This window comes from Psittacula echo (genome assembly GCF_963264785.1).
Source record: "Psittacula echo genome assembly, chromosome: 1".
Lineage (NCBI taxonomy): Eukaryota > Metazoa > Chordata > Aves > Psittaciformes > Psittacidae > Psittacula > Psittacula echo.
Window position 1 is genome coordinate 19579155 of NC_137735.1, and position 118719 is coordinate 19697873.

Genomic DNA, 118719 nt, shown 5'->3' on the forward strand with positions numbered 1-118719 from the left:
AGAAAGGGAAATAAATAAAAGACCTCAGGAACTTTTAATGTTCTTTCTAGGAGAGGATAATCAGTCTTGCATATAGAAATAGTAATAGATGTTTATCTTGGCTTTACTTGCTTTTCTGAATATTTTAACCACTACCTCATGTGACATTCTTACATACAGACTGGGGGAAAAGATGGTCTTGAACCCATCCTTAATAAAGCAGGCACAGAGTCTGTGGAAAATCTGCACCCAGTGTGGAAACCAGTCCATTCGCAGTGGGGAGGACAGCCTGCCTCAGGTGCAGAAGGTTGTCTGTGGTTTGGTTTTATTCAGCCCTTCTGTTAATGACTTGGATGATGGAACAAAAAGTAAACTGATTAAATTCACAGCTGACACCAAGCTGGAAGGGCTGTAAATACACTGTGGGGAAGGATTAGAATTCAAAATGTTCGTGACAAGCTGCAGAAACAATAAGGGGTGGGGGGAATAAAAAAAGGAGGTAATTGAATTAAGACAAAGGTAAAATCCCACACTTGGCAGGAATGAAGAAACATAAAATGGAAACACTTGCATAGACAGCAGTTCTGCAGGAAAGGATCACGCAAAGATCACAATATGATATAGAGAGTAATATAGGCTGTGAGACAAGTGCAGTACTAGTCCATGCTGGTCAGCTGAGATGTTTGTGCACTTCTCTTTCAGAAAGAGGGGCACAGTCCATAGGAAAAGGCGACCTACTCAATATAGGAGCCTACAAAACTGAGGAGGAAAACTTAAAAGAATTGAATCTGTTTAGCTGGAAGAGGGAAGCGCTGTTGGTACATTTTGCACAAGGCTCTTGCAAGGAAGGGAAAAATCTGTGCAGTGTGCATTTTGAAAAGAAGTCAAGGTATTTCCATGTATGGCCATTGGACACTGAACTTGAGGGAAGTTTTGTGTTCATTTCTTGTCTCCCTTCAAACAGCAAATCTCTCTTCAGATTTGTGAATGCTCCATCCCTGGCGGTGTTCAAGGCCAGGTTGGACAGAGGCTCAGGTGGCATGGTTTAGTGTGAGGCATCCCTGCCCATGTCAGGGAGGTTGGGACTAGATGATCTTAAGGCCCTTTCCAACCCAAACCACTCTATGATTGTATGATTCTATATTTATATTTTATATCCATCCATATGTGAACATGAAATTCTGTTAAATTAGGTTGACAGACCGAGTTTCTGAATGCAGCTTTTTCAAAAAGCTTACTAACAGTTCGTCTCTCCCTCAGTCTCACAAAATGATTTGTTCTCAAGCTATTAAAGAGGAAGAATTTCACAGATTTTTCAGATTGGTTTGATTAGAATAGTTTGGCAGCTGCATGATCTTCTATTCGCAAGAGAAATTATTCCTCAGCGAGAACAGCGTTGTTTCCCTTTTGTATATTTATTTAACTTGATTTTTTAATGGATAATGCCCTTAAAAGCTGGAAATACGTACAGCTCTTTTGCAAGAATATTATAAATGGATGCTTATCTCAGGCACTAAATACTTCTGTTTCTTTAAATAGAAACACCAAGTCAAGGAACAGGAATAAACAGGAAGGATAAGCCCAGACCAGTGACAGATTTTCCATTTGCTACAGCAAGACTTTCCATTTTCTTTTCCTTTTTTTCTCCTTAAAGCAATTGCAAACAAGTTCCTCCACCGTGATTGCTGCAGGATGAGGTCCTGTTTGCAGCCCAGTGCCAGCCCCATGCTCACTGTGCAGGCTGAAAACACTCATGTCCAGGACAAAGCCCCTCTCTCTTGAGCACTGGAGCTCAGTGCTGTGTTGGGCCACAGGACAGGCAGTAAATAGCCAAAGCCATTGCACCTTCACAGACACCCTGACAGCATTTTTGCTTTTAAATCCTGACTAACTGGGCAGCTCTACAGATGAAAACCAGAACTGCAGGCTTTACCTGCAGACCCATGGGCAGGTACCGGGACATGCCAGATGTCACTTGAAGCTGGTGCTGTGCCTGTAGGCAATTGCTGTGCAGAGCACTTATGATACCACACCAAACTCAATGTGAGGAAGCTTTGGTGCCTTGCAGTCTCTAAGACACACATGAACAAATGCCAGATGCCCCTGGTGCTGCCTGATGAGCCACCAGCATAACTGGCTCACAGGCTAGGACCATCACTGAGGAACGCAGAAAGTACCCTGAATGAAAGGAGCAGATGAGGGTCCTGAAGATCTGGACTCCGCTTCCCTGAGGCTACAAACATTCCCTTTCTTTTAGCAGCAACAGCCTCAGCCATACGTGGAGAAAAGCAGTCGGCTCCATCACCCACTGCAGAAGACATAAAACCTGCCTTCCCTGGGTGTCATTTTTATGGAGAATCATTCTACCATAAAATCACTGAGAGCAGATCCAAGTGCTGGAGACGCAAAACAAGGCTACTGCTAGCTACAAAAGGATGCTCTTCATCATGTTTAACTCTACACTGGACAAATCTAACGATGTGAATTTGAACAGCAGGGTGATGGCAAAAGGATGATGTCACCACAAAACAAACCCACCAACCAACCAACCCCAAAGGTCATAGCATGCATTGAGAATTTGTGAGAGGAGTCTGGTGTAAAGTCCATTGTAAAGCCCATGAGTAAAGCTAGGTTTGTTTTTTCGATGTGGTCTCATATAGCCAGGAGACTCCAGGACACTGCATGAAATCCAATAATCCTGTGCAGCTGGGACAAAAGCAGGGGTCTTTTTTCAAACAAGCATTGCAATACAAGTACAAGCACATGGTCAGGTCCCTGTGGGCTTTCCTCCTATTAACCACTCATCATAGTTTAACCCAGCCAAAAATTCATACCCACACAGTCACTCGATCACTGCCCCTGGGTGGCATGGGGGAGAGAACTGGAAGAGTAGAAGTGAGAAAACCCATGGGTTGATAAAAAGACAGTTTAACAGGTAAAGCAAAAGCCACGGACACAAGCAAAGCAACACAAGGAATTCATTCACCACTTCCCATCAGCAGGCAGGTGCTCAGCCATCCCCAGGCTTCATCGCAAATAATGGTTACTTGGGAAAGACAAACACTATCAAATCCCCTTCCTTCTTCTTCCCCCAGCTTTCTATGCTGAGCAAGACACCATATGGTCTGGGGTATCCTTATGGTCAGCGGGGGTCAGCTGTGCTGGCTGTGTCCTCTCCCAGCTCTTTGTGCACCTGCAGCCTACTCACTGATAGATAGGGTGGTGTGAGGAGCAGAAAAGGCCTCGACTCTGTGTAATCACTGTTCAGCAACAACTAAAATGTCCCTGTATTATCAACACTGTTTGCAGCACAAACCCAAAACATGGCCCCATACCAGCTAATATGAAGAAATTACCACAGCACAAACCAGCACACCGCTGTCTGCTTTAAAGGCTGTTAGTTTTTCAGCACCTATCTTTAACCAGAACACTAAAACATAGGCAGTGAGTAATAATAGATTCTAATGATACACCTGGTTAGTACTTAGCGACCATCCTTCAGAGCCAGACTGAATGCCAAATCGCCCTGGCAATTGCATTTCTTGTAGTTATCAGCCCTTCTCCTTTTTAAAATACATCTTTCCTACACCAGCCCACAGTTAGTATTTCCTTCTCACTCTCTGAAGTGCAGGGCACTACAAATACACCATTTAGCTTTGCTGCAGTCCTATCTGTCCCCTTGATCGTCTCCTTTACAGCCTTCTGCATTCCTGCTTCCATCCCACATGTGCAGTACGTCAAAAAAGAGCTTTGCAGCAAGTGTTTTTTCTTCAGGGACAGAATCCCAGCTGGTGTAAAGCAGCACAAATGCCACTGAAGTCTGCAGCATTTACTGTGTTCATTTAAACCAGCTACGATTCTGACCCTCTTTCTTATAATGCAACTAAAAGCTTTACAATTATCTTCTTGGGGTACTGACCACTGACTCAGAAACTGCACTGCAAATGTGTTAAATTCAGTCCACTAGTTTATGGCTCAGGGAGTAAACCATGAAAAATGCCCTTTTCTTCCTTCCATTCCTTGTGTCCCCTTAAAAAATGGTTTATGGTGCTAAGAGAGAGTTTTTCTAACAGCACCCAGACTGGGCACTTGCTTCTTGCATTTTACAAACTGAAACCATCCCCCTCTGCACTTGGCTCGTTTTGGCTGAACAGTTTTCGCATACATTCATAAAACCTTATTATGAAACATTTTACTTCTTTGAAATGCTTTAAACCCACACAATTTCATAGCATCACCCTGCCGCAAGTATGGATTTCCCCAGCTCTGAGCCTGCCAGTGAGTGAGCTTTGGGAAAGCTGCACAGGAGGCAGAGCTGGGATGAGGGGCAATCCTCGCTCTCGGCCTTACAGTTTGGCTTTCACTGAGCACTGCATGGTTCCCATGAGCACGGTGATTTGAACAACTCATAAATACCCTGAAGAAAAGAAATACTGGTTATCCTGTTCCATAGATTAGGACCTGAAGCCCAGGGCTAAAGGAACACATTCAATATCCCAATATTCCAAGCAGAAGTTAACTCTATTTCCAGTCCCTGGCTAATGATCTGAGCGGTTGACATTCCTTTAACTCTACTCTCCCTCATACAGACAGGAAAAATATTGGCTCTTGGATAACCGAGTGCCTTGGATCTGATGGAATGTACAGCACCAGCAAGATTAACACGCACACTCCGGAAGCTGACAGCCCCATTCCTTACCCAGCTGGCAGGAGACATGAACTGGGAAAAAGAATTTTCTTTGCAATTTTCTCGCGTTGAGAATTGTGCCTGAGTAATCAGAGCTGCACTCTTCTCTCTGCGGAAACCTCAGCCCATTCGATTGCTCTGGTGATGGCTTCAGCAGCAGGAAGCACTGCGGGCAGGGTGATGTCCCTGAGAGTGGAGCATTCCTCAGCTCACGGCATGTCAAAATGCATGTGAACTCGCTGTGCTCCAGCCAGCTTCTGGGAAACAGTCTCTATGCCTCAGCCTGATGTTGCACTGCCTCAGCACTGCTCACTTCTCCTCTTGGAATGAAATCACTGCTGCCTCCAAAAACAAGAAAGAAAGGCTTCAGGGGAGCCGATCACTAGGTGACTGAAGCAGCAGGCACTAACTAGCCCTTAAAACTTCAGGGAAGCATCGCTGAGATGTACCTCGACACCTACAGTTTGAGCTCAGGTTTTAAAAGCACAGAAACTTTGGTGCCCGTCCATGTGGAACAGTTTATGTTGCTCACGCACCACTTTCAATTTTTACTAATGAAGAAATAAAAATGCAAACCAGCTCAACGACAACCAGCACATACATGAGCGAACTGCCCAGCTGTGCCTTCGTAACACTCCTTGCTCTCCCCTCACTGCACGTTGAAGGTCACTTGGCTTAGATAAGCACATGAAGTCATCAGAAGGAAGATTAATTTAAAAGCTCGGTAACTTTGTTCCTTGTCTCTGGAATGTTGGTGGGGACCCAGGGCCACACTGACGGTTCAACCGAGACAGCACAAACTGTTCACCCTGCCCAAAACAAGAATGCCTCAAACTTTCCCCCCTGCTCCCTCCCTCCATCCCCTCCCCCAGTTCTCCGGGTGACGCCTCCCCTCAGCCCGTTACCTAACTTCGACACAAACACGCAGCTCCATGAGCATCACCTTCAAACAGCCCTGCCTTTCTGGCTGATCGCACCTCACTTTAGGGGAGCAGAGGCAAAGAGCGACCACTGAGGGGTTCTGCGGCAGCTCGGCAAGGTAACCAGCCTGTGGGGTTTTTACTTTCTGTTTGCAATGCCTAACTAGTGCTTAAGTAGACAGACCAGAAACAGGCTCCTGGCAAACTGTCCTGCTGGAATTCGTAAGAGAGAAAAGTCGCAACACAAACTCAGAAAAAGATTTGGTAACTCTTTGGCTTACTTGCTTCCTGCAAGGAAACAGAGGCAGTTTTTAAGATCAAGATCTAGAGTAAAATACAGAATCGCTGGAGTTTTTTTAATCATAGGCATCAGTTGTGTGTGTTTAAACACGCATCTGCATTTTTAGTTTCAGTTCATTACATTAGGCAGATTCAGCAAGCAGCAGTCCATGGGAATCACGCTCCAGATTCAGCAAGCAGCAGTCTATGGGGATCATGCTCCAGCTGTTTTGCTCAGCTCCACCACAGGCTGCGAGCCTCCTCTCCAGCCACGCAGCTGCAAAACACCCTTAATCCTTTGTGGCTTCTTGTACCTTCTGCAGGCTCTGAATTGCCAAGATGCTTCTGCTCCTTTCTCTGGTCACTGGGATCGCCCTGTCCGCCTCTGGGGTCATGACAGACAAAGAAACTGATCCAAGCCAAGACTGGTTTCAGGACATACAGAAGAAAGTGAATGACCTCTGGCAGAATTTGGTCTACCCAGTAATGCCTGGTAACGAGACGGATGGGATGATTTATGCTGCTTGTGAAATGAAGCCCAGCTCCAAAATAGATGCTGACAAGCCACAAGTGACTGGACAAGTCTTATTCAGACAGTATTACTCATCTGGAAGATTAGAAGCCATTTTTTACCTGGATGGGTTTCCATTGGATAATAACCAATCTGGTAGAGCTATACACATCCACGAGCTTGGGGATCTCAGCAAGGGCTGTGATGCTACAGGAGGACACTACAACCCCTTCAGTGTGAATCACCCCCGGCACCCGGGGGATTTTGGCAACTTTTTCCCTAAAGAAGGCAAGATCAGAAAATACAAACCGAATCTCTTTGCCACTATGTTTGGTCCGTATTCCATCATGGGCAGATCCGTTGTGATCCATGAGCAGGAAGATGACATGGGCAAGGGCAACAACAAGGCCAGTCTGGAAAATGGAAACGCTGGGAAGCGGTTGGCTTGCTGTGTGATTGGGATGTGCAACAAGAATCTGTGGGAAGAGAAACTGCCCGAGGTTACAGACAAGAAGAAGAGAGGGCTCAACAAAAGAACACAGAACCAGACTTAAGTGAAGATCAACACAAGTGCTACAGCGTGGGCAGCACAAAGCACATCAGGCTGTGCCATTGGCCACCAAGATACATGGCTAAAGGCTTCTCATTTCCATTTACTTGCTCCTCTAAGAAACATGTATCACTTTGTAGAGCATCCTTTCTGTAAGCCCATCAATAAAACCAGCATCAACTCAACATTGTGATGTATTTTCTGGAAAAGATTCCTTTGCATGTAAGTAAGAGTGCTCATGGGTATGGTCCATAGTCTGTAAAGTGTCTGTGCACCGCAAGAGATCCTAAGTTAGATAGCAGAGGAAAAAGAAGTTAGTATGAATAAGAAACTGCCTCTCATTAGGGGCTGTCCTGTACTTGGCTGCCAATCTGAAAAGTAAAAACATTTCTATGCTTTCAGCAGTGCTGGGTGTTGTGTTGCAAGACCTGGATAATGGACTTCCCCTAAAGACAAGGGAAAGTACAGACATTTCTCTTTTAAACTTTAGATCCATTACATTATTCTACTTGTATTTTCAAGTTTTATTCTCAAACACGTGCCAGCTTCTTAACTATTCTGTATTGTCCACATGGCTATGGCTAAGTCACACTGTTTACATCTGAAAGCAGACTTACAGGAAATACTCCAGTTTATCATCGTTCCCTGCCAAAAAGTCCCTAAAGCCTCCAGTTTGTGCCTGTTAACAGTAACTAAGCTGTTGTCGTATCTGTATACAACCAGGACAGCTGTAGACAGAAGTTTTGATGCTGCTTAAACAGGGATGACAGAGTTAACAGATCAGACATAAATATTATTTTCAAAGTCAAGAAATACCGAGTGTGTTTCTTCACACAAAAATGCGGCAGTAAATCAGTCAGTTCAGACGGGGAGAAGTGACAGTGAAAAGATTTAAGCCCGATAATTTTCAGCCTTAAAACTCTCACTCAATAAAGCTCTTGCTTTTTTAATTTAGCACATCTCACTGAAAACACTAAAACATTACCTCATGGCTATCATTCATCAGCTACTGAGAGGAGAAAGGGAAAGGAGCAGGTAGAACAAGCAGATCAGGAAACGTTTTTATTAAAGATGACAAAATGTATTAATATACTTTAACCATGTTGTGCAGTTCATCCAGGCAGCAACAAAAGGGAGGTTTGCAAATAAATTAAACTGCATAATTTAGAAAGTAAAACCACAAAACAGAAGCTCGTAAACAAAATCCTACCTCTTAGAAACACAGCAGACTTTCAACTTAATCTCAGTTAAGATTTTGAAATACATTCCTGAGTCCATATGGATTAAGGAAACGCCACTATCTTTATTATACAAATTCCCCATATGCTTAAAAATAGCCTCACTTAGAAAAGCAGCAGCTTTCTAATGGATGCCATTAACCTGTCATTCTCACACACTTATTTTACAAATTCGGTGAGCATTGTTTTTCAGACAACCACAGCGTTGCACTTTCAGGTGAACTCCTTCTCACAGATAATGCATCAATTCACTTTCAGGTGAGACAAACTCCGTAACAATCAGTTTGTGAAATGCACCATACCCCTGCCACAACATCCCTTTCCTAGTGTGCTTCCCCAAAGCCCAACACCAAAGGGCTTATATGTCTGAATGCAATTTCTGCATTTCTAAAGTCCTAGGAAAAAGAAGCACAAGTCTAAGGCCTCTCCCTGCCTTCCCCCCCCCCCCCCCCAAAAAAAAAAGCAACACTACTGAAGTAGTGTTGAGCCCACAATAAAACACTAATTAATTTACTGGGAAAACAATCATGGTTCTAATAGCACAACAATAGCAATTAAAACAATATCCAAGAAAGACACTGATGAGAATATTCAATTAGTTATCACATAGTGCAGCAAAGATGTCTGTCTTTTACAAGTCTCCTGGCTTTGAAGCCCTGTGTTCCTGGGAGAAAGCTAAAACCATAGCTAGAATACACCTGTACTAGGGCAGAAAGGAGAGGGCCAGTACTGCAGCAGTGACATAGCACTGAAAATTAGGTTTCCAGAGATCTAGATATCCTACTGGAATTTAATGATTGCAAAGATAAAAAATGGCATCTAAGAGGGAGAATGGGGTGAGGATAATTACCAAGATGTCCTAGTTGTTGGGTTGTACATCACTATGTTCTCACAGAAAGAATGTGAGAACATAAGAGGAATCAACAAATGAGGCACTAAAAGGCTGTTGGTCCAGCACTGTTTCTACTGGCTTGATTTTTCTGCACCAAGCTCTTCATTAACTAATAGAATTAACTGGCTGCTAAGGGACCAGGAGCAAAATGCCAACTCACACAACTGTGGGTCAGGAAAGACACAGGGCAGGGAAACAGTATAGCACCCTCAACGTTTTGAGCTCAGCTACATGGAATCTTGACCTTATTCGCTTGCCTCAGTTCTGACTGCATTGGTATTTAGCTCAGGATTAGTCTGTGAAAGATGGAAAAGAATACATCTTGAACAAAATCCTACTTCATGTGACACTTAAGCATTAAAGGAAAAAAATCCTGCCACATTCTCCCAGAGATTTCAGTTTCTGCAGCTATTTCTCTTCTGACTTGTCAGCACTGTCATACGAATGAGTCAATAATGCAGTCAGTTACAATTAATGGGAACAGCATGACAATCTTTCAAATGCTTAAACTCTTCATGCATTTTTCAGGTGATGAGGAACTTGAATGGTCATCAGGATAATGAAATAAAAACTTGTTACTGCTTCATGTCCCTAATATACTTAAATATACAGATGTTTTCTGTTCCTAAGGGCAGTGGCTTAATATCACTGAAATGCTGCAATGTCGAACTACCTTTAAGAAGAAAGGAAACATACTTGAGGAGCACCGTGAGTACAGCTTTATTGCCTGCAGACAGACACTGAAATGGCTATATGAATGCACCTGCTGGGGAAAACACATGAGAACAGTGACAAGCCACATTTTTCACCTTCCCACTATCATTCCTTATATTTATATGTACTAATTTACATAGAGCCTTTCTTCTGCTGAATACAAACTGTTCATGGACTCTGACACCTTGATTATGGCAGCACCTGCTAGCTCATCTTCCATATACAGAAGAGTTTGTCCATATTGCTAATATAAACTCTGTTTATTCAGTAGCTGACAAGTGGGCTGTAAAAAATTTGCAGCTGGCAGTTATTTGTCAAAGAAGTCCTCAATCTGGGAGGGATTCTCCTTTTTATTAGTAGTATTTTATTAAATTTGGTTTAATTCTCTCTGATTGGTTTCAAGTTCTAGGAGTGAGAAATGAACATTTACAGACAATTAGGTCCCAAGCCAGCAGAAAAATTGCCTTGATGGCTGCTGGCCCATAGAAACTCCACAGCTGCAGAGACTACTACAGAGACTGCTACAAATGGGAGACGAAGGACCTGCCTCCCCTTCTCCAACAGCTGCTGACTTCAATGTTAAGTATTCCCTTGTTGCTGCCTTCCTAGGAGCAGAGTGGCACATCTCCAGCATCAGGAGCGAGCTAGGGAATGACACAGCAGCCTTCTTTTCCCCTGGTTATTATCAAGGGAAGAAATTTTAGAAGGCAGCAACAGTGCAAATAAACCTTCTACCACACCATAGACTGGTGAAATGAGGAGGAAAGGAAGAATTATCCTTAATTCCAAACCATGAGAAAATAAAAAAAGACACAGATTCCTTTAAAAAGGAGAGCACAGATGGAACAGGCTGAAATCTACCACCCGTTACTCAGCCTGAGGGCTGTTCCAGCTCCTGTAAGCTGAGGAATGCAATTCCACTAACTGAGAGTGCCAAGTAGGTGTAGAAGGCATCACTGGATCTCCTCTTGCTGTTCTCCTTGCTTTGGAACAGCAGTGCCATTTCTCACTGAAAGACTTCTGGCTTCTCTGGTGAATTTTCCTTCAGAGCTCCATTAAATCGGGTTCTCAGGATCTGGTGAAATAACTCCCTGCTTTTTGATGAGATAAGCTGGGAGAGGGAAGGAAAAAATTCATACAGTTGAGAAGATATAAAGTTTTGTAATGAGAGAACTATATATATATATATATATATACACACACACGCAGGGATGGTTTTCAGAAACTTCCCATAAGGGAATAGTGATTTTATTCTAAGGATGTACTTAAATCACTATATATAAAGAGAAATAGAACACAGCGTGAGAAACGAGCAAAAGCTTGCAGCCTTAAGATGCTTCTCAATTTATCATCCCAAATTTTGCATCCTTGGTAGGCACTTCTAACCATTAAAATACGGTCCAGCACTAGGACCAAACACGTTAGAGAAGCCTAGTGATAACATGATAAATCGTTATCATTGGTCTCTTTGCTACACTAATGTAAATTACACCAATCTATGTAAAAATTTCAAAACATTACAAAGATGATTAAACCTCATTGCTAATTCTTTCCCTTGGGTAATTTGCATTTTTGGTACACTGTAGCCAAAACTAACAGAAAACCACCTTTATTAGACAAATATTAACAGTTCAGTGCAAAAATCAGCCCTATGCACACTGTTTCATTGATCACATTCACAGCAGCACAGACACTGCAAAAGGATTAGTGAGATGCTCGAGGGCCTGGATTTCATACCTCAAGCCAAACTGTTATCCAAATATTCACAATTTTCAGCAGGATCAGATGGTTTCTTGTTTTCACATTCAGGGAGCTCCTCAAAGCTATTATTTGTGTGTGCAGTTGTAACACTGAGCCCCCCATGCCTTCCAGGGACCTCAGTATGCACCACATCCACGGTGCTACTATTTTGATCCCCTTTTTCATTTGGAATGTCACAATCGCTCTCTGAGGTTTTGTCATTGTCTTTCAGGGCCTTGGTTTCAGGTGTTTGTTCATTCTCCGAGTTTGAGGGATCTGTAGGGTCGGATGGGTCAGGGCTGGAAAGTGGGAACTCTCCCTCAGATGAACCATTAAGCTCTGCTCCAGCCACCGTGTTCTGCTCTCCTGTTTTCCCTTCCAGTTCTGCAACTGCCTGCTCTGTCAGTTTAATTATCTGACTTCCGAGCTTGTTTATTTCTTCTTCCTGGGAACGTAGCTGGGGTAATGAAGGGTAAAAATGTTTATTCTGGTTTCTGTTATTTAAGTTTGTTCCTTCTGGAGCCAGGGACTCACTTGCAACAGGACAAGTTGCATCACCTTCTCCCTTCTGTTCTGCTGAAAGAGAAATGGAACAGTGAGATGCTCTAGTCAGTCACAGGCATTTATTGTATATCTGACCTGAAGACCATCACCACCAGTGCCAGACCACAAAGATGTTTACCTCAGTAAGGAACTGCCAAGAGTGATTCCCTATCCCATTCTAGGCCCATTTCTCAGATCATAAGCAATCAGCATAAGTTTCTTTCTGGACCTCGCCCTGTTTTAGAGCCCGTCTTTCACCAACACCGACAACTCTGAAAGAGTCATAGTTGATGCTATACTGTAGAACAGCAGGGTCAGGCAAACTTTTTCAAAGGAATACGAACTCTAAGCAAGGCATTCAGCTACAGAAATTTTTGGCACAGCTTAACATTAATCCCCACATCTCTACAACTTTCAGTGGTTAACACAAGCTCCATTTATTTTGAGCTTTTTACAGGCTTTCATCCAATAAGGAAGTTTCTTTACTGGTCCTGCAACATTTCTCCTAACAGAAAAGATTATTCTAATTTGGGCAACAGCAGAAGACAAAGCAGCAGTGGACAAATTCCAAATACACCATTATACCAAAAGGCAAACACTGAACCAAGTGTAAATAGAGAAAACAGCAAAGTGTAAACAAACAGCTTTGTGAAAGAGAGCGGATTTGTCCCCATCTCAGTTAAGGACAAAAAGCCTCATTGAAAACAAGCTTGCGAAGTCTAGTAAAAGAAATTAGGAAATGCCAGAAGTATGGCTGCACTGACAGCTTAAAATGACTCTTGTCATGCAGATGCATTACCTCTCCATATATGAGCGCTTACTCTCTTTCTCTGGCAGGAATCCTGCCTCATGCAATGCACGGGATAGCGTGGCTGCAGGATGGGACCAGATCTACACAATATAGGAGCCTACTGTCTTTGTCAGACCCACCTCATGTATAATTTGGGAGCTGATATGTGAGCAAGACAAGGGTTGGTATGAAGGGAACAGATGCTACCATCTAGGAAGCTAGGAACGCTACTCTGAAGAGATGGAATTTAAGTTTGTGGAAAAGGCAGGGAAAAATTAACTTTCAAAAGGTGATCACCCACTGGATCTAACCCTCATTATCAGAGCACTCAGCTGGAAACCTAGGAGCTTGATCTGCAGCACTGCTCTGCTCATGTTATGTATCTGATCATACATACCCAAAGTGCTCCAGAAAGCCAAAACTTGTGTACCTCAAATCTGCATTCAAAATTAGTAGGGACTCTACCTTATTGTGTGCCTCAGTTTCCTCCCCCTGCAGCGGTATAAGACCATCCCTTTACCTTCCTGCAATTTTCTGAAGATAAATGGTTTCAAAGCACTGTATCACCAGAGAAAAGTTCTTAGAAAAACAGTACTTCTGTCTTCAGGGAATGCTTGAAGTAGCACACAGGCAATACAGCAGGAACAATGCATTCAACAATAAAGAGGAAAAAACACAAATAGCTGTTCATTAGCGGCCACGATGCTCAAGTGCAATCTATCCCACGACACTAGCCATCCTGTGCACTGGATAAAGTGAGATTTGGTGGCACAAGACAGTCTTTAATTCATGGCTTGCACTATGTCATCATGCCTTTTCACACAGGAACTGTACAGTATATCCTACGGACTTCCACCATCCAGCATAACTGTAGCAATGATAACATGTACAACTGAAAACAGGCCTTGATGAGACCAGGGTAAGCAGATAGATTAGATAAAAAAAGCCTGAAAACTCCCTCTGATTATTATTAGATCTAGCTAGAGCAACATTTGATGCATTACAGAAAGTTGTGGTAAGAATGTATATTCCTAAAAAAGCTAAAAACATTCCCTGGGCCAAATATCAATGGTACTATTTAAGGGACCATAGTTGACCAACATGACATCAGGCCTAGTATTTTAAGATCACTATTCTTCTTATCAACTGTTTTCACTCGACTGATCATTCAACTAATAGGAAAATAAAGTGAGTTTGTTTTATTTCAGGAATACTTTTAAGCCAAGAGCATACTTGCTGCTAAACTAAGGCAGGTGAATACATTCTTACACTCTTCCCAGCTGCCAAGCTCCTCCAGATTTTGGAGGTACACCATACAGATGAGAAATTGGAATACGCACCAAGCTTCTAAAACTCAGCAGCACAGTCATTCCCCATGCAGAGCGGCACAAAAGGTGACTCAGTATCACTGCCATATAGCTGCTGACTGCAGAGGAGCTGTGCCCTGCTACTCATCTACTGTAGTCTTCCCATCACTTGAGAGTCCTGATATCAGCCTTCCTTTCCTCTGCTCCAGGCTTTGCTCCCTCTAAGTTTACATAATCTTGAAGGAATGGTGCATGCAGAGGTTTACCAGTGATGGTGGTGCAAAGCTAGCTCAAGAGAATCACTGGGTTGGCTTTTAGTTGATGAGATTTGAAAGTGAATGGTTGAGAATGGGGTGGAAACTTCAGCCTGTTTTCTGAGGGTGGAAAACTTCTCAGATTTCTAATTCCTTTCAGTTACAGATATACTAAATGCTTGCACATAAAAAACCCACCCAACAAACAAACAAACAAACCAGCCAAAACAAAATACCTGCAAAACAACAAAAACCAAACCAACAAAAGACCAACAAAAATGCACAAACCAACCAACCAAAGAAAAAAAGCCCAAACCCAAGCCCCACATGGTCATCAGAATCTAACACAAACAAGTTATTTGGCTGACATTAAAAAAACCAGCTGAACTAGAAAACACAGCATGGAAAGCTTCAGCCCAGAGCTGAAGTTTGGCAGTATGACAAGGCAACAGAAACAGGGTCTGATGAGACTGGACAGGCAGCTTTAATCAAAACAGTAATACCAGCCTCACCTCGGACAAATACGTAAAGGAAAGAGCATAATGCCACCAAGTAAATACTTTCAGTAACTGCAGATTTAATTAAAAATCAATGATTAAGCAAGCAAAAAATGAATATTGATGAGTTGTTACTACTCACCAGAGAACTATTCACTATAGTTTCACATCTTATTTTTAGCAAAAATACCAGCTGATCACGATTATTATAACAAATGATCAGTCTGGCTGTCAAGTTTGATCAGATGATGACATGGATAATAAAGTCAAAATTAAGCCACAATCTATTTAGTTTCAGGATTAACAAATAAACAGTTTATGATACTTCATGGTTAGCTGAGTGAGAACTGGGCATACCAAAATGTTATGCCCATTAAAGAGCTTATCCAAATGCCGATAGGCAAGCATAATAATCCATCTCCATCCATTATGAAAAACTAAGGAAAAAAATCAAGGTTATCAGCAAAACAGTATCTGCCCCTACTGTTAAATAAAGTTAAACTTGACTTTGGAGAGACGTTAAAGCTTGCTATTGGGGAGGGATTTTTAGCAAAACACATGCAAGAGTACAAAAAAGGCAGTCAATTTCTCTGGGAAAACAAGTCAGGTATTTCAATTTACTTGGGTGCAGTCATGAAGCCATTCATCTAGATATCAGCTATAATGCAGTAAAGTGCTAAACCAGTTCCATAGACTGCTCCCCTACTGTGCATTTTAACTGAGGTAAAAAGAGCAGGAGGCAGTTAACTGTAACATAGATGGCATGAATAACTTCTCACAGTATAAAGTTATATGGCAGGAAAACTCCTTGAGGTGTAAGACCTGATCCCTCACCCTGTGCAATCTATTCAGTGGTTAGTTTTCAGTCGTTTCTTTGCTATTTGTACTGGTACCATCTAGCCATTTTACTTGTGGATGATTTACACAATCTTTGTGACCACTGAAACTTTGCCTTCTGCTAACCCAGCATGAAATTTATTCCTTTTTATTTGGAAAGAAATAAGTGCTCAGCTCTCATCATGTTCCCCACGTTCCAGGTACTCACCTTGTACTTCAGTTTTCAGTGGCTTATCAGTAAACGCTAACAACGGTGACCTGGACCGCTGTGTAACAGGCAAGGTTGGGTCACTGAATGTTATAGTATCCTTTCCACCTGAAACAATCCAAGTATTAGAACCATTAATTCACCAAATAAATCCATTGTGCACTAGTGATATTCAAACATATCCTACAGTATTTTTGCAATGCTATGGAAAAGCACAGGACAGGAAAAGCATCTCAAATGATCCTTCTACAGTATGGAAAAAATCCATATTCCAGCTCCAGTACAGAGTAAGTCAAATACAGGAAGGGTGCATGTTTTTACCCTCCATACTGAGTAAAGGACACATTTTGAAAGACAACCAGGTGCTGTATACAGCAAATTGTCCTGGCAATTAGCATTCAATCCAGAATATTAATAATCAGATCATACCAGAAGTTTTACAAAGAGTAATGGATCATTTGCATGCTATTAACCAGCAAGCGTTCAGCACTGACTCTTTACTCTCTATTACTGTGCCTCAATGATCAACCTGCTTGTATCACATATGTAGTTGTATGCTACAGACTCACTCACATATCTTACAGTGCTCCCTTAAAAAAAAATTAGAATATGAAAAGCTTAGCATAACGAAGTACTGAGGGAATAAGGGATTTTAATCTGAAAATTCCAAAAGCATTTCTGAGCATTTTCATTTGAAACCAAATGGAAAAGGGCAATTTTCCAGCTCTTTTGCAGACAAAATAGTGCAAGAAACTCTTCAGCTGAGGACTCTGCTGTAGATGTCTAAACTTTACATATTTTAGCAATATAGCAAGCAACACCTGCAAATCCTTCAGGAAGTCCTCTGCTACATGTTTTTAGTGACTGACACTACCTCAAGCCTAGAGGGGAAATGGCAGGAAATGTGCAAGATCAGCTAAGCATGGTGTTTGTGTGGCCTCCAGAACAACTGCCAGCTGGTAAGTAATGGCTGGGGAGGCAGCAAGCTACTGCTCTATTTATCTCCATAAGAATGGACAGGTATGTAACAACCACTTCTCCCTCTAAATCTGCCTGTACGTTTCACCTTAAGGCAACATCCTATATCTAATCACCCATCCGAGGCAAAGACTTTCAAAAGAGCACCAGGTCAGGAGACACCCAGAATAAATCCAGCTCTGAGAAAGTTCTGGTACCTACTAAGAAATAATGAAAGTCAAGCTGTTCCCATGGAGTCTAAACTGGACCACCCCAATCCCTAACTACTTTTGAAAGCACTGGCTGTAAATACCTTCATCCTTAAGTAATTAATGACGTTTTTATATCCTTAACATGTTGGGGTATATACTATAATAATAATATGAATGCAATTAATGCTTTTGAAAAGTGGATCTTGTCAAGCTTTGATCTCCCTGCCAAGTATGCATCAGAATTCTGCTTTCACCATAGCAAGTAAAAACCAATAATATTAACTAACAGCAAAGTGGAGAACCCCCCTGTGTAAGGCAAAATTAATTAAAACAGAGGAAAAAAAAAAGAAAAAGGCAAACCAAATCCGACAGCAATTTCAAAATGCAAAAGCCCAGAGGAATGTGCTTTGCTGCAACAGGGGAGGAATTTTGTGTTGGAAGAAGAACTAAATCATTCAGGGAACTAGTGGTATGAAAACATCCAATAGATATTCATACAGAGTCAAAAGTGGCCACATATCCGTAAAGATACAAATTAATGCAACAGAGGAAGTCAAATTAAAAAAGGTTAATTATGGCTTTAACAGGGAAGTAGAAAGGTAGCAAGCAAAGGCTTTTTCTTTTGTTTTTGAATTTAAAAAGTACAGTCTGAGCTGAAGTCCCAAAAGACTGCAAGACAAGCTTCAAAAAAGAAACTTCTTGACTTTCAGCCAGCATTTACACAGTACGCAGATTTACTTCCACATCTTAGTCTGAAAACCAACTTCGTTACAGAAAATAATGCTAAGCTCAGTATCCACACACCTAAGCAACAGATGTTTGATGCGTATTTAGTTATTAACAGTGACTCACACCCATTCATAAAGGAGGGTATTGCTGCACTATATTCCGTGAATCATGGTCTGAAGTTGGATTACACACAGGGAATTTCCATTAGCTGCCGTGTAAACTCCGTTTCATAATTTATACAGCCTTATGTTCCTCTATTTAATGAATTTTTCAAGGACTTTAGTGAAAAGCATACAGATCTCAAATATATATATATATATATAACCAAACAAATCAGTTTTCAGTAGTAGTAAATTCTTCAGTTCCTTCTCCAGGGTTCGGTAACCTCTCAGCCTCTGCTGCACCCTGCACCGCTGTAACTGGGTAGACTGCTGACTATACTCAGCAGCTGCTGAGCCCATTATTTTTCCCTTGCCTTTGCTTCACACTGATTACTGCAGAGCAAGAGGCAGCGCGGAAACTTTCTTATCATCCCAGACAGAAAAAGGCTGAGTCATGGCTGGCTCTTTTCTTAGACTTTTTTTTTTTTTCAGGGGAAATCTCGAATTTTCAGGAAAGGATAGATTAAAAAACAGACAGAATTACCTACTGTGAGAGGGATAAGGTGGTGTTTACTATGAACTATTACTGAATGCACAATATATTATGTGTGCATATTTGAAACACAATGCACCTAAGACAAAGCAATTAATTAAATGCTTCTGTGAACATCACATTCTCTGCTTCCTTCTCAAGGCAAACGGGTTCCTAAAAAGAAAATCAGAGCCAAATCCATGCCCCAGTTTGATTTCTTTCCAGCGATGAGCCTCACAAGAGATTTGTTTAATTAAAGCCCATTTTCCAGACAGGGGAAGCTACAGTTTGTGGTAGGTAGAATCTGCAGAAAATGAACTATGCTACCAGCTCCACCTTTCAAAAATTAAATATGCAGTCTTGATTTAGCTTCCCCATCCATGCACTGTACAAAAAGCAGATGACAAATATGTCACCTAACAAAAAATTAGAAGCGGTCAAGCTCTTTCTTCAATAGCATAAAGTTTCTTAACATCGTTTATTAACACCATTTGGAAGATATTAATATCATGGTGACAGCGGATGTTATAAATGTTATATGGACAATGATGCCTAAGTAGGAACATTAACTTCAGATTAAAACCCTGCGATTTATAATATATGTTTCGTTTTGTGCTAGACTGAACATCAGCTTCCAGCTCCGTATTTTTTCCAATGAAAAAAAGTTCAATTCTCAAGCAAATAATAGTTTTTGTCTCTGGATTTAAGACTGACTAGGCTGAGATACTCCTCATGTTCTGCCCCTCACCAGAGCCAACATTCAGCTGCAGAGTCCACTGTGGTAGTTTCCACACAATTTGTTACACGCTGCTGTTCTGTGCAGCAGAAGCTTTTCATGCTCTGAAAAGAAAATTGGTGACCCACCAGGTGTTGCAAGGCTGTTTCTGACCACCTTGGGACTACAGTGCACTTGGAAACAAAACTGCACTCTTTATTTAAAAGGCAAACGTCAACTCAACAAACCTTAGGGCTCAACACAACTTGAAATCCAGTGTAAAATTCCTTTACCACTATTTAACATTGTCCTTTCTTACTATTTTTCTCAATTTAAAGAAATTGTCTTGTAGAGCAGTCTCTATTTCTCCTGTGGTCATCTAACTTGACCGAACATCCTAACCTGATGGATATAAAAATGTTTACATAACATTTCTGTTTATTTCCATGCAGTGACAATATCTAACGTACTGCTAAAATCAGTTACTAAAAATATATGTTAAGCAGAACCTACTCCCAAATCCCACTGAGATATTGTAGCTCAGGCCTTCAGGCAGCAAAAGAAAGGAAGGAAAGAGACAGTTGTTATTGTACAAACATTCATTTGATGTCTTACCTACATAGAACAACAACGGTGCAAGAAGTTCCCACTGTCCCTTTGTTTTAATATATTTTGCACAGATTAGAAACCCTGCATTTAGCAGGGTAGGAATTTCATTGAAATTTTTTAAAAACAAACAAAACCCAACCAACTAAAAAACCCAACGAAACAAACCTACAGTACCTTAAACTGGTGAATTTATGACACACATCTGTATTAATGGACAAAAGCACATTAGCAGGGTCTTAGACAAATAGTTCACCTGCATCTTTTGGAGAGCACGGGCAGGGACAAATGCACTAAGTACACTATGTATGGTTAAGTGACTAACTGAAGAGTAACCCATGGAAACAAATTTGGGACCTTCAGTTCTGGAAAGCATCAAGAAGAGAGCCAGTTCCAGAAAGGGGATTGTAAGCTAAAGAGGAAATACACCACATCAGGCCAAACAGCTGAACACTGCAGGTTTGTCACAAGGTGTCTTCAGCTTTGTCAAATGTCTTCTTCTAGATGGAAGGGTTAGGTGGAAAAAAAAAGAGCCAAAAAGAAAGAAGCCTAAACCACACTGCCTCCCACCCCCAGCAGCACTGACAGGAAGCCGTAAACAACAAAGCCTAATGATGCAAACACCAGCAATGGAGTAGCATAATTTACAGTGGTTAAAGAAGACACAATTAGGTGTAATGGGAAGAAAAGAAGCAAAAAGTAAATGTAAATTAAATATTGCACATTTTACTAACAGCGAGGTCTATTAGGAAATAGAGTAATCTCCCATTACTTGAGTAATTCAAAACCAAATACAATACTTAAGATGCTACAGGGAATAAGCCTGTTCTGGAGAGATGGACTAGAAAATTTAAGATAATTTACATTTCAATTTCTTAGAGTTTATGATTTTACAGAAAAAAAGCATTAAAAATACAGTGACAGAATCCGTGGAAGTTGCAAGAAGTAAAAAATTAATAAATACAACTTGCTGAAAAACATAATGGCCAATATCCTGTGTATCAGTTTAGACAATGTTTCAAAAAAGTAGTTCTCTTTTGTTTTTTGCCTGAAGACTATGGAGACAATTCAATTATTTCCACTATGTAAATTTATTTGTTTCTAGTATAGATATTTGACTTCAAGTTTAAGAGAGTCTGGTGACCTGTGGTTTCAACTTCACATTTATTAGGAGTTTCTAATTTTGAAAATGTGCTGAACAGCACATTCACAAAATAACTGTAATTGAAAAAAATACAGCCAAGGTTTTCTTAGGTGCAAATATACCATTGAAACTAAATAATGCAAGCGGTTCTCTTGAATTTTACTAACCTGGAAGACTCCATAAGCCAGCAATTTCCAAAGTTCTTAATTTCTTTTCTAGTTCTGCCACTCGATTACCTAGAATTCTTGGAGAAAGAAAACAAAAACAAAAGCCAGGGAACAGTCAGCCGAGATAAGTTTCCTTCTTATACTAAGGTAACCAAAGCCCAATTGCTTACAGACTACAGCTGAATTTTTAACTTGTTACAACACTAGTGCACTAAACCTTTATACGGTCATCTCTTCCCACTAATGGCAATGGGCAACCTCTCCCAGAGTTAAAAGAAAATGAAAAACAGTTATCTATTCTATCCCATAGCTTTAAAAAATAGAAAAGGTCTGGGATGTACTGGACATTCAACCTTTGTCCTTTGCTAAAGATGAAGAACAGCAACTCACAATATATCTACTTCCTCACCTGTAAATATGTCTTCCCAGTTATTTTTACTTTCTCTTACAGCAAAAAAGCAGAAGATAAAAGCTATGCAGACAAAATACAGAAAACTCAAGATAACACTTAAATTGATTTTGAAATTCTAAACCACAATTTTGGCATAGTCCTTTATTCACAGAGGTTTCTCTGTCACTAAGATTGCTTAAAATGGCAAGGAATATCTTTTCTACTACATCTTTTCTTTTTGTGCTGAACTCTGTTTTCTACTTCACTAAAAAGCTTCAAGCTCTTTAGTGCCTTTATCACCCACTCCTAGTTTTCACTGCATTTCTTGGGTCATCTCTTCTTTTGTATCTGATTCTTACAAAATGCTATTTGCAGCTAGCTCTCCTGCAGGATTTAACTTTTAGTCTTAATTCTCTCCCCAGATCAAATGAGAGATTTCCATCTTGCAAAGAAAGCTCTTTTTTCCAATGATTTTTTTGAAAGTATTTCTTTCACAGGCACAGCAAGTCTCCTGGAGTCAGAAGTCTTTAAATAAATCCCAAACAATACTCAATAGAGTGAGAAACCTGGATGAGGCAGCAATTCTAAACATGACAGCAGAGATAATAGACAGTGAGTTTTACTCATCAAATTACAGCAACAGGGTAAGTCAGTTAAATTTGAACTCAATGCTGAGAAGCAGCATATCACAACACAGCTAGGCAACAGCATCTTCCCATGCTCACCTGAGCTGTGCAATACTGCACTGCGTGCTCTCCAATGAGGGTTTTATGCTGCAGACATTTGAGCGTACTGGGAATGTCATTATTGACAAGATGGCAAAATCTGGGAAGGACATGAAGAATAGCAAACCCAGCAAATATCAAAGGGGCTAGAAAAACTGATTAACAAGGACTATTTTTTAAATCTCTGCATAAGGGCTCTGCAGTGACACTATAAAAGCCTGTAAGCATTTTAAAGATTACAAAAATATCAACATGAGAGAGAGAATGTAAAAGAGAAACAGAAAGCTTTTAACAGCTATCAAAGAAAGCACTGACAGGTACAAGGGTGTGTATCAACTAACAAACAAACAGTCCATCACATTTACAAGCAAAGAAGAGAAGACATTTGGGAGCAGTTATGTTTATTTCCCCATCGAAACTCAGTAATCAAATAGGTTACCAAGGTTATGATGGATCTGTTACTGTCTTCTCCAATGACAATTAAAATTGTTTAAGTCTAGATTTCACTTTCAGAATACTTCCATCATAAGAGACTTGGCCTTAACAACTCTATTTTCATATCCCAGTGCAGGCCAGACATCCAGCAACTGCGCTCTGCAGTACAAAGGTGATGGATAAAGACACAGAGCAACTTTCAAGAAGCTCTACTGGGAGCCCACTCCTATCTTTGTGTCTAAGGTCCCACCAAGGTTCAGCTGAAGAACATGGAGTTCCCCTGACTTAGAGGGGCAGGAAACAGACAGAGATTCCATGTCATATTAGTTTATCGAGGGAGATGACAAAACAATGTTGATTTGGCTAATGCCTGTCACCACAAATGGATCACAAGTTTAGTACTTCTGCCAGGAAAAGAAAAAATCCTTATTATTTTCATAAGTAGTTCACCAGTAGTTCCAGAGCAGAAAACTGTGGAAAGATACTGCCCTCTCTGTCAGCTAGCCTATGGCAGAAAGAAACTCAACCCTCTGCATCAAGTTCAGTTATTGCTACAGCTCTTGTTATTCAGACAATAGCAAAGTCACTTTTCTTTTACTTCTCTTACATGTTATAATTCATTTATCAGCTGTACCACACAATGTCTAAACGTTTTGGAGGAAATATATCCTGATAATTTCTACTGGATCCTCAGAAGAGGTGCTGAGCTATTTTTTAACCTTTGTTGCAGGTTCTCACATAGAAGGATCATTCTGCTGCTCTGAACAATGGTTAGAAAAAAGAGAGGACAATGCTTAACCCTATTTCTTTCATGCAGGAAGAGAGAAAAATACATTCAGTGATGTGTATGATTCTAGTTTGCTTCAAGCCACGTTACTTGAAGACAGCTATGGGAGAAATGAACCCTACATAAAGCTGCAAGTTCTTACAGAGCCATTTTTTTAAAAACAGATGTGCAAGCAAACCTGAACACCGTGTGGCTTATCCCATTCCTTTCTTTCCCCTGTGACCTCCAGATAATTTGCCATCTCCATATGTGAAGATGGAGAGAAGATGTGTGAAGACTGAGCTGTGGTGGCCTGGAACAGCAGGTATTTTTAAAGGGGTTGGTAGCATCAAATTCCCTAATCTATTTTCTTATCTCTAGCCATAGTGGACCAGATCCTTTGACTAAAGTACAAGGATCATGTTGACAAAGGTGCTGACAGCTATTTCTGTGGTTCTCTGGTCGTGTGTCTAATGCAACGAGGAAGTTAGTCTAAACCTCCCTCCAGGATAAGGTTTAACAGAGATCTATTTACCTAACAGCAGCAATGCTCCCACCTGAATTTAGAAGCTCCCTGTTGGCACTTTCATGCTTCCCAACATACATGGCTGTAATCTGAAGGGAGCTGTGCTGATTTACAGCACCTGAAATCTATTCACCTCACTTTCAATTTAGATCTTGCTACAGAAGACATACAGACACAATCACCCAAATGTCTCTTAATAGGGTCCATCACGGTCACGTATCTAGTTCTATACATCACATGGAAACATTTACAGACTGACACAATCCTTTTTGTCATTTGGGTCGTGACTGAGCTCACCCAAGTTAGAACTGTTAAAATTAGTCCAACATGACCAAGTAGCAGAGCCGCTTCTACTGCAATTTCATCTGACTTACATGGGTTCTGGCAATTTCAGGAATAAACTGCACTAAAAAGAACATCTAATAAACCATTTACTGCTGGCGGAAGAAAAAAGGTTTTTTATCCACTTGCTAGGCAGGGTTAGGACTGTTTATTTTTGCATTTCTATAACTATTTAATCTTGCAATACATTACTGCATAGAGAACTCATTTACAACTGCCTTTTCAAATTAAGCTAATGTGCTTGTGAGGAAAAACATAGGATGTTACTTAAACTTAGCAGTACTGGCTAGAAATCACCTGGGGAAAATGACCTGTTTTCTTCCCAAACAACTTTTTTTTTCTTAAAAGTGGCGCTAGAAAAATAAAGGCTGGATTTAGCCTGATTGTTCCTAGGCACATACTCCCACAGCTCCTTCTATCACGTCACATATTTAGAAAAGCGACAATAATAATAGTGTGTCTGTTCCAAGAGCAAGTGGCAACGGATGTTTTTAACAACAGCATAATGTCAGAAAGTCAACTTCAACAGCACATCCAAATTCTAATCTACATTTTAAAAATCCACTATCTTGTTATTGCTTCAGTTAATCAGAAACCAAATCTACCATTCTGCTATTGTAAATTTACACAGCCATCTCTCAATCTGCAAGCAACAAAAGAGGTTTTGGTTTTACAGTAGGTTAACTGTTCGGAGAGTTAAGTTCATACAGTCTGAAGTCTCATTTACTGATAACAGAATCACTAACAGGTCAATCATCCATCAAACATCAAACTCAGAATTACTCTGAATGAAACAACTACCCCAAAACCTCACATTCTTTATCCAATAAATCTCACTTTCTTCGAACAACAAACTCAAAGAGTAACTGTGTCCTCCAAACTTGCTCTTTGCGCAGGCAAAGCCAGGCAAACAGGACAGAGGGGTGAAGGAGAAGACTTTTTCTACCTTCCAATTTATGTAAAACCTTTTGTCACTACACTCCCTAGCCCCATATCTTTCTCAACTTCCTGCTTTGGAGAATGGAGAAATATCTTCAACAAAAGAATGCATCTTCTACTAGTACCAGTTTATGGATGTTTTACTTGTGCACTCTGACAGATGGGCAGTTTCTTTTCAGGAATCAGCAGTCTTGTCTTGTAACTTCTTGCATGGCAGATAAGTGCTCTCAATAACCAGCTAATGCACCTCAAAAAAGGGATGTTTTTCCCTGATGTCCTATCTTGCATTTCTTTTTTTCACTTTAATGTTTTTATGCCTTAAGTGTTTCTACTTGGAATAGTTCTAATTCCTTCTAGCTTCTTAAAAGCTTCTTTAATCCAACTAAAGCCAAAGGTGACAAAAAGAATGAGTATACCATACAGGAGTGCTGCTGAGGCTCTTCACTCAACTTGTCCAGGATTTATCCTTTCCTTTTCGCCACCCTCCGAAGCATCTTGAATGCATACAACACTACAGCTCTGAGCACAGTCCTGACCTGGGAGAGATATGGACAGTCACCTCCCTCTAAGACCTGAACTTCTATTAGGCACAGAATAACAGTTTGTGCACACATCCAATCTCTACTCCCATGGCTATGTATGGCCATTTGGGTATGCAGATAAAAGAATCATATCTCCTTGTGAAAGGAGACCCATACTCAATAGTTGCAAGCCAGACAGTGGTATGAGAAAGTGAAGCCATCATTGCAGTGATACAGTTGAGAGATACAAAATTAAGAAAGAAGGTTGCTATAGTTATAGGCAAGAGTATGCAAACTAGAACACTGAGTAATGATACAATATCTGGATGTAAAAGAATGGTTATACCTGGAATAACAAAAAACAAGCAAAAGTTGTTCTCTGAATGTTTTCCTTCTGAATGTTATACTAGCAGTGAGAAGGGAGTAAGCAGGTGTTAGCTCTTCATTAGCACCGCTCAGTGCAGGAACACCTCTTGCATTACCTGACACACTAACAGACATGAACTGACTGAGCTGCCATCAGTTAGATATGGGCTATATTTTCACCGCTTTAGTCTCCCTTTAGGCATTTGCTTTCTCAAGAGTATTAAGAGTGGCTATAAACTGCTCCTCTACTTCTATTGCCACATCACTAAGGATTAGGCAATAGAGTCTGCCTAGTATCAGAGTTACCAATTCTCAAAATGAATCATCTATTCTAGTGCAATACATTTTACTTTGGTACTACTCCTTCCTTTCATGAAAGATGTCTGCTCATTTCTGGCATCTGGTCCTGATGTGCTTTTGAGAAGCCTGAATAACCTCTGATTATCAGTACTGACTCAGGGGTAAAGAAATAAAATAGAATAAATAAATAAATAAATAAATAAAATACCCCTGAGCACAGAATCATGAACCCTTCCCTAGCTCTGATTTTCATACACTGCATAAGGACAGTAATACCAGAATGTTAGAAAATGTGTCAAAAATGATTACATTCTGCCATGATAGGAGCTGTGCAAGACACAAAGAATTCTACTGATGAGTAGAACAGCTGAGAGTAAACAAACTCTCCCTGAAAGTTCAGTTCACATTTAAAAAAACAAATCACACAGTAGCAATCCAACCATGTTTATCTTCTCCAAATTTTGGCAAAGTAACTACAGGAGCAACAGCTATCATTTGTATGACACACAGGCTGGTAGCCTGTGACAAATGTTACGATAAAACCTTTCAGATCCTTTTCTAGGTGCAACATTTACTATGCCTGCAGTGTTCATTAGCAAATTCCTACAAACTGGTAACAACCAATTACCACATACCTTCTCCAGTTAAAGGCTGTCCCTCTTCCCAGCGGCTTTTCTTTAGCCCTCCCTATGACTACCTGCTGCAAGCCCTCCTGTGTTATTGTGGTTTGTCTTAAACCTGAGCAGCAAACCTTGCCCAGTAGAGGCAGACAGGTCTCTTGTCAATTCCAGACTTTACTTTGAAAATATAATTTTTCTCTATTTTTCTCTATTTTACTTAGAATTCATGCAACCTACTTGTTGGTTTGCCTTTGGTGTTGTATGACCATGTTTTTCTCATGGATAGTTTCCAGCAATGCAGTGGCCAGTGATTTGAGATCTGATATGGACTGTGGTGTGGCTGGTAGGCTACATCCATGATCCTCTGACAACAACTCTTGGACTGTAATATTAAAAACACAAATGAGTTTTGGCTTCTCATGTAGAGAGACATGACACAAGCATTTACTTAGCACTAAAGAACTTTCTCATTACTGAAATTAATATAGATATTGTTCCTTTCGCTTACAATTAAAACCAAAAGCCGAGAAATGTAATCTCTAGCTGGCATAAAGAAGGTGGCTTTCTAAGCTGATCATTATTCCACAGCAATTGCCAGAACAAATATAGGCAGACATACCTTATGTTAACTTAACACTGCTTTTGGAAAATTATTTTTGTTCAGAAGGAAACAAGCTCATTCTTCTACAGGCCGACAGATCAGTAAAAGTCAGTCATTTCTCTCCCACTTACATTAGAACATAAGCCCACAAAGAAGCTTTTATATTACTTTTAAGAATAATTACATCCTTCAGGTTATTTAAAACTAATGCTAAAATATAGTCAACCATGAACTTTTCCTCTGCAGCTTTTACAGCCTGTATCTCTCAACTATATCAGACAGTTTGCTAGTATCTCTAACTTCTGTAACTAGAATCTGGCTGTGCCTCTTTACATATATAATATAATTTATCTGTATGTATGAAAGTACATGGAGAAGAGGGCAGAAGAGAAGTCAAAAACAGAACAGCAAGTTTCAACCTACCATGACAAATGCTACTGATCTTGTGTGTATGAATACACCAACACCTAACAGTAGGGTGCCAGGCGTACAGTTTTGCTCAAAGAATTTTTTCTTCCCTTTTCTTTCCTAACCTTGGTATTTTCTTTGAAGGGTGGAAAAAGAGATTACTCCATTTTGCTACCCATGAAGAAACATGGGACAAAAGGCTTTCTTGCAAAACATCAGAATGTAAAAGCTTCTAAAAATAGTATCAGAAAACTTGACTTAGGGCTCCTCCTCTGCCACCTAGTCTATGAATTGACTAGGAATATGAATTGTGATTACCATTCTTAGCAGAGCAAAGAGATGAATAAACAAGTGATTTGTCAGGGTAAAGCTGCAGAAACGTTTACAGATTTAAAAAAAGGTAAGACTGACAGGGGAGAGAACAAATGACGAAAGAGTAACAAAAGGAGCAGCAGTACTGAAGAGGCAAATTTCATACTCAACTGAGAAAAGGACAAAAAGTTAACACACAATAATAAATAGGAAAGAGAAGAAAGATTTTGGTTTGGCCGATAAGGAAAGGGTTACTGAAATTAAGAGGTAAGACAGAAGGAGGAAGGAATTCAGTGGGATAAGCAACACCATGCTGCACTGATGTAATACCTTGCTTTGCAGACAGGACTCCAGTCAGAGCACTGCTACTGGATCTACCATGAGTCTTTGAATTCTTTCGTCTCTCTAGTGCAGTCTAAGGAAACAACAAACATCTTGCTTAGAAAAACAGTAGCCAACAAACCCTTTTGTTAAGAGTAAAGAAACTGGAACTTTGTATTTTGGTCTCAGAACAACTCTGCAGGCCCTAGAGCTTACACCCATAGTAACTCATGGGAGTGTGATCCCTGGAGTACTATTGTCCAGCCAGAACAGCTCTTGCAATGTTACAAAGACTTACTCTGTCTCACTGCTCTTTACTATAGTCTCCCCCACCCACAACCCCAGTACATTTTTAAGACTTGCCTACTGTTTAATCGTCTGAGTGCCAGTGAATATACTGAAGTATCCTGCAGAGAATATCAGTTGGGAACAAAATCAAGACTTTTCCCAGCATTTCTTTGGATAGGCTTCAAAGCGAAAGCTCAGGCTCCTCTATCAGTTTCTAGAAGCCCTTTTAGTAGCAAATACTGACTTTCAGGAATTAGCAGCAGAATGATCCTGCTACAGAAGTCCAGCTCTTCCAAACAACTGAAGTTCTGTGAAACTGAGCCCACCAACATGCTCATTTCTCACCAATAAACTAACTCACACTCTGAGACACCCAAGTCATAAGTGTGAACAGACACTGAAATTGGTACTTTGAGGAGCTTTGTTCACGCACAAAAGCAATTAGTGCTGTGACTGTTTCATAGTGACCTAAATGGTTAAGAAGTCTTATTGACAGTCCTAAGACAACCCTTCTCATGCCCTGACAAGCAGCCCTCCCTTCCCACACCCCAGAATCACTTGCAGAAGGAAATAGGGTGCTTGACTTCAGGAAGAGCAACAGTATTTTCCCCTCAGGATTCAGTCCTGAAGGTTTCATGCCAAACAGCATGTATCTTAAGCCAGGAATGGAAGAATAATGAAGACTTAGCAATCATTAAGACATCTGAAGAAATGTATGGCCGTTAGGGAACACGGAAATGATGCCTGCTTGTGACAGCAACACAGCTGCAGTCATTCACCACACACTGCATGACATGCTACTTTTTACCTACCATCAGGCTGGAAGGCTGATCACCCTCCCAGCAGCAGGAGAGCTTCAACACCAAACTTAAAAATATTTAATTCATTTCTCTAAATACTCAGTGTGTAGCTTTTTGTACTACATCAGCTAAGAAGCCTACAAGGATGACTGAGCATGTAATATGTATACATACTAATATGGTCAGAATGTTAATGATGGATTTTTCTTCGAAGACACAGTTTTGTTCTTTAAATGTATATGAACATGAGAATGAACAATAACCTCCGTGAACAATGAAGCACAGTTTAGATGATAGACTGAGAGGATCTTACCTTATATTTGGCAATATTAGACTTCAGAAGGTTGACTTCCTCTTGAAGTTGTTTTAATCTTTCTTGAAGATACCTGAAAAAGAAACATAACCCTTTACTTCATGTTACCTTCAAGTACTGCCTCAAGCACTCCCCTTTACTATTTGGCATGTCCTGTCTTTGAACTACTGAGAGGTTTTTTCCCTCTGCAGTTCTGTGAGGGATAAAATAACAAAATCTTACTGCTCTTGACCCCATAAAACTTTAAGTAGGGAAACAAATGGCATCAGGAAAGGAGGCTGCTCTTTGGTTCGATTTGTCAAGCATGATGCACAACCATTTTATATCAGTCCTTAGGTTTTGGGGGAGGGAAGCTAAAAGGATGTATTTATGGCTACATGAAATAGGAAGCATTTAGTCGTGTCCTCTGTACTTGAAGGTTTGTGAGATGGACACATGAAGATTTGTATATATGTCAACACAAGACTCAACTATGCAGAACATTTGCATTGCAATATCCATCACTTACATGGCACTTCTCATTAGCAATCACAAAGTAGAAAATTTAACAGTATAGTTGAAAAACGGTGTAACTGAAACAGTACAGTTCTTCCTAATAGAGTTTATGCACTTGGATTAGATGGCTATTTCCACATAGGAAAATAGCTTTTTCATGTATAAAGGGTTTATGAAATACCCTCTTTCATGTAGTGCAACTGCAACTGAATTAGGGTTTGTGAATATTTAAGTATTTCAAAGGGAAAAAAAAAAAAAAAATCATCTCACTGCCAGGGAAGCAGGAGGCTTAAATTGATACAGAACTCTGCAGGCCATCAAAACAGAAAAAAAAGCCCTGGAGTTGCTGGGAGGAAGCAATGCCTTTGGTATTACACTTTCCTACCTGAAGTATAAGTCTCTATAAATGGAAAGTGTCTTACAAGATCTATTTCACTTTAAGGCAATTGTTGACATTAAGGGAGGTGTCTGCTATGGCTCTGTCACTGACTCTTAGCAGAGACCATAAACAACATTTTTTTCCCCAAGCAAGTGGCAAAAATATCTGATAACTTTTATCTTTGGATCTACCTGATCTCAAGTTTTGTTGCGACTGACTTCCTGATGCTCCTATTAAAGCAATACACTGCTTGTTCTAGGGTAACACTAAGGTTTGCAGTGCACTCACCTGTTCTCCATACACAAAGCATCTACGTCGATGATACGGTTTTCATGCCCTCCTAAGACATGATTAAGTTCTTGGTTTAGTCTGTCAGACTTATCCTGGTAAAAAGAGCGTTCCTCTTTCACATCTTGTAACTCATCCAGTGCAGCCTGAAGATCGTATCTCAGAGTCTCAATCTGAGAAAAAAAAGGAGAGCTGTATGACCATTTTGACATTTAAACAAACAGCTACATAGCACCCAAACTGAAAACAACAACAGCACTGCACTGCATGTCTGAACAGGATTGATACTGGACAGTTAAAAGTCTTTCCAAAGCTCATAAACCCTGGTACTTTTACTCTATTTTAGTATTATTTGATTAATTTGAAGCTAAGTAACTTTAGCAGTTAAACTTGTTTTATAAAATTTCTAGAAAACAATTAAAATGTAACAGCAAAAGAAACCTTAATCCATACTATGCTTCTGCTACAAACATATGAAGCTGGTTTTAGCATGTAATTTCTAGGAATTGTGGAATGAACTCAACTGAGTAAGAATCTGACAAATTTGGAGGATGATAAAAAAGTCTGTAAGGGGGAATATATATTAATGTACTAATTTCAGCAATGAAGTTCCATAGAACAGGAAAAAGAACTACAAAAAGTATAAAGTAAGCCGGCATGGAGTTGACAGAGTAAGCTTTGCTATAGCAAAAAGGTGAAGGAGTGCAACTCCTTCAAGAATAAAGAGCTTCAAACTTCCAAGAGGAAGAAACAGAGAGTGTGAGAAAAGTCTGCAATGAGTTGAGAAGTCTCCACTGGCACCTAAGGAAACACTGGTGAGTCAGGAAGGAAAACAGAAGACCATGTGAAAAGAGGCAGACAATGAACAGGGAGAACATGAGCTTGGGAACAGAGATACCAGAGAGAATCACATTGGAAGAAGACCAAGTGCACCCAACAGTCCTTCTGACAAGCTAAAGTAGCACTGCACTTGAGCGAACACTGAAAAACAAGAAATATACCTTCTCCTGGATCACAGAATGGCTTATTCAGGGTGGAACTGGTAGGAATGAATGCAGGAACACAACCCCCCAAAATTTTACAGAAAGCTATCTATCAGGATTAGGGAAGCAGTCTGACGAACTGGATGCTGCATGGTACAGTGTTAATACAGGTAGGGAAAAGAGGCATGGTGCAAGAAATTTTCAAAAGACAAAGAAATAGCTAAGAGGCTGGAGGAAGAGGAGACTAACAGCACTATTACAGACAATTTGATTCAGAGATATCTTTAGGAGTTGCATCACCCACCACATATTGTGTTAAATACTTGTAACAGCTTTCACTAATAAGTCTCTTTCATCAACATGCATCGACAATATTCAATTGTCACAAGTTGTTGCTGCACATTATAAAAAGAGGAGATCCAATAATCTAAAGAAGAAATTCCTGGGAATAGGAAACTCACTCTAACCATGTATGCATGCTTAAGTTAGTGCTCAGTAACAACTATTTCAGCAAAAATCCCGACATCCTCACCACTATTGGCAATGTTAATCAGCTACCAGCCCTTCAAACACAACAGAAGCAGTCATTTACTTGTGACTGCACTAGCTCTTTAAAACACAACAATATATGCCCATTTAGTTATTACCTGTTCTCGAGCCTTCTCCAGTTGTTGAACAAGGTCTTCCCGTTCATGTGCTGCAAAGTGGCGAGCCCCAACTTCATCGTCTCCAAGTCTTTGCTTTGCTATTGTCATTCGAAGGAGCTGACATTACAAAAACACATTTGGTAAGCAAGAGAACACAGGCTATAGCATCACAGTACATTTGCAATAGGAAGAGCAAAGCTGTTACGGAATTCATCTCTTTGGGCCAAACAGCTGGTATTATTTAAACCAGAGGGAATTTTCTGAGCTGAGGGTTCAATCTTGTTCTCAGTGAAAACTTCCAAACATGCAAATCATCAGCGGGAGCTGAATTAGCCCCTGCAACAACAGTCACCAGAGTACACAAAGATGAAAAACCAAATAAAATAAACATTGACACCTGATCAATGTTTTTTAAGGAGTGACAGGATCTAATCCCGGTCAGACTAAAACTAGAGAATCCTCAGAAAGCCATTTTAAGATGTAAATCTTAAAACTCTCTGCAGCAGAGACCTCCTAGTTAAGAATAAAAAGGCACAAAGTGGCTTGCTCAGCTACATCTTCTGATACCACTCAAAACCCCACTGTGCCACATCACTGCAGTAACAGCTGCTAATACTTTTCTTGTGTGTTATATTTTTCATCTACTCACAAAAGTTAATTCATTTTAACATGAATTAGGAAAAAAATAGGCCAACAACAGAAAGACCTGGCCAAATGCTAAACAACTGATGAACTCATGAGCTTTGTGACTGCTGAGAACAGCCTGATTTGAATTAATACACAGTTATATTTGATATCCAAAGCAAAAAGCAACTACCTTTTAAGAATCATGGAGCATTAAAATAACACTGTATAAGGCATTCAGCATTTACAGTTGTTTATGCTGAGCAAAACAAGGCAAAAGTGTTGCCTCCCCATGGCCTCATTTGTAGGAGCTTCACAGAGACTAGAGAAACTCACCACAATAACCAGCCTGACCTTCCCCGTATCTTTGACTGCACCAAGGAATTAATGTACATCATTATATTGCAGAGTTAGAAAAAAAATCAATCTTCTGAAGTAGAAGATTGTACATTAAAATCTATCTTTGGTATTTATGGGATGCCAGTCACCATAGCTGCAATGTGCCAATTAAAATCCTGCTGATGCAAGACAGACTACCAAAATCATCCTTCCCACTTATTTCAGCTCCAGTTCAGTGCAAGTCAATGAAGCTAGTACAACTTGTTCTGATAATCACTTCACTTGTTCAGGGAAAGCTGTGCTCCCAAAAGTAACTGGTTTTGGCAAACTACATTTCCCTGTCCCCGCAGGGAAAGTACAGACCACTGCACAGTTAGTAAGGCTGAATGGATCCAAGGAGATGTAATTCCTATTAATTTCTTTATCAAAACTAGTCAATCAAAAAGGCAACTAGCAAATCCTGGAATGGCTTCATAGCTATGGGACTTTAGCTTTTTTTTAACGCTAAAAGGCTGATGAACAAAAGGTATAGTAATGTGCTTTAATTCATAGAATCATAAAATCATAGAATAGTTGGGGTTGGAAAGGACCTCAAGATCATCTAGTTCCAATCCCCCTGCCATGGGCAGGGACACCTCACACTAAACCATGTCACTCAAGGCTCTGTCCAACCTGGCCTTGAACACCGCCAGGGATGGAGCATTCACAACTTCCCTGGGCAACCCATTCCAGTGCCTCACCACCCTCACAGGAAAGAATTTCTTCCTTATATCCAATGAAAACTTCCCCTGTTTAAGTTTGAACCCATTACCCCTTGTCCTATCACTACAGTCCCTAATGAAGAGTCCATCCCCAGCATCCTTGTAGCCCCCCTTCAGATACTGGAAGACTGCTATGAGGTCTCCACGCAGCCTTCTCTTCTCCAGGCTGAGCAGCCCCAACTTTCTCAGCCTGTCTTCATACGGGAGGTGCTCCAGTCCCCTCATCATCCTTGTGGCCCTCCTCTGGACTTGTTCCAACAGTTCCATGTCCTTTTTATGTTGAGGACACCAGAACTGCACACAATACTCCAAGTGAGGTCTCCCGAGAGCAGAGTAGAGGGGCAGGATCACCTCCTTCGACCTGCTGGTCACACTCCTTTTGATGCAGCCCAGGATATGGTTGGCTTTCTAGGCTGCGAGCGCACACTGGAGCCGGCTCATGTTCAGTTTCTCATCAACCAACACCCCCAAGTCCTTCTCTGCAGGGCTGCTCTGAATCTCTTCTCTGCCCAACCTGTAGCTGTGCCTGGGATTGCTCTGACCCAGGTGTAGGACCTTGCACTTGGCATGGTTAAACTTCATGAGGTTGGCATCAGCCCACCTCACAAGCGTGTCGAGGTCCCTCTGGATGGCATCCCTTCCCTCCAGCGTATCAACCGAACCACACAGCTTGGTGTCATAGGCAAACTTGCTGAGGGCACACTCAATCCCACTGTCCATGTCACCGACAAAGATGTTGAACAAATTCAGCTAGATTAATTCAATTTCTAGAATCTCTTGCTAGTGACAGAGGCAGTAAGAAACAAATGTAAATAACATTTTGAGGACTCAATCTTGTTCAGAAAAACTGGAAATGGGATGGGGAAATCACACTTTACTAATGCCTCCAATGCCTGCAGCAGAGCATAACTTCTGCATACGCTCGGCACCAGGCTGGGAACTGGATCAGAGCTGTGACTCATGCACTATGACCAACTCTCCTCCAGCCCGGGAGGGGGTGACGCAGAAAATGCAATTATAACTTCAAGCAATTATTATTTGCAAGGTCAAAGAGTCTGCCAATGAAAGGAGAACTCTCTATTTACTACTGATTTTGAAATAAAAAGAACAATAAGGAAAAAAAAAGGTATGAAGTCTTATGAAAAGAATGCTTCAGGAATCCAAATTCAGCCAGTAAATGTAGCATTCTAAACATACATAAAGTAAAATACCAATCCATAAAACAACAGAGCGTTTCTTGCAGACAGTTGGCCAATCAGGGAGTTGACAGGGCAGAACAGGCCAAGTCCTTTAATTCGGCATTGCGAATGTTTCATGAGGAAGCATCACCTGCCATAAAATTCTCCCCTGAAAATGCTGTGACCCAAAGAGACACTAAGTGTTATGCCAGAGCGTTAAGGGTTTATTTCACATATTAGTGCTTTGTTATAAACTTTATACACCTGCCCTCTGGCTGCTGTATTTTTATTTCAGTCATTCAGAAATCACTGAGGAAAAGAACGTTCAAGTTTATTCTGCAGCTAGAGACCAGGTAAACGCTACCCCTTGGGATTCTGTGAACAGCAGCCACAGCAAAGTGGATTTAAATTAATGGCACCTTATCAGAGATAGCTCCTGTTTGTCAAGAACCTATGGATTGTTAACCAAAACAATCCAGTGCTGCAAGCCACTAGTCTTTATTACTTTAATACCACAGCTTTTTCTTAATCAGTGTCCACTAAAATAATAATTGATAAAACAGCAATTCTGTAACAGCCCAACAATGCCCCAAAGGGGCTGCACTGCAATAGCTGTTGTGCAGGCTAGGAGTCCACAAACAATGCCTGTGCCCAAGCTGTATGTTCCTGACTCACAATAAAACATGCAGAAGGGGAAGGGAAACAAGCACAACCAGTAAATTCTTTGTGGAAGGCAGAAACCATTGTGCTTAGCCAGTCACTGACAGCAACTGTCTTCACCACGGTGTCTACAAAATCTTAAAAAGTGGACCAGAACTATGCAAATTTGCTACTTTAAGTCCCAGTTCTGCCAAGACATATGCACCACATTTCACATTTCACACTGCTGCTGCATGAATCATTGTCTGCCTTATAATAACAAACTGCCAGTAACACGGCAGCCATTGTTTTCCATGCATCTTCCTCTTTCTTAGCACTGCCCTCGACAGCTTCAAAACCATTTCTTTGTGTGGGTAGGCATTCAGCTGCAGACAACTGAGTCATCTGGTCTTCCAGAAGCCTCTGTTTCTCTTACGCTTTCTATTTTTACCCTTTTACAAGAGAGAATTAGATTTCCTAACTATCTTCTCCTAAGTTTCAGTAATTGTTCTCCAAGCATGGCTGCCAGAACATTAGGAAGAAAAAAAGGTTTACAAATAACTATCATAAACACAGAATAGTCTTCATGTGTCAGAGCTGATAAAAGACTGTGATCAATCATAAAAAATAAATAGTCTTAGGTATCTGCTGGTGGAGCGCCGCAGTCTATTGCTGTATTTCTCAAACTGCAGCAACAAATCCTTCCAGAAACTGCCTGAAAAAGTTTTATTATCTGTGCCAACAGAATTCTAGTTGAAATTAAAAGAAAAAAACAATCCAGTTAAGCCAAATGCAAGTAATTTGTTATTGCTAACTAATGGCATACTTCATGTGATTCCAACAAGTAAAATGTCACTAGTTTAAGGTCTTCTTGCTAATCCAAGTGACTGTATCCTACTAGCAGCAAACACTAAAGTGGTGAAAAACAAGTCAAGGTATCAAAACATTCCCTTATTGATAGAGCTAATATGTGATATTTAAAGAGGTTTTTTTCTTTTTTGGTCCTACAAAGCTCTTGCCACCCAGTGACAAAGCCTGTATGAGTCACCCCTGCTCAGACACTGGCAGAATTGTTCATCCATAAGCAGCTTCACTGGCTGCAAAAGCAGCTGTTTGTTCATCTCTCACCAGAAGTAAGGTTGACGTAGACCAGCTGGGCACGATGCCCTCCCTCACTCTGGAAAAAGCAGAGAGAAGAATGCAGGGGGGGAAATGTAAGAACAAGCAAATTATTACAGTTCTTTGTTTTTGTATATACCATGCATTATCTGGACTCCAGTGCCTGAAGTAACCCAGCTGCCAGTACAGGAGAACTGATGAGCAGAACAGAATGGCTTCGGGAACAAGCCTAGAATTTTATCACGGAAGCTCAGAGGGAGCAAAATCTGACACAGGAGGAGCATGTTAAATCCCTCAGAGAGATAGCAATGCTTTTTTAGGCACTTCAAAACCCAGCAACCTGACTAAAATAAGCTCTATTTCTCATTTACTAGGAAAGGGAAGAACGTGTTCCAAAAATGAAAATCCTAGTCTAAATTAATCCCTGTCTGATGCAGTCCTTTCCTCCCCTTCTTTATTTAGTGATGCACTATTCTGCACCTTTGGGAAAGAGGCATGGTGGGCAGAATACCTCTTTCTGTATTTTTCCATTCGTTGTAAGGATTGTGAATTTAAATTCATGCTGAGAATACAGATGTTACAAAGATGACCAGCTAATATCAAGTGAACCCACAGAGGCAAATCTAAACAAAGCCAGTTCAAGCACAGAAAAGTAGGCGCTGTGTCACCCAGCAATTGGAATAGGTACATAACCTTGATATTTAAATATGCCTTAGTTTTACTACCTTGTGTTCTGTTTGTACTTACAAACCATTGTTATCTGTTCAGGACTGGGTTGGGAAAGGCTGTATGGCATAATATTGGTAGTGAAGAACTGCAAGGCACTGTCTTCTACACTGTAATATAGTTCAAACAATAACATGCAAATGAAAAGAAACACTGAGAAAGCTGGTCTTTGAAGACTTGAGCAAGTGACAGTGAATGCTGTGCATGCTACAAATTCAGGTCTTCCTTGACCCTTTTCCAGCTCCCTACACACCTTCGAGGTAGTCTTTTGTGATAATGAATAAAACTTCATTACCACAATATACTTGAGTTTAAAATAAAATAAATAAAATAAAATTTACTTAAATGGAAAAAAAACAACCCGAAAACCAAACCAAACATCTGAATAATTAAAAGCTGCATCATTTTTATTCACATTTTTAAATTCAGGAACTTTAAACTGTAGTTGAGGGAGGAAAGTTATTATTCATTATTTGTGTCATTTTTTACTTCGTTAACCACCCCGACTCTCAAATTCAATCTCTCACTAGTTTGATCTCTGAATGTACTTTTGCATACAGCTCCAGCTGTGAATGTTACACACATTTGGCTTGAGTTTAAATATTTCAATTAACAGAGACAACAGGAGTTTGATTAATACCAAATGGCAGATTTTGAGCAATGTTCCATATAACTCGCTAAATTTAACAATAAAATATATTGGTTATGTAAGGGTAATAGGATGAGGGCTTAATACAAAGCTCACTGTATATGTGATCAACTCCTCCATATTTTTGAAGGGAAGAATTATGCCTCCCCTGGTTTTATAATCTAAAATCTTGCATTTTCATTGGAAAAAAAATAATTATCGCATGATGAAGACAACATGTTTATCTGTACTTATTTGTAAGAGGAAATACCACTAATAAATTGTATCAAAAAGAGAAAGAACGTCTGACAGCATTAAAGGAAGGCTAGGTACAAAATACATAGTTAAAGACAATGAAGCAAAAGCAGCATACAAAAATAATAAACTGCACTTATTTGTATCCTGTACAAGCTTCTTTTGTTCTATTGTTTTGAGAATTTACTGTAATCAAAGTATTCTAGAAGTTCTGTTATCCATTGTTTCATTTGTTTTCCTAAGAAGCGGATACAAAACTCCAACCCAGTTTGCAGATTCCATGCCATTTACTGATAACAAAAGTTATAATACCTTATTGTCCCCTTGTACTTCTCCTAGTCTCTGCTGAAGCTCTCTAATCTCTTCTCCAAGATGTTTGTTTCGATCTTGAGCCTCACTCAGTAGTTGAGCAAGATTTGCCTAGAAAATAGTAAATATCAGTCAGAAGTTAGTGCCTATGGAGAGAAGTGTTAAGTGGTGATTGAAAAGAAACCCTAGGCTTACTTCTTATCTGCCAACAATCTTTACTTTTATTGTTGTTGGTACCTAGACTTCATGCTTCATGACAGAAATAACAACAGAAGTCACCAGGGTTCCTTTAATAGTAGGAAAGACATACAGCATGTGTGCATGCACACTCCCAGAACAGCACACAAACCCCAAACAAGACAAAGGGGAAACATCCATGCAAGTTCCGGTATCTTGGTATCTTGGCTGGTGGGAAAAGCAAAATACAGAGTACTTTGATAATATTTATACAAAGTTGCCAAAATAACAGTTTTAAACTTACATATCATTAGACAAAAGCTACAGCTGAGGAATAATTATTATATAATTAAACTCCCTTACAGTGCTTAGAGCAGATTCACAGCCAGTAAAGAGGATGCCAGCCAGAGTCCCTACTCCTATATGGTGCTGTAACATGGATATCTAGTAGCACAATGCTTCAAATGTGACCTGATTTGTGATGTCAGCTACTGTGTAGACATCCAGAAAAATAAAGGTGAAAGCTAGAGATTAATAAACAAAACACCTCCCACCCCAACCCCAAATAATCCAGGTCAAAAGTTATCATACACATCAACCTACTGAGTTAGGATGGCAAGGGGTCTAGACTATAATTTTACAATTAAATTCCAACAGCTTGATCACTAACAAAAAAACCCCAAATGCAATCTCCTCCTTTCCTATCTGTGATATCTGAAAATATCATAGTAAATACTGCAGATAAATTGATTGTATTTTATCTTAAAATTCTCACGAATACACAAACATTGACCTAGTACAGGAAGAGCCTACCACTGGTATCTCTTCAGGGAGATAATCACAGTGGCTAATGTGCAGTCTTTCAAGACATTGCCTATGGACAGCTACGTGTGTCATCCATTGCCATAAATCTGAAGAATATAAAAACAAATGAAAAAAGAATTTTCAGATCTTCTAAGCATGACTTTGTAAAGCCACACAAGTGAGTATTTCTAAGCTACGTACTCCCTGGGTTTGAGGCCAATGCATCAACTGATTGTTCCTAGCCCTCTCTTGATATTTTAGGTTCAGTTTTAGATTCCCTACTTGCTGTGCTTCTCTTTCAACTGCCCCCTTTCTCTATTTTGATCTCTCTCTTCCTTTTTCAGTCCTGCTCTTATACTCAGTCATTCTCAGTACCACTTGACAGCCTCATAGGATGTTTTCCCCTTATTTACTAACAGCTGCTATTTCAACAAGTCCTGTTTTATAATTAAGAGAACCATTAACATGAATATATTAACATGAATATTAACATGCATATATCTATGCGTGTGTCTGGGCATTTGCAAGATCAGACTACTAAACTATTAGACTAGCATCAACTGGAACTTTGGTATGCTACTATATGATGACACTGGCTTCAAATTCCCACTGGTCTAAACTAACAATAGCTTCAAACTTTAAACAGGAAAAATAACTTGAGAAACTGTAATCCTATCTGATGAACAACAAGCCTAATTCACTGCTACAGCTTCTGTACTTCTGGTGCTTCGAGTTCAAAGGTTCAGAAAAAAATAAGGGAAGTTTCCCACAGTTTTGGAAGAGATTTTAAACTACTGATAAACCTAAAGACTGCAAATAAATAATTTGGGAAAACAGTGTAATAGCAAAAAATGTAAATAGCCAATTATAGGGCCAAAATTAAGCTGCCTCCAGTTTTGTTTTCAAGACAGCAACCATTCAAGCAGTGCAAAAGGTTCTTCAAGTGTGCTTTGGTGGACTGAGTTCATTTTTTAGTACATGTTCAACAAAAGTGTAATATTCATATATTGAATCAATCAAGGAGTTTTAGAACACAGTCAATCAGCGGTTTTGAGAGGTACTTCTTAATGGCTGTTTAAAAGAAAGAAAACAAGTAACCTGTTTGCAGTAAATTGTATTTAAACTGAAGTATCTGTGGCTACTGATCAGATGCCTTTTTGTTAAAAAAAGAAGGTGACTTTACTGAAAGAAACTCAGTTAAAAGGAACATGATTTGCACAAACCTTTCTGAAACAATTCAGTTTATAAAGTCCCTTTTTATGATGAATTTGAACAACTCTTAATGCAATAGCACATGTAATTTCAGCACCTGGGAAGAACTCAAACCCACTAATCAGTGTTTACAGCCATACCACCAGGACTCTAGCAGTCTATAGTCAAAACCCAGCTCTCAGCAACCGCAGAAAAGGCATTACCATGCCTATACTAAATCTTCCTGCTCAGATTTATTTCCTTTGAAACCACTTCTCTGGGATTGCAATTCTATGCTGAATTTTATTTGTCAGTCATATAAATGACTTAATGTGACAAAAACCTTTATACTCGAGATACGGATTTTGGAGGAAACTTTAAATGAAGAATTTTAGATACCAAAAAAAAAAAACAAACCCCAAAAAACCAGCCTCATTTAAGCATTCTAAGAGCATTACAATGAGCTAAGAACAGAATAACTCCTTACTGCAAAGCTTCCATTATACTTCTGTTAAACTAAAACAACCAAGCTATGTCACAGAAGTAGTCTCCAGTAATTATTCATTTCCCTGGTTTAGAGGTTCCATACAACATATAATTTAGATTGTTCCAAGTTTTAAAGGTTTTGGCAAGACCTCATTAAAGCCCTTGTCTGAATACGGGTAGAAGGAGAAATACTGGATTTTCAAAAGTGCTCTAGCGGGCTTAAAGGGAACCAGCCAAGAAGATATGGTGGATGACACCTGGACTTGGTACCATTTCTTTGGCATATCTAAGAAAACATACCATATGGTTGAAAGATGATAAAACTAACAATGGAGGACTGGCTTCGTGAATCTGTAAGCATATATATTTTTGAGGAGAGGGGAGCAATCTACGCAAGGAGAATGGCAATTCATTTTTCCACCTGGCAACTTCTTTTCAATATGCATAGAACAAACACAGAATTCACTTAGCAATTCAAGACAAGTTATTTCAGCAGACAATAAAGCCTGTATCATTTACCTGTGCAACAGAGACCAACTGTCTGAAGATCAGCCAAATTCATCTTCTCTAGACTCTATTTCTTCAACAGTTTCTTTTTATTCTAGTTGAAGCCTTAAAAAGATTCCTGTAACTGTCACAGACTTTACTTCTTTCACTCACAGTATTCAAAACTAACTCCGAAGTACTGATGAAGAGAGATTTCTGAGTCATGGGTAGTGGGAGGGAAAGACTCAGAGGTCTATACATTTCTGCTGCTTTAATTTGCCTGTGCAAAAACCCAAAGCAGTGGAAACTGTTTCTCCTACCCTCTCTCAATGCAGCTGTTTGTAATACTAAATAGCAGTGCTTCATCAGAGTCTGATTAACTACATGGTATCACAACCTTTCTAGAGTTCTGTCCACCTCTGGCAACGTTCAATTTCCAGCAGATATTCTTGCGCATCTGCAGCATGAAAAGTTATTTTTTTTACATCCGTCATGGAAGCTTGCATGTATCATAGAATCACAGAGTATCTCGTGCTGCAAGGGACCCATAAGGATCAGGGAGTCCTGCCTCCTGCATGACCAGCTAAAACTAAACCATATGACAAGGAGAGTTGCCTATAGATGCTTCTTGAACTCTGACAGGCTTGGTGCCGTGACCATTTTCCTGGGCAGCCTGTTCCAGTGATCGACCATCCCCTCAGTGAAGTATGACTTGGCACAGTCCAAACCTCCATTGCAGTACTACACATAAGAAACTGCACCCATATTGTTTTTACCTCTGACCAAAATCAAGCACGACCATAGCCAATGATCCCACCAGAAGCTAAGAAGAAAGGAGGAAAAGATTGATGTGAGGAAGTGGGAAGGGCCTACCTTTATTAAATAAGGGAGAAAAGAACACCATAAATCAGAATAGACCAGAGAGTGAAAGATTCAGTGGGATGGAAGCACAGATCTCACCCTCTTTCACTTAGACTTTGTTAGTCTAGTTAGTCTTCTACTTAGACATTTGCAAGAATGTGTTTGGGATAGAAGGTGAAAGAGAACTTTACTTCCAGCTACAGATGAGCATCTGAAACTACAGATGAAAATATAAGTATTTATTAGCATTAGCCAGTGAATACCTGTCAGACAGCAACAGTTCTTTGCTTACTATTGACCAATGACCCAAGAAGACAGGGAAAATAAAAAGTAACTCCAAATAGTCATCCCTGGCATCATGCACTACACTTGAATTTGGCTCCTTTAACAATTTTGCAAATCTAGCTACACATACACACAGTGTTATTTTTCTTCACACCACTTTAGAAATGATGGATAGTAACACAGACTTTAATATAGCTCTCAATTCTCTTGCACATAAATCTTATCCGACGTTAAAAAAAAAAAATAGAGAAAGTTAAAAAACCAGGACTTTCTGCCTTTAGATACTGCCTGAAAAAGTAATTTGGTTAACGGAGGAAGAGAAGGAAACTTCCAACATACCTTTCCAGTTTAAAAATATTTTTAAATACAAACAAGCATTTCTATACTGCAGTTTACAGTCATTTATTTAAGTTTCTTTCAGCCACACCTTCAAACGAAGAACACCGAATTATAGGGCTGACAGAAAAAAAGTTGGATGAAACATTAAGCACACTTGATGGGTGTGACTGATAGCAAATTTAATTGCAGTTTCTCCTCCAATGAATTCATATGATTGCAATGGCTGAATTAATATGGAAAAACCTGCTTTGCTTACCAACTACCACTGTTCACTTCAAGGTGTAAGATCTGACAACCTCCCACAGCAATAGCTTCTTTACGATAAAAAGCAAAAATAATTTTATTTTTCCCTTTAAGTTGAAGAACCATGTAGAGAAGACTTCTGAAATTATAGGTCCTGGGCATACTAAACAAAATACACTTAAGCTGGGGCGTATTTCCCCACAGAAAAACAACAGCAAAAATCAAAGCTTTGCCAAGCAGTCACTTGACATAAAACATTAGAGGAAGAAGAAAACCCTCTCCTCCAAGTATCTGCCACGCTGAGAACCAGGCAAGAATCCCTTCACAGAAGTACACCAGCCAAAACCTGACAAGGCCCTGCAAAACGAGACAGACTCACTTGCACTCACATACCTTCAAGGCACTCAGGAATCAGAATTTTCATAGAGCTGATTAATAGAACCAAAAAGCCATTCTAGCAGCAGACATGTAAAATGGGTACTTTTCTCTCCCTTTCAATGTGTCTTCTGTGCGTTAGATTAGCAGTGTTGTACAGGACCAAACATCTCCCAGCGGGACTTATGGCATTTGCCGAAGGCTGACAAACAAAATAAGGTTAACATCAACTACAGACTTCTTTACAAGGCCAGATTTTGCAACACAACCTGTTAACATACATTATAAGCAGCTACCGAGGTGTCAGTATGAACTACCCATACCATGAGAAGAATTACTTGGCAGAAATTCCTTTCCTGTGAATGTTCAGTAAGGTACTTCAGTCCCCCCATACTTCCTATAGGTGTCAAGTTTTGTTGACAGCAGAAGAATGTAATCAAAGAGAAACTATTTATTTGTACTTACACAAAGACTACTATACTACAATTGAAGAAAAGACTGTATCATTGGCTTGTTTTATCAGAAATATTTTAGCTCCTTAGAGATCTTAAGGACAACTTAAAAATTTGAGATAATGCACAAAACCAACCAAAATCTCTTAAACGTTTAGAGTGTTACGACTAACAGTGTATTTTTCTACAGTGTTTAGGTGAAGGGGTGTGTACAAGTGTCGCTATTCCATTAAGGTAAGATATAGCAAGCACAGAAGAGGCTGTTGTACACATCAGGTCTGAACAGCACTCTGAATTTAAAGAGGGACTATCACATCTAGTAGAATCAGCATTTCTGCTCTCCTAACCACGTTTACTGAAGAACCTATGTGCTGAAGAAACAAGTGTCACTCTCAAAGTATGACTCCTAGTTGCTAAGAAGTTCTGTATACTGCTACCTGCTCCTACCAATGGAACAGCCAATTTCAGTGTGCAGCAACCCATCTCTCCACTAGCTATGCTCTCAGAGCAGGCACAGCTTAAAGTCCATGTGAATATTGCTCTCTGATGTGCTCCAAGAGCAAATGATCTCACTGTTTTCCACCTGTTACCTCATATTATGGGAGTCAAACACATGCACCTACAAACCAGAGCAAAGCACACAGGTCTAAGTTTGGCACATGCATAATATTTTTCATCTTCAAACCCTCTGAAGAGAGAAGGAAATCACATTAATCTTCACAGCACTCCTGTGAGATAAACACAAAATGATTGCTTACCCTGTAGTGTATTTTATCTGCAGATCTTATCTCACAGGACTCTGAATGCAGCTTTTATGCCTTAGCACAAGACTAGCAAAACTTCCCAAATTCATTAATTAACAAGAAATACTCACACTAGCCATTTTTTTCTGATGCTGTCAAAAACAGTCATAAGGTAATCCCTGGAGTTTGTTTCACAAGTGAGTTGTGATAGTCGAGTACATTAAGCTACAAGCTTGAAGTGGAACTGAAAGGATCAAAACGCATCCATTTGCGGTATGTCACAACATTCTCCTGCCTGGAACCTCTGGTCCTTCTGATGCTTTGCTTGCCCCAGAATGCCACACTCATGAACTTACTAGAAGTAGTCGAGACCAGAGTCTCGGTTAAGTGTGTAACATGCCCGTGTGAAGCCAATGATCACTGAAGCAGTCAGCGTCTTCGTCTGAATGGAGCACTTTGGGACACCTACGGAGAACTGTAACTGTTAAGGACCACAATCTTCAGCAAAGATGAACACAAGTTTTCTGGTAAGACTTTTTGCCTGGCTAAAAGAGTAGCTATCAAGCTGTGGTCTATACTAGGACTATATCATCATTATGTTATAAGGCTCATTATTAAGACCCTCAATGAGGGTTCTATGACCATGGGACCCTCTCTAAGGCTCAACAGCTGCTTGGAAGATACAAGATCCATTTGACTACATGAGGTTAAAGTATCTTTGCCAATAGACCAGCCAACTTCATAAGGAGAGCTTTATATTAGAAAATAAGGATGAGGGAACAAGAAGGCTTGGGATAGAGTAGGCAAGCCAAGAGCCTGGGATGATAGGAAGAGAAGCAACATAGCAATTCACAAAGCAACCGAGCTGAAGTGCAATTCCTCTCAGCACAAGTATGTAAAGAAAGAAGTGCCTGTAGAACAGCATTGTACGGAAAGATCTCAAGCTTCTACTGTGGAACCAGCACGCTTGGATGCCCCTCACAGGCCTCTCTTCTAACACATGCAGCATGAGGAACAAACAGGAGTTTGAAGACTGATGCATTTACAAGGTTACAATATCATTGGGATCATGCAGAAACTATGGGATAGCTTACACAACTGGAGTGCTGTGATGGAGGGACAAAGGATTTTTAGGAAGGACAGCAGGAAGGAGAGGAGGGGTGTTGCCCTTTGTGTGAAAGAGTAGCTAGAATGCATGAAGCCCTGCCTTGGGACAGGTCAGGAGTCGACTGAAAGTTTCTGGGTCAAGATTACTGGGCAGGTCAGCATGCATGCTGTTGCACTGGTTATCTGCTATAGATCTCCTGATCAGGAAGAAGTAGTAGGCCAGGCTTTCTTCATACAACTGGACGAAGCTTCATGTTCACAGGCCCTGGTCCTCATGAGGGACTTTAGCTACCCAATTCTGCAGGTATCTGAAAACCATCCCCTCCCCCTTTTCTACTGTGAGAGCGATCAAATGCTGGAACAGGTTGCCCAGAGAGGCTGTGGAGTCTCCATCCTTGCAGATACTCAACACCTGACTGGAAATGGTTCTGGGCAACCTGCACAGTTTGGACAGAAGGACTGGACAAGCAAATCTCAAAAGCTGCCTTCCCACCTCAACCATTCTGTGATCTTGTGATGTTTAGTTCCATTTAGTTTAATTCCTCATACATTTGAAATACAACTATAAGCCTTCACCAGTTAACATATGCATTGCAGCTTTATTTTTGACAGTCAGCCCCCCTGCAAACCCATTACCTTCAACTGAATGGTCTCACTGAGATCAAATTAAGCAAAACATATTTAGGACTGTGGCCCAGCACAGTCATTTTCCTAAGCATGCATTTTACTTCACTTTTGTTTATTCAAAATATCTCATTTGTATTAAAAGAACTTCCATTTCATATAGAAGGTCAAACGATTTATCAATCCGTTATTTCAACAACAGCTTCTCCCAAACTGAAGTTATACTGAAAATTTAAGCAATGTAGATGAACATAATAGTATAAATCAAGCTAGAAATCCCACCTATGATTTTCTTTAAGTTTCCCAGCATGTCAACACTGTCCAACAGACATCCACTATCTGTCTGCCAATGTCATTAAAATATTCTGTACCACAGCAAATGCATGTAAATGCATACCACTGCAGAATGGTAAAATGTCTGTTTATATAGGATGCACAACAGAGATTCTGTAGACAGAGCAACTCAGAAAGGGGAGTGCCTATTGTTCACCACTCCCGGTGAATTTTAACATCAAAATCAACTCTTCATTATTCCCATCCTCCTGAAACATTTCACCCCTTCATCACCTATCCAAAAATTACCCTATACCTGACACCACAACACATTCTGAAACTACCTTCAACTGCAGCATTTAATTGCCAATGTTTGGTAAGAGGGGCAAGGAAAGCACCTGACAGCTCACAGGCTGTGATAACAACACTAATGGTAAAACACCTACTGCAGGAAAAGATATTTCAGTAGCACAGTTTCTCATTTCCTGTTCTAGTCAGTTGGCAGATGGTGATACGCATGGAGCAATCTTTGGATAGAATCATCAGAGAATTGCTTAGGTTGGAAAAGACCTTCAAGATCATTGAGTCCAAACAGATTATGTCAGAAATGGGTACCACTGTGCAGACAGCTTTGAGAAGGATAACACTGCAGAGCACTGCATGTTGAGATACCTGTAAGTAACATCAATTTTGTAAAAACAGATTCTGAGTTAACTTCTTGCTGATACAGGATATGAAAATTCTCTGTTGCAAAACAGGGAGAGAAGGCACGGTGTGGGAAACAAGATCTTTTAAGAAGTCACAAAGCATAATGGATAATTATGCAGGTGAAAAATGAAGACATAAAGGAGAAGAAAGTAGCAATTCAAACCCGCCTGTTACCTCTAAGGTTCTAGATTACAATTTCACCAATAATTTCTCAGTTTTGGTAAAGAAACATAAAAGATAGCAAATTGTTCACCACCTTTTCAGCTCATTTCTGACTGTGAAAATAGCGTGTCCTTTTGTGTCACACAAAATTCATTATAGGATTAGGGTCACTCTTTTTATGAAGTGACTGAGGTCATAAATTTCCCCCAGCAGGCAACAAGGCTTCCGGGCAAAAAGGAAATGGAAAAAAATGCAGAGGCGCACAGACAACTTCACTCTTTCTTAGATGATAAAATGCTAAGAAACATACATACAGTAATAATGGGAAAACATTAATAACTTGATTTCACTATTCTTTGATGCATTTCTCAAAGCAAAACTATACTCTTCTTCAGAAATGTTGCCCCAACTATGCCAGATTATCCACCTTGATGCTGCAGACACACTTGTCAGAAAAATGAAAACTTAGGAAGTGCAATAACTGCCTAAAGTATATATTGTCCTTGGGGGAGACCCATAAATGACCCCATTTGAGAATAAGATTTTCTTTCTTTCACTGTTACCTAGCACGAATACATAAGCTCCTCAGGAAAAAAAAAAAAAAAAAGAAACCAAAAATCCTCCCTCTGAGTTAGATCATTAAATGGGTTTCCCAGTACTTATCATAGAATCATAGAATGGTTTGGGTTGGAAAGGACCTTAAGACCATCTAGTTCCAACCCCCCTGCCATGGACAGGGACGCCTCACTTACCATGGTAAGATTTGCCAAAACTTAATATAACCACAGCTACTGAATTTAGACTAAATTTTGCTAGTATTATAGAAACAAGTGTCAGATTTATTTGTTTTGAAAGACAGAAGATGAATTAGAACAACATCCATAGGATGGAAAATCTCCCTTCCTACTTATTTCTGTAATGACCCATGTACTGCAATTGTTGAGGTTTTTTTCGTTTTAATTGTATACAGCTCCAGTTTTATTAGTCAGAATGCATAAACCTGTATCTGGTCATAAATTTTTATTGGTTGTTGAAATAACAGGCTTTCAAATAAATTATGCTAAATAATGAGAAAGTTAAATGATTCTACACTGAGCCACTGACTTCTTGGCAGCTATTTGTTTAAGTGCCTGAAGGAGTAATTATATTGCCTTTGAAAGTTAAGCTTAAAACAAGAAAAATGCTCAGCCCCTAATATGTTAAAAATAGTAAGAACTACATGCAAACTCCCAGGGGAAAGGATGATGAGTAAAACTTCTGATCCATAAGAGAATGCAATAACCGTGTTTTAAATATGACTAAAAGACTTTCAGGACTAGCAATTACAGTAACAATTTTTGTTGGTTTGGGCTGTTCCCCTCTCCCTGCTCACACACTGTGTTTTGGGTGCCATTTTTCTCTAAAAATGGAAGATAATTTTAAGATGTGACAACCAATACTCCACAACAAGGGGACACTACCTGGGTCTCTGGGAACAAAAAAAACCACAAGTGAGCAGGCAAAAAGGTTTTTCAGTGAAAGCATAAAATGTAATTACCATTGTTCTTACTATTTATAACTCATAGAGCCCAACCGACCTGGGGGAGTACCTAATGGAAAACAGTACTCACAGCAATAAATTAACAATTATGGAATGCAGACAGTGCATTCCCAGACTGCTTTTAAGTATGAAAAGTCCTGTCATGAACCCATTCTAGGACTCAATACAAGGATAAACAATGAGGACAGCAATCTCAAGTGGCTGTACTCTGACCAATTTCAGTCTCAGGTGAACATAAAAGCAACAGCCATATATTCAAATTAATGATAGTTCAGATATTTCACAGTAAAACATGTTTAGACAAAAGCACAAGAAGCCACAGTTTAGAAACTGAGGCTTTCAGACAGAAATGCTTGATCTTCACCAGAATTCTTAGTTAACATTTTCACACTTTTGCCAAGAACTTCTGTAGCAGATAAATAACGTCAACTGAAAAATAAATCCTACCTGTTTCCTCTTCTCAGGTGGAAGGGATGGATCCCCATCCTACAAATAAATGGACATATTTTATTAGCAACTTATTTTTGAAGCCAGCAACTGTATTAACTTTCTGGATTAAATTTTAAAACATACTTAGACTAAAAGGTTTAAAATTATTTCTAAAATACTGCATTTTGATTAATACTAGTAGTATTAATTTCAACTCAAAAAACCCTCTAAGGCTGAAGATTTGTTTATATTTCTAGAACAGCAGGTCATTACAAATTTATGTTGCATTATTTTTCATAACAGTACATTAAGTTGCTGTGGAATAATAATACTGCAGTCAGTTTTTAAATAGAATTATGACTGAAACTAATTTCCTCAGATTACGCACTGTCTTTCTGTGTCTTATGTAACAGGCACTACCTCATCAGTGTGGAACAAATGAGTAATAATATGATCACAACTGCACAACTGCACAACTGCAGGACTACTGTAAACAAGCACCTTCACATTTTTACAGCAGTCATTATGGACTTCTTTCCAATTTTGTGAGGTTAACCTATGTCCCCCAGTTATACAGTATTCATAAAGAACAACCTACAATCAGCTCCCGATACTTCTTTTTCAGAGACTGATGTCTTTCCCGCAACTGGTTGGCCATAAGCTTGTACTGGTCTCTTTCTTGTTGACAGGTATCCAGCTCTTTGGATAGGATTAGCAATGCCTCCTTTTTGCTTTCAAGCTTCCTTTTGCACACCAGATACTGCAGAAGAGAAAAAAAACCCCACGTAATTGTAACAAGCTATTTCAGCTCCAGCCAGTACTGGATTTGACAGGCTCAAGTATTTGTCCAAAAAGATGGAAGCCCCTCTGCATGAGATCGAAGTCTGCCACAAGTCATCTTAGCTTATTGATAACAATCATGGGCTTGTTGTATCAGAAGCTGTTGTATCAGAAGACTGAAATCCATTTGTAAGGATTGCTCATCCAACTACCATGAGTTAGAAAAAATCAGCAATTCAAGTTTCTCCTCTTTACTTTCATAAGCATGAGGAACGTATGAAACTTCACAATTTGACCTGTAGTCCTGGGAAGGCTGCTAGAAGAAAGATTCTCTTGCAAACTCCCTTTCCTAGTTGTGTCCACAATACCCAGATGTTAGTTAGCAACCAGCACTTCCTCCTTCTCATTTCCCTCCTTCTCCTCCCTGCTACAAGCAATGTCCTCTGGGCTCAGACTCCCAGCTGGACAGTGAAACAGGACCATGTTATAGCAGAAGGGGTAGCGCAAGTGACAACCAAAGTTTACCTTGAGTCTGAAACAGTTACAGTGTGGTACCTTATTGGCACAGGTAAAAGAAACTTATTCAGCTGTGATACTATATGCATGTGCTTGTTGAGTCAAAAGGATGGGAAATAATGCAGGAATATTGCAAAAACCTGAATGGAGAGGGAAGGCAGAGGTGAGCCTCCCCCACCAGCCACCACCTCTTATGCAGAGGGCTCACGCACCAAGTAAAGCTGAACTTGCAAATCTTAGCTGTTCTGCAGTAGTCTGACCTGCTTCATTGCCTTTCCGCACTGAGAGAAGGAGAGAGTAACGTGTATCATCCTTTCCTGCAGTGGCTGAATGCTACCTATCAGAAGTTTCAGGCAACTTTTTTTCACTTAATGTGATGTTCAATCAGCAGATTCTTCTTACCCATCACTTGACTCTCATGCTAAAGCATATATTTCTATTTCCGATGTTACTCACATAAGACATGGAGCTAAATACTTTCTGAACGTGCACTGCAAGAGACCAAATATCACAGCAGTCATGAAAACAATTTATAGTTCCATTATATTCTCTGACAAGAATACTTTGTCATTATAGGCTCTTGCACAAAGCAAGAGCATCAGCACTTCCATAGTGTTCAAGTCAGTGCTGTTCTTTGGGACAAAAACCGCTACTTGCATGTACCACTTCCTTAGAACTGACTTTGTTAACAGCAATTTCAAGTCAATGAGAAAGGGAAAAGCGAGTTGGGTATATTAGTACAGCCAACATTTTCCAAAAATGGTAAATGCTTAGTTGCAAAAAAGCAGGAAGGGAATGAGAAAAGCCATTCCAAGAAGGATCTGAACTCTCAAAAAGGACACTTCCACCTTGGATTAATTTTATTTCTGGCAATACTGAAGTTGAAATCCTGCCACAAATTTTCTGGATTATGATGCCTTGGCATCAACAAAGGCAACTGTACCTATGTACTTATGTCCTTACTGATACCTTATACAAATGTCAAGTCCTTTGATAAAGCACTGAACGGTATCAGATGCTAAACTTTAATATTGTCAGCAAGCGATTACAGTGACACACAACTGTGTCACTACAAACTGCTTCAACTTTGATAAAATAATTCCTTCTCCTACAGTTAAATATTTGCCTCTGACTTCTCTTTTTCCAGTTTCATCTCATGTCTTAGTCAATTCTAAATCTTGCCTTCACAAAATTGTTTTTAAATACTAACAATCTGATACAGTAATTGCAAATAAAAAGGAGTAGAAAGAAACCTCATAATCACTTACAAACCCCTACAAACAACAACAGAAAACGACAGCTCAAACCCCTGAATCAAGTAGCCTGTTCTGTTCCCTTAACTACCAGGAAGAATGAAGCTGGCCCATCCAGCCAACACCTACGTGGAGCAGAACAGAACAGACTATACAACGTACACAATGGAGGGGAGCAAAGCTAAACATCTCACCTTCAGACACCCACACCACCAGCTCCAAGCCTTGCCACGAGCGTTGGTACACGAAACAGCACACAAGAGAAATAGAAGCCAACTGGAGCATGTGGATAAGACTATAAAAAATAATATTTGGCAAGCAGAAAAACAAATGCTAAACAAGTGCTAAACAAATCTTGCTTCTGCCATGAGTCACAGCCCTCCGCAAAAGACACACTCAAAGCATAAAAGAAGGCTTCACCTTTCACCACAGCACTGGCGAGAGCAAGGGAATTTTTCATTATCTGTTAGGTTGAGGATAATGAACCATAAACAGACAGTTGTGTTCAGGGTCTAAATGAAAAGGAATAATGATCTCCTCCTTGTTTAACGTATATTTTAACTTGATCAATTATAAACTGATGATGTGCCATATAGAAGGAACGGGCTTGGCATTTCTCATCAATGTTCTGTTTGGATTTTACTACAAAAATGACCACCTAGAAAACTTTTAGAAGCCATTTTGTCTTTTGCATATATTGACTTTCCCAAATAAATGGGATAAAAGTAGTGATAATGTAATCTGTTTCCATAGGCTTGGGGTACAAGAAACAATAAAGCCACAGCATTTCTGTGGAATTTGATTATTCGACAGAACTGTTTCCAATTTCCATTATCATTTTCGAAGGAAAACCAAATTTTACAAAGACAGGTCTCAAAGAGTTTTTTCAATATATATGCTTCTGAATGTTAAAATACATAAATACATAAAAGCATGAATAATGTGCATAAGGTCACCTAACAACTGTTTCACCGGAAATGGATTCTGTTTGAGTCCCACCAATTTCTCATATATGGACAAGTAAGTGCAGCAAAATTGCTATGCTGTCAAAATGTACATAGGACTTTAACAGCCTTTTTGGATCGATGCACACAATAAGGAAAATTAACTCACACAGTCTGACAAAAAAATATTTACTAGATGCTTCTGGCATTCACATAGAAATTTCTTCCTCTGAAACTGAGGGAAAGCCTATGTCTCATGTATTGCCTATCAGCGAGACAAGCAAGTGAATATTGTTATGCACTATAGTTATTTAAAAAAATATTCCTATTGTCTTTTGTTTCCTTTCAATTGATGTTCCAAAATAATCTTTGAGTTTAAAAAACAAAGTTAACCAAGAACCAGCTGCTATACTTTCAATCTAAAAGCTATAGTGTACAACTTCTCATATCTGTCTAGTGACTTTTATCTACCAACTTGCTGTTATCTGCAATAAAGCAAATTATAATTGCTACAAGGAAGAACACGATAATTAAAGGAATATATGTGACATTCTACATTACTGCCTGAACTGCTTTACAGCCAGATGACTACTTTAGTGAAATTGAGTAAAAAGAGACTGACATTACAGGAGAGTGTAACTGCTCCAAGGTGACCCTCTACATCAAACTCTTACTATTTGTCCATTGCTATTTTTAGTGACAAATCTGCATAGATCTCATTAATGACGCTGCAGACATGGTCTAATAATCTGATGAAGCTGGGACAGTCACAGTTTTAGACTTGGGGTTTTTTTTAACCAACAAACACACTGGATTTCTATCACAAAATAATTTCTCTTAAAATTAGTACAAATTACTGGCCTATACCTGAGTATTTAAAGCAATTAGAAGGAAAATATCTAATTTTCTGAGGGTAAAAGTGAGATACTATCTCCAAACTGTGCTTTGGAACCACTCTATTCTCTCAACACTCCAGGACCTAGTGTCCTCCCAAATGCCAATGGGCCACCACATTGTACATAGGCCTGGAAACCTATTATCCACCATGCTCTCACAGAGACCATGAATTCTACTCACCATCTTTTCAATAAGAGATCCAACTGCTATTGAACTGTCTGAAGTTGTATCAAATTTCTCCTCACTGTACTCTCGGAGGCAATTCTGTTGTGGAAATGACAAACTGAAGAGTCCCAAAATGCACTGCAACATTACTATTCGGGGTGTTTTTCGACTGTGTTTCAGTAATGTTGCTCCCCTTGACTTCAGATTAAACTTCAATTTATCTGAAAGAATCAAGCACTGAAATCCAGAGAAACACACAATTACTGGCCTTTTGCCTGCCATCTCATCTCATGTCCTCATCTCTGATAAAGCCTGAGACAATGCAGTGTCCTTGGTTTTATCCCACAATATCAGCTCTGCTTTTCACGCTGCCCAGGGATTGGCTTCACTAGCTACCTCCTGATTCTGAAGCACAAAGCAGGCTGGCATCATTCACTGATGATATAAGTGATACAAGCAGCTCCCCAGAACACCACATTATCTTCACTAGGTATTTAGGAATTACCATCATTTGATTAGTCAAAACAACAATATTTTGCTATATGGCCCAACCCTTTACAGTTTTGTATGCTGCGCACTGGATTACATTATTAATTCATTCGTGTTTGTTCCTCAACACCCTGTGGGTATCTTAGTCCAACATGGAAACATGAGAAGCAAACACTTGTTTTGTGTGAAAGCCCACCATGCAGGTCTCTGCAGACCCTCTCCCACAGCTCCTGAGAACTCTGGAGGGCAGTGGCAGTTCTTTTAGTGTTTCCACTTCCTTTTCCAAACCACAAAGGTGTTACAATGCCAACCCAATCACATAGGGGCCTTAGAGCACTCACTCTCCTTTGTTCTTCCCTACAGCCACTGACATTTGCCTGCATTTAGAAAAGCTCTGAAATTAGTGGCTCCAAAGCCTGTCAGGTCGCCTCATATAGGTTTGGTGAATTATATTTCATCCTCTGTTTGAAAAGGCAACATGACAGAAAGTTAGAGAGATATTACAAATACAAAAATCTCACTATTTGTTTTTCCTCTTCTCTCTTGTCCACATAAAATTGTGCAACCTATAGGAAAGGCATGCTCTGCCAATTACAAGCAGGTTAGTTTTCTCACTCAGAATTCACGTTTGGAACATTCACCTATTCCAACTAGAACTACTGCTCAGCAGTTGAGTGTTGGATAAATAATTCCCCAAAATCCTTTCTCCAAGTTTTAAGTTGGCAATTATTAGGTAAGGGAACTCAAGAGCACAAGCGTGCTCCTTCCCTCTGCAGTGCTGAAGACCAGACATAGTTAATAATAAAGAAATATCCTCTTGAGAATGACAAATTAAATGGAGACTGAATTTCCTCAAGCTTTTCTTAGGAGGCACAGTCACATATGAGTAGCAGTAAATAGCATACAGTAAATGTTCTAATGTGTGGGAGGTGACAAGGAAAAAGAAGCATTTTGACATTGGATTTAATTCTAGAAGTTGGCAAAACTGAGAGGGAGAAGCTAGCGTAACGGACAGAGGATAACCACTCTAGTCTTATGGGTTTCCTAGGAAACCTTTCTTACTTCCAGTGGAAATCACCGCCAAAAGTGCACGTTCTCCAAGCAGTATTAAATTAGGACTAGTGCCAACTCTCAATGAAGTGAATGGAAGCACACTCACTGACTTCAGCAGAAAGGAGACCAAACTTGTAGAAGTGAGCTCTCTACCGCAAGGACAGAGGTAGTCTTGCAGATTATATATACAAGGACATGTAGTGACAGGACAAGGGGGAATGGTTTTAAGTTAACAGAGGGGAGATTTATATTAGACATTAGGAGAAAATTCTTTACTATGCAGGTAGTGAGACACTAGAACCAGTTGCCCAGAGAAGCTGTGGCTGCCCCATCCCTGGAAGTGTTCAAGGCCAGGCTGGACGGGGCTTTGAGCAACCTCGTCTAGAGGAGGGTGTCCCTGCCCATGGCAGGAGGATTGGAACTAGGTGATCTTTAAGGTCCACTGCAACCTAAACCATTCTGTGAGTATATAAAAGCATTTTTCCCCTACCACACATGATCTCCCAATATTGTTCAGCTCAATGTACCACTCTAAGATCATGCTACCACTTACTCCTTTCTCCATCACTGATTCTGTCACCATCCTTAGATCATATGATTCCAAGACAGATTACATGGAATTCATGCAAAACCTGAAATCACATTCTTCTCCTTGAATAAATCTCATATATTGTGCTTTCCACTAGTATTCATGGGATTTAGTTATGTTTCATTTCCCTCATGAAGACAAGAAAACTGAGCCACTAAGGAGCTGACTCATATGAGTCTGTAAATCACAGCTTCGCTGTCAGGCTGAGAAGTATGGGCATTTAAAAACATTTAAAACCAATCAAAACTCTGCAACCAAGATTTTGGCAACCAATGTTATTTTCAAGAATTCCATTCTCTTCAGTAAAGAGTACAGTACAAGCACCTTCCTGCAATTGCTTTCTAGCAGTGCACTCAGCAAACAGTCACACTTTCCTCTTTTCATCCTCTTCCAGGTGGGAGAGGTATTTTGTTTGCATCAAGGATTTATCCTTTTTTTTTTTTTTTGGTAAATAAGAGACATTCAAAGGCCTGTTCAAAGGAATGGGCTCTAATTTGGATTGTATTTTGAGATTTACGATGATCACTTGTTTCTGGAGGAAACAGCCAGTTCACTGCAGTCTAGCCAGCAAGAAAGTTCTTGCAATGGCTCATTTTTGTGTCAAACAGGCCGTTATTGACCAGGTCTTCATCCTACAGTTTTACACAGGCTTTCAAATATCCTAAACATGAGTCATTATGGGAGGTAAATCTTAGATAAAAACCCAAGCAAAAATTACGTGGTAGCCCAACAGAGTACCTTTTATATATATTCATCTACCACCAATATTTGAACTCATCTGAATAATGGGCAAAATTTATGTGGATTCTCACTCCTGAAGTTTGTTCTTTTGCATTCCATGGAAATAATGATTCTCTGACCTCCTTCAATATTCGCTAAGTAGGCTTTGTCCCTTCCTACATCATCCTATTTCATTTGGTTTAAAGAATGTTCAAGTACATGTGCTGCAAAGATTGTTCAGAGTTCTGAGTAAACACTAGACCTGAAATGGATGTTGCTGTAGAATAAGTGGAAAAATACATAAACATGGAGGCAAAAGAACAAGCAAGAAGTTAGTGATGACCATAATTAAAGAAGAGAAAGAAATGTGAATTGTTCAGCCTGGAGAAGAGAAGACTGCATGGAGACCTCAGAGCAGTCTTCCAGAATCTGAAGGGGGCCTATAAGGATGCTGTGGAGGGACTCTTCATCAGGGACTGTAGTGATAGGGCAAGTGGTAGTGGGTTCAAACTTAAATATGGGAAGTTTAGAGTTTTTTACTGTAAGAGTGGTGAGGCACTGGAATGGGTTGCCCAGGGAAGTTGTGAATGCTCCATCCCTGGCGGTGTTCAAGGCCAGGTTAAACAGAGCCTTGGGTAACATGGTTTAGTGTGAGGTGTCCCTGTCCATGGCAGGGGGATTGGAACTTGATGATCTTAAGGTCCTTTCCAACCCTAACTATTCTATGGTTCTATGATTCTATGAAAGGGCACAGAGCAGAAGGCACTGAAATGGAACAAAGTCAAAAGGAAATAAAAAAAAAAAAAAAAAAAAAAAAAAGAGTAAACACAGAAAAAGACTGGAATGTGCCAAAAAACCCCAAGCATTCTTTTTATCCAATGAAGAATAAAAAGCCAAACTACAAAAATATAAAGCTGTGTGTACAAGTGTTTGTGTGCATATATATAAGGACCAAAAATACATCCTACCACTTAACACCTGCAATACCACACTTAAAAAAAAATACTACAGTCGTTTTGGCAAATACTTCAATTACTCCTAGATTTCAAACTTGAGGACTGAGCTTGTGGAAATGAAAAAGAACATGACCACAGATCTGAACTCACCAGCTTCTGGAGATTCTGAACTCACCAGCTTCCGGAGATTCTGAACTGCATTCTATGTTTTAACTGTCCAGCATCAGCAATGTAAGAGTGTTTGTTTAGAGCTACCATGTCTTTTCTTGCCTGTGTTATATTTGAAAGCACTTTGAAATGTTTACAAAATGCTTTTTGAACAAAGCTTTAATTATCATGGCAGACACTGAAGCTAAGAGACCTGGAGAAGCTCTGTACTACTGAGCATACAGGAAACTGGAAAAACTTATCACAAGTTACTTCAGAAGTTAGAGCCACTTCCTCACAGACCCATTAGGATGTTGCAGTTAATGGGTAAATCACACAAAGTTAATCACAACAGCCAAAGGAAGAGGAAGGCAAAAGAGGAAAGCCTATACCCTTACAGCACATGCTACAGACTTCATGCAGAAAAACAGGCTGTAAGCCTGCTGTGGGAACAGAGAAAGGAAGGAAAAATGGAATGCTAATCACCAGGCCTCCAATTGTTCCTGGGGAAAAAATAAGGAATTATATGTATGCTTAACTATTTGCAATAATGTAGCTCAGTGCAGTCATTAAACTTCACAACTATCAAGAAGCCCCTAAACGAGAAATGAGTACTCAATTTCAGGATTAACTTTTTAGGTTAAATCATATCAAAAGTAAAAAAGTTCCAAATTAATTCTAGATTACTTTTTAAAGACAAGAATAAGGACGTTTCCTTTGAACACATCTCATGAATTGTCTCTGCCTCTTACTTTTCCCTGCCATGTGACACCACCCCAACCCAAAATAAAACTCCATTTGGTAAATGAGATGTCAGATGCAACACTGCACAATCAGGATACTACTGCAAGTACACTTTTCATTTTATTGTGGATTGGTCTGTGTGTTTGCAAGCACTGTGTGCACAGGTAGGATCCCATTCTAGCACAGATCTAGGCTTGTACAAACTCCCACTGAACTTGCCTAGACAAGTGACAGGTTCAGGACCCTAAATTCATGCTTCTTTTTGACAGGTCTGGACCTTAAGCCATGCTGACATAATATAGCAAAAGCAAAGCTCTCCTGAAACCAGAGGAATTAATCTATGAACATCATACTTAAGGACAGTAGACTCAGTCTGGTTCATTTAGGCTTATGCCATCTGCACAGAAGTTCTGCTAGCTGTAAATAGAAAAATACTATTTTTATACTTACGCAAAATTAACGCAATACAAAACGCAATGTAAAAATCGGCATGCCAACCTACTTCGAACAATATGGGTTTGCCTATCAAACAGACTTGACGATACCCCTTTAAACAACACTGACCTCAAGTTGTTAGTTAGGTAACTTGTCCTACATGAAAACGTGTACCTGCAGACACTGTTGATCTTTTAATGTGGACACAGTAGATAGTATAATTTTCTACTCATATTTTGAAAATCCCCTTATTGAAGCTCAGGGCCACAGCTATTATGGATTTTTCTCACATTATACAAATGACACCACGGGTCTCAAACCCCTTTCATTTCTGATTCAAATGAAGTAAGAAAACAAAGCACATGCCGCAGGAGCGAACTCTTGGGATCAGACCTGTCACTGTCGCTGCCGGCTGCAGCAGGGCCGCGCTGCTGCTGGACCCCGCTCCCCGCTGCCACCAGGGCCAGGCAGAGGCCTCACCTCATCGCCACAGGCGATCCCCTGGCGACCGCCAGCCAACAGCAGGCTCGGAGCCTAAACGCGATGTCTGGTAGCCACACACTAGTTAATACACACGAGAGGTTCGCAGATACTTGTCTCCCAGTACCTGCCGCCGTGCGGGATCTGACCCAGCAGCCTGAGGCCGGTTCGTGGGAGGGCAGCGCCCGCAAGGCAGACGTGGCCATACACCTCAGCCCTGCCAGCCTACAGCTCAACGCCACGGCGCCGCCTGCTTTACCTGCCGCCGGCCCAGCCGCGGGGGTCGAGACCCCTGTGGGCTCTGGTCTGGGGTCCCCTCCCGATGGCTATGCCCCTCGCCCCATTAGAGTTCCCCCAAGGAGCGGGCCAGCAGCAGGGCCCGCCCGCGCCTCTACCCTAGCGGCCCCGAAAGGGCCGGTGCCCAGGCCGCGCTGCTGGAGGCATGGCACCCCGGCCGGCGGCTGCCGGGACCCCGCCACCTCACCTCGCTCACCAGCCCCTGCCAGTCGCTCTCGCTGCGGTGGGAGCCCATGGCTCCAGCGGGCCACGGCGGCATGCGGCGGCGACCGGCTGCGCCCGCCCCGGCCTTCCACCGAGGAGCCTGCGGGGAGAGGCGGGGCCTGCGGCCGCCTCTTACCGGCCGGCCGGCCGGGGCCGCCTAGGGGCGTCTCGGGCACGGCTCTGCTGGAGGTGGGCCCGTGGAGGCGCTTCAGCGTCCGGGGGCTGCCGCTGCCCGGGCCGCCTCCACACGGCGGCGTTCCCTGGCAGAGCAGGGCCGGGCCCTGGTGCCTGGGCAAGTGGGCCGGTGCGCAGGGGACGGCATGGGTCACAACACGGCAGCGCGGTGCAGCTTCTCGCTGCCAGCGGCACCGGCCTCGGGCTGTGCATAAGTGTCCGAGGTGCGTCCCCCAGAGAAGGGACCATCTCTCTCTGGTGCTTTTCCTAAATAACAGCAGGGCTCTGCTGCAGTCCCAGGGTCTGAACAGCCAGGCATAGCCATGGACCGCTTCATGATGGGACAGGCACTGGGGCTGTGCTACAGCAGAGACTTTAATAAACCTCTTGCAAATTATGTACGCACTCACATTGTCTGTATAAAGTAAGACATAGAAGGAAGACAAAAAGGCAGAAAACCATATTCTCAAAACATGGTACAGGCACACTGCCCACTTCGGGCACAGATCTGTGCTGTTACCTAGTTCACAGAGGTGTAAATAACGGAGGACTTGATCTGGCTTCTTTTTCTCATGAGAGCAGATGCTCCTCCATCAGCACTGAAACCCCAGACACTACCCACACAGTGCTCCACACCCACCCTTCCAGGTACCTCTCCTCCAGCTGTGTGCTCCACAGCCCCGCAGCCAGAGCCCCTGCATGGTACAGTCCCATGGGCCAGGTCTACCTTTAAGCACATCACGTGATCTTTGTTGCACTCCTAACATGACGAGTGCTCCTACAACTGAAGTTTTCCAGGCAGGGTCCAAGTGTAATTGCATGGAGTATTTGAGCAGTAACCCACAGTTACTCTTTGTTTTTAATAACACAGCAAACAGCGCAAGGCAACACAATAAAATGTGCATGCCTCATTCCTCACCACAGTTTCCCCACTGTTAAGATTTTTTGTGGTTTGTCATCTGGGCACAGTGTCCTTCTGTTCTCTAAAATGGCCAAGGGATTCTTCTTTGACAGCTTTGCATCCCTTTGAGCAGGTGATGCCGCGGCCTCACCACTGATACCATTTCTGTTCCAGGTGCTTAATTAACAGCTTGTATGGGAGAAACAGGCCACGTCTAAACCCAGCAGGAGGTCTCTTTGAGTGTAAGCTTATGAAGATTAATAAATGCTTGTGGTTATCTCCATATATGTATGTAAAAGTCCAGAACAAGTAGCTTTATATGGAATTTCAGTTTGATAAATACAGGGTTCATACATTTTACCTACAAATTATAAATCAGACATTTTCTGCAAATTATAGCCCATTTTCTCCTAAATTAGCTGTTCCTCATCTCTAGGCATTCTGTAACTTTAGTGCTCCACAGGGAATGTTTGTCTTTCCTCTTTGTTCATATTTTTCTGCTGTTTACATGTCATGTGTGTGATAGATCACAATTCTGCATGTCCTCACATGCTTCTCAGCAAACCATTGCTGAAAACAGCATCTTGTTTGCACAGGCAAATAGCAAGTAATGAAAATGAAATGAACAAGAACTATAATTTAAACCCACTGATTAAAAGAATCATTAATGATATTAGAAACTCCATCACTTTAATACTACTGTTAATAGTTAAAGCTATAAAACTGCTAGCACAGATGAACCAAACAGAATCTTTTTTCCAGTTCTGCTTCTCATTTGCAGAATTTCTCTCCTCTGTTTTCTTCATCTTGTAGTATTTCAGACTCAGAATGCTGTTAAAGAAAGAGCTCTACTTGTAAGAAAGATAACTCTCTAATAGTCCTCATTTTTGAGGGATGTCACTCATTTTAATCCCAAAGCTGTTCACACTCCTCACTAATATAAGGTTTTAATTTTTATTGATGATAATTATTCAAATGAGAAGTAAATATTCATGAAAGAGAGGTTATTAAAACAAAATGAACTCTCAGTGTTTCCAGCTCTTACGATTTTATCAGATGTCTGATGAGAGCTGGTGTTATTCAGAAAGCCCAAGCTCTTGGGTGAGAATAACCACTTTCTTTTGAAGTAAAAGAAGGATTGAAGGGAATAAATAAAAAATAAGCTGAAATGTGCCTTGAGTACGCTTGGTAGGATCAGAAGGGAAATAAAAGAACCCAAATATATATTTTTAAAGTAATCACTTTTAGTGCCTGATATCAAGCTTTTGGCAGCTTCTTCAGCTTTCCTGATCCTTTCTGCCTTACTTACCAGTGGTTACTGTGGTACTCCTGTGTAATGATCCCTGCTGGGACCAGGTTACTCTGCTAGCCTCTAGGCTGATGCATATTGAGATACAGTTGCTGTCTTAACTCTGACAAACAAGTCAAGGAGATGATAATAGAAAAGAAGTACTGTCACCCTAGTTTATAAATAGGAAACTGAAGAGAGAAATAATTACCTGGCCCAAGAAAAGCAAAGTTTCGAACATAACCAGGAAGTGAAATTGCAGGTTTCAGGAGTACCAGGCTGCTGTTTTAACTGCAAAACTAACAAGGTGTCTCCTGCCTCCTGCAGTAACTGCTTTTGCACCATCACCTTGCCAACATCAGAAGAATACAGTATTGTTACTGAATGTCTAAGAAAAAAAATCATCTTTCAACCTTCCTCTTCAGCTACCATCCCATCGTCTTTATCTCTAGATCTGTTATCTTCTTCACTTTCTTCCTCTGTACATTCACTAGATAAACTTATCTGCTTCTAGTGTTTCATCTCCCTTCTCTGCAGTTCTGCTTTGTGATCAGTCTTTCCCTCACTATCTTGAGTTCATCCATCTTTTCACCAGATTACACTCCACTTCTGTAAGCATTTTCTACGTTTCATTAGAACGGCTCCAGACTTGCTAAAAATCCATTTTTTTCTTTTTCCTGGACAAATGACACATTCAGAATCAGATCCGAGCTTCTTTGTGCCTCTTTGATGCAACTACTCAGGTAAACACATGTAGGAGATTTAACCAACAGTTTTCACTTGTAGGAGATTTAATCAACAGTTTTAAAGTGCAGTTTTCAGACACCAGTGTCTTTGTCAGATCTTAAGAAAGAAAACAACCCAGGTTAATTTACCCATAGGTAAGCCAATGAATGGATTGCTTCAAATTTGGCTGCTTGTTTTTGTCAACATTTATCTACTGTGCTAACATAATAATTACATCCATGTCCAACTCTAAAGAAATATAGAATTAGAAAACCAGTGTAAATCCTTAAGATCTGGACAGGCTACATAATTGAAATGTACTGAAAACATGTAGCGCTTGTCCCCTGAAGGATGATTCAATCTGAGTCTCCACATATGTTTCAGGGTTCCATTTCACCAGGATTTAAATGCTTCTGAAAGAGGATATAGCCTATCATAGATAAAACATTCATTTTAGTACTTTTGGTAATTTATGTTGGCATTGTTCTATTTCATGGTCTTGCTAATGTGATGATAAATAAATGCACACTCAAATCCTCATGCACACATTTTGAAGGAAGCATCCTATTATCCTTTTGGGGGATAGTATTAATTTTAGGATTTACCTGTTCCCCTATTTGTTTTCTTTCCTTTACTTTTGCCTTTCCTTTTTAGAGGCTGTTTTTGTCCATTTATAATCCAGCTGTGCCTTCTCAATTTTCTCAGGTTCATTGCTGGTTTCACTGTCCTGTATCAGCTTTTCTACTTCACATGCATGATCTGTCAGCAGGACAACATGATCTCTAGATCAGAAGCAGTTTAGCAGTTACTCATTTATGTTGAATCCTTTTTTGCCCAGTCAAGTCCATGAAGGATACATCTTAGGCAAACAACAAAGATCTTTAAAATGATGGCGTTTCTTCTTCCTTTTCAGCAGTTTTGGAGCTTCAATATATTGTCTTCCTTTCTGTATTAGATGCTACTTGTAACATTAAAAGTGGTGACAGTCTTTATTTTATTTATTTATGTATTAAGCTATTGTTAGCTGGTGTGACTGGATACTGGAGTTCAGAGTAGAGCAGCTGTCTCCTCTAGAGAGGAAGTGGAAAAAGGGTAATGTGGGGGAAGAGAGAAGAACAAACTGTGATCTGTACAGGCCAGCTCGGGAAGGAGCTATGTGGTGAGGTCTGGCTGAAGGGGGGAAGCTAAAAATGTCACAAGGCCGCTGCCAAGAGGGAAGAGTGCAGGTAGTGGGTGGGATGCTCATGGAAAGAATTGAGGAGAAAGCTGTAAGGTCATGGGGCAGAGAAGGGGCTGCAAGTTTGAAAACAAACTGATTTTGAAAATGAGCAAACACATATATATATATAAACAAGAGAACTATCTGAGTTTTTTATTTTCTGAGTGATTGAAAATCTAAGAAAAAAGTCAAGAGTGTTCTGTTGTATGAATTTTCTAGAGTAATATATTATGCACAAATTCATATGGAAGTGCTTTGAACAACTTTGTTTTAAAGGCTGGTTTCTCCAAGGCCATGTGACATTGTAGTGTCTAACTCTTAGGCATACTTCTGTCCAGAGATATCTTCAGCCTTGGACAATATAGAAGGTTTATTTGGAAAACAGCTGGTTGGGTGCTTCCTAGCTTGCTATGGCTGAAGTGCTCAAAAAATGGGTTGGATGGTGGGCAGGAGTGTTTGAGTGGGTCATGAACCCTTAGATATTGCTAATAATCACCCATTGTACAGAACAGTTTAGACACTCTCTTCCGTGCACATACTTTGCCTGACACCAAGCATGGACTTCATCAAAGTCTCCCAGGAACACCAAGCTTCAGACAAGGCTCTGGAAGATGCTGGGGGCAGTTCAAATCCAACTTGGACAACAAGGCTCTAAGCTTTTTAAAAGCATCTGTGAAATTCACTGGTTTAATATAGACATATTGGAAAAGTTGGGCAGTATTGTCTCTGTTAGTGATAGTAAATAACTCTATAGGGATTGTGAGTAAGTTAATTCACAGGCAGAATTCATGGTTCTTCTTCTCCTCACCCCAAAAATAAAGACAACTCAGTAGGAACTAGAAGATAGCATTAAAGCAAAAAAGTACAAAATCTCAGAGCCCGTTTTAAGGCCTTGTCATTACAATTGAATATAGAGTTAACGTAAATGAATTCTGGTTTCCCAGAGGCATCAAATTCCTCCTGTCAAGACAGTCTCTCAAGAGAGACTGGAAAGTCTCTCACTGCCCTTCTGCTGCATTATTATTATTATTTCCCTTAAAATGTCTTGCTACTGATGTAACTAAAAATGCAGTATAAGATCAGAGAAAATATTTTGTCAAGTGACTCAGACAGGCACAACTGATGGGTACTAAGGAAACGTGTACTGCATTTTATGATCCTCTGAGTGTGCTAGAAAAATATAAGAAATAATTCATTTTACAAAGAAATCCAGGTGGGAAATTCAGACTACTTTCTGGTGCTATGAAATTGAAGAGTGACCTAGTACTGTCATCAGATCTGACATGAGTGGCTTTTCAGGCTTGTAAGTTCATTTTTCATCTGGTGGAGTATATCAAATCCCTGAAAGCTGTCGGACTATTGCAGAGACATTTATTGCTCTGACTGACCACACCAGACTTCAGCATGAAGACCACACTTTACATGTGTGGTCAATACTCATCAGATTGTAAGTAAAGAACAAGGTGGGAAACATAAAGGACAGCCAGCCTGATACTGTTCTTTCTAGTCAATTTAGAAGGAATGAAAAAATAAAGCCCACTGATGAAGAGCACAAAAATTAAATTGAAACAGAACTCATTGAGAATATCACAGTAAAACAGTTTTCCATTTGAAAATGTCCATCTGGGAAAAAAAAAAACAAGAACCAACCAACCAAACAAAACCAACCCAAAATATATCGGCTTTGGTGCACAATTTTTATGGGTTTATGATGAAATTTCTCATCAAACCCTGACTGCGTGCCTTAAAATGGGCAATGGCACCATACAGAGACACTGAGCTGAAGTTTGCCTGTTTTATGTTCGAATTGTGCAGCCTTCTGGGGCTTCAATGTCAGTCTTTTCTAAATGAAGTCTGCTGAGCATTATTTTATCCCCCTAGAAGCTTCTCCTGTTGGTAAAAGCAGTTGGATCAAGGAACTGAACCTTGGGTTTCTACATCCCAGATATGATGATAACTGGAAGAATATAACCTCCCTCTTCACAGAAATACGTAGCTATAAAAGCACAGCAGGTTTAACAGAAGAAATTCAGAGACCTGTTTCTGTGCTCCAGGTTTAAAACAGATGGAAAGAGATTGGATCCTGTAATTATCACAGGAGCCATTGGAGTAGATGACGTGCTAGAGAGTGACTCTCTCTTTTCTTTGCCCCTGATGCTTTCTTGTACTTGTGACAGTGCCTGCTTCTTTTCCTGAGTGACTTCTGGTTGCTCAATGTTACATGACTTGATCTTGTATCTCAAACTACCAGGGTGCTTAGGAGCTTTTTTCAAGTATATGCCTCCCCTTCAGACCTACTCTGAACAAGACATAGATATTATGTAAAACTTGTAAGGTTATTCCAGAATTTCACTTGTCTTATGCATGTAACTAATGAGATTATGATCTGTTGTGGTTTAACCCCAACCAGCAGCTAAGTATCACACAGCCACTTGCTCACCACCCCCCCCTCCTGGGGGCGGTTGGGGAGGAGAATCACAAAAAGGTAGAACCATGACTTGAGATGAGAACAGTTTGAAATTATATTTATATTATTATTACCATTATTATAGATGTTATGAGGAGCCTAATTCAATAACAATACTTAATAATAATAATAATAATAATAATAATCATAGTGTTGTAATAATGAAAAAGAATGGGAAAGAGAGAGGAATAAAACCCAAGAAAAAGTGATGCACAATACAATTGCTGACCAGCACCCAGACTGACCCGAGCAGAGATCAGTCCCTTTCGGGTAACTCTCCCCAGTTTATATACCGGCCATGATGTGCTGTGGTATGGAATACCTCTTTGGGTCAGGTGCCCTGTCCCTGCTCCTTCCCAGCTTCTTGTGCCCTTCCTTACTGGCAGAGCATCATAGACTGAAAAGCCCTTGACTTTGGATAAACACTACTCAGCAACAACTAAACTAACAACTAAACAGTGTGTTATCAACATTATTCCCATACTAAATCTAAAACACAGCACTGTACCACCTAGCAAGAAGAAAATTAACTCTATCCCAGCCCAAACCAGGACATGATCCTATTAAATTATTATTCCTATGAAAGTAGATTTATACCTTTAATTTATTTATTGCTGCTTGTCTTACCTTTGAATTTCATACCTTTTTATTCTTTGTTCCTAACTGTTTGTTTTTAAAGTAAACTCTTTCACCAAGAAAGGGCTTTTAGTCTTCATGCTTGTTGATCACTGAATCAAATTAAAGTATTATCTCCTGGTCCTAGTGAGAGGTCATATGTGGACGTTATGTTTATTTATTCACTCTGACAAACGGTGGAGGCACCAAACAGAACCCCATAAAACTATATAAGGTAAGATAAGAGCTGAGTATTCTGACTTATATACATCAGGAGGCAGAAATCACAGGCTGAAGTGGGTGCTCTCTCTGGCCTTTGCCTTGTCCTCCAGAGGCAGCTTTGTAAGGATAAATGAAAATTATGAAACAGCTTCTGAATCACAATTTTAAGCCAAGCTTACTTGAAATGAATGAAAATTAATTTCAATTAATTTGTGTATGCCGTATGTGCTTATGGTACTTCTTTAGCCATCTGGTTTACATCCACCTTCTTTCGCAAGTGAGATTCCTGAAAACTGCCAACAGAGCTCAAGTGCCCATTTTGAGGGTGTGTGCTAGCAATTTGGCGTGATTAGTTGTATCCAGCGATAAGGAGCCAAAGACACTCACCTCAAATGTATAGATGAGACTACATGGTTTTGCTAGAAATATATCCTCTATTAAGGGTTTTCTTCATCATGGACTTAAAAGTTTTGTATCAAGATTCCTGTTAAGTAGAAGCATCTTTGCTTTATAAAAATGCATACGGTTAAATGCTGGAATAAATAAAATTAACTGGTGTTTTCACCACGGGAGGTGAGGTCCAAAAAGATTGCTCTGCTTAGGGCTAGAAGATGTGGAAAGATTCGTGGTGGACCTTTTAATGCAATGAGAAGCCTAATTCCTATCCAGACTTTAAGAAGTCTGTTCTTTCTGCTTTAAAACAAACAATAACATTATCATCTAACAGAGTGCAGCGAGTCATGTGGCCTTTGTTTCTGTGTTTGAATAGGATGGCAGCCAAGATTGAGACTTTGGTGGAACATTGCTAGTGTTTAGGACCCTCCCAGGAGCTTGCTGTGCTCAGTTGTAGTTGTGCTCAGTTCTAGACCGTTTCTCAGACTATTCCTGAAATAAAGAGAAAAAAAATCCACACAGTAAGAAAAAAGAAGTCAGAGCCTGGTTAAGGCACTTCCTTGGACATTTTGCTGATGGAGAGTGCACTCTTCACTCTCCAGCTCTCCAGTTCTCCACTGTTCATGTGTTTCACTAACAGCACAATGTCATTTTTCTCAACTTTAGTGGATGGGCAGATTCTGACACACAAGGAAAATGTATCTATTTCAATTTGGTATTTAACAAGGTGCACAGATGGTGTTAAAAAGCAGGTAAAGTGGTTAATCACCTGTGAATTTTAGGCATTTTTCTGCTGTCCATAGAGGACTTTAGAAGTGCACTTACCGCATGGGTTTCTCCATGATTATTTGCATTTTCATGATTGTTTTCAATCAATCACCCCAGAGAGGTTTGCAAATCTTCTCTTTCCAAAGCAGAGGAGACCTGCCCCTGTTCACATTCCTAGCACAACAAATGATTTGGGACTTGAATCATGTGGTACTCGGTATTCGCATTCAGGCATATCCGTACCTCATCACACCCTGAATTGTTTCATTTTACTGGCACCATCTGCTTCTTGTGCCTAAACCAATTTGTATGCCATTTCAGGAGTTGTCCCCTATGCTCAGCTTTCTGACCTTGTAAATCGATATCCTGTACAGTCTGTAAAAAATACTTTCCTGAAATCTGTATGAATTACATCAGCGATTTCATTTTTATCAATTCAGCAATGCATTGAAATGACCCTAATACATTTGTCATACATGATCTTATTTTAACAGAACCATGCAGCTTTCCCTTTACTAAATCACATCTCTAACTGAACTGTAATCTTCTCCATTATAAATGTTTCCATTACCTTGCTCACTACTACAGTCAGTCTTACAAGTCTGTGTTTCATTGGATCTTCCCAGTGTCTCTTTTTGACAGCTACTGAAGCCACCCAATAGCAAAGTGCTTTTCAGGCAAGTATCACTGATGTGCTCCTTAAAAGAAAAAGAAAAAAATTAAAATCTAGTAAAATATACTCCTGTTGTTCAATAGTAGTTTTAGAAAATCACTTATATGAATGAAGAATAAAGGAGGATTTCTTTATTGCTGGTGGTTACTGACATTGATGGATCATGGTGCAGTTGTTCTAAGTATGGCCAAACAATTTTACTGTATAGAATTTTATATAGCTACAGCTAAAATTCAACGAACTGATTCAGAAGGTTCGGGATAAACTATAACAATAAGTTAAGCCCTTAAATCGGTTTGGTATTTTAAAAGGATAGGGAGCAGCAAGATGTCATCTTCCTTCACAGATGTAACTTTAACTGGAACTGTAAATCTGAAGCAGGATATTGTGGGATAAGGGTATATAGCATGTGATTTAAGACCCATCCTGGCAATCAGTGAGGATTTGAGTACCCCAACTCTAAAACATAATCGGAGCGTTATAAGAGTCCATCCAGAAAGTTAAGAGGATTTTTTATTTTTAGAAGAATAAAGATAAGTTTCATATCTTAAAGAGGCTATTTTTGAAGAGTGCTGGGCAAGATGAGAAAAGAAAATGACTGTGAAAGAAGAAGCAGAGTAGCAGAGGATAGATAACCACTCATCCTACTATCCTCTCAAGATAGGAGCTGGGGATGATTTCTATCAACAACTTCCAAATATAATATTATTCAGCTTTCGTTATGTTGTCAATCTAATTTGAATGTAAGTTATTCAGAGCACATGGCTGGTTTGCCTTTGTGTTTGCCTGTAAAGCTCTGCGCATCCCTAGCCAAGAAAAAAGAGAATTCTTAGATTAGAGGAGATAATATCGTCATTGAAAGTCCTGTGTGCAAATTCTTGTTTTCTAATCGTCTTTGTGAAACCTGCCCCTGCTACATCACACAGAGCAATTCCTCTTCAAAGTAAGAAAAATTGCAGCTTATTTTATACTAACCCTGAGACAACATCTCCACTTACGAGGAATGGAAGAAACTCCTGCCAACTTACATTAGTTTGTAGGGAAAACCACCTGAACTCACAAGATTTGGCTGTGGTGATGACCTGAAGCTCACAGAGCTCTCAGTATTAACAAACTCTTTGATATGAAATCCTGAGTTCACACTGAAGTGAAACAGAGATTTTTCACTGACAGCTTAACCATGGCCACATGCTTTGAGGTGCTCCAGCATGACCTCATGCATAACCACTGATGCTTCAGGGTGTACCTGCTGCAGCATGAACTTACCCACAGCCACAGATGCTTTGGGTTGTACCTTCTCCAGTGTGGACTTATCCTTGGTCCACAGTCCCTTCAGAGGTGCACCTGCTGTGGCACAGATATAACCACAGCCACAGACTCTTCAAGATGGACTTACTCTGGTGTGGACTTATCCCTGGTCACAGATGCTTCAGGATGTCCTGCTGCCACATGGACTCATCCACAGGTCACAGTCCCTTCAACTCGAGTTCACACTGGACTTCCAACCTGTCCAGTACAGCAGCACAGAAACAGCAGTGACGCCTTGACTATCTGCCAGCCCAGGCGCATGGCCATTGCTGTTATCAGAATGTTCCCAGGCACAGCAGAGTACGATGATGAGCAGTACAGCAAGGAGAGAAAGCAAATAGTAGTCACTAACAAGCACTAGTCTCTGACATGCAGTAAGGCAAGCAAGCCCCATGGCAAGTACACAAGCCTGCCAATTAATAGCTAAGCAGCAATAACAGCTATAAATTTGATCTGGTACATTCCAAGCAAATCTTTAATTATTTCAAACCCTTTGAGCCCCACGTTGGGCACAGAAAAGGGCTGTTGTGATTTAACCCCAGCCAGCAGCTAAACACCACACAGCTGCTCGCTCACTGTCCCCTAGTGGGATGGAGGAGAGATTTGTAAAAGTAAGAAAACTCATGGGTTGAGTTAAAGACAGTTTAACAGGTAAAGCAAAAGCCTTGGACACAAGCAAAACAACACAAGGAATTCATTCACCACTTCCCATCAGCAGGCAGGTGTTCAGCCATCTCCAGACAAGCAGGGCTGCACCACATGTAATGGTTACTTGAGAAGACAATGCCATCACTCCCAGCATCCCCCTCTTTCTTCTTCTTCCCCCATTTTACTATGCTGAGCACGATACCATATGGTACGGGATATCCAGACAAATTCTGGGTCAGTTGGGGTCAGCTGTCTTGGCTGCGTCCCCTCCTAACTCCTTGTGCAGACCCAGCCTATTTGGTGGTGTGAGGAGCAGAAAAGCCCTTGACTCTCTGAAAGCATTGCAGTAAGTTAATGCTATTGCAGACAAAACCAGCACAAAAGGCCAATTTTCAGTCCTTCCTTTTGAGACAGGAGTTACAAAAGTTTTTGCATGCTGTGTGTGACGAACGTGGATCTGTCAGTGTGCTATTGGACCATCACCCTTCCCAGGAGGGCTCACGAGTGATACACAAGAGCTGAGTCCAGCAGATCAGTTCACAGTTCTCACAGAGAGTTCACTCCCTGCAAGGCAGGCTGAGACTCTGAAAAATGCCAGTTAATGACGGAAAGCACAAGAATTGACCAAACCAGATGAATACCTACCATATAAAGCTAGGGATGTAAAAGGTATAGGTTTGAGCTAAGCCAAGTGTATTGAATATCCAGCTGAGAGCATAATGGGAGCAGTTTAACATATGAAGGCAATAGTGTTTCCATTTACACAGCCAAAAAAGAAGGGAAAAAAAAAAGTTGGCTCTTACTTAGTAAAAAGCCAGAGAACTGGTTCTTGCCTTCATACAGCAGGATGTACATAGAGGTGGTGTGTTATATTCTGGTTCTGGGAGCTGGGCTACCCTCTGTTCACAGCAGCAAGAGGTGTGTCCGAGCAGGTAATGCAAACTGTGGCACGTCTGAGTGCACAGGGTGAGTCAGTTAGTGCTGAGGGTGTGCAGGATGCAGAACGGCACAATGAGAAATGCCTCCTCACTAAGCAGCACGAGGCATGAAGGACAGCCTCAGAACAGAGGAAGAGGGCTAGATGGTGGATTGCCACTGTAGTCCTTTCAAAGACTAAAGGGCAGCCAGAGGCTGACAGGCAGAAAAACCAGCTCTTGAATAACTTATAAAGGGCTCAGGAGCAATTTGGACAGCACCAAGGCGGGCCGCAAGTGTGTTCCCACAGCAGAGTCAAAGCACTAGGCCACTACCTCCCAGCCAGCAAGTAAGTCTGGGTGAAGGCATGAAACACCTTCCCAAGCAGCAGGAGAAAGAGGTACAGGAAAGCTGTGGTGAGGCAGACTCTCAGGAGAGTGAGGGAGACCAAAGAGCTGTCCTGTGCAGGCTACACCTGAGATGTTCCCCCACAGCCATGGTGTTGGCAGTAGGGCTGTGTCAGTGCTTGTGTGAGCTGGACCACGTGTGCACACCAGCAAGATGTAATGTGGGAGTGACCCCCCCGCTGCACTGCCTGTTGAAGTCATGCGTGCACCACAGCTACCATTTTTCTTTTCTGTTAAGGGAAGAATTTAAACCAGTTCCACTGGCATCACGTCAGGATGAAAGCAGTTAGTAACCAGTGGGGAAAAACACACTGCCACACAAAATACACAGAAATGAGGTGTTCCATTACAGTATTGAGGCATTTCAACCCTCAGGGGTTATTCATGCAAATGGATCTTGTGCTTATTCTGTCAGGGAACACAAATTAGTAGCACATCAAGAAATCATAGAATCATAGAATAGTTAGGGTTGGAAAGGACCTTAAGATCATCTAGTTACAACCCCCCTGCCATGGGCAGGGACACCAAGATAATAATAAGAACTAACAATCTTAAAAACCCAGATGAAATCAAATCACACAAATCCAATCCCATTATAGATTTCAGGACCATGCTTTTGATCAGAGAGACTTTTTCTTCTGTAAATAAGGTTGTTAAAGGTGACCCCATATTAGGGTGAGAGGTTTGAACTTGTCTCCCAAAACGTTTGAGGTGTTTGGAGCATGGTTTTTCTTTTGGGTTGTGCCTGTCACCACATAGAGCTGAAAGGTCTGCAGACAGAGTTTATTTGGAGAGCATGTAAAGGGTTTGATTGATCACAGAGCTGTATTGGCATAGAGACTTACTGGAGTGTGCTTTCAGGAAAACATAGTTGACTGTTCAATGCTACCACCATGAGGGCTAGCATCATTCCCCACAAAACCTAAGAGCACTTCTGCTTAGCTATGACACTAAACAATGTGTAAAGTTGAACTGTAAGAGGGAATACTCCCCATAATTCCATTCCTGAATATGTGGGAATCTCTGAATACCAAAAAAAACCCCCAAACCCCCAAACATCTGGAATTTACCTGCTGCCTTGTCATGTGCTCACCAGAGCCACAAGGCTGGGGCTTTTTTTTGTCTCCTTGTCTCTGAACGCTGAGTTTCCACTAGCTCGCACTTTCAAGCTATTCAGAGGTAACAGGAAAGCAAGGTGATGAAAAGAAGGAAGAATTTTGCTTGGTCACTTGAACCTTAGATTGGAGACCTAAGTTAACCAGCACTAATATAAATTTCTTAAGTCACTTCTAATGGGAGCGAGTTACCATGTTTAGTCTGATCAGTCTATGAGAAGCATGCTTTCCATCTCAAAATACATGCATAGATACATAGTAGAGGAATTCAGATTCAGCCTCCATCTGCATTAGCCATATTGGTACCTTGCTTATCTGTCTTTAGAGGTCTTTGTTCAGCAAGAGAGAGTCACTTTAGTGTTTCTACAGCTTGTTGTGTTGTTTACAATCCTTCTCAGACTGCTGTTGAAAATGGTTTTTTTCCTCTTCTCAGTATGAAGGTACAACATGCTGTTACTGTTTACAGCAAATAAGCTAGCATGAATACACAAGCTAGGGAAGAATATGCATACGCTGGTGTATTTGCTGTATTATTTTCACCAAAACTTGAATATATACAAATTTAAATAGTTTGCCATCAAAATGGGTAATTTTTTAAAGGAAAAAACTCAAAATGAGTTTGTGGAAAACGTCACGAAAGAAGTAACTTGAAAATGTGCCCTGCTGTTAATAACTTAAGAACTTGCCTAATTTTAGTGACCTCTTAGAGGAACATAATACTACTTACTTTATTTGGAGGTAGTACATTCTTTCCAAGGGGAAGGGGGAGGGGATTAGAAGCTCCAGATCAGTGCAAGTAGAAAGCCTGAAAATGGCATTCTGGACAAATTACTTCCATTTCACTTGTACCTATACAATTCAGCCTGTGAACCACTTCATAAAGATGTGATCCTCTAAGGAACAGCCAGACTTGCAGACTTCAATATCCATCATCGAGACCCAGAGCAGGAGGCTGCTCTCTGAAGTCATGAAATTACATGTAGATATTTGAAGCCTATATAGTGGGTTTTGTCCTGCTTGGTTGCTTGGTTGCCCGGTCGATTTCCAGTATATGTGTGTATGTGTTCATGAGTTAAAGCAGGTTGCCCCCTCTTGGTAATATAAAAAACCTTGTCAATTAATGCCTCAAAAGGAATCTGCTACCCATCATAAAATGATAGAAGAATTGAGGCTAAAGGGACCTCTGGAGGTCATTTGGTCCAACACATTGCTCAAAGCAGGGCAAATGTTGAAGTTAGGTCAGGTTACTGAGGCTTTGTGCAGTACAGTTCTGAGTGTCTCCAAGGATGGAGATCCCATGGCCTCCCTGGGCAACACGGTGCAGTGTTTGATTGCACTCATTAATTTCTTTTCTTCTACCTAACCAGAATGTCCATTACAGCAACTTGTGTCTGTTGCCTCTTGTCCTTTTGTGTACAAGGAAAATTGTTCTGTGTTCCATTTAACTCTAGACAGACCAAATTACAAGGCAGTGACAATGAAGATATTTTCTAGCTATTACAGTTTCTTTTTGCAGGCTGCCCTAAATTAAATTATATAGTCAATTCTCCATTATCAGAAAGTAAAATTCAATGTTTTTTTATTGATGCATCACATTGGTGTTCAGATACAGGATTTCCCATGCCTCCAGGCTGCCTTTACAAGAATTAACAAGTCTTCATTTCTGTGGTAAAAATGCAGTAGATTTTTCATGTTTATGAGGAATATGAGGAACTAATGATATTCACTCACTCTTCTGCTTTGTCCTTAAAACATATGGCAGACCTGTAACCACTGAAGTAGCTAGATAGCAGTTCTAAATGTATTTTTACCAGTGAACATATACGTAGACTGTGTGGAAGGGAGATTACTGTACATCCTTAATCTAGACCAGCTTGCTTAATTTTTGTTTAACTGAGTTACAAAGAGAGTCTGAATTATAATATTTCTTTTAAAAAACTAAGAATTCTATTAATCATAATTATTTTTATACCCATAGGTAAATAATAAATTAGATGACTACTTTGATAATACATGGATGATTAGGAAATATGATTATCAAAGGTTAACATTAAGGTTAAAGTTGGGAACTGAGGTAGAGTGAAACTAATGCTGAAATCTACATTTAGTGCTTGCACTGGACCTTGGGGTTGAACACCTATGTTCTGCCTAAGGCTGCAATCCCCTATGCCCTAACACCATAGGTTTTGCAGGTGAAGTTCACCTGGCACTTGCAGTTATGGCTGTGCATGTGGTCAGAACCACATGTCAGTTTGGACTGAACAACTCCATACCCACATGACAATCAAATCTGGCTGAAAACCTCCAGAATGGCTTTCCTCTACTTATATCTCCAGATTTGCTCCACTGTGTCTCAGAGCACAGTTAATGCACATACAGTGATCACAACTACTTTAATTTAGAAACAGGACTGGACAAGAGGCTACTAAAGATCAGGGTGACCTCTTCTCCATTTAAAAATCCCCAAATGCTGGTGAGCAATCACATGCATTTCTCAGGGGCTGAGGCAGGGTGCATTTGCCCTTTGATAAGTCCATAGATGCATACACTTCTTCACTTTCACGGAAGAGAAAACTACCCTGCATAATCCTGCATCCAGTGCAGGGTATGAGCAAACACCCACAAAAGTGCTCTGGAGCAGTGATGGCACTCATCCACCTGATCCCACAGAAACTTGCCCATAGGGTTCATTAGCAATCGAGCTCCAGGAGAGGCTCAGGATGTGAAAATCTACCTCCTGATGATAGGGATATGCATATTGAAGGGAGGCCAGGGTTTAAATACTTTAATTCTGAGAGGAGAAAACCCCACAGAGTGGTTTGTGGATGGCCACCACAATTTCTAATCTCTTCTGAGATGCCTGCCTCTACCTTTGAGCTGTTTAGGGGGTCGGGGGCAGCCTCCATGCTGTTTGCCTGGATTCCCAAACACATTGGCATCACCCTGACATTCCCATTGGTCTAGCCCTTATTGACTTGATCATGAACATATGGACTGGGGACAGAGCAGAAAATGCAATTTAAGTCTTCAGCATCCTGTCCTGATACCTAATCTTACAGATGTCCTAACTACCTCATCACCTACAGTTTCATATGCCAAAGTTGATGAGCTCCAGGTGACCTTCACACCTCCAGTGCAGAAGCATCTGTCTGGTACTCACTAGAGGGAGCCCATGCGGTCCTTGAAGTGCTGAAGAAGAAAGAAACTGATTTGAAGGCAGAAACCAGCAGCGTTGATTGGTCACAAGTAATCTTAGTTCATTTTCTCTTTCCTAGGTCTGGGATTTTTATAAAAACTGTAGCTGGGGAAGGGAGACTTTCAGAACACTGAGGAGAAACTTGCATTTTATAAAGACAAGACTATATATGAAATACTAACATGGTCAGTGAAGCTCTGGTTTAAACATTGTTGACTGAGGTCAAATAGCATAAAAATGGCAGGTGTCTAGATATTCCCTTAAACATCACTGTGACCAGGAGCACACTGCACCGGTAACATGTTCAGACACTCTTCCACACCTTGAGGCTGAGGGCCCAAATCCAATTTACAGAAGGTGCAATGAGGAGACAACCTCCTCCCTAAGCTCCTGTGTCACAGCAGCTAGAGGGGGAAAGTTCAGCACGCTGGTGGAGATACAGATTCACCATGCAGAGCAATTAGGACTTCAGCCATCGGTACCACTGACACAGTGCACATTTCAAAGGGTTACACAGGATGTGATGTGGCCTTGATTTTCTTCTCTTCTTTGTTCCACTGTGCACTGCTGCTGTAACTTCTGGTGCCTGTGGAAACAAATCCAGAGCTGCTGCAACACAGAGAGATGAGCAAGAGTTAGGTAACCATGAAGTGAAGCATCCTGTTAAGTAGAAGGAGGGGCAGGGTGTAGGTACCCTAACATGGATAACAGCAGAGGTGGCTTGAGCATCATGGCATCCCAGAGAGCAGGATGTACCCCTACTGCATGGGTCAAACATGACAAATTGGAGGTTCTCTGAGGTCTTGGGCATGCCAGCACTGCATAAGCCTACCATTAGTGCCATTAGCCCTGTGCTTCAATCATTTGCTCAGGCTCTTGTTATGGTTCCCTTTCTTGTTTGAAGAGGCTTGTTTAATTTTGCTAACGACTCTGAATGGAGATAAGGCCCATGTGTGTAACAACAGGCTAAAATTAAACTTCAAACAAATTATCTGTTAGGATTTAGGAAAATCTTATCTGGGGAGGAATTAATCCTTGCTGCTTGTTTTGGGGCTTTAGCAGGCCATTGGGGATTTGAAAGAGAACACTTTTTTAGTGTGTTGCATACATGGCAAGTGGAGCAATGTGCATAATTCTGTGGATATGCTAAAAAAAACCAAACCAAACCAAACCAAAACCCCACAAACGAAGAGACACCTAGACTGACTGCAAACCAAATGCAGCTGCTGTACATCATCAGCTGTCACTGTCAAAGCCCTGCTCTCCTTGTGACTAATGTCCCTGCTTCCTTCGCCATTGCTTATAAGGACAATTCTGTAAGCCGTCCCTTAAGCCCTAGTGCTCCACGCTGCGTGGTTTGGAAACTAGCCACTGCACCCTCCCAGTGATGTGAGGTTGCTCTGAGAAGATGCTGCTCATTAATCCAATTAACAGTGAAGGGGCAAGAAGTGCCTGTGGGGGTTCTTTGCTGAGAAATGCTCATGTGGCTCAAAGCACTGCTGGGACTAGAGGTGGAGCTGGCAGAACTGGGCAGTCAGCCCTATTTGAATGCTACCACCCCATGATGGTTTGAGGGATTTAGTCCCAACAGTGATTTCAGACTAGCACTTTAGTTCTGCTTCTCTCACCTGCAAGTAATACCCATGACAGACAATAAACAAAAAGACAGGGAGACCTCTGGAAACACGTTTTTACCCTCTTACCACAGAAGTACCTCAAATTCCCATCAGTGGGATATTCCTGGTGAAGTTCTTTCATCTTTTTCTTTCCCATCTGTTTTTAATTTCTTTCATCTCAGCTGTCCACATGGGCTGTAGGGTGAAAGAGCAGCAGGAAAAAGGAACAAGAGAGAAAAGGAGCTTTAACAGCCAGGAGGAGTGAAGTAGGTGCCCTTTGGAAGCATAAACTAGACCAATAGTCAGAAAAATCATACGGGAAGATCTCCAGTGTTCACTGTTCTGTGTTTTTCTTAAGCATATTTTTCTTGCAATTCTGAGGGCATAGATTATGCAGGTTTCAGAGTGAAAAGCCCTTGCAGGACTGCACAGAAGTACGAGAAAAGAAACTGCCCAAAAATATTATCTCAGATTTCCATTAGCCTCAACCGCACAACGGGTTAAGATGCAAGTCTCAGGTGGCAATATTAGGTGCCTGAACTCTGCAGATGTTTCCACTGAATCCATTGTGTATTCCACTACTGTCTTGGGAATATTTGACTACATCACCATGCTGTCAGATGGTTACAGTTCAGGGTACTTAAAGCAACCTAACAAGTAATAGAATGGGCTTAACTTGGATCTTGAAACCACAGAAGATTGAATGCACCCACTGTGGCTGTCCAGAACATCTGACTACATTCCCTGAAGCTGTTTATGAAGAGGGATATTTTGCCTGAGAGAACTGAACACAGTCAGAAGCACAGAACACATCAGAAAAGCATGTACAACAAACAAAAAGAAAAGCATCCTTTCCCCTTCTTTGATAGTTGGTTTAGATTCCATCTCATACAAGTAGATAATAGCTCTTTGACCACTCTTCCCTCCTCGCTATTTGCAGCAGCAGCCCTTTGCTATTTGCAGGTCTGTTTCCCATCTCAAGGGCTCCAAGTCACTGCTTGGCCTACTGTAACAATATAATTTATTAGGAAGTTAGACAAGAACTCACTGAAGTCCAGCTCTGCTCCCATCGCCAGCCAACACCACCTCTCACTGCAGAAGTACAAGTCTGCATCATTGCTTCATCCTGCCTCTGACCATGGATTGCACCAAGGAGAGTTGCTGAGAGGGCTTAGTTCAATGTGTGGTCTTCCAGGTCAGAACCACCTCTCTCTCCAGAACAGGGCTCTTTCCACTCCCTGAGCTGCTCATGACCCCATGTTGCTCATCATAAATCTCAGGTGTCAACAGAGGAATTGAGGATAGATTATTCGGGGAAAGATCTTTGAAATAACCTTTTCCCTTTCATCACTAAGTGATGAAAGCTCTGAAGCTTCTGGCAAGGACACTGGATTTATAGCCACTGAAGCACAGCAGCACACCTCCAGCAGTGCACAGTGCAAAGATGCCCAGCCTAATAAACCCATGCGCAGTTCAGGGACCTGGGGATCTACCAGCCCAGAAGTGCTGTGTTGGTGCAGTACTTTGCCTCAGCCATCCACATATGTTGTATGGGCAAATCTCCCTGCCCTCTCATTCCTCCTGGTATTCAGCAGTGCTGCAATCACACAGATCAAACGTGGTGTTCTTGGTGTTTATATACCTACCTAGTCATCTGCTGAGATGTAAACCAAACACAACATGCACCAGCTGAAGCCGTTCTTTCATGCTACTTCTTGAAAGGCACCTAATGACCTGCTGGTAATCACTCCCTGCACGGTCTTTCTCGGTAAGCAGCCAAGCAGGGCAAGGCAGAAATCCCTAGAGACACGCAGTCCTTTTTCAGTCCAGCCTTTGGACAGAGAGGTCACTCCTGGGCAATCTCTAGTCCATGCAAAAGGAGTATGTTATCTTGGCAGCACTTCAAATGTCTGCTGACCTGAAGAGTGAAAGACTAGAGACAAGAGGTTAAGTAGTTTGGTTGCTGAACACATGGTATAATAGCTCCTTTTTACCTTTCTTGAATTTCCATCTGTAGCTCCCATGCAGCTCTTGACAATAAATGTTTTAGGTTTTATTGTAATAGATATTACTTGCAAAAGGCAAATAAATTTCCAAAGGATTGAATTTGTTGCCATGGGAGGCAATGCAAATGACTTGGGATTAAATACAAAGAGACAAAAGAAAGCTCTCTTGTTGAAGTAAATACAATCTCATTGCTTTGCATTCCATTTTTGAGGGTTCATGAATATCCTTGTTTTTCGTAACCTTGCATGTTAGGGAAAAAGATCTTACATTTACTTCTACTTTTTGCAATTTCCTTAGATATTCTATTTCCTTGCATCTGCAGAAACTGAGCTGTTTTTCCATGTGCTTGACAAACGATCAACATCTGCCGGTGAAAGATCCAAGAGGGAAAAAACAGTAAAAACCCATAGAAAATAAGAACCTTTCCTAAAGAGTTTCCCTTTGATTTTCACGCGTTTGTGTAATAGGATGTACCCAGCAGTGGGTTTTTCTGAAAATATACCTAAGCTGAGCAAATTCAGTTTTGATTTGTTGACAGTAGGGAACAAACTCAGAGGAAGAAGTAGTCTGTCTTGCTCAGAAACTGCCTCAGACTGAAGCTGTGTACTCCTCACAGGAGTATATTTGTATCTTCATAGGGGAAGCAGTTTGAGGACTCGTCTTGGTTTAAGAGTAGGAAACAAAAATACAGAACAATGCAGGTGTGATACCTCCTGGAGGCAGTGCCCATAACTGGAGGGTTACCTGCCAGCACACTGAGATGGCACATTTGAGTACCTACTCAAGGTCATGCTGCAAAAAGAAGGGAGTGCTGAAAGGTGCTGGGAGCATCCAGGCATCCGTCCTCTCCCACAGGAAACGTTTTGTGCCTTGCTTTCTTGGTGGTAATAGCCAGGTTTTATCAAACAACGGAAGGGAAGGCCCAAACCCCATCCCTATGAATTGGAGCAAACTTCCACTGTTTCTCTTGGTGGTTTCATGTAAATCAGGTGCTTCTGACTGAAATCGACTTTGTACAAAATGATCTGCAGGAGCAGTTGCCACACACTGTGCCCTTTCCAGGTGGGAGGAGCTCCCATCCCCATTTTCTCTGGCTCAGAGTTCAAATCCACTCCTTCTAATACTCTGTCTTTTGCCCAAAGACCCACATATCCTCAAATGCTGCCTGTGCCCAACAACCATCCATCATTCCCAAGGAAGGAAGGTGGTTGCTTATCTATTCTTATTATCAAGTGTAGGCTCTGGGAGCCCTAGGATTTGGATACCAGACCATCTCCTCTCAGGGTAGGGGCGAGTTGGGCTTCCCACTACCCAAGCCCTTACAAGTAAGAGAAGGCACACTAAGTGTTCTCCTTAGCCCTGGCAGCAACTCATGACCTATTTCAGATCAGAGGGTTTGTGGAAAACCATTTTGTCATCATTATTATGACTGTACATAATTTTTATAGTGTTTACCTCAGTCTCACTGTATTCATGGATAACTACAGATAACCGGTCTTGGGTTGAAAGCGTAGGTCCTGAGCTATCTGTTAGTGAGGCAAATGAAGGTGAAGTACAGCAGGGAAGAAACCCACGATGAGCCTGAGACGATTTTGGTGAAGACAAACTTAATGCCTTGGGCTGCAGTCGGGAGCAGTAGGAGTGACTCACTCTCTTCCCTAAATTATACCACTGCGTAGGGCATGCATCAGACATTAGCAGGATCCCAGTTATTCCAGAAGTTAGTATACTGTGCCAACTCATTAATTCCTAAATAGCTTCAGTGTCAGTGCTAAGTGGTGACTTAACTGACTGCTGACATTCATTACAAGGTCACTAAGCTAAGTCTATACTTAGGAACACTTTTGTGCTGCAAGTGACACAGAATTGATTTCATCTATGCACATTTTGACAAGGATAAGAGGAACAGAGAACGGCTGGATTTTATATTCAAGTGGATATAAGCAGTGTGTTTCTTCTCTACTCTCCTTCCTTAGGGAGGACTTGAACATAAGGAATCAAATGAACAAAAGGAAAAACTTCTTTACTGTGAGAGAGACCTAGCACTGACACAGGTTGCCCAGAGAGCTTGTGGAGTCTCCGTCCTTGGAGATCGAAAGCCTTCTGGATATAGTCCTGAGCAACTGAGTCTAGATGACCCTGGTTGAGCAGGGGTGGTTGGACCAGATGACCTCCCACTTCAGCCATTCTGTGATTTTGTGACTTTGTCTGTTTTGGCTTAGGGCATGATGTGACAGTCTTTCTGATACCGGAATGCCTTGTCTCTACTGATCCCTCCTAACACAAGCCTGCCCAACATGGACAAAGAAGGTAGAAAACACAATTTATATTCATCTCGCTGAATAAAACCTGGAGAAGGACTCTCAGGAAAGCAAATACTAAAGACAATACGAATAAGGAATCGAATAACAGCTGAGAAAGTGAGCATTCCTGCATTTTTTCCTGAGGAATCTAGTATGCCTGTACTGATGACTGCAGCAGACATGCAGCATTTCTCGCTGCAGAGAGCTCAACTTGACTTGCACAGCTCTCTTTATAGTCCATGTATTGCAAATGGATTCTTCCCTCCATGTGCTCACTGAAGAGGATCTCTACAAAAGGCACAGTGTCTATGGCCAGATGACAAAAACATGTACCGCTCCACCTGGCCAGCTGGACCTTTCAGCATCTTTGTGAACTCCTAGATTCAAAGGGTAATTCTCATCCCCTTCTCCTACAGCTGTTTTCACATCAGCAAGTAAGCTATTCCCAACTGCATCCTTCTCCTGCCTGTTGCTACTAAATCTCTGCCTATCCTAAAGCTCCAGGCATTTTAGAAATACTTCCTGGAACCCTGTACCATGGTCACATTTGCCAAGATGTTCCAGAGCAGAGCAGGACACTGAAGTCTTTCTAAAAGAGTTTATTTAGTTCGTTACGTTCATGTATGAAGATAGGCTGAGAAAGTTGGGGCTGTTCAGCCTGGAGAAGAGAAGGCTGCATGAAGACCTCATAGCAGCCTTCCAGTATCTGAAGGGGGCCTACAAGGATGCTGGGGAGGGACTCTTCATCCGGGACTGTAGTGACAGGACAAGGGGTAACGGGTTCAAACTTAAACAGGGGAAGTTTGGATTGGATATAAGGAAGAAATTCTTTACTGTGAGGGTGGTGAGGTACTGGAATGGGTTGCCCAGGGAGGTTGTGGATGCTCCATCCTTGACGGTGTTCAAGGCCAGGTTGGACAGAGCCTTGGGCGACATGGTCTAGGGGGAGGCATCCCTGCCCATGGCAGGGGGGTTGGAACTAGATGATCCTAAGGTCCTTTCCAACCCCAACTATTCTATGATTCTATGATTCTATGGATAGGTTATTTCCCTCCACACCTTCCAAGGGGAAGCTGGTGTCTTTACTGAGAAAAAGGGTCCTGGAGCTGCCTGATGGCAAGCTACGAGAACCTCTTTGTTCTTCTTTGCCCACCACACCAAAGGACCAGGGTTTGCACCAGCTGGCTCTCATTGACGGTCCATCAGAAACATCAGAAGGCAAATTTTCCTAAACTGACCTGCAGATGTTGATATCAGTCTCCCTACGACAATAAACATTTCAGCTGTCATTTAAGGGCAAATGGCATACAGTTCTTCAAGTCTGATGATTCAGACATAATAATCTCCCAGCGATTAGGAAGACAAAGGCAAATAAATTGGGGGCAAAGTGGAAAGAAAGAAAATCAAAAGGAGACAAACTCAATTACCTTCCATTTTACTGCCAAATCTGTCTTGATCCATATCTGAGAAAAGCTAAGGAACCAATCACTATTTGTGTGGGGTATTTAGTGGGGCAGCATGGGATTGGGAAGTGCGTCTGCATCCACGTGCATTCCATTTTGAGCCAAAGGAGGCAAGAAGTCATTAAAGTGCCAGTTAGTTCTGTATTTCATTTTATTATCCTGGCTTAGGACAGGTATATCCTTAATGCACCTTGGGAAAAACCACATGGGAGCAGTGGTGGAGTTGCATCGTTCTGACTCCTGTTTGCACCTCTGCACCTGCACTGCTGTGTGCAGTGGGACTGGGACTCAACACAGACATGAGCACAACGCTGTCCACACAGGTGTCACCCAGGAATTCCATATCATTTTCCAGCCCAAAAAGAAGTGGATGTTTTTTGGTTTGGTTTGTTGGTTTTTTTTTCTCTTACCTGCACCCATTTTGCCAACGGCTCATCCAAGCTCCAAGCTCATCCAGCCTGTGCTGTGATGGGGCAGGAGAGCCATCCAGGCTCTCACAGTCCAAATTGTGTGGGATTTTACAGAACAAACTCCAAATATGAGGTTTCAATTTTTAAAAATCATAAAAATCAAGTGGTAGCTATTCCTATGATAGATGCAATAGGTTGGTGGGGAGTAACTGCTGGACTCTGTAGTTACTCACTTCATTAAGTCTTAATTGTAACGATTTCAAGGTGCAATCCCAGCACCGTAATCAGATCCCGAGGTGACAGAGGCACAGATAATTGTAATGAGCCTTCCTCCGAAATGAAAGGCCTGCAGTTTTCTCCCCAGATGCTAATGATACAAAGCAGACTTAGAAAATGCTGTCAGCAGGAACCGGGAGAAGCTGGGGATCCAAGGAGACCCCTGGGCTACAGAGTTTGCAAACAAAGAGTAGGCAGATGCCATTAAACACAGCTACTGATTTAACTTCTGTTTCCCCTTTCTATTTCTAGTTTGCTCTCGAAGCATCCCAAGTAAATCTGCACCATCCTGGCCTCATCAGTTCTTTGCTTTCTGTAAAACTGGCAAAACCATTTACCAGAAGAAAAGAAAACGGAAAGAGATGGAAAGAAATGGAAGACAGAGAGTAATCAACATGCAGAAAGCAGTGCTGCTCCCTCTTTCCTTGTGCCGGCCCAGGCTCCATCCACACTGACCTCACCAGTTGTGAGTGGTGAGTACTTTCTTGACCCGCTGGCCTGTCATTCACAGGACTGAAATGGAGGATTAATTGTCAGGGCACACCTGCAGCTGGAGCATGCGTCAGCCCCAAGGGGCTGCTGAGTCAGAAGAGCTCAAACAGCCATTCAAGTTGGAAAATGAGCATTCTTGTACAATCCAGCGCTAATGTCCAAGCAGGAAATAGAAATGAACTTTGGAATAAAAGTCAACAATTGCAAATGAATAAAAATGGGAGCAATGCTACCAGAGCCCTTCATTCTGGTGATGTCATGGTTCCCAAATGCCCTTCAGAAATGCAAATTGCGTACAATGTAATAAAAAGGGCATTTTCTAGAGTGTGCAGAGCTTGCATAGTTTAATTAAGCATAAACTAGGGTGACTCTGGAAAGGAAAATTATGTGGATTGCATTCTCTGAGTGACCTTGGAAAGGCACTTAGATACTTTCTCTACACAGCAATTAAGTAAACTCACACTTCATATGCTGACACTCCTATTCCTTTCCTTTATTTAGAAACATATTTTTTGTTCTCCCTGATTCCCTGATCTCACATTGATTTATCTCTGTGCTTAGAAAATGTGATTTGTTCCCCTCAGGGTAACTAACCATTTGCCTACAGCCTCACCATCTCTAGTTTTCTAATCTCTACTTCAATATTACTTATATTAAACTTCTGGCACCTACTTTCCTTGTTTTCCATCAAACTCCATCGAGGCTACCTCACTGACATGGCAAAACTGGAATAAGGAGATGCCTACAAATATTTCTCACTCAGTCTTCCCAAGACCAACCTAGTGGCCTTCTGTGATGGAGTGACTACATCAGCACACAAGGTAAGAGCTACAGATGTCATCTTTCTGGACTTCTGTACAGCCTTTGACACAGTCCCTCGCAACATCCTTCCCTCTAAATTGGAGAGATGTGGATTTGATGGATGGACTGTCTGGTGGATAAGGAATGGGATAGATGGTCCCCTCCAGAGGGTAGTGGTCAATGGCTCAGTGTCCGGATGGAGACAAGTGGTGTCTTTCAGGGGTCCATATTAGGACCAGTACAATTTAGTATCTTCACCAGTGACATAGACAGTGGGATCAAGTACACCTTCAGCAACTCTGCAGATGACACCAAGCCGAGTGGTATGGTTGACCCACCTGAGAGATGAAGTGCCAGTGAAGATCAGTTTAGAAGCCCATTAGATCACCTAGCCAGCAGTTTGTTAAAAAGGAGGCTGAACTGTATGGGGAATGCAAGAAGGGTTAAGGGGCTGGATTCCAGATCCTAGGAAAGCCCCAGTGTTAGCACTTCAGCTCCATTTCTTCTGGGTTAGGGTGTGAAAAAATAAGTCTCAGTAATTCCTGTCTCTGAGCATTGCTGCCAAGAGGGAGCAGTGGGAGCAGCTCAGGAGTGAATGGGAATTAGAGGGGAGGAGTGGGACTCTTACAGCTGTTTCTTACACATGTGCCTTCAGCTTCACCTTTCAAAAAGACCTTACTCAGTCTTCCCCTTGAAATTTGCAGAGCAGTGACCATCCCCACATTGCTCTTTGGGATGCTTTTCTCTTTGTCTCTTGCTGTGACTTTCAAGGAGGAACAGAAACTTTCTGAGGATGAAGGTGATAACAGGTGGAAAAGCATGTTCACCTAGCAAGGGCAAAGAACCAGGAGAGGGCAGGTGGGGGAAATGGTGCTGATTGGAAGCTGTGATGGAGTTTCAGTGAACCACACCACAAGGGCTGCTGACTCATAAAAAGGTGGAATACCTAAAAGGAAAGCAATGATCCCTGAGCAATTGCATCCCATTATGGTATGTCAGACATGTCTTTGATTGCACCAGCTTATAATTAGTTACAGAAATTTGTGCTATTTCTGAAGAAAGAAGAGGAAGCAAAAAGAATTATTCCCTGCGTTAGTGACTAGCAGGATCAATGGATAATGCTTAAGGGTTGCTTTAAATAAAATGTATTCACAGTTGATGTTTATTTTTGCAGTTTCAGAGTAAATGCCAATGATTCAGTAAAATTTAACAAATCTTAAGAGGTCCCACTGCAAAGATCTGAAAATCTAGGAATTGATTTTAGGGCCTGGCTCCTGCCCACTCTGCATGTAAATAAACCCGCTGGAGCATTTTAAGTATCTTTTGAAATTTATTTTGAAAGTTAAGATCTCTTGGTTTTGTGGCGAGAAAGAAACAACTGAGTTTAATACGAACCGAAAATCGTAGTAATAGCTGCATTACATACCTGCTAACACTAGATGGGGTGCAAGGAAAGAGTGAAGGGGAAAGCCAGGGAACAGCAAACCTTGGAGGTCCGACCTACCTCAGCCACTGAAACTGAATTTAACTAAGCTTAGCAGAGCTTCGTCCACGTTCTCAACAGCCAAAACCAATCGTAAATAGACAAGGACCCATTCACCCACCTTGTCCAACCCTCTGGAAGTGTGGATCTTCACCGCATGGGTATTTTAACACTCACAGCACACCACTATTAGTCTCATTAACTACATTTTATTCATATATTGAAAGAGTACATACATGTGTCAGTAGCATTGACTGCATCAGCTCCTCTTTACTAAAAAAAGCTCAATGTATATACAGCCTTAAAAAGCTCCCACTGTAGCTATCACACTGTATTAAATCTATGCTTATATAAACTACTGTTCTTTACATAGTTGCATGTATTTTAGAATACATTAAAAATTACCAGGTGGCATGTTCTTTTATCCTTTCTCACTGTCCTTATGGTCTAGCAGTTTCAATAAATTATGTATATGCATAGTTAATTTACTATTCAAACCAATTTCTATTATAGAATATAGGGCATGGAGACAAAACCATTGTTGCATTTGGAAAGACAGAAAGTATTCTTGATGCTTAGTGATTTCTGCTGTTATGGTTGCATCCTGCACCTTTCCTTGGGAGCCGAACATGTTTTCTGAGCCCCTGCCTTTCTTTAATCCTGTGAAACATACCATAACCTTTTCTACACCAGCTGGTGCTTTTTACCCTCCCTCTTGGCTGCTTTGACCTCCTGCACTAACTCAGCAGAACAGGAGGGACAGTGCCTGGCTCCAGACTCCTCCTGAGGCCAGGAGGGATGCTGAGCTGGCCTTTCTGGCCAACCAACTCAGCTACTCAGCAGAAGTGGCAGCCTCCCACAGAATTCATTTCCCTCACTTTCTTTTTCTGGTCCCATGTGAATGAGCTGGACTCATGCGGATCACTCTATCCTCTTTATTAAGCCTGTCTCTGCAGAGACCATTTTAATTTAATTCAAGTTGATAGCCAAGTCTCAAAATCCCCTTGGCTCTTGAAACAGTACAATCTCTGGTATTTGATACACAAGCCTTTTTCCACCATCCTCTTGCTTCCCTTCAAGTAAAAATTGCCAAGATCCAGTTTCTCTAAACTAGCTTTTTAGCTCTGCCTGATGCCCCTTGCTGAGGGAATGCTACTCACAGTGAGCCCTAAAAGAAAGTGCTGGCACACTGAGAAATGCCCCTCCTCATCAGAACATCTGACTCTATTAAACATGCACACTCAACAGAAAAGCAATAACAAATTCTTCCCACAATACAGGTTGAAGAAACACCGGTTGCCAGGCATACCCACTTCAAAAAGTAAACTGGGAACAGGGTAAGAAATCTCATTCACTGGCAAGCATATGAATCATCCCTGTTTTGTCGGATTTGTTAGCTTAATCCTAGGAGAGGTATTGCTAAAACCTACTGCAGAGGCTTAGTTTGCATATACTGGTCTGACCAAATCACCAGGGCTGAAACCACATTGGGATTCAGAGGCCAGTACTCAATACTTCAGATGGCTGGAGGGGCTAAATTGCCAATGTAATAAAAAATAAAACCAGCATAAGCATCTCTGTAGGGAAAATCCAAATATGTAATTTAAAAACAGAACAAAATGAGTTCGGTCTGACAGACCAGTAATAATTTTATTTCATAGGAATGAGGCAAAAGTTGGGGAAGGCATGTTGGATGTTGGAGAGCCTATAAGAACATCTCTATTTGTAATAATAAGCCATGTTTCACATGTCCAAGGCAAAAATGTAAAGCTCACTCAGCACAGAGATAGTCCTGAGTATGAAGGAATAAAGGACAATTTCTTTTGCTCTGCCTGCTTTATGCAAAGCCTCTCTATTTATCCAAGGCAGCAATTCAGCAGCAAGACACAGTAAAACAACCTAGTATGCTAAGTGGTATGAAAACTCAAAGAAACTCACTGTGTAAGTGAACAAACAAGGGCTCTGATACACAGTTTTGTTGGGTGAGAATGCTAGCGAGCCCTTCCAGGAAAACAGTCCCTTGCTGTTATCCTGACAGAGGCTCTGCATGCCAGGACTGCCCTGTTTAGGATGACCAAATGCCTTATTCTGTATCCACCCAAAACACCAATAGGGCACAGTGTGTTTACATCCTCCAGTTTTAACTTTCAGTGGGTTGGCAACCTGGAAAAAGCCTGGAGCCACCAAGAGGAAATTCTTTCTTGGAGGCAAGGATAGCTCTAGCCTGAAACAGTTCCTGCTGCCTTGGTTTCAAAAGACTCAGCGATACTGAAGTCGTATCTAGACCTCAGCCAGGAGGATTCCCCAGATACAGCTTGTGATGACCCAAACCTCAATTTATTGCTTGCGAGTTGTTCTGGGGGAGCACTGGACAGTAAATCATTTCACTGCATGCAGGCGAGCTACAGCATCGACTGCATGAATGTAGATGTGTGCTACAGGCTAAGCTTCAGCTGCGCTTTCTAGACAGAGATCACAACATACTTGTTAAAACACCCCAGAATCTACCGGGATCATCAGAAAAAGCATGAATTAGGGAAAAATGACACAGATTTCTGGAATACCCATTAAAACAAAAAGTGGATGGAATTTGTAGTTGATTCATTCATGGCACCATGCAGACCTGTTATTTTCTATCTATGTTAAGATTTTACAGTCCAGAAGTGACAAACTCTTCCTTTCCTAGCTACCCAGTTACTGTGGGCTGAGATACTTATTATACATTTGTTGGTGAAATAGTGAATAATGGAAGAAAAATGGCAATAGATTTTGACTTGCCCTTTAATCTACAATTATATGATTCCATGATCCTATTTAAAATAATGCCTCAGACTTACTATAACCACAAAACCAGATTTTGAAGATAGGCCTCAAGAAACCAAAATAAAGTATATTCTGGAATGTTACTGTTTGCTTCTGCAATTCATCATTAATTATGAAGAACTGGCTCTAGTCTTAAAATCATTACTAACATGCTTGTTTAAGAGTCAAGATAATTTCTATGCTTTGTATGAGTCAGTCTTCACTTTCTTTATGAGATGTTCAGTTCAAGGTAGTTTTCTGGGTAAAATGGAGACCATCCTCTTAGATGTCAACACTAATCCTGATGCACTGCACTCTCCTCTGAATGACTGCAGATTGCAAAGTGTCTTTGAAAAAGGATAAAACGGACATGTCATGCAGTAACCAAGTAAATGCAATCCCTGATTAATACTCAAGTTTGAAAAGTTCAGAAAATGTCATCACACTCCATAGGTGCACCCTGGTTTTGGAAATGTCTCTGTTGTTTGTCTGTGTATAAATGTCATTGCACATGAAATTCACTCCAGCAGCTTTTCATAAACTCAAGTCAATGATGATGTGTTCAAATATTTGAGTGTTTCCTTTAAAACTAGAGGCAAAGAAAAAATCTCTTCGATCCGTTGACACGGCTGTGAAAGACCGTGGCGCTTGCACATAGATTTCCTTAAATAACCTGAAAATCTTCTTTTCACCATCCCACTGGTAAATCTGGGAGAAGGTATAGTCACTTCCCAAAGCTAGGTAGTAATTGTTCTTGAAAGAGAAAGGCTGCAGCGTCATGGCTCCTCGGGATGGAAGAGCCTGTATCTCCACAAACTGCTTGCTATTCCATTTCATAACTCTGGAGTCACCAATGAATCTCGTGAGAGTGATGTACAGATTATCCTGCATCCTGAAACTCTTCACAGCCAAGACATCTTCCATGTTGGGGATTTCACTGTGTGGAACAAACTTTTTGGAAGCTTTGTTCCACTGGAGTATAATGGGAACCTGAGAACGGCTAGAGAGGATTAAATGTGATTTCCCATCTATATCGAGAAACTCAGCATCAGTGTCCCTGAACCACTCGTGAAGGGACTGATACGAGTAAAATCCTTTGTTATTCCACTTGTACACTGTTGACAAACCTGCTTTAGAGCTATCTGCTATGACAAAAAACATTTCACTGTCTATCTCAAAAAGCTCTATATCATTGGGCTTGGAAATGCGAGATACTTCAATATCCTGGAATTTGACAAACTTTGTCCAGCTTTCATCGTACTTGTAAATGTGTGAGCCACCAAAGAGCTGTGCCACCACCACAAACACTTGGTCACCAACAAGAATGGCTTTACATCCCACTATGGACTGACCTATTGCCCAAAGAAAAAAGAAAGCACATACGTTAGCACAGTACAAAGCACCCTTTAAACCACAGAGAGATTACCACATCACCCCTCTGCCTTTTTATATCTGCACTATCTGATAATTTTGTCTTCTGCTACATGCCACCAGAGCTTCTTTTCATGGTTTTTTTCTCCCTAGGAACAGGAAAGGTGACTTCAAATATTGAAAATGTCACAGCCCTCAAGGTGTGCAAGTATGGTGCACCCTAAAATGCTAATTCATTTTTACCCAGAATACCTTTTCTTTCTCCGTTTGTTCAAACACATGCACCCTAATATCCCAAACAATTACTGAGCCTGAATTTTGTTATTCCAAAATAACAAGAGTTGTTATCTCATGACTCAGCAGGAATCTGAAATTCTCTTATTCTTGGAATGTCTGGCTTTCCAACTTAACCAGAAGAATGAAATATAGTCTATTTTTCTTGCCCTAAGAGGGCCAGAGTCAGCTTTTTTCTACTATAAATAGAAATATTGATGCACCTCATGGATATATCACCTGACAGCGGGATGAAAAAGATAAATCTGACTCTGTTGTTTCTATTAAGTATTCTGGAGATTATGTTAAATTAGAAATATTTATTAAGAAATATCTCAAGTACTGTAAGGTATCTGCAGCATAGACTTGAATGGCTGAGCTGGTCATCAAGGCTCTTTCTGGTCTAACAATCAAAAAGCACTCTAGAGGAGATTTCACCTGGCCTGTATATGTCCCCTTTTGCAGAGGACAGCAACACCTATTATCTGCATGTTGACTATGAAGGCAATCTTGAGAACTAGCTCAACTATAAGCCCATGTTGTAAAAGGCTAAATTCAGATATCCAAATGCCAAGCAGCCAATTTACAGCACATATCTGGCTCTTGAGCTCTACAAAACACTCTTTAGGCTCTGCAAGAGTCTCTCTACATGTCTGTGTCCCCCGGCAAAAGTCTCTCACTCGCATTTCATAGTTCAGAGCTCAAGCTCAGACCTTCTAGGAACACAGGAAGTGTCTCCTAAGCACATTATTCACAGGAAAGTGACTGGAATACAACTTGGAAATGACCCAAACTCTCAATTTCATTTCCAGAGCTTTTCTAGAGCTCTGTTAGCTCTCTCTGGGCCATCAACTTCTCAGTTTTCATTCACTGGTATGTATTTCCCCCTAATCTACCAAACACAATGAAACATAAAACAGGCAAAATTTTGATTTCCAATATTTCCTGAAGGAGGGGTAGCATCTTGTAAACTTTCCCTAGTGACATGCAGCTGACCTGAGGAGGTAGGTGCTAGCTGCCTTTGTAGACCAGATAGGGACGCAGCTTACTCTTTGTTTCCCAAAATGCAAGGTAAAAAATAATTACACATTAACAAGGAACATGTGGGAAGGAGAGTCCATGGAGAAATTTAGCTCCTGAGTCTCCAGCACCAATAGCCTGAAGTAGCTGGGAAATCGGGCAGTGTGTAACAGCTCTAAAGACTCTGTCCCTGCTGTCATGGTGTGACTGAGCACCGTGAGTGTCGGTTAGGGACAGAACGGATGTTAGCATTAGAAAATCACCTGGCATCCACATGGACTTTTGGCCACGATGCTAATTCAGCATGTTTGTAAATGGAAAGTAAACATGAAAGCTTTACAACACATCTCTCTAGGGAACAAACACAGTTTAAGTATTTCTATGTCATCTTCAGCTGTAAAACATGCTTTCCTGGCCAGCCCATCCTAAAAGCATCCTTCGGACCTATTTCCTTCTACATGCAGTTGACTATTTTTATATTCTACTTTGTAGGCACTTTAACAAGAGCAAGGGCTCCCTCAGCTTGCACTGTAACCCGCAGTGTGATTCAGGCAGTGAGTGCTAAGCTGGGCCACAGCATGACATTCACAGCAAGTGTTTGTGCCTTCAGAACCATTTACAAGATCAGACAAAAAACACCTAGTTTGTGTGCCACAGCGAAGTTAAACATGCCTGTATTAACAAGATGCACTACTCCATGAGGTCACTAATGTCCAAACATTACATGCTTTGATCTGCTAAATTCAACACAGATTCAAAACAAAAACCATCAACTGGTACCATCTATGAATCTTGTCCTTGTGAAATGTCAACAGTTCATTAACAACGGGAATCCAGATGTTCATATACCTGTGATGTTGTCGTAACTCCTGAAATTCATTTCAATGTGATCCCACTCCAGCACCATGCAGTTCTCCATGCTGGGCTGTGCAATGGCTACGAACACATCATTCTTTGAGTTGAATGTATCCACTGAAACTGACTGGTAGGGCAAAATCTGGTGAACAACAAAATCTAGAAACATACATTTTTGAAAGTTAGGATACATCTTTACCACACGAAGTGGTCACTGATTATAACAATTTACACTAAAAAAATCAGCAAAACAGTTTGGATTTTGTGTAACACTAGCATGGAAGTGTCAGTGCTCACATGAGGCATGCAGCAACAGGGGAAAGTGTCTCCTGCTTTAGGCATCATAAACTGTCCTCTCTGGAAATATAGTTGCAAAGAAGATTGAATAGGTAAATAGTGGCAGAAATCAGATTTTCCATCTAAGCTGGCCAGTATTAATGAAATTAGGGTATTGAGAGAGAAGTCTCTTTCCCCACAGCTGGAAGGTGCTTTCCCGTCAAGTGAAATGGCCTTGCTAGAATCACTGTCAAGCTGAGAGACAGCAACTTCCAGCTGAAGTCCAATAACTTCTTAAGTCATGTAAATTTAATCACTAGCAATTTGTGTTATGCTAAACCAGGCAGAAAGTGAAATGGATCTGAAGTTTGCCTGGGGATAACCCCATTTTGGCTAGACCACAGACAAAATGGAGTAATCAAAAACTCAGTTAACATAACGTTTTATGGGGCATTGTAAAGTAGTTTAGGCATAAAATACAACTAACCTGCAAATTACCATCCCGTAGCAAACTTACCCTAGACACTAAGACTGAGGAGTTGGAGTAACTTGTAAAAACTAAGAGTGTAACTCAAAAACTCAAGATTTTTTTCTCAAAATCTAAGTGCATTTGTAGATTTAACTCTAAACTTCACCCAGGGCTAAGTCAGCAGTCAGCACAGAGCCAGTCTGAGGCAAAGTGAGGAGACTTGGGTCTGATCTTTGGCCTGACAGCTGGGGAAGGTCATTATTATCAGAAAAAGAAAGCGGTATAGCAGAGCTGACAAAGAAAAGCCAGCACTTGGGTCTAGAACGTGGCAGAAGTGATGTATGGATACAGATACGTAGAAAAGGAAATGCATCTTCCGCTACAATGGCGTTTCTCTGCAGAGCAACACACCGCTGTTTCAAGCTACATTTGCTACATGTTTTCACCATGCAGTCCTATGCTGGAAGGGCGTGAGCATCCAGGGATTTTGGTGAAATGGTAATTAAGTCCTCACTCGAGTCCCTCATTTTGGTGCATTATGAAATAATTGCTTTTGAATGAAGAACCCTCTGTCTCTGCATGCTTGAAAGCCTTGCCCTTGAGGAGTTACACTTCTGGAGAATAAAGATAGATGACTGCCATTAAACAAACAGAGCAGATTCTACAGCTGCGAAAGAAATGAGAGTCTCCATTCTTTGAGGGACTATCATAAATAGAGTTTGGGCTTGATTCATAAATGTTGGTAGGAAAACAAGAAAGTTGTCTTCATACTCACTGGGAAAAATAAAAGAACTGGAGAAAGCTGACAATGAAGTATACAGAAGGTAAAAGTAAGTGATAAATCAGGGAAGGCAGCTAAGGATGGAACAACAGCAGATACAGTCACTCAGAATCAAAATATTTTTTAAATCTGGAAAAAAAAAACCCAAGCCAAAACAAAACAAAACACAAACCCAAACCCCCAATCCTGAAAAAGACATCTCTTGAAATCTGAACAGTTGTGAAACACTCTGAGGCAATCTGTGAATTAAAACAAACCAGTCTGTGTGTTGATATCCACTGCTCATTCAGAAATGATTCAGTGTTAACACAGCTATTTTTACTTGCACCTGTCATTTGGCTCTTTATATCACTGGATGAGTCAAAATGGGTAACAAAATCAGTCATAATAGGTAAAAGCAATAAATGTTGGTTTTAGCACCAGTTGGAAATATGAGACTCTAATGTACAACAGGGTTACACAGTAAAGAGATGCTGCCACATCAGGATTGCCAGCAATTCAGGTCTTGGAGGCTTGACTTAGTTTTACAGGCAGGTCCACATACCTTGCTTTAATTCTAGAAAGAGCTTGTACAGTAAATATGGTGTGTGTGCATGGAGGGCGTGCCCCAACACTGTTCTCTTCAAGGCTAGAACAGCCTGCACGGGAGAGGAAAGAGGATGCAGCCTTCACTTCCCTTGTGCTGCTGGCTGCCCGGCCTGTTGCTCTCTCCTTCTCACCCTGATGCACGATTTTACTCCCCCTGTCATGGTTTTAACACTGCTTTCTGCTGGCTGGGAGCTGGGGTGGTGTGTCCCTCCATCCTCCAGCCACCCACTCTGCCTCTGCTCTTGCTGCCAAACTGGCATTAGCCATCATGGATGGGGGACCCAGCTCTCTTGTTGCTGGGCTGACTTCCCTTCCACTGCTCTGGCTGATCCCAGCACACAGGAGTGCTGATGCTGGCAGAGCACAGGTGGAACGCACAGAGAACGCTGGAGGACACTAAAGAGAAAGGGGAGCAATGACCTCTTTGGGCAGCAGCTCCTGAACTGCACCCTGTGACTTGGTCACCCTCTCCTCACATCCTTTGTTCCCCACAGTAGAGACTTCTACCAGGACCTGGGTGTGCTGTTAGGGAGCATTAGCCATCCATTCCCATCTCCCACCACAGCAGCACAGGTGTGAGTACAGAGCAGGTAACTCTTAATTTGCAAACTACCTTCCTTCCAGCCCGTGAGGAAAGAGAGAAGACAATCCCAGCTAGGTAAAGAAAGGGGAAACCAAGCTTTCAAAGCTCAGTGAGATGATCCCTGCCTGCAGGCCTGGGCAAAGCAGGTCCAAGGCACACACACAACCTGTTCTCAGTGATTGTGGGAGCGTAAGGCCCACTTCCCAGCCTCCTGAACATAAGTTACATGTCCCCCACTGTGCTTACAGCCACAGCACAGCCCCCTCACACACTGCTATGGGACAACAACAAGAAACAAAATGAAACAGCTTGACCTGCTTCCATGATGTAAGCCGTAAGACATGGGAAAGAAGGATGCTATCACAAAAAGAGTTACAAGGGCAGATCACCAACACTGTGAATTGCTTTCTCTGTGAAGAAGCAATAGGAGCATTTTGTTCTTTGTCTTGTTTTGATTTGTGTTTTATTTGGCAGCACCTCTTTCCATTTCTCCTCCTATTACCATTGTACCAGTTCAGTGGATGCAATGAACCAATGAAGCCAATGAGATACATGTTTTACCAAGCAAACAGCTTTGTTACCACATCCTACAACCAGTCATGCTCAACACAGGGTACTACAGACCAGAAATAATGGAAAGTCTCATGACATCTGGCAAAGGAGGGAATACAATACCGAAAACTAACATGAATGAAAGAGGTTTGCAGAGCACTGCTCATCATCGACTGGAAAAGGAGACTACACACAGAGTATGGTAAAAGCCTGAGCCTGTGACTAATCAGTCCTCAAGGAATGAATACAGACATATTTATGATCCCTTTGGATCTGGGGAAAGCAAAGGCAAAGAAGGAAAAAGCAGGCGTGGCCTGACACTGCAGACCACCAAGGACACCAGAGGGTTATAGTCCAAGCAAGGTAACTTCTAGTTCAGTGCAGGAGACATGATGCTGGCTCAAACATGACACATTCCTGAAGATCTTCATTTGTGCCCTTCTGATCTGTTTTGTCTTTTACAGGTAATTCCTGCGTGTACCTCTTGGCACTTTGTAAGGACGCCAGAGATCCATGTTTTCCACACCCTCCACCTTCGCTATGCACTGGAGCTCTGGGAAGCCTGCTGCTGCCCACCTCCAGGCCAGAGGGGTTCAGCACACAGCCTTCCCAGAGAACAACTGGTCTGAAAATGCCCTCTGCTATCTGAAGAGTGTATTACAGCTACATCCTGTACTGCGAGAGCACTCTTCTGATGGCATTTGAACAAATACTCAGCTGGGCAATCCTTGCACCACATTAACGTCTTAGCTCCCCAGCAAACTACAGCATGCGAAATTACATTCATGCTTGGAGTAATTTCACCTACAGCAGATCAAGGAACTAACATTAAGGGTGAATTTTGCCTGTTGCAACCTCATAGTTGAGTTCCTAGGTACAAAGAGATGACAGAGGGCAGGTAGGTTAGTATAGGTGTGAGGACTGGGCAGATAAGGCTTGCTTGTCCGCACCATTAGTGCTGTACAATTGCTTAAACCAGACTGCAATGAAATAAAGCAGCTTTTTACTTTGCATCCCAGTGACCTGGCAGACACAGGAATGTAACTTAGGTACCATTCTAAGCTACACTGCTCTCCTGGTTTTGACATCCTTTATGTAGCAGATTACCGTGCTTTACACCTGCTACTCTTCTGAAGTATTTCTGAATTTCGAGTTAATTCTCTTTTCCCTTACATACTGCCCTTGGATAACCATTCCCTGTCATGAAACTTCATTTTACATTACTAGTAATCTACTTTCCTATTGTCTTTTAATAGCGATGACTTGATGACACATGAGAACTTGAACGCCTCTGGTATTACTGTACAGAAAAAAGGCAGAGTGCTGACATCATATACATGAAAGATGAAAAACAATATTCGCAGCTGATGTACTCAGTTATATGATGTGACGACATTTAAAGATAGGTAACTGTGGCTGTTCAGCCATAAAACATGAGCATAACCACATGCAAGTTTCTCTTCACTTCCTTTAGCATGCTTTACATTACCTAAAATAAAAATCAAGATCCTAAACAAGACAGTAGTGAGAATATTACTGGACATTTCCCACAACTTAATGGAGTTCCATGAAGAACAGCTGGCAGTATTGCCACCACTTTTGATGCTATTAAATTGTGGCCTATTGAATAAAGATAACAGATATAGCCACATTATTTTAACTTCTTTTCATTGCTTTCTGTGAATTACAGAGATTTTGGGAAGCTCATATGCCATAACTATATGGCCTTATTCCAAAAGCACTCTGTGATGAAAAGTAAGTCGCAAAGGGAGTCATAATCAAGTCTTTTGGAATATGAATAGTCAGAGCTCTTCTTCCATTATCATTTAATCCAAATAAAAACTCATTACTTACTTTGACTTCGAAATGTAATTTTCCCATTTTATGCTTGTTCTTGTACTTGGTAGTGCTTTGTATGTAACCCTTTCCTCCCCCCAGGTCATGCTCACAGAAGCAAAAAGGTATAGTCTAAACTTCTGATATTTAACCATTTGTAGTGTGCTTAGAAATATACATTCTGAATACCTGTAGTGGTGCATTCATAATCAAAACTTGTCACATCATTTAACTTCTTATCCTGATATTCTGCTGGACCAATACACAGGACATCAGAAACAGTGGAATTTGTCATCTTTAACCACAAAAACAACCACTTGGCTTTGCAGTCACACTCAAATTTATTTCCCCTTAAATCTCTAAAAAAACACACAGAAATAAACATATTTGAAAAGGTTGATAGCAATATGAATACTACAGAACTGTTATCACCTTGACATGCTGAGTTTAAAAATACCTGAGTAGCCTTGAATTGTTTCTGAACTGAGAACAGGGAAGTTGTTTCAGTTTTATTTGGACTCTCTTACTATGAACTTTCCTCCACTAAGTGTTGTCCTTGGAAAAACTGTTTCAATCTAGGAAATATGCTCACATATAATCATAGTAATGGAGCTCTGTGATGCACATGTAAAGTCACTCACGTTTATAAATTTTCATAGGATTAGAACTGTAATGTTATAAATCCTGACAGCCTGGTTGTCTGTTGCAAGCATCCTTCCCTCCATCTACTGCTGACACTGATAAATGCCATTCCTTCACTAAACTATTCCAGTATGGCTGGTTGACAGACTGGCCTTGCTGGCACCACTTCTGTGTTACACTAAAATACAGATGTAAGGCTTGTATTTTTTGAGTCGCTGCTGATGTGTGGTCAATTTAACCTTCCCCTACTAATGTATGTGCAATTTCAACACTGTACTTGTTCTTCAATCTCCTGGCAATTTTTGTTGTTTACAATTATACTTTGCTGTCTGGGAGAGCTAAGCCAAAAATAGGGGGAGCTGACTATCAGCTCAGTTATACAAGACAACACTGACAGTCAACAATGTGCTACAACTACATAAAAACAAGAAAAAAGGTGGCTTTTTTAAATGAATGCCTTTCACTAATGTAATCTCAGGGGATGCATGCACAGTAACAGAGAAAAATGTTCAGAGAAATTGTAGTTTTAAAATTTCTTGTCTCCCTTTCCCTAAAAAACAATTTATATGAAACATCAAAAAGAAGTACAATAACGCAAGCTATATACAGCAGCATGAGAAACAACAGTGATTTGAGAAACAGCAGTTATTTTAAAGGAGTCTAGCAAGTAAACAATTTTAAAATTAGGAAAGCTAGCACAACAAAAGGCACATTTCTTTCCTGTGCAGCTATCAGGTACAGCACCACATAAACCCAGAATGTAAAACTCAAGAGTAACAGAGTGACAGAATTAGGCAGCCAGTAGAAAGATTCTCATTACTTACAGTTCAATTAAAGAATCTAAACCACTGAAGACATCCCTCGGCAGAGCTTTGAGATGGTTATTGGCCAAAGAACTAGAAGAGAAAGTTAGAGCTTAGTACCATTGCTGTCTCTTGTCTGGCTGACTCATTAAGTCTGAGCTCATCTACAGTTGTTAGAACTGTCCAGCCACTGGCATTGTTAATAGTTATAAGGAGTAGGTACATATTAATTATTCTTATTCAAGAATGGAGATTGCTTGAAGATCATGTAAAAGTAAAATACATAGAACTTTTTTATTGCCCAGGTGCAAATGCAACACACAGAGCAATCACAGAGCATGCTGAAGAACCAGGACTGATAATCACTAGTACACAGTGTGACGGTGGTAGCAGTTCAGCATTTGCGGGCAGCAGCTGCATCCCAGTGCAAGCTGTGAGTGTGCATAGGCAGCCCAACACGCCACAGGGCTGCCCCAGCAGGAGTTCTTTTAAGGCCAGTTTTTAACTTGAGGGAGGCATGCTGCCGACAGCAGGAGGAAGCTGATGCATGGAGGGGAAGAGAGGTTTTCTCTGTAGCAGAAAAACCAGTGGTCCCCCTGAAGAGTTTTGTTCAAGCAGAAATTACCAAGTGTTAAATAACTTACAGGTGAGTCAGGTCTCGCAGGCCACGAAAAGCGTTTCTTGAAATGGTTTCAATTTTATTTCCTTCAATGAATCTAGGAAAAGAAAAAAAAAAAAGTCTTTTAAAAGACTTTATTATTAGCATCACCAGTGCTTTAAACTATGGCCTCCAAATTCAGCAGTGGCAGCCCCTTCAGACTTAAAGGTGGGGAAGTCTCAGTGGAGCTCATTTTCCCTTTACCACTTTCCTTGGGTGGACTGCAAGGAATGAGGAAAGTACCAGGCAGCAAAAGGGGCAGCCGCATGTGACACAAACATCCAGCAGAAGAGGATCAAAACAGACATAGCAAAAAACATTACTCCTCTGTTGATTAATACTCTCAGGGTGTGTTGTGTGAGGCAAGAGACCTGTGTAGGAGAGGTTTCTGAGGTGGCCTTTGAAAGCTGAGGTCCTACATTCCTCTCACAAATCACCTGCACTGTAACACCACAGGACAGCACAGGAGTGCCAGGGCTGCCTGGGCTGCAGACACACCCTGATGGGCAGCTCCTGTGGCTGCACGCACTGTCCCACCTCGGCACCTGCAGAGCTGATATGAACTGTACACGTACAAAGCCTGCGTAAATGGCAAGACCAGTGTCTTGTTCTTGCTGTTGCAGTTCAGCTCCCTCCGGACAGGACACCACCTCTGCAGGGTGCCCACCTGCACATAAGTCACAGCCCCATGCACTGGGGGAATAATGACAGGCACGTATCGATTCCAGGAGCATGCTGCTCCTCCTGACTGCATGTCAGCATTTAAAGAAAGCATTGATATTCGAGCATTTTGACCCGTGAGCACTTGAGGACACATCCCTAAATACATCATCAGCCCTGCAAAGCAATTGCAGCCAGGTGGCCTTCAAGATATTGCATGGTACAGCAGTACCTGGATGAAGACAATTGCATGCTGACTTTATAAAAGGTTTCATGAGGTATAGATGTCTCACTTCTTCTATACATCCTTGTTTGCCTTCCAGGGAAATAGAGGAAAAATGCTGTGAGCCAAGGTCTCTTCAAAAGAGAGTCAAGATGGAGATGTGGGAGATGCCAAGTGCTCTTGGTTCTGCTGTTTAGATGTAGCCAAAATCCTTCATGAAGTGACTGGGACCCTGACTGCACGCAAAAGGTGCAGATAAGAAAGTGTTGTATCTACACAGGTGTCAGAAGAGGTTCAACTGTTCCAAGGCTGCCTGGGGACATGAATTCAAATCGCAAAGCAGAGAGCCAAACTGCCTCCTGATACTCTCTCTCATCAGCACCTGGCATCCCTGCACAGTGCCAGCTCACCAGTCCGTGCAAATAAACACAGCTTCATTGCACACACTGCAGCAAGATGATGCAAATTTGGGTTGGGAATCAGTAATTTGCCGGATTCCTGAGTCAACAAACCTGTCCTCAAAAGGATGCTACTCTGGACATGCCACTCTGTTCACCAGCAAAACTCCCGTCTTTATCAGATCTGTTTTATCCAGACTGTACATGAAGCCAGATAGTTTAAGGGTGCATTGAATGCCATTGTCAGTGCTGCAAGCTCAGCAGGACACAGCTGGACGTATATTATCTATATATATATAAGTACCTGCTGCGGGCACTCCCCAGCAGCTCTTTGTTTGGAGAGTTAGCTTTGTACATAAAGAAACTTGTTATTCTTGTTTGTCAGAGAGGTTTTCTTATTCTCTGTGAGGTCTGATCACTGGTAACCGAGAGACACGAGTTACAGAAGCTGTAATGCTGTTACTGGCCACACGGCCACAAAAACCCTGAGAAAGGCCACTCGCACCCAATTCCCAAAAGGTGGAGGTGTGATTTTCTGGGAATAGGGGGCACTTTGTGGACTTAGCAGGGAGGGTGACCACAGCCATTGACTGAGGCCACTTGTTCAGCTGCTGCTAAAGGAAACTCAAACTGTAAGGCTTTAGCAGTCTTCATGCTGTTCCTTGGCTTTGACCAGCTGAGGAGGGGCAGGACTTTCTTCTTTCAGACTGGGGTCTCTCCACACTCACCAATGCAACCAGGACAGCCAAGTATGCTGCTGGGACAAGCTCATCAGCACTTGAAAGCAACTAATTCATGAAATGACACTAAAATGGTTTTCTTCTTTTTTACAAACATATCGAAAATTACTTTTTTTCCCTGTAGACACATGGAAAAGAGAATGATTAGGGATTTCACTGTCTCTGAAAAATCCTCTAAAAAGTCCGAATCATGGATTTTAGAGTATACCATTTACTATTATCCTCTTTCTTGGTCTGCAAATTCCAGTGTCGGCTGCTCCACACGTATCAGACTAGTAAACTTGAATACACCCCACCTTAACACCTATTTGTCTGCACTCACTTTTATGAGCATTGGTCTTCCTCTGGAAAAATAGAGAGATGTTTTCCACAGCTACCTTTCAGCATGAAAAGGTGGGTGGAAAGAGGAATTTCTTTCAGATCATATTCCAAGTTTCAAACATACCAGCTCGTGTCCGGTAACACAGAGAAATGGCAGTCCTTTGGAGTATGAAGTGAGGACAACCTGGTACCAGGGATAATACTTTTTTAAAAATTAAAAAGGGTGACCTAAAAAAAAAAAATAAAAAAAAAATTGGGAAATGAAGATACTGTAAAAATCAAGTAAGTGAACAAAGTAAAGGAGAGTTAAATGAATATAAATAATAACTTAAATAATTGCAATAATGTATATTATATGAAATATATATTTATATATTCATATATTTATAATTATTTATAACATAAAGATAAATGCCACGGGCATTAAATGGGATAGCAGAAAAAAGGTGAAGTTGGAAAAGAAAGAAAGTTGGGAGAAGAGAACGAGCCAGGCAATCAGGGTTGCTTTGGGCAGTACACGGATATCCTGTGACTCCTCTTCAGGCTGCCAGCAGGCCAGGAGAGGCTTTCCCACCTCTTTCTTGAGGTTCAAAGCCCCTCGACAGAAGTGGCACTGTTCTGGAAAGCCAAGCCAATGCCTTTCAGTGTACTGTGATTGCCACCTTGCATTCATGGCTTACTTTAAAAATCCACTTGCAACCTCTGAGAAAGGGTGAGCCACTGTAAAGAACACTTGCACAGAAATGGAACGTAAATCCTCCATCCCCCCCACTCCTGGGAATTACACTAAAGACTAAGACTCCACAGCGGGAATCTTAGACACTTATCAAAACATCTTGATTTATAAAGGACAGGGGAGACATAAAATACCAGACTTACAGGTATTCTAGATGGAAGAGACCAGCAAAGGCGTCATCTCGTATAACAGTGAAGGAATTGGAGTTTAGCAAGCTGAAAATGGAGAACAGGCATTAGGAAAGCACATTAAAACTTGACACGCTGGATTATGCCCATTGTGTTTATTGCCCGTGACCAAACTAATCTTACTGACTCAAGCACATATTGCCCCACCAGTGTAGCACATATAAACCTCTGTGGAATGGCCTATTAAAAGAAAAAAAACAAAACAAAGGCATAATGTGATGCTAGTTAATGTCCACTGCTCCCCAGGAAAAATGATCACTGTGCCATCCACCACGGTTAAATGCAACCTGACCCTCGACAATCTGATCCCCTGACCAGGACAAGAAATAGTAAAACTTCTTATTTGGTCTAAAACTCAAATGCTAATCAAAAGAAGTCATCTTTGGAAAAATCTCTGAATTTTCCAAGTGAATATGTCTACATTAATCACTTTATTAGAGAAACTTATTAATCCTCTTTTTGTCTGGTTTTAGGCATTTTATTAAAAATAATTTAGAAGACTAATGAACATGAAATGCACACTTTCCCTGTGATCCTTGGTTATTATGCTAATGCTAGACAAATACTCACTAAATTATCCCAAAGAAATCTGACAAAGATGCAGGCTGCCATTAAAAATAAATCCATACATTACTCTTTTACCATGGCTAGTGCCACAGAGGACACAGGAAGTACCCAAGTGATCAATTATGCATGTATCTCTTTCGCCATTTAATCATTCTTTTTTCTCGTGCTTGAAGGAAAGTCACAAATTACACCAACAAAATCTGTCAGGGCCCAAGGTGGTGGCGGTGGTGCCAAACCCTTCTGGCTCCCATGCCTGATCTACCACATAAAGTGACATTGGCAACTTCTGATTTTCTCAACCTCTGCCCCACCACCCCACACACCCCAATGTCTCCTCCTGAAAATCTGCTACAGCTAAGGAATAGGGATAACCTTCATGTGCTCTTCCTCTCTCTTCCCAGTACCGCTACCCAAAACAAGCCAGATTCTCCTCATCTTGAGTTTTCCACCCATGGTTTCTCTCAGCCCACCCTTGGGTTCATCCCTTCCCAGCTGGCACAGGTCAGCTGGCTGCCCCATTCCCCAGTCAGCAAAGTCCCTCTGCCCTCTTCCTGAGGCTCTGTGCTGGGCCCCAAGGCCCACAGGCACTTGGGTTTGGGACTGGTGCCATGCTAAAGAAGGTGCAAGCCTCCACTCCTTGCTCTGCCCACTTCTCCCCAGTGTTTTCCATGGGATGCTGCTCCTCCAGATAGTGAGACAGGCCTTTGAGTCAAACGAGGAGGGGTGCCCGAAGACAGACCATAACACTAGCAGAAGCCTTCAGGGACTACCTCTTGCTCAGACCAATTTTAACACCTAGCTCTGTGGTGAGAGCTTAGCCTGGGTGCTTCGCATCTTTCTGCTTCAATTTTCTTTGCAGTGTGTCTTTTCTTAGGGAGGAAGCTGGTCCTTGCTGGGGGAGGCATGGAGGGTCTGCCTGGTATCTGGCATCACAGGCAGGCTGAACTGGTCTACGCAGGGCACAGACGAAGCGACTATCAGAGAAACAGGCATGCAGGCTCCTCAGGGGATTGTACCGCACTCTGTGTCTTTGTGCCCTTCCACTACTGCCTTCCAGGACAGGTAAATTAAGGCAAGTTTGGGTAAGGTGCCTGAGCTGCAGGCACACACCTAACTGAGATGGTCATGACCATGCGAGGTGCCCAAGGTCAGGAAGGAGGCAGCGCTGCGGAGTGCCAGAGCTGGACTGCTGTCCCCCGGGGCAGAGGCCCACCAGGTCAGAAGGCATCCATCAGAGGGGCCACCCTCCAAGTTGGACACCGAAGCCCAGAGTCATGCTGCAGACACCACCAGCACTTCATGCACAGAGGCTTTGCACAAAGGCTTGCTTTCCTCCAGAGTGTCCCAGCAGCCTCTGCTCACTCCTGTCGCTCCCGCAACGTTCCAAAGCCGTGAGACTCCTGGGCACAAAGTGAGCCGGAGTGAGGTACCACATGAAAACTCAGCACTATAAACTTACTAAAGCTGGTGGCGTGGGAGGGTTTATATAACAGGGAACGTAGGGCATCATAAAACATTTTGTCCTCCTTCAGTAACTAAGCACACATTTTATGAAGTGGTTTATGAACGGAAAATGCATCCCTCTGTTATGAAGCAGCAGCTACATCACGGGATGCTGCACAAGCTGGGAACGTCCCCGTTACCCCCCATTCCTACAAGGGCACCCGTAACTCAGTTTAGGAGGCGCAGACAAAGTGCTAGCTGGCCGCTGCCCTTTCCAGTGCCATACTTACAGCAGCTGCAGGGAGGGCAGGTGGGAAAACATCCTGTCCTTGACTTCGGCGAACGTCCCGTTTACCAGGCTCCTGTCAGGAGAGAAACCACTCATGAAGCGGGACTGCCCCGCATCCAACACCACCTCACCTCCCTCCCCGCTCCTTGCCCCGCACTCACAAGGACCCCAGGCCGGCGGGCAGCCCGCGGGGGGCCCCCGCTGCCCCGACGCACAGCGCCGACTCCCGCCAGCAGCTGCAGGGCGGCCCGCAGCGCGGCGGCCTCCGCGGAGCCCCGGGCAGCGGCAGCAGGAGCACCGCGCAGAGCGGCAGCAGCCGCAGCGGCACCGCCATGCCCGCACCACCGGCACCGCCGCCGCCTCCCGCGCCCTGACATCAGCGCGGCACCGCCCCGGGGCGGGCGGGGAAAGGGGGGTCCCGGGCCGGGTGGTGCGAGGGGCGGTGCGAGGCGGCGAACAGCGTCACCCGCTGCCTGCAGGCGGGGTGGATGCGCGACCCTGCCCCGCCGGACGGCAGAGGGCGTCGCTGTCCCCCGGCCCTTGCTGTTGGTTGAGTGCTCAAGGCCAGGCTGGAGGGTGCAGTGAGATGGGGGTCGGTCCTTTCCCCCAAGTAACAAGCAATAGGACTATTTATATAGGACTAATAAGAATAGAGGTAACGGCCTCAAGCTGCATCAGGGGAGGTTTAGATCGGATATGAGAAAAAAATTCTTCACCAAAAGGGTGCTCATGCATTGGAACAGGCTGCCCAGGGCAGTGGTGGAATCACTGTCCCTGGAAGTGTTCAGAAACCGTGTAGATGAGGCCCTCAGTGATATGGTTTAGTGGTGGTCTTGGCAGTCCTGAGCTAATGGACTTTGTGATTTTAAAGGCCTTTTCCAACCTGATTGATTGTATGATTCTAACTGTAGCAAGACCAACTGCAGGGATGTCTAGTCAAGAAAGAAGCAGATGGATGATAACACCATAGAATTATAGTTGCTTTGCAGTAGTAACATATGTGTTAAGTAGTGATTGATCAAATCATGATGTATCTGAATGCTTGAAAGGTATCAGAGCTGTGTGTTCTGAAACCACATTCTGGTGCCCCAATTTGAATGGGACACCTTGTGCACATGAATGAAATAATTACTCTTTTAACACTATCCTTAGTGTCCAAGCCTCTTCCCTTCATCCACATGGGCCAGTTGCAAGGATTTTGTGACAATTTCCGTTGCTCAGCTTATGTTTGCTGCCTCTCACCATTGACTACACTGCTCCAGGACAGCCTCCCGCCAGGTTGTTGAAAACAGCAGTGAGACTCCTCTTGTGTGTGCTGAGCTGACCCAGGTCTCATCACCTCCACCCATACATAATCCCTCCAGCAGGCAAAAAATCAGAATGTATGAGCAGCACCTGAGTTATCAGGTCAATTCCTTTGTCATTTCATTAGGTGGAAACAAGACAGAGAAATGATTTGAGGTCAGTGTTATCCCCAGTTTTCTTTCCTTGGTTTTATCTATTCAGTGATTTTAATGATTCATGTAGTACACCTCTTTGCAGGAGCTATTACATACAGCATCTTAATTCAACAACCACAGTAGTCTCAGGATGCTTATTTCCTTGATAAGCAGACAGAAATTGTTGTGATCTGTGAGCCCTGTCAGATTTTCCTGTGATTCTTTTCCAGCTGAGTCATGGGTGCTTTATCCTGAGGTCACTGTCAGCCCCCCAGAAATAAATACAAGAACACTACCAGAAATCAAAAGCTTTTGATGCTGTCTTTCATGGAATCCTGCTGGACAAAATGTCCTGCACACAGCTACAGAAGTCCATAATATGTTGAGTGAGCAACTGGCTCAAAGGGTTATAGTACATGGAGTTACATCAGTCTGGCAGCCAGTCACCAGTGGGGTTCCCCAGGGTTCAGTTTACGGCCAATGCTCTTTAATGTTTTTATAAGTGACCTGGACAAATGAATCAAATGTACCTTAAGTAAGTTTGCAGATAATACTGAACTAGGAGGGACTGTGGAGTCCCTCGAGGATAGAGAGGCCTTACAGAGAGATCTGGATAGGCTAGAGTTGAGCAATCACCAACTGTATGAAAGTTAACAAGAGCAAGTGCAGGATTCTTCAGCTGGGACAGGGTAATCCTGGTTACACATAGAAAATGGGAGATGAGAGGCTGGAGAGCAGCCCCTCAGAAAGAGATCTGGGGGTTTGGGTTGGTGGCAAGTTGAATAAGAGTCAGCAGTGTGCCCTGACAGCTAAAAGGCTGATGTTACTTGGTTTGTTCAGCTTGGAGAGCAGAAGGCCAAGGGGTGGCCTCATTGCAGTCTACAGCTTCCTCAAGAGGGGCAGCCAAAGGGGGAGGTGCTGATCTCCACTCACTGGTGACCAGCGATAGGACACGAGGAAATGGAATGAAGCTGTGTCAGGGGAAGTTCAGCTTGGCCATTGGAAAAGGTTCTTCACTGAGAGCATGGTCAGTCACTGGAACAGGCTCCTCAGGGCCTCCTCAGGGTCATGGCACCAAGACTGTCAGAGTTCCAGATGCATCTGGACGATGATCTTAGTCATATACTTTAGTTTTAGGTGGTCCTGCAAGGAGCAGAGAGTTGGACTCAGTGATCCTTGTGTGCCTTCCAAAAGAGTTGGACTCAGTGATCCTTGTGTGCCTTCCAACTTGAGATATTCTATAATTCTATGAAATAAAGGCACAACAGGAACTTCCCAAAGCGGCAGCAAAGTTGTGATGTTCCCTTGAACCAGCCAAGACATTTCTCCATAAAATACAGCTGCTGTGGCCATCAAGGGATGCCGCTTTGGGAAGCCTTTGATGTATCCACCCTTTCCAAGTGGCACTCAACACACTGCCAGAAAACAGGGTTTCAGGGTCTGGTATTGCTACAAGGTTTTAAACCAAAATATGGCAAATATGGCAAATGCGGTATTGGTATGGAAAGCACCTTTTCTAAAAGATACACACCTCTTTCACCCCAAAGAGTTTAGGACCCCAATTCCACCACTTTCACTCATGCTAAGCTGTTTCATGGCAACCTCTAAAAATCCCAGAACACTTCAAACAGGAAACCTGCTGTCACTGCTCACAATTAATTTTGCATACAAGGCGTTTTCTGATTTAACTGATTCAAAAGCAATTTATTTGGCAATCATCTCCCCCTCACTGGGAAGAGGAAGGAGGATTTTGGATTTTCCTCTGCTCTTCCCACCTGGGGTGTTTTGTGCAGCTTCACTTGCAGCAGCCCTGCTTCACTCACTGAGGGGCTGCCAGGCACAGACCACCCTCTCTGGGGGTCTTGGAGGTGCTGAGGAGCCTTCCTTGCAAGTCAGAGGAAGATAAGGTGGAAGAATTGCAGGTGCATCAGGGCTGGGGTACTGTGCAGGAGGGAGCCAGCGTGGAGAGTGAGGGCTTCGCTGGAGGCTGAGGAGAGCCTGGAGTGCCAGCAGGACACAGCAGACGGCCCTGTCTTGCTGAAATTAAAAGTGAATGATTGCTTTGGAACATTCACATGGCAGAAAACAGGTGCGGGGGCTGGGTAGGAAGATAAATATGCATATACATACACACATGTAAATTTCCTTAGAAGAACGTTAAAAATCTGCTTGTCTTAAAAAGTGATGTCTATGGTATCCACATGATACGCATATGATTTATGCAGTAGCCCTGCATAAAAACGAAATCTCTTTCTTCTTTGAGAAGAAAAAAATGCATTGAAAGAAAGCCAGAAGAATGAGAAATAACACTGAAATGTGTGTTCTGTTGCTTTCCTTCACATTCCAGTTCATAGGCTCAGGTGATTTTTTATGTAGACTTGCAGGTGCATCCATTTAAGTCATGCTACAAATAAATGCAGTCAACTGCATATAAATGATTGTGCTATCAGATACCCATAGATAAAATGGGTAACACAAGCAAAGAAGCATTCAGACAGCATGTCAATGGGCATGATATAAAAACCTGAACAGATACGTGAGGTGGAAAGCACATGCCATATCTTCAGTCACTGCAACTGCGCATGCAGAGGAACATGCATGTCCCCTGGGACACTGCTTGTACCCCCAATCAGACATCTACAGTGGTGTACGTGATCCTTTAAGTGGATCTTTAAGTTAAATGGAAAATATCCCAATTCCCAGGTAAGTATGGCTCAGACATTTTGTCACTGTGATGCATTATGTTATCACTGTCACTTCTGCCAACACGATGACTCTTTCTCTTTTCCAGAATCTCAGATATTTATCTGGAATTGAAAAAAGAAATGGAATCAGACAAACATTTAGGACCACATAAATATAAAAATAAACACCCTGAGGTGAAAGTTGTCAGCTCTGTTTCTTTTACGATCAGGAAGGTATTTCCCATGCATTCTCATTTTTGCTTCTCAATCCATTTCTCATAAACTCCTGCCTTATTGAGTAAATATTAACATAAATGCTTTAACTGTTCTTTTTTCCTGTAGCTTGCCAGAAGTGGACAGGAGTGGACAGAAAGCTGCTGATCAGCTCACCCCATACAACGTGCAAAGTATAGAAGGGAAGAACACTTCAACCTTTTGTCTGAGAAAACTTAATTTCCAAGTTAATTTGCAAATAAAAATGATTTTTGTTGGATCACGACCGACCACCTGCCCAAAGGAAGAAATCTGGAAAAAACTGTGAGTGAGAGGCAAGTCTGTCAGTGGAAGTGTTCCCACTATGAGGATTCTTAATTGCTTGTGACCCTGCTGTGGAAGAAGGTATGGGAAAATTAATGCTCTGAGCAATATTCATCTTGCTGAGTGTTTTCCTTTCTTTCTTCAGTCATGGTTGATGTGACCTTTTTGGACTCCAACTGCTAGAGGAGATGTACTGCAACATGCAGAGTACATTATTATTATCTTGAACATTCTGCAGCTTTCATACCAAATGTTTAGTCTGCTTGGTCAGGATTAAACGTCCTCTGCTCTTGACTTCTGAACATTTCTGGTGGAGATTGCACACCTGGTATGTTGCTGCAGTTTCCCTTTAAAGAAGCACAAAAGCAGTTTTCTCTGCTGAAATGCAGCTCTACAAGGTAAGCTTTTATGAAACCCATTTAAAAAGATCCATATTGTCAGAAATCAAACAAAGTACAGCTTGCCAAATCCTTCTTTGGAAATGCTGGCAAGTCTTCTGCAGTGGCACCCTGCTGTGTGCCGTGTGTGGTGGAGGTGGTTATTCACATGACACCAGAAAAAGAGGACTTGGTCACACATACTGTCCTTGTTTTCCAAAAGGCCCCTAAACACAAGTTTACGATGGCTGTGAACCCCTGGATCTGGAAAGGACTCACTGTGGAAAGAGGAACAGGCAGAACAAGTTCGGGTGCCCCAGAGATTTTCACATGTAGTTTCACCTACGGTCCTACCCTGCAATAAATCTTCTTGAGAAAAGGTATTAGTGGCATATTAGCAGCATGTATGCAATAAAAACTTAATAGATATAACAATCCACATACCTTTCTCTTTCTTCACTTGTGAATGCCTAAGACACCGAAGGAGCTGCTAGTTATTAATTGAAGAACAAAATGAATGGAGTCTTACCTAAGGCTGTGTGTCCACATCCCTTCACACCTCCCCTCCCTGCAGCATCCTCACCCACCTGGGATCTGCACTTCCCCACTACCCAGTTTCAGCAACCTCGTGCAATGGTCACTCTTCTTGTGTGTCCCTCATCTCTTCTTCCCTCCTCTTGTCAGTGGGAACTCAGGATCTCTGTGTCCTCCATCCTGCTCTTCAAACTAGTTCAAACTGAATGAGCTCAAAGTTATCAAAGGGTTCTGGCAAACAGGCACAAATGCAAACAGAGTGCAATAACAGAACTCTCATTTCCTTAGGACACCAGGCAAAAGAAAAACCCTATAGACAGCATGACAATCCTACAAGAAAAAGAGATTTTCATGTTTGCAGGATGAATGCATTTCACTATGTGCAATTTGGTGTGCCTCCTAAAAATCAATAATGAGTTTCAATTTTTCTCTTTCCACCTTAAACTTGGAAAAACTATTTCTAAATTAGACTTGTAAATGAAAGTAAAATTCATCCTTTGTGTTCTTAAAGACAGAATATCTATAGTACTGGCTGCAGAAAAAGTGGTCCACTTCTGGGTGGTTTATGTCCTTTGAAACCAATTAAACAGAATTACTGCATTTTTTAATATGTATGGCCAAAGCTCAGATAACCTGCAGTCCCTCAAAAGCATAGGCATTTGAAAATAAATCCTTAGATAACCCGTAATTTCAGATAACCCACAAAAAGAGACAGGGAGGCTGTGGGAGGACGAAAGCAGACTTTGTGGGTATCATGGCAGGGGACTATTGAGATATTGAAGGCTAAATTTTGCCTTGTATATACCTGTTTACTGACAAATTGTACAATCAGCTAATGAATTTAAATGCTGCTTGATCAACTGCAGTTCCCTGACCATTTCACCCTAATTCCACTTACTGATTTTCTGCTCACTGAACTACTTCAAACTTGCCATTCAAGCCAGGATTGCTGGGTACAGCACCCTTATGGAACAAACCATCACTACATTGTAGAAGAGCACCAATTCTCTGCAGTCCCAATTTCCCTGAAAATTATCCCAAATTGCCTTCTGCACATTTGAGATGAAGCTAATGTCCATCACACAACAGGCACTGCTCAGCTGTGAGGTTGTGAATGCCAGTTAGACTTAATCTGACACAGCTTTATTTATGCTAGAAAGTACTATGATATTTTCTGAATTTCAGGAAAGTCAAACACCATTTTTTCAGCGAGGAGGGACAGGCAGAACAGTCCAAGATTACCCGAAGAGATGGGGAGCACCTTGGCTGTATTGGCAGCATAGCATTTGGCTAGATTTTTCTCATCTTCCTCTTAATTTCTGTGTGGGTTTTGTCCATTGTGCAGCCCAGGCATGCTAAATGTGAAGGTGCAGTGATGACCAAAGGGAAGGGGGCCTTGTCATGAAGTACGCACTGAAATACTTGTAGATGTTTTTCGTTACTTGACAGCTCTTTCTTCATAAAGCAGCTTGTGGAGGTGAGTTGCTCATTGCTGGATGCTGTCCCACCTGTCTAGCCCATGTGGAGAGCATCAAGATAGAAGGAGGCTCCTCCATTGCTGTTCATACTCATTTCCATGCTAGAGTCCCTCCCTTCATTTTCTCTTATCCCAGCCCTATGAAAATCATGTGTGGTAATCACTGTGCACAGGGTGTAAGTAGTATTTTCACTATGTTCTGTGTTTAATGATGTTACATTATGTTAAAATATCCTTTATAAAATATGTTTATATTTTACTACCATGTACAACCTAACCCAGTTCACTGAAAAGCTTATCCCATTGTACGACAGCAAAGGAGGCAGGTTTAAAACTGCAAGTATTAAACAGGTGGATATCATGATATAGAGCTTACAATGATCATAACATCATTTTGCCTAACTTGGCAAACTATATCTCAGACTACAGTTTAATTTAAGCAAAGGATAAAATTGCCAAGTAATCTATATTACATTTGCCAACCAGTTGAACAAACCTCATTTAAATTGATTTGAGACAGTACAAACATTCCATGTAAAAAGATCTGGCATATCCATGTGTGCATTTTAGCAATTGAAGAAGTGGCACACTCACGGGCAGGGGTGAGGACCTCCGTGCTTGCACTGCTTTTCTACTCTGAAGGCAAGGCAAAGCCCTTGCTCAGGCTTTACTCAAAAGCTAGATGATGACTTCAGGTGTGTAACTCCAAGTGCACTTCTCCCACCCCTCCTCTGCCCATGGCTAATCACCCAACTCGGGAAAGCTTCCTTCCATTGTTCTAAAAGTCTTCTAAAAGCTCTCCTGGTTTTTTACCCCCGATGTGCATGACAAAACTTGGGGTTTTCCTCTTAGCTCTATGAGGCTGTTCCCCTGACAACAAAGGGAGCCTGCCCTCTTGGTTCACATACTGCCAGTATGCACCAGGAGTGACCTCAATGTGCCTACTCCTCCTTTTGCTCCAACAAAGCGCGTCCAGGCCAGTCCTGGTGCTTGCCAGCTGCCACCATCATGGCAGGCCTCAGCAGGGTGGGAGGAGGAGATGACCAGCAGTGGATGCATACTGAGTCAGGGATCCCAAGAGAACTTGGCCTATAGCTGTCAGTGGGACCTAATTGGCTGCTCACAGCACTGGCTGCTGCTCTCGTAAGAGCATTCTTTGTCACCTTTGAAAGGGTTTGGTGAGCAGGAGAGGTCCCTAGAACTGGAGGAAAGCAAATCTTGTACCTGTCTTCAGAAAAGGCCGAAAACATAAGCTGGGGAACACAAACCAGTTAGTGTGACTTTGGTTCTTGGGAAAATCATGGAGCAAGTCCTCCAGGAACACTCTTCTTCAGTGGATATTTACATCAACTTCATCAAGGCTTTTGACATGTTCTTATTGCATCCAAGTGAGAACATTATGGTATGATGGGTGGACACCTAGTGTGTAAAAGCTGCTTGGATGGTCGAGCTCAGAGGGTACTAGTAAATGGACTGTACTATACCTGGAGGTATACCACTAACAAGTGGAGTATGGCAGGCATATGTCCTGGGACCTGTTCAGTTTAACATCTTCATCAGTGACAACATGAACTTGAAGGAAGAGTCCCCTGCAACAACACAAATGGGGCCCAACTGGCTGGGGAGCAGCTCTGCTGGGATGGTGCTGGGGCATGAGCCAGCAGCGTGCCCTGTAAGCAAAGGTGGCCAAGTAACCAGGGCTGTACTAACAGGAGCATGGACAGGAGGTGCAAGAGAGTAACTAAACTCCTTTACTCAGCAGTAATGAGACCACGTCTGCAGTCCTGTGCCCGGTTTTGCCCCTCTCAAGTAAAAGAACAAGGATGATCAACTGGGGTGGCCTCAGTAGAGGGCCTCCGGCTGGGACGGAGTCTGGAGCACTTCCCTGTGAGGACAGGCTGAGGAAACTGGGCTTGACCAGCCTGGAGAAGAGATGGCTTTGGAGGCACCTAACAGCAGCACCCCAGCATCTACAAGGAGGTCACAGAAGAGGCAGGGCCAGGGTCTTCACTCACAGAGCTGCATGGTAGGAGAATGAGCGACAACAGATGGCTACAAGAGGGGTTCAGACTGGGACATGGCATATGGACAAAGGTTTTCCCGAGGAGGACAGTCAGAGGGTGGGATAGCTGCCCTGAGGAGCTGTGCAGCCTCCATCCTCGGGAGTTTCAAGGTATAAAGCCCTGAGGAACCTGGTCTGACCTCACAGCTGGCCCTGCTCTGAGAAGAGGTTGGACTAGGGGCCTCATGAGGTTTCTTCCAACCTGAATCATCTTGCGATCACAGGAGTCTGTGGTAATGAAGCCTTGTTTATAGGCTCCATAAACAAGGAGCCCGGTTGTAGGTGGTGCCACTGAGAATAAGAAATGCAACTCTGAGATTCTTTGCCTTCCCTATATTTAAATTCTCATTAAAGATGATGGATTATTTCAGGGGATTTTTTGCATCACCGAGATATATTCATATACATGCACGTCAGTATATATAGAAACAGAGAGCGTCTGTGCATTTTCCTCTGTGTATTTATCCAGTAAATGCATGTTTTATAATCCTTAGTGTTTTGCAAGGCTGCAGGGTAATCTGCTTCATTCAGTAGTTACTCTTGCTCAGGAAATGCACAACAGTCACAAATGCTCCACAGCTTGGTTGCTGGGTAAACTGTGGCTCATTTGTATTCAGCACCCTGTGTAAAAGTGATAAGAAGCCAAATACTCCTAGGAAACAGCACAAATGAAATACAGCACGCAGGAGGCAAAGTATTTATAGAAACAAAATATCAGCATTTTCCACACATTTACACAAAGCAATTTCAGTCTTTTCATAGGAAAAAAAGGACATCTCTGGCACTCATTTACTCATTTCCCTGCAGTCATATATTTTGGCCAGAAAGCACTGACTACATAGAAAACCTTCAGGTCACAGCAAATTAAAGATCAATGACAACCTAAAATAGAGGCTGTCATATTTTCATCCTTACATGTCTTTGTAATAAGAGCATTGTTTTAGTAAGTAAATAACGTGACATTTTGGCTTGAATGGGATTTTAGCATCTTGGCTGAACCCTGCCCACAGATCCCCAGCCTGCTATGAGAGAAAGAATTATATCTGCATTTAACTCCTAGGACCTCTGGATTGATTGGCTGAAGTCTGTTCAGTGCAGGACAGAGGCTTGCCGATCAGAACAGCAGCTCACCACATCTCCCTTTGTACGCGTGTAACAGCTGCAGGCTCCGTTCGTGATGGTGCAGCCTTGGTGCCCTCAGGCGCAATGCCCATCGGCATGGGGGACAAGCTCCCTGCCCCA

The 118719-nt window shown here is 41.6% G+C and overlaps 3 protein-coding genes across 3 annotated transcripts; 1 reads left to right on the forward strand and 2 right to left on the reverse strand.

The window, feature by feature from the left end:
• Nucleotides 1–6204: 6204 nt before the first annotated feature.
• Nucleotides 6205–6930, forward strand: SOD3 (superoxide dismutase 3; the record flags this gene model as incomplete). The annotated part of the gene is made up of 1 exon (XM_080626235.1): nucleotides 6205–6930. One exon carries the CDS (start codon nucleotides 6205–6207, stop codon nucleotides 6928–6930), a length of 726 nt encoding a protein of 241 aa, XP_080482361.1.
• Nucleotides 6931–10596: 3666 nt separating this feature from the next.
• On the reverse strand, nucleotides 10597–61491 carry CCDC149 (coiled-coil domain containing 149). The gene is made up of 14 exons (XM_080638898.1): nucleotides 61391–61491; nucleotides 51337–51498; nucleotides 50757–50795; nucleotides 39457–39564; nucleotides 32876–32992; nucleotides 31246–31418; nucleotides 30084–30156; nucleotides 28692–28776; nucleotides 27278–27422; nucleotides 21110–21186; nucleotides 19706–19738; nucleotides 15947–16054; nucleotides 11508–12086; nucleotides 10597–10881 (listed from the first exon to the last, which is right to left on the reverse strand). The coding sequence occupies exons 1-13, from the start codon at nucleotides 61460–61462 to the stop codon at nucleotides 11509–11511; spliced, it is 1770 nt and encodes a 589-aa protein (XP_080495024.1). The 5' UTR covers nucleotides 61463–61491; the 3' UTR covers nucleotides 10597–10881; nucleotide 11508.
• A 31138-nt stretch (nucleotides 61492–92629) lies between these two features.
• On the reverse strand, nucleotides 92630–108701 carry LGI2 (leucine rich repeat LGI family member 2; the record flags this gene model as incomplete). Its single annotated transcript, XM_080635758.1, has 8 exons — nucleotides 92630–93447; nucleotides 95609–95773; nucleotides 100889–101058; nucleotides 102166–102237; nucleotides 102789–102860; nucleotides 106024–106095; nucleotides 108369–108440; nucleotides 108529–108701. The coding sequence occupies 8 exons, from the start codon at nucleotides 108699–108701 to the stop codon at nucleotides 92630–92632; spliced, it is 1614 nt and encodes a 537-aa protein (XP_080491884.1).
• Nucleotides 108702–118719: the final 10018 nt, after the last annotated feature.

Coding starts and splice junctions, on each gene's coding strand:
- CCDC149 (XM_080638898.1), bottom strand. CDS start 61,462: ATGCCGCCGTGGCCCGCTGGAGCCATGGGCTCCCACCGCAGCGAGAGC. Junction 50,796..51,336: donor AGAAGTATCGGGAGCTGATT/GTAGGTTGTTCT, acceptor ATTTATTTGTAG/GATGGGGATCCATCCCTTCC. Junction 28,777..30,083: donor CTAATATTGCCAAATATAAG/GTAAGATCCTCT, acceptor TTGTTTCCTTAG/ACTGCACTAGAGAGACGAAA.